Here is a 144,179-nt window from a genome sequence, read left to right on the forward strand (position 1 = left end):
TCCAGCCTGGGCGACAGAGCGAGACTCTGTCTCAAAAAAAAAAAAAAAAAAAAAGAAGAAATAAGGAAAGACTTCTGGGTAAGTAACTAGAAGATTCTGTAACAATCCACTTTTTTTGCCAGCAAATATCATTATTTTAAAAATACGTATTTAGAGGGTACAAATGCAGTTTTATTTCATGCATATATTGCATGGTGGCGAAGTAGTGTACCCATCACCCAAATAGTAAATATTGTACCCAGTAGGTAATTTTTTAGCCCTCACCCCCCTCCTACCCTCTTTTGGAGTCTCCAAAGTCTATTTTCTCTACTTTGTATGTCCATGTGTACCCATTGTTTAACTCTCACTTATAAGTGAGAACATGTGGCATTAGACTTTCTGTTTCTGAGTTATTTTAGTGAGGATAATGACCTCCAATTTTATCCATATTGCTGCAAAAGACATAATTTCATTTTTTTATGGATGCATAGTATTCTATGGCATATATATGCATATGTGTGTGTGTGTATATATATATATATATATATATACACACCCACACATATATCACATTTTCTTTATCCAATCCTCCATTGATGGACACTTTGGTTCACTTCATATTTTTGTATTGTGATTAGTGCTGCAAAAAACATACAAGTGCGGGTATCTTTTTGATATAATTATTTATTTCCCTTTGGGTATATACCCAGTATACCCAGTAGTGGGATTGCTGATCGAACAGTAGAATAGTAGTCCTATTTTTAGCTCTTTAAGAAATCTTTTTTTCTTTTCTTTTTTTGTTTTTTAGACAGAGTCTTGCTCTGTCATCCAGGCTGGGGTGCAGTGTCGCAATCTCAGCTCACTGCAGCCTCTCTGCCTCGTGGATGCAAGTGATTCTCCTGTCTCAGCCTCCCAAGTAGCCGGCACTACAAGCACACACCACCACACCTGGCTAATTTTTGTATTTTTAGTAGAGATGGGGCTTCTTCATGTTGGCCAGGCTGGTCTCAAACTCCTGATCTCAAGTAATCTACATGCCTCAGCCTCCCAAAGTGCTGGGATTACAGGCATGAGCCACTGTGCCCAGCCAAGATATTTTTATACTGTTTTCCATAAAAGCTGTACTAATTTACATTCCCACCAACAGTATGTAAGCCTTTCCTTTCCTCTGCATCCTCACCAACATCTGTTATTTTTTGACTTTTTAATAATAGCCATTCTAACTGGAAAAAGATGATACCCCATTGTGGTTTTAATTTGCTTTTCTCTGATAATTAGTCAGCAAATGTCATTCTATACATAGAATACATTTACCTTTACCCAAAAGACATCACCCCCAAAGTCTCATCCACGTAAAAGGTAAGATTTCTGGGCAGCTTGCAGCCCTCTTCAGCAGGTTTCGGTGTGTCCTCTCTTGGTCTAAACTAAAAGACAATTTACTTGCTTCCAGCACATCCATCATTCAATAGTGCAGAAGGAGCCACACGATAAAAAAAAAAAAACTCCTTTTAAAATCAGAGACTGAAGTACACACAGCAGTCACACAGTATAGAAGTATATAGTATAGTCACACAGTATATAGAAGTATATAGTATAGTCACACAGTATAGAAGTATAGTCACAGTATAGAAGTGATCAACTGAGCAAGAATAACAATATTTCTCTTTCCTAAGAATGGAAGACTTCCCTGGCTAGCAAATCTGTTCCCTTTTCAGAGAGAAACTTCCTTATTCATTACTTTTCATCACCCTACTCTCTGCTCCCTGGAAGGTTCTTCTGTGTCATCTCTCTCCCTAGACTCATCTGAGGTGGAATTGGAAATGACAAGCTTCCTGTTGGGCTCAAGGATCTTTTAGGAGTTTAGCTGTTTAGGGATTTAATAGTCTCAGGTTGCTATGTATCAAGCTTGAGAATTGTTTGGGAATGTAGTTCCTTACTATTCCTCCTTGTTGTCTTAGGTAGCATTCCCTAGACGCAGAGCCTAAGGCAGAGATTTGGATGCCAAAGACTTATTGAGAAAGTAATCTTTAGGAAAAACCCCAAGGGAGTATGGGAACAAGCATAAGAAAAGACAAGGATTCTCCAGTTGTGGTTTCCTAAAGAGCAGCATTAACACCTCTTGAGAACTTGCTGAAAATGAACATCTTCAAGCACCACCCACCTTGGAAACTTTGAGGGTGGAGCCCAATAATGTCTCATTCAACAAGCCTTCTAAGCGATTCTAATGCACACTATGGTTTGGGATGGAGATGAAGCCCAAGAAGGATGCGGTAGTCTTGGCCTGATCATCGGAAGACTCTGGAGCATAAATTATATCTCAGAGTTGTCCCTGCCTCTGGCAAGAGGCCAGCCTTTTGCACCCTTGTATCTGACTGCAGGGAGAAGGGCTCTAATTCCTTGAGAGAGGCAGCTCCCATCAGCTGAGACCAATTATCCCAGGAAGGGGCAGGTGTGGGTTAGAAAGGTCAGGGTTAGAGGGGTATAAATGCACCAATTTAGTAAAGAGAATCTGAAGAGTGGTATAACAACAACAACTTCTTCTTCTTCTTCTTCTTCTTCTTCTTCTTCTTCTTCTTCTTCTTCTTCTTCTTCTTCTTCTTCTTCTTCTTCTTCTTCTTCTTCTTCTTCCTCCTCCTCCTCCTCCTTCTCCTCCTCCTCCTCCTCCTCCTCTTCCTCCTCTTCTTCTTTGAGACAGAGTCTCACTCTATCGCCCAGGCTGGAGTGCAGTGGCACCATCACGGCTCACTGTGGTCTTGAACTCCTAGGCTCAAAGGACTCTTCTGCCTCAGTCTCTTGAGTAGCTTGGATTACAGGTGTTCACTACCATGCCTGGCTAATTTTAATTTTTTTAAATTTTATTTATTTATTTATTTTTTGGAGAGACAAGGTCTCACTATGTTGCCCAGGCTGGTCTCAAACTCCTGGCCTTAAGTGATCTTCCCACCTCAGCCTAACAAAGTGCTGGGATTACAAGAACAAGCCACTGCATCTGGCCTGCAATTGCTCTTATTGGTCCAATTGTCTCTGTCCTCTTCATGAGACTAAGAGTTTCAAGTGATCAAGAGCAATGTCTTTCCTGCTTGTTATTTGCTCATCAGTGCCTGTCACAGGTGTAAATCTTAATAATTACTTATGCAATTAGTTGATTAAACAAATACTATTTAAATGCCTACTATATCCTGAGCACTATTCTAGGGTCTGATAATTTAGATTTGAACAAGACAAAGCACCTGTTCTCATGGAGTTCTTTGGCTTTAGTTGGGAAGATGACAATAAGCACAAAAACATATATGTACATATACACAGTATAATGTCAGATATTGATAAATGCTATGAAGAAAAATACAGCAGAGTGAGAGTGTAGAGAGAAGTATGGGGTGTTATTTTTAGATAGAGCAGTTAAAGAATTCTCTAAGAAGGTGACATTTGCACTGAGGTATGAATGAAGTGAGGGATTGAACCATGACAATATCTAGTGGCAGCAATTTGTATGTAAATTCAAAATTATTTTAAAATAAATGTTTCTTACATATAAAGCATATTCAGGGAAGAGCATTCTCAGCACAGGAAATCAATGGGTGAGTCACAGGAAACACCTGGCGTTTCTGTATCGATAAAACAGGAGGTAGTTGGAGGAGATGGACAGCTGACACACTGCTTATTGTTTTTATTTATTTTTGAATTAACTTTAAACTTTTATCAAAACATACATGTATAAGATTTTTAAAATCATATAGGACAGAAGTGGCTGTAGGGAAAAACAACTGTTCTGGTCCCACCCTGTTCATTCTCATTACTCATTTCATTTTATTTTAGTTCATTACCCCAACCTCTCTTCTTCTCTTCTCCAAATATAGATTAGAATATTTTTATTTTTATATTGGTTATCTTTAATTTTCAGTGACATACTAGATACTCTAGATCTCCTTTTATCAACTCTAGAAGTATATCTTGGCTATTCTCTTTGTATAATAATATCAGGATGTTACATCCTACCATTCCTCCCCTCCTTCTACCTCCAATTTCTATCACTGTCTAGAGAGTAGAAACATAACTTCATGTAACTGGGTTCAAAGAGAGCATAGAGGGTTTCAGATACTGAAAGAAGGTTAACAAGACTGAAGTTGAAATAATGATGTGTGAATGTTTTGTAAGCATATTTGGCTTTTAATGCTTTTTTCTATAGGTTGAATCTAAAAGTAGAAAACTCATAACAAGGCTATGTGTGAACATCAAGAGAGAATTCAAGATGGCGGGGATGACACTCTTTTTTCCATGTGTGCCTGGTTTTCATCATCTCCTTGACTTACACATATGTGGGTGCCTTTGCCTCTGAAGACTTTTTCTCTTCTTTAACTGATGATGCTCCATTCTCTTCTGACAAAAGGTAAAGCTGGTTTGGTACCACTGACACCCAGCTTAGCTGGGGTCCAATATCTTCACAGCCCCATATCCTGCCATGTTGTCTTCTCCTTCGTGGTCACATTTACTGCTGATCCCATGGACATCACTGGAGTGGTGCCACAGGTAGATCACATAGACTTTTCACAGCAAAGTCTTCTGAGGTATCACAGAATTTCCCCCTTTTCTAAGAACTATCCTCCCACAACTCACAGGGGCTGGTCCTGATGGCTACGTTTATACTACATGACCCTGAATCCTTGGCCACAGCTGCATGGACCAGGAAGTGGCAAGGAACATAAGCTAGGCTGATCAGGTTGTCTCTACTGGAAATTTTGAATTAGGACTAAAACTTCCCAGTTTAGTCTGGGTGGGTTTCTTAAATAGAGATGACATAAGAACTCAAAATCTAGCTTCTATTTCAAGGATCAAAGAATAGATGAAGCAAAACAATTTTTCAACTAAAAATATGAAAAGAGGCAGAGATGCAAAATGAAGTGACTGTCAAGACTCCTGATGGCATTTTTTTTTTTTTTTTTTTTTTTTTTTTTTTTGCTGGTTCCAGCTCCCTGCTGAGCCCTGATTGAACCTCTGCCCTATGGTTCCTTGAAACATCTTCATATTATTGTACTAAATCTCCCGTTTTCTTAAGCTAGCTCTGGTAAGTTTTTGCCATTTACAGGCAAAGTGAACTCACTAATAAAATATTCCCAACTGCATAATCTTCTCCCTGGGGGATGGGAATCATATCTGTATTCTCCAAGGTGCTGAGCACATAGGGGAATGCCTTGCACATAGTAGGCACTCGAAAAGCATCTGTTGAATTGAAGCAACTGTCAGTACTCCTTCCTAAATGACACAACCATTTACAGGGGTCACTGACCCCTCCAGATGTATGAGAAGATGGACAGGAAAAAGCATAAATAGATACACCGTGCCAACTACTTCAGTAGCTGACAACCCAATGGAAGAAAACAAAAGTCTTAATAAGAGAATCAGATATCAGTTGCAAGATGTCTAAATGTCTTCTAGTCTTCTGCCAGATAAGTGGGATCACAGAGGGCTATTGGCGAATAGGATTCTAGCTCCAACCCGCACTGGAGAGAGCTCTGAATCTCTTGGGTCCCTCATTGATCTGTTGAAAGAGCCCTCTAGTGGTGAAAATGAGGAACGATCTCTAGCCTTACAAGCAGATTCTACGCACCCAGGTCCACACACCTACACATTGAATTGAATGAAAGGATGAGGTCACCCCCTAGTAAGTTGGGCGGCATGATAGAGAACTAACTGCGGCCTCCCTGCTCCCACACTCCCACTCCGTTCAGTTGTTCTGACTTGCTCCACATGCAGGTTCAGGACTTCCCACAGTGATCAGGTTGGCCCTGGACAGCAATTCCAAAGAATGAGCCTGCCTCACCAAGTCAGAGGCTCAGGACAAAGCTCCAGTTTTATCACATGTATCCCTTTCTCTTATTCAGCAAAACTGGGAGCATCCTGACTCGTAATTGTTATCTTCATCTACCTGAGCTCCTGATCCTTTTCCCCCAACTATCCTTCTGCTAGGCCCCTGGGCACCATACTCTGCTTGTCTGGGCTTCTGTTGTAGAGCTAAATGGGTGGAGATGAAGATGCTGCTGTTCCACTGTGGGTCTGGTAAATGGAGAGATTGGGGCATACTGTCCCTCAGCCCGAAGCTCACTCGCCTTTCATCAACATGGTCCTTCTTTGAAAGAAGACCTTTCTCACTTCTATCAGAGCAAGAGAAGAATCAAACAGATCCTGAAATGACTGCTTTGATCATATTAATTATTTCATCTTATTTAACTTTCTGAGAGTGGGGAGGGAAATTTTTGCTAACTGAATTAATCCCTCCCAAGAAATACCAACCTCACCTCCATGTTACATATGGCTTTCCCTTAAAAAAGAAAGGTAATAATAATCAAGGCAGGATATTTTTATTAAGACGCAAATTTTCATTTCGGGAAAGAAAATGACACTAAGAAACTTGTAGGGGCCCTTGTGTATCCTCTCCCTACTATCTTCTGTCATTCTTCTGGAGTATGGCTATGGTCCTGGCCCCAAGTTTATCCATTCCATTGTGGATTATGTGGCAAGATTTCAGTATTTCTACCTCCTGTCCATAAATCAGTGTTTGTGAACCACGACACATGCATATGCAACTAAATGCACATAGGCATACACACCTACATATTCAAATATATACTATACCTACACATGTGCATGCATACACATACATGTGCAAATATGTATGCATATGCGTAGCAAAAATGCCAGGCATTTGCAGCAAATATGTTCACATGGTCCATAATACTGTCTGCAGGTACAAACATACATTTACATACTTGCTTTACTTTTATGACAAATTCACAGGCATTCAGAATTTATAACTAAACTGAACATAGCACAGGTGAGCATTCAAACACAATCACTCCACAGCTATATATTCAAATTTCCTCCTGCACACGAGTATTTATCTAACACCAAGAATAAAGTCTTCAATCTTAACACCAAAATGAAAGTAGCAAAGTCACCAAGAAGTTGTGAGCTGCATTTGCGAACCCTTCAATATATTGCTGCTACCCAGTCACCTGAATAGAAGCTCCCAGGCAGCCAGAGATGGCGCCAGGGGAGTATGTGTGTCTGCGATTACCTCCCGTTATATTTCCGTCCAGCTAAATAACATTCAAACATGATAGTTGGTTGCGGACACATCTCAGGAACTGCAGAAACAACCCAAGCAGCCTCATTTCCAACTTCCTGACCTCTGGATATCAGTCCCAGGAGGCCTAAGAAAAAAATAATAAGGGCATTTCTGTGGGCTGTTTCTAGTCAACTCGGTGTGTGCCCATGCATATGCCAGAATATATAGTAATAAAAAGCTGGTTAAATGCTGGTCCTTTGCAATACTGGCTATTTCCAAGGAAGAGAGCTTTCAGGTGTGAAATGCCATTTGCACTTTGGACTAACAAGCAAAGCAGACCTAACTTCACCTGCTTCATGGTCTGACTTAGATAACAATGTTAACAAATGAATATCTCAGAGAACTTTGAACAAAATCTGACATTTTCAGTGACTCTCCCACCATGAATCCATCACCCTCTTCAATGTAGATGTGTTAAAATGTATAAAAGGCATATTCAAAGACCAAAATCTTATAGTCTTTTGCCCAAGGTCCCTAATATGTGTATGACAGAGTCTATATATATCTAGCTTCTTCCATCTTTTAGGAATACATGATCATATATATATGAACAGGTCCGGGTCTGATCTGAGCAGGTTGTCTCCGGTGTAAACCAGAGCTCCAGAGAAAGGAGGGTAGACATATTGGTTTGTTTGCTGGGGAACCAAATTGAGACAGACTCTACACAGATGTGATTGTGACAACACTTTTTGCCCGCCTAAGCGAGCCATAGAGCCGTCTCCAGAGCTGCCGGTGCCTTTAAGAAGACTCGGTCTTTCGGGTCTTCTTTTTCCCCAGTGGGCCCCAGTGGTGCCCGCAGCAAAAGGCAAACTTGCCTGGCTCATGGGGTGAAAGGGAGGATTGAAGAATGCCGCGTTGGGTGGGTGCTGAGGGAGCGCCAGAGTGCGCTACGGGCTTCGCTCCCCTTCCCCTAACCCTTCCCAGAGCGGAGGAACCGGGTCGTGCTGCAGCGCTCAGGAGCCGGGGCGCTGACTGTCCTCGGCTCCCGAAACTTTGGGCGGAGAGTGGGCTTGACTGGGCAGAGCCGAGCCGGCTGGCTGACCCGGGAAGGAACGGGGGAAGGGCGGGGTGAGGGAAGAAAGACCCTTTATCAGCCCGGGTTTCTAGCCCGGGCGGCGGTGTTCAGCTGCATGAGGGAGCTGTCCCTTCAGCACCACGGACCTTAAAGCCTAGGCGTTAGGACGGCGGAGGCGGGGCAACAGGCGGGGAGCTGTCCCTTCAGCACCACGGACCTTGGCGCCCCCAGGGAAATCAGCCGGCCCCCGCCCCAGGACTCTGTCTTTTCTCCAGTTTGAGCGGGGGTGTCGGGAGCAGGCGGAGAGCTTTCCTGCGAGGCTGTGGAAGCAGTGAACACTCTTCTCAGCGGCTCGCCTCCCAGCAGTGCTATTTTTTGCCATCCGCCCTCACCCCCAGCACACGCGCTCGCACACACACGCACGCACGCACACACACACACACACACACACTCACACAGAGACCTCTCTGGGTTTCTTTGCCTTGAGTCTCCCGGGGCTGTGAGAAGCCAGGCGCATCTCAAACCGAGCTGGCAGCTCCAGGCTCCGGAGCCATGCCCTGCACGGACCCTCGTCTTTACCACGCTCCTGAGGAATGAAAGGAACCCAGGGACCCTCAGAAGGCAGCAGTGATGCGGACCAACCCCCCGGAGCCTGCACCCTTCCGAGGGCCATAGGCGACCCAGGGAACTGGAGAGAGCTCCAGACAGGAAATCCCAGCTTTCCCAAAGTCCCTGTGGATGCTGACAAAAGGAGACCTGAATTTTTGGAAGAGCCTGTACTAGGTTACCCGGTTGCAGAGTGATTTTCCCCTCTGGCACTGACTCTCCCCCTCCAACCCCCAGCCGTCCAGAGTACCATGAAGAATTATGAGGATGTGTGACAGAGGTATCCAGATGTTGATCACCACTGTGGGAGCCTTTGCAGCTTTTAGTTTAATGACCATTGCAGTGGGCACGGACTACTGGTTATATTCCAGAGGTGTGTGCAGGACTAAATCTACAAGTGATAATGAAACCAGCAGGAAGAATGAAGAAGTAATGACCCATTCGGGGCTGTGGAGGACCTGCTGCCTAGAAGGTATTTACAATTTCCTCTTAATGGCTCTGAATAATCCAGTTCTGATATTCTGGTTGGTGTTTGGGGGAGGTGGAAATGGTGATAAGGAAAGAAGAGTAGTTCAAATTATTGCTGAGAATGTGCAGGTGCCCAGACTCTGTTAACAGCAAGACTGACGCCATGTGGGTTAAAGGGGTTGGGTCTTGTTGATTGTTTTTAGTATAAGCTTCATGAGATGAGATTTTGTCACACTCTAGGCAGCTTCTGCAGTTTAGAAAAGTCTTCAAATCCAAAATCCCTAGGCATATTGTCAACTGCTTGGATCTCTGGCTTGAGATGGGGTCTTTAACTCTGCTTAAATTGGATTTTGAAGGGAGGGGGAAGGAAGGGAGGAGAAGGGACAAGAGGAAGGAAGTGAGGGGAGAGAGAGAGAGAGAGATCCTGACCTGGTCTGGCACATTCTGAGCTATTTCCTTGTTTCTCAACATTGACTTATCAGTTTCTCCTGAGTTTGTTCTAACTAGATATTGTCATGAACTTCCACTGCCAATCAGTAACAAGGTAACATATGTAAACCCCTACTCCCACCCACACCCTATGCACACATTTTAAGAAAAAATCCTTATTGATACATGTTTTATTAGTTTGGATCACAACAAAACTGAAGTCTTGGTATTTTGTATCCACCTGTCTTCATTCCTAAATCATTTCCAAACCCACAAAAAGGTATTTCCATGGCATTTACAAAAGACTGATTCTCCAAGAATTGCAGTTCATCATTTCTAGTTCCAAAAATTAGGGGAGTAGTTATAAATTGTAATGAAGAAGACAGAGCAATTTAAAAATACAAAGCCCTTTTGTAGCCTATCATACTATTAAACTTGTTTTGCCACACCAGAAGTCACTCTCAGCACCAGCAGGCAATGCTTGGATATCACTGGGAGTAAATAGAAAGATAAGGAAGAAAATCAAAGCTCTTGGGAGCCTACATGACTGAGGGAAGTCACTGGATTAGAGGGGCAATAGGGGTTTTCTTAGGCTTCCGAGAAGTCTGTGAAGCTTGTCACAGTGGTGGGCAAGGAAATCTGGGTTTCCTGTATGGTCCCCTCCCCTGCTTGCCATTGGTTCTTCACACTGCATTTCCACTGGTTGGCATTTGTCAGGGCTTCTTGAGAACTTGCATTTATGTAAATCGCTTGGGAAATCATGCTATGACATCACTTGCCAGTGTAATATTGCATCATTCTCTGGCCTTTTTCCCATGTCCTGACACTTTGAACAACTGCTCTCCTGACCGTAGCGCTACTACAATTGATTCTGTTTCTAACACAAATTTGCAACTGGTGGGAAGCCCAGGTAGGAAAGGGCTACCTTTAATGCAGCAAGGATCATGTGAAGTCAGAAGACCTGGGTAATGCTGCAAAGTATCGCTGTGACCTTGGCTAAGACATTTACCCTCTCCAACTCTCAGTTTATTCATCTGGGAAATGATACGTTTGGATTAGCTGGTCTTGAATTAACACTATCTAAAGCTCATACTGTATTCAATGTACTGACAGAAATTCTAGAATAATTATTTCCTAAACAATGACAAAAGTCGTATATTTGTGAGCATTTGTGATTGGGTATGGTGAAGTCATTTACCTCAGGGAAATTCCATATTTCCCTTTCTTATATTGACTATAAAGAATTAAATTATCTTTTGTAAAACTGATTTGGTGGATGTTGCCATATCTACATGGTTCTAGAGATGGCATAAATGTTCTAAGATTCCTCCAAGCCAAAAATGGCACATATGTGTACAATGCTTTAGCCATTTCCAATTCTTCTGCCTCTGGGAATCAAACCTGAGAATGCACAACTAAAAATGAAGTTTCACATCCCTCATTATGATCTATGAAAAAAATATGTATCTATAAGAGCAGAGGTAGGACCTAAAATTTCTGAACCCTTGCTAAGAATTTCTCAACTGATGGTTTCTCTTTTTTCCAACATCATGTCCTACACCCACAGTTTGTACAAGGAATTGAAATCCCACCCAGGCATTCTGTAGGCTTAGTGGGAGAAGTGAGAAATTGAATCAAGAAGGAATTGGATGAATTGAAGATATATCCCTGGGCAGGTGAATTCTATTGAGAAAATGTGTTGCCGTCCCCATACAACTTGGCCTGGCTTTTTTTGTTGTTGTTCACTTTTTTGAAGTATTAAATACAGTAAGATGCACAAATCACAATGAATCACAATAAAATATTAGCTGTGGCTGCACCTATGTAATTAACACCTAGGTGGGTCCTGGCTGAAATTTGAAGCCAAGATGTGTACTAAACACATCAAGTGTTTGGGGAATTTGCAGAAGCCTCTGATTTCTGCATGGGAAGTCATATGCAGTTGGTAGCATCCATCCCAGGCATTTCCATCCCTTGCTAGAATGACGATGGACAGTTCTTTCCCATTCTGTATTTCTTACGTACCCCTGAGCCTCAAAATCCTCATTTTCTGGTCCTTTAAGTGTCAAATGAAAACTGGGAGGTTTTTGTAGCTCCATTTTCTTGGAGGTCAAATTAGAAAACTTCGTTCTTCTGTACTGTTTTAAAGAGCCAGGAGACAATGTGATTATTTTATCCAAAAGAAAAGAATGCCAAGGAGAACATGACAGCTGTCTGCAAATATCTGAAGGGCTGTCATATGAAAGAGAGATTTGAAATGTTCTGTATGGCCTCAAGGAGGTAGAAGTAGGAGCTAGAGGAAAATAGGTTTTACCTCAATATAAATAACTATCCAATGTGGAATGGGAAGCTTTGGGAGGTGATGGGTCTTCCAACACCAAAAATATTCAAGAATAAGCAAACTACATCAATTGTTTCCCAACTTTGCTGGTCATCAGATTCTCATGAGGAACTTTAAAAAAATTAGATTATCAAGGGCTCCACAACTAGATTCCCTGCTTCCATAGGTCTGAGGTAGACCACAAAAATCTGAGTTTTCTAAAGGTGCTCCGAGCAATTATGATGTTAAAGCCAACATGTATTGGTATTTGCACTGGGCCTGAGGATGACTATGTGTTTTAAGGATGATCGCATCACTAAAGGAGGAGAAGGATGTTTCCAGTTTTCATTTCCATAGGTAAGTTATATCCTTCTCCTCCTTGAGTGACATGATCAGCCAAACCAAGTTTACCCTGTAGCTGAATTTGGCTCGTGGGCTGCCAGTTTTGAGCCTTGTAAATTACCTAAATGGCATTTTTAATCCAAATTTCTGATATTTTTATATTTGACTCCTGAATTACTCTCTAATAGTCAATAATCACTTTTTCAACCCTTAAAAAATGCCTAAGAAAAAATAAACTAAGCTACCAGAATATCCCTTACATTTAGCACTTACTATGTGCCCAGGCTGTTCTAAGAATTTTGAAAAATTAACTCTTTCATCTTCAAAGAAGCTCAGTGGTGTAGGTACTATTATTACCCTCATTTTACAGGTGAGGAAACTGAGCCCTGGGGAATTTACATAACTTGCCCAAGGTCACACACCTAAACTCGGCAAGCAATACTTAACCTTAATTGTGCTGCCTCTCTGAGTATTTGCTAGAAAACATTAATTCATGCTTTGGTGGGCAGCCTGCTACTGGTACAAACATTAGCTTGTGAAAATGCCCAGGCACATGGGTTTTTCCATTCAGAAGTTTCAGATCTCAGAGCACTCACTGTGCCTGTGCAGCATCAGCAGGGATGCAGGAGCCACAAGACACACACAAACTCAGAGGCAGCAAAGCACATGCTTTGCATGGAGAGACAATTGACCTGTGTAGAGACACCCACACTGGGAAACCAACACGAACGCCCGACTCATTATCTGGAAAGCACGGGAGGCATTCACAAAGTAGAGCCCTAACCTGCTGGGTGTTTTCAATAGTGGCCTGTGAATTTGAATGAGAACATGTTCAATATGTGACTCTCTCATTAAGAAAACCTCGTGAAGTCCTGGAGACAATCAAAGGGATGTATTTAGATAGCAGAAAGACCACCAGGCTAGTAGTGAGGAACCCTAAGTGTTCATCCCATTTCCATCACTAACAGTTATGTGAATTGTGATGTTATTTTCCCTCTTTGGACCTTAGTTTACCCAATTCTAAAATGGGAACTTCAGATAAGATTAGAGAGTAACAAATCCAGATGTTTGTGTAGATGAGGCAGCTAATGTAAATCATGAAACAAGCATTTCCCAATCCTCTTAGCTCAATTCTCAGCAGGTTTGGAGGTGGGTAACAGTAGATTTGAGAAGATGTATGGTAACTGAAACTTGGTCTCAGTGTGTGGCAACAGGGAGTGGTGAGGACTGTGGCAAACTGGAAAACACAAGCCTCATCTGACGGATGACTACTACTTGGCTTGAGTTGATTTTTACCTTGGAGAAATAGACACCAAGTGTGGCCCAACATTCCAAGTAAAAAAAAGCCAGATGTAAAATATCTTGATTTTTAAAATGCAGGCAACTCTTTGAACTTTTTAAGAATATGATATTAGCCAAACCAAATTTACCTTGTAGCTGAATTTGGTGCATGGGCTGCCAGTTTTCAGCCTTGTAAATTACCTAAATGGCAATTTTAATATAAATTTCTGATGTTTTTATATTTGATTCCTGAATTACTCTTTATTAGTCAATAATCACTTTTTCAATTCATTAAAAAATACTAAGAAAAGAAAGCCCGCTTATTTAGGATTTTAAAACAAGGAACTTAAAGTTATGGAGAAGAGGTTCAATAACTGATATTTCTGCTACAGATGGGCCAGGATGACATCAAACATCTGGCTGAAAAACTGGAGAAAAAAATTAGCCAGTCATTAGAAGTTCTCCCATATTTCCAAAACTCCAGATGGTTGACTTTTTCAGCCAGATGGGGTTTCAGCTTTATTTATGTGTCTGGAAACCTTCAGGGAACCTGCAAAGATGTGGTTGAGGATGGAGGTGAGGAAAAGACATAACATTTATTAACTATTCTGTATGTGCCAAGCTCTGTGCTAGGTGCTTTTGTACGTGTTAACTCATACTTTTCATATCTCCTGTCTCCCCCCAAGTAGAATGTAGAATCTGCAAGGACAGGGATTACTGTCTTTGGGGCACTGCTCTACCCCTAAAACTTAGAAACAGTACCCAGTCATCACTTCTGCACCTGCAGTCCTAGATTTAATGCTGCACCCTCCTTTAGACATGGGTTCAGAATGTGCTGGAGTTCTCTTACTCTCTTCCCTACTCCTGACCTTCTCCCAGTTCCTTTTTCTGTATTCTTCCTCCTTGCCACTAAAGCCTGAGAGGCAGATGGAAGAGAGAAATGGGCTGGAGTCTTAAGGCAGGATGGGAGTGAGTGACCCTGACTGTGTTTGAGGGTTGAGTCAGGATTGGGCAGGTGGTAGAGGTTGGAGTGTGAACATGACTAATAGTCAGACAGAACGTGTCCATAGCGCCATACTGGTTGTTAAAATGTTAAAACACTTTCCTATGTCTTGATAAACAACTGGCCCAAGTCTTTCACCAACTCCCCACCACCACTGCACCCACCCTAGCCCTTACTGGGGCCGCTCAGATCCATTAGGTAAAGGGTAAGACCCGGACCCACAGATGTCATCGTGACCTTGCTCTGGCCCTACAAAACCATTCATTCTGATTGTCTGGTCTTGTGTCTCATTGGTTGTTAAATATTCTAAATCTCATTCCCAGTCATATCATCATTGGTGGAAAGAAACTTACTCCTCTTCTTTCTTCCTCAAACCCAATCTTCTACCTGACTGTGGGATTCCACCTACCTTAGGAAGTAGATGCCTTGAAAAGACTTTCAGTTGTTTCAATCTCTGAAATTTTATCTTCTGGATTAGAATAAAGGCAAGTGACCTTCATTCCAAGGTTGGGTGACCAGTGTGTGTTATTTGTATGGATAACTAGTGTGTGTCAAGAAAAAAATAAAACAAGAAATTAGGCAAAAAAGATGACTGTGTTCTTTTAATGTTCACACAGAGCACAGTGAAACAAGCTTACCCAAGGGGTCTTCTGACCCTCGGGGGAAATGTAACTTTGATTGACTCAGCTTTTAGTACAGATTCAGGCCTGGTTGCTACAAAGTTAGATATTTACTTGTAGAACACTGAGAAAATGCACATAATTTTTTTGTTCAGTAGATGTGCATGTGATTTTCATTCATTAGAGGAGATAATCCCAAATGTTGTGGATTTATTCTCTCCTCTCCTGAATATTATTCAGTTTTATATTAATTTAGTAATCTTATTTCAAAATTGTTTTTCACTGAAAAAAAATAGAACCACCTCCTTTGAACTAGTTTTGTCATTCTGGTTTCCTCGTTGCTGAATTGAACAAAACTTGACATGAGCTATGTATTTTAGGAGAATTATGTTTTTAATAATTTAAAATTTCTTTGACATATGGAAGCATCGCCCAATGAAAACAATGTTTCTGAGGTTAAACAGAAGTGTAGAAAATCCCAAGGTTGTTTTAATTTTCTCCCCTCTCATAACCCTGCCATAGCACACTTTTTCAATGTAGGAACAAATAGGCCTTTAATAAGTTAATGAAAGACCACAGAGAATATGGGATACAGCAGGGGCTTTGAGAGCAGGTGGACCTGGGGGCTTATGTGGATCCTGTTATTTACTGACTGTGAGACCTTGAAAGTTGCCTACCCTCTGAGCGTTAATTTACTTACCTGTGAAATGGGGAAATAAAAGTAGCAAGTGCCATCAACTGTTTCTGTTTTAATTCTTGTGTTTCTTTCATTTCTTCTTACCTCTAAATAACATGTTGACCATTAGTTCTTGATTTATGCATTTCTACACAAGATCCATTTGCTAAGACAAACAATAAGTTAGCTTTCTTATACAAGTTCTCTTCTTCCTCCCAATACTTTTAGTTCCTCCATGAGGTACCTGTGGCTCCAAGAAGAATCATTCATAATGACTGAGTGCTGGATTGGACACTTGCTTAAGCAGCATGGCTGCTCATGTGCCCACCTCAGCAAGGGACTTGGAGGGAACAACAGAGCTAAGAGGAGGCATGGGAGTGAAGTAGCCTGTTTGGAATGGTGAAGTTCTGTGTGTGGACTGGATCTGGCAGTGGGTAGCTGAGCCGCCGCCATTGTGTTCATATCTCACCTGAGAGAGCAGTCCATTAACCAAGAAAACTCTAACCTGGCTGCACAATGTTTGTGAAGATGTTGCCCTATATGAGGCTGCCTGGCTGAGGGGTTGAGTAGGGGCTGAGAGTTAACCCACGCTCCGCTCACCAAACCATGCACCTTGGTTCAGAACTGAGTCTATCCAAAGGGAGGAGGGTCTATAATAAATGTTCGCAGGGTACTGTATGGGTGGGTCAACTGCAGTCTCAACAACATGGGCTGTACATTTTCAGTGGAAGGAGTCAGGCAGGATGGAAAAGACTAAACCAGAGTCAGAGATTCCACACCAGGAAAGGAAGTTGCAGTGGGAAGGTACCATAGGACCCTCCAATAACCAATGCATGTAACTCCACAAGACAGTCAGCACGCAGATCCCTGCTACACAGAGTGCCTGGCCATTGATGTTAGCCAGAGAAGCAGTGACAGCAAACAAGAAAGGTTTACAGCCTCGCCCAGCTAAGTGAAGTGGCATGTTGGCCTTTTCTTTCTTCCTGCTCCCTGCAGGAACATACATACAGAAGGTGCTAGAATCTAAAGGAGGAAGGAGCAGGGATAGTGATTTGAATTCAACATGCAATTTGAAATGTTAGACAAAACTGGAAGCTTTAACAATCAAAAGTGACTGGGAAGTTATGAAATCTGCCTAAATTGTCATTAAGAAAATGAAGGATTTGATATAATGCAGTTGAAAGCCAAACTAAAACTGATGCATGTTTATATCCCACTAAATTGAGACACATCAATAAACATAAATAATGTCATCATGCTTTGTCTCAGAAATTTTAACAGTTGAAAACTCTGCAGGGCATGGTGGATCACATCTGTCATCCCAGCACTTTGGGAGGCCAAGGAGGGTGGATCACTTGAGCCCCAAAGTTTGAGACCAGCATAGGCAACATAATGAGACCTCCATCTCTACAAAAAATACAAAAAAGTTAGCCAGGTGTGCTGGCATGCTCTTATAGTCCCAGCTACTCAGGAGGCTGAAGTGGGAGGATGACTAGAGCCCAAGAGATTGTGGTTGCAATGAGTTGAGATCATGCCACTGCAGTCCAGCCTGGGTGACAGAGTAAGACTCTGTGAAAGAAAGAAAAAGAAGAGAAGAGAAAGAAGGAAGGAAGGAAGAGAGGAAGGAAGGAAGGAAGAGAGGAAGGAAGGAAGGAAAAAGAGAAGGAAGGAAGGAATAAAAAGAAAGAAGGAAAGAAAGAAAGAGAAAGAAAGAAAGAAAAAGAAAGAAAGAAAGAAGGAAGAAGGAAGGAAGGAGAGAAAGAAAGAAAAAGAAAGAAAGAAACAAAGAAACAAAGAAAGAAACAAAGAAAGAAGGAAGAAAGCAAGCTAGCTCACTCAGTGGTGTATATATATATATTATGATGTGTAGCTATATGTCAGGGTTTGACAAACTACAACTAGGCCAAATTCAGCCCACTGCCTGCTTCTGGACAGCCCATAGCTAAAAATATTTTGTACATTTTTAAATGGTTGAAAAATTAAGTAATATCCAATAATATTTCATGACAAATAAAGAAGATATAAAATTCAAATTCCAGGATCCATAATCCTAAATGTTGTCAATAAAAAATTTACAGAAACTTGTTTTCTTTCTTGTCATTTATATTTCTGTATAATATCCTCAATTTTGCTGCTTGGCCTGCAAAGCCTGAAATATTTACTATATTGCCTTTTCCAGAAAAAGTAAAGTTTGCCAAACCCTGCTATATCTCATTGCAGAGACATGTAGGAATCTATAATAACATTCTATTTCTAGAAGGATTATTTGTTTTCCCAAGAGTTTTGAATTACTTTTCTTTTTTCTTGCACCATCTGCCTTTATCACAGACCATTCATGTGATCAGATAGTCTTTCTTTCCCAGAGAATTCTCACATAGGTCTGATTTTCCCTTCTCTCATGGTGTCCAGGAAAATGTAGCCCTTGTCCAGGTACACAGGGAACAGTATCTGCTCGGACTGACAAAAGAAGAAAGCCTTGGGAGCCAGTGTTTCTACTGACAATAAAAAGAAAGGAATGCTATAGATAAGTTTGACAGTAGACTCTGTAAGACACGGTTACTCGGTGGGTGACCCACAACAGGCAGCTGGTGTTGGGAGTCTAGGTACGAATGCTGTGTCATTTAGCTCCATGGATGAGGTTCAGTATGCTCATGAAATTTCATGAAAGATACATGAATGGGCACTTCTATGAAAGAGTCTCATACTACAAAATGTTAAAAATCACAAAGAGAGAGCTTAGAACAGAAGTGAAACTGAGGGTGACACCTAGGGTCATCCAAACACAGATGGTAATCAAAGGTATGACTGTACACAAGAAATGCCAGAAAAACACAAGGAAGAAAAAGAGGGAAAATGATACCCTAAGTAGCACTAACATTTATGGACAAAGAACAGAGGAGCCAGTGAGACTCTGGAAAAGCAGAGATAAAGGAGGAGAAGGAGAATTCAGGATTTGACTAGTGTTTTGTGGGTCTGCTGAAGCTTTTTCCAAAATGGTGCAGATGAATAACAATGTCTACTACTAGAAGCCCTCCAGCCTAAGAGAGCTCTCTGCAAGGCAGGAACCCCACCTGTGGCCTGCCTCCTGGATTTGCATGAGGTGGCTCACTTCCAGGGCAAGTCTGCCCTTCTTCCTGGGATCAGTCAGCAGGTGAAATTGTGTTATGGATCCTGGGAGCTGTTTCTAAGGAAGCTGGAGAGAGAGAGGATGGGCCATGACAACCCCAGAAACAGGTGCCAAGTAACTAGGGAAATAATTATTTTTAATTTCTTTTTTTTTTTTTTTTGAGATGGAGCCTTGCTCTGTTGCCCAGGCTGGAGTGCAGTGGCACAATCTTGGCTCATTGCAACCTCCACCTCCTGGGTTCACACCATTCTCCTGCCTCAGCCTCCAGAGTAGCTGGGACTACAGGCGCCTGCCACCACACCCAGCTAATTTTTTATATTTTTAGTAAAGATGGGGTTTCGCCGTGTTAGCCAGGATGGTCTCGATCTCCTGACCTTGTGATCTGCCCGCCTCGGCCTCCCAAAGTGCTGGGATTACAGGCTTGAGTCACCGCACCTGGCCTATTTTTAATTTCTTAATTTTTACTTTCTAAAATCGTTTTGAGACAGGGTCTTGCTCTATTGCCCAGGCTGAAGTTCAGTGGTGGAATCAGAGCTCACTGCAGCCTCGACCTCCTGGGCTCAAGGGGATCCTCCCACCATAGTCCCATGAGTAGCTGGGACTACAGGCACATGCCACCATGCCCGGCTATTTTTAAAATTTTTTGTAGAGATGGGGTCTCGCTATGCAGGCCAAGATGGTCTTCAACTCCTGGGCTCAAGCAGTTCTCCCACCTTGGCCTCCCAAAGTTCTGTGATTACAGGTTTGAACCACCGTGCCCCTCCCAGAAAAAATAATTAATAGCTAATACTTAACAAACACCTTCTATGTGCCTAGCAATGATTACTCTGGTAGATTGTGCATTCATTTGTTTGTTTGTTTTTGAGACAGAGTCTTGCTCTGTTGCCCAGGCTGGAGTGCAATGATGTGATCTTGGCTCACTGCAACCTCTGCCTCCCGAGATCAAGTGATTTACCTGCCTCAGCCACCCAAGTAGCTGGGACTACAGACCAGCGCCACCATGTCCAGCTAATTTTTTCCATTTTTAGTAGAGACAGGGTTTCTCCGTGTTGACCAGGCTGGTCTCGAACTCCTGGCCTCAAGTAATCTGCCCACCTTCACCTCCCAGAGTGCTGGGATTACAGGCGTGAGCCACCGTGCCCGGCCTCATATCTGGGCCAGCCCCTGAGCATTTATTCATTTAACAGACACATGCTAGATGCCAGGAACTGTTCTAAGGATGCACCACTTTACAATTATTATTTAGCCCTCCTGATTTATTTGAGAGATAGATACTACTATTACCTCCATTTTATAAACTGCACATAGTTAGTAAATGCTGGGCTGGGATTTAAACTGTACCTTCTTCTGTTTCTCATTAACTGTATTCTGGGCCCTTGGATAAAACCTTAGCATAAACAGGCTAAATTGAGCCTCATCATAGCCCTGTCTACTACTAGTTGTCTGTTCTACCAGTAAGGAGACAGGCTCAGAAAGTAAAGTAGCTTGCACAAGATCACTCTGCTAGGTGGTGACAGGGCTGGGATATAAACCACAGTCTCACCCTAATCATCACACCACACTGCCTTAATTTAAGGACCAGGGCTGGTGGGTTGGGTCTCCTCCAACCTGCTCAATCCTGTGTCAAGGAGAGCTCAGCATCAGTCAGAGGCTCTGAACCATTCAACCACTGGAGATATTGTGAAAAATAATTCACCCAATGTCTGCCAATTCTGATACCAAATCCAGAAAGCAAGGTCACGGAAAATAAATGATAAAGCCAACAAAATTGAGACATCCTAGCACTAGGCTGTGAAGAAATAGCACCTCTGGAGATCAAATGTAAATTTTTCTTTAAAAAGGTAACACTAATGATTTGGAAGTGAGAAGAACAGTGAGTCTGATGGGATGCAGGTGAGCAAACGATTTGAGGTTCTCACATCTTCTACGCTGGAGTTGGAGTGTTCGCCAATGTGGGGATGGCATCAGGTCCATGGCTGTTCCACTTCCTGAGGAGTAAACTTGAGCATATTATTTATTTGACTTCTTTGGGCTTTAAACTCTGTGTCAGGCATGAGTCAACCCTACCCTCACTCTCACCTCCAGGTTTTGGGCTTGGATGACTCTGTAACATAGACGATGAGAATCTGCAGCCAGGTTCTCATGCAGCACTCAGATGGCCAGAAACATCTTTGAAAGGCACCAGACTTGCAATAGACAAATGTACCACCAGGCCTGGTTCTTACTGGCCTTGGGCTTGAATGGGCCAGGAATGGGCAGCTAGGCTGAGATTTGGGCAGGCAAGACCCAACACCATCTATCCACCTTTTAGCCTGCAGGTTGTAGGAAATGTTATCAAATATCTTATTGCCACCCAAAAAACTATCTGCCACAATTCCCTGAACCACCAGCCTAGAACCACAGCCTGGTGTATAGTAGATCCTCAATAAATATACCTTGAATTTTTTTTCCAGAAGAAAGATAATTCAATTACCTTAAGCTTCTCCTAGTGAACCTATACTAATCTCTAACAATTACTATTTTACTCTTATGTGCTTACAAATTACCCTATTAATAATATCTCCTATAATTCCAGCCACAATTGTTTACAATTCAGCAGCCTGTAGTTTGAGAGAGTCTAGCCCTCCAGTCTTGAAAACCTCAGCCGAGTGCAGTGGCTTACACCTGTGATCCCAGCAGTTTGGGAGGTCAAGGTGGGTGGAACACTTCAGGAGTTCAAGACCAGCCTGGCCAACATGGTGAAATCCTGTCTCTACTAAAAATACAAAAATTAGTTCAGTATGGTGGTGGGCGCCAGTAATCCCAGGTACTCGGGAGGCTGAGGTGGGAGAATAGCTTAAACCTGGGAGGCGGAGGTTTGAGGGAGCTGAGATAGCACCATTGCACTCCAGCCTGGGCAACAGAGAGAGAAAAAAAAAAAAAAAAAAAGAAAAAAAGAAAAAGAAGAAAAAGAAAGAAAGAAAGAAAGGAAAGAAAGAGAGAGAAATGAAAATCTCAATGTTATTTGTTCATTTGGTTTTTTTTCCATTTTATCCACGAAGATTATCCAGAGTAGTTTAACAGTCTCATTTTAAAATTCCCTCAATATCCTGGGTGCAAACTCAGGAAAAGAAAAAAAGAAAATATATGTTGTATGGACATATTGTGCACAAATCCCACAGACACTGTTTCTATTCCTTGTGGCTAAGAGTCTATATATACATTTGGTCACCTGCACATTTAGGAAGTGGAATTTCCACCACTCTGTATTGCGTACCATATGCTGTTTGACATCATGCATAGCTGCCCTGGAATACAATAATACTTACCTGTTAAATTAAACTGGTCCAAAAAAACATGTTGAGGTAACTGTTGAGGTGCCTTCCATCACCTCATTCTACTGTCACCTGTAGAAATTGGTTTTGGCAGACAGCAGTTAATATAGATGTATATTTACAAATCATTTTGACCCTTTGCAAATTACAGGACAGCAGAACCAATTAGCTGTTTATTAGCTTAACGTGCCCTAAAATATGTATTACCAAGTAAGTCCTGATTTTTCAAAATGTTACTTTTCACCAAAGACGAATCTGGCAGGCAGGCAATCAAAATGCTCTGGGTGTTTGGAGAAAAATAGAAAGATCAAATCAAGAGGCAATGATGTTAATCTGAGCCAAAGGTCTGCTGCGCAGCATAATAATTGCTCTTTTCTGCTTTTTCACTCTTTGGTGAGTGATGGCTTAGCTCCTGAGCAGCTGGGAGACGGCAGGGGTTGGGTTTCAAGAGATAATAGGGTCTGGACCAAGGAAATCAGGTCTGGACCACCCCAGGATGATTTTCCAGTTAGAGTCCCTGGGGCTCAGCTGCAGTGACAGCTCATTGGCTTAAGAAAGAGATAATCTTAGCATAGCACAGTGGACTTCTTCCAAATTACTGTAAAGCAGAGAAGGTGCGTTGGGGTGGGTGGGGATGAAATTGTAAACGGTGTGGTTAAGGTAGGCTTCCCTGAGAAGGTGACATTTAACTCAAAATATGAAGGAGGTGAGAGGCAAAGCCAAGTAGCTCACTGGGGGAAGGGCATTCCAGGCAGATGGATCAGCAAGCGCAAAGGCTTGAAGGGGGGAATGTGCCTGGAGTGTTCAAGAAATCCAGTGTGACTGAAATGGGGGAGTGAGGAGGAGAGAAGCAGATCAGTTTAGGATAGTGCAGTCTGGGTCATGTAGACCCATGAAGGGAATTGTAAGGACTTTGACTCTTATTAAACTGGAAGCCTCTGAAGGATTTTGAGCCCAAGAATGGCTCTTGAGTTCGCCCTGTCTGAGTCTTCTTCTCAACTGCACTATTTGCTGCTTGACAGGAAGAGTACTTTGTCCCGTGACCTCCCTTGCTTCCCTCAGGCAAGTACTTTAGCTCTAGACTTTTAACACTTTTGCCTCATCCTTCTCTATGACTGGGTGCAGTGAAGTAGCACTTCATCAGCACTGTCTTCCTTCTTTCACTGAAGACAAGTCCGTGGTCCTTTATTATTTTTCAGTATTTCATTTCTCATTGTGGAAAAATAGGTTTTTTTAAATGACATTGATGCAGACGTTTCTAGTCCTTACCAAATCTTGCAAAGCTTCTAGAATCATCGTTCCTGCTAGGCAGCCCCATCCCAACTCACAGATTCTCACCTTTCATTGGCTCAGGCTGGTGTTTCCTCCTGTGCAGCTTCCCCTTCTCAGCCTGGAGATCCAACAAGAGATGCAAAGTGAGTGATTTGAATTTAGGGGGACCTACAGCCTGGGTTCCCTGCGCCAGATGTACTTATTGAGCAGCTACTATGTGCTAGACCCTGTGTTGGGTCCTGAGGATTTAGTAGAAAATAAGGCAGACATGGTTCCTGTCTTTCATAAGCTCACAACTGTGTAGGAAAGAAGCTGATAGAGTGCACCCAGGTGAGCAAGGCATGGGGCTCCTGTAGCAGAGAGTATCCATCCTAGAATAGTCATGGCAGGGGTGTCACAGAAGTGTTCTCTTAGGGTTTGTGAGTCCCCAAGGTGCCCCTGGTTCACAGTAGGTGCTCAAAACACATTTGCCAAACACACAAAAAGGCTTGTGCAGCATACATAGGGGAGAACTGACCTCTTCAAGTACTCGGGGCTGGAATAGAAATGAGCTCAGAGATACTTGTTTCTTATCCTTAAGCAGAGAGGAAAGAGAACATGAAAATAGCCTACCCCTAGAAATCCATGAAGACACACTGAGTGATTATACATTTTCTCTCTCTTTTTTTATCTTTAACTTTAAAAAAAAAAGAAAGAAATCCTGGATATTTTATTGTTATTATATTCTTTCGAGTGGTATATTTTTCCTATTGTATTTTGTTAATTAAAACACTTTTTATAATATGAAAGTAATGCAAAAGCATGTTCTCAATATAAATGTTTAAAACAAAGTACACAAGACAAGGTTTCCTTTGTACCCTCACTATAAACTCATCTCCTTTCCTCAAAATGACAGCTACTTCTACTTTGGTAAATAGCCAATAAATCTCTCTCTTTTTTTTTCTCTACCAAATCAAAGAGATTAGGGAGCATACATTTTTTCTTTCAGTTCAAATTCTTCATAAGTCACTCCACAACTTTTTAACAATTATCTTACAATTTATTAGACATTTAATCATGCACATTATTTTATGTTATTTTATTTTTATTTTTGTCATGTAAGTTGAATTTATTCAATTTTTTTCAACTTGCCATTTATTTTTCAGTTAATAAAGTGTCCTAGAGATTTTCCTACAATTATCTCACAATTTATTAAGACATTTAATCATGCACATTATTTTACATTATTTTGTTTTTATTTTTTGTCATGTAAATTGAATTTATTAGATTTTTTTTAAGTTGCCATTTATTTTTCATTTAATAAGGCATCCTGGAGATCTTTCTACATCAGTAGAGAAGTCTACTTTATTCTTTTTGGTGCCTATTTAGTACTTTGAAACATTCCATTATATAATTGCTTTTTTTAAATTTTATTTTTAGTTCAGGGTACCTGCGCAGGTTTGTTATAAAGGTAAATTTGTGTCATGGGGATGTGTTATACAGATTATTTCATCATCAGGTATTAAGCCTAGTACCCTTTAGCTATTTTTCCTGATCTTCTCCCTTCTCCCACCCTCTACCCTCCAGTAGGCCCCAGTGTGTGTTGTTCCCCTCTATGTGTCCATGTGTTCTCATCATTCAGCTCTCACTTATCAGTGACAACATGCAGTATATGGTTTTCTGTTCCTCGTGCACACTATTTTAAACATCAAATCATATGGAAGGGCTTTTCATGAGAAGCATCCACGTCAGAGATACTGCTTCTCCCCACCCTAAGTCCTATTGCCCAGAGCAAGCTTTTTTAAACCATTTTTTATTCAGTCCTTCTGGTGGTTACATCCTTATCCCTACATAATATGTTCATCCCTCTATTTCTTGATTTATAATCTATTAACTTCCTGCCATGATAGGTGAGAATTTAGCTAACTCACTCCTCCATCTGTATTGATTAGCTTTCTAATTTTTTAAAATAACGTACATCTTCATTTCTTCACCTTGCATAGACTGTCTTAGCTTCACATTTTATAGAATGAGAAAGTTCACATTCCTCACTTCCACCTACCCATGCCTGTAGCTGTATTTTTACTTTTTCATCATCAAGATTCACTCTGGTTGCATCCTATTCTGTAACTAGACCAATGTCTTCCATGCTTGGGCTACGGATCGATTCTGAAGTTTGAAAACCAATGAACCTTATTCTGATTATGTAGATAATGTTCAACGTGAAGCTGAGTCATTTTCTGAGATTACATTTTTCTCTTTGTGGTTTCAATGTCACAATCTCTGAGTCACTCCAAGAAAAATGTCCAAATGGAGTTGCCTAATACTTAACCAGTCCATCAAAATCATGCCATATATTTATTTGCATCACACTTGGGCTTTCTGGTACAGTTTTCATTTTTTCCTGGCATTTCTGATGGACTCAAGGAGTTTTTTTTAACAGATCATTTAAGAGCAAAATTCGGCTTTTTTAAACACAAGCCCTGTATAGGACGAAACACTTTTCTGGAAAAATAACTCCTCTCCCTTTTTTCCTGCTTCCTCAGTATAGTATAGCAGTTAAGAGCTCAACCTCACCAGCTTGCCAATATGGTACAACCTCTTCTGTACTAAAAATACAAAAATTAGCCAGGCTTAGTGGTGCATGCCTGTAGTCCCAGCTACTCTGAAGGCTGAGGCAAGAGAATCACTTGAACCCTGGAGGCGGAGGTTGCAGTGAGCTGAGATCACACCATTGCACTCCAGCCTGGGCGACAGTGTGAGACTCCATCTCAAAAAAAAAAACAAAAAACAAAAAACAAAACAAAAAAAAACTCAACCTCTACCACCAGATTGCTTGGGCTCAAATCTCAGATCAGCCACATATGGCTGTGCAACTCTGACACATTATTTAATCTCTCTGTGTCTGTTTCCTCACCTATAAAAAGGGGGGATTGTCATTATACCTACTCATAGGGTTGTTATAGGTAGTTAATATTTGTTCAACACTTAAAGCAGTGCCTGGCACATGTAAGTACTAATTTGGTGTTGGTTATTACCATTTTCCTGGGATAAATAGATTGGACAGAATCTACTCATCTGCATTGCTCTACCAACAGCAGGGAATCACTCAGGTCATGGTTACCACTGCTCTGTTAGTCCCCCAGAATCTTTAGGAGCCTTGGGGAAGACTGAGGCAAAGCCAGTGATGCAGTTGATGGAGCTTCTACCATAGAACAAGATTTATGGCCTATGATGACAAATCTTGGGCCTGACTTCATACTGGTTGATGAAGGTAGTCAAAACCTTAAGGAATAGATGTTCTAGAATATCCCCGAGATGAGCCACATTGGGGAGCCACTAGCACTTAACAGCAAGCGCCTACTGAATGCTCACATACATCATCTCACTTTGTCCTCCCAAGAGCCTCATGAAATGTTAGACTCGTTTTATCAATGAGTAAATGGAACTCAGAGAAGTAATTGTCCCAAATTCTCGAGACAGTAAGTGGTAGAGGTAGAATTCAAACTTAGGTATTTTAAATCGGAAAACCACTGTCCTCAATCCTGATGTTATAGCTCAACATCCTCAAAGGGTGGTCTATTAATTCCTAGGATTAGAGGGGGACTTCCTAAGATCCTTTTAAGGGATTGGCAAGGTTGAAACTATTTCAGAATAATAATAAGATATGGCTGGGCATCATGGTGCACATCTATAATCCCAGCTACTCAGGAAGCTGAAGTGAGCGGATTGCTTGAGCCCAGGAGTTTGAGACCAGCCTGGGCAATACAGCAAGACTCCATCTCAAAAAAAAAAGATATGATTTGCTTTTTTCCATGTGTTGAAATTTGCACTTATGAGGCAAAAACAATGGTAGGTAAAACTCTTGGAGCCTGACCACAAAGGAAGGCTGTGGCTCAGTACTCATTGTATTCATCACCACTCACTCACAGGGGAAGAAAATGCTAGCCTCATTTAAAAATGTCCCTGATGAAGCCATAAAGAGGCATCCATTTTATTAAATCTCAAACCTTGAGTGCTAAATTTATACAGTCTGTGTAACCAAATGAGAACTATGCATTGAGTACCTCAGCCAGAGTATGCTAGTGGTCTCAAGCAAAGGCACTTGTGTGACTGAGTTGCGAGCTGAACTAGCTGCTTTTTTCCATGAAACACCATATTTACTTGAAAGAATGACAGGCAAATTATGGTTATTCAGGCTTGGGTATTTGGCAGACATTTTCTCAAAAATGAGTTAAGTGAGCCTGTCACTTCAAAGAAAGCAACTGACAGTATTTGTTGCCAAGGATAAAAATTCAAGGTTTCAAGTGATAATTATGATTTTGGAAAACTTGTGTCCCTGTGAGCCAATGTGATTTGTTTTTATACTGTGTAATGAAATGTGCCAAATTTAGAAGACCTGCATAACTCAGTGAAACAATACTTTCCAAATGACCAATGAATGATGTTACAAAGTTATGCCTGGCTAAAAGACCCATTCAACGTGCAGGATTAGGAAAATGGATTTTCATGTAGTAGAGCATGAAAAATTAATATGGTTTCAGATTCCACATTGCAACTAGCCTTTAAGAAACTACCACTTGTCGAGTTTTGGTGTAGTATCAAAGAATATTCACAGTTATTTCAAAGGCTATTCAAATACTACTCTATTTGTCAAACTTGTGTGAGGCTAGGTTTTCTTCATAAACTTCAAGTCTAACAGCAGGGGGCAACAGATCAAATGCAGAAGCAGATATAAGAATCTATCTCTCTTCTCTTGAGCCAGATATTAAAGAGATTTTCAAAAGTGTAAAAACAATTCTTCTCACTATTTTTTGTTCTGGAAAATATAGTTATTTTTATATAAATATTTGTGTTAACATGCAATTGAGTTTATCATTATTTTCAAATGAATTTTAAAATATTTCATGATTTTAGGGGGACTTTAATTTCTGATATAGGAAATATTAAATAGATATAACCCACATAAACAAAAGTTCAATAATTCGCAAAAGTGTAAAGGAGTCCTAAGACCAAAAAATTTGAGAGCCTCTGCTACAGCTGTATTTTAATTTTGTTGACTAACTTCAGATAGTTGAGGAGAGAAACTAAAAGAGCTATTTCCATACTTTCATCAGAAGATTTCCTTCTAGTTCTATCTTTTCTTCTCCAGTGGGAAATGAAACAGTCCCTTGCTGGGTTCTGGTATCTTTTTGACTTCTCTTTAGTTGCAGCTAAGCTAAGTCATTTTTCCGCCATCACTGGGATGTAAAAGGCAACATGAGATTTCAGCAGGCACTGAAAGAGGCGTCTTTGATTAAAATGCAACCCTGCTGGTATAAAGTTGGACAGAGCCTGGAGGATTCATAGCATCTTGTGTCTTTGTTCATGAAAACTGACAAAGCTTAGCCACCACTCCACAAAAAGTTGAGATCTGTGGTGATATTCTTCATATGTGAGATGAAGCAAAGTGCAAAAAACCTGAGATTTTTGACCAAGTTTTTGGTGGATTGGAATTTAAATGTATAAATTTTCCACCTTCTAACCTATAATTAAAGACACTGTGGGTGAGGATGAAGAATTTGGGGAATGGAAGTGTCTAGTGGGCAATCACTGAACAAACATTTATCTTGGCCAGCGCCAGGGCTTGGTTCTTGGAAATGGAGAAATGGGCACTTGAAGGGAGGCTGGGTTATGTGGCCATGAATGTTTTTGTTTGTTTGTTGTTTGGCCAACCTCACATCCATTCCTCCTTTTTCTGGTAACAGTGTTCTTAATTTTTTTGGGGGGTTGTCTTTTCATCCTGTCCTCAGTCCATGTGGTTTGGGTGGAACTGACTCCAGCCTAGCAGGACCAGCATGTGACCTAGGAATGACCTTGAAGATTATCATTCGGCACCTGGAGTTTATACTAAGGCAGTAGTTCTTGACAGGAACATTTGGTAATGTCTGAGACATTTTTGGTTGGGGGATCAGGGAAGCACAACCTGATCTAGCAGGTGATATCGGGGATGCTGCTAAACATCTTGCAATGCACCGGACAGCCCCTACAACACAGAATTACCCAGTCCTGAATGTCAAGGGTACCGAGGTTGAGAATCCTGATCAAAAGGTAAAGGGAGCTGAGTGCGGTGGCTCATGCCTGTGATCTCAGCACTTTGGGAGGCCGAGGTGGGCGGATCACTTGAGGTCAGGAGTTTGAGACCAGGCTGGCCAAAATGGTGAAACCCCGTCTCTACCAAAAATACAAAAATTGGCCAGGTGTGGTGGCACATGCCTGTAGTCCCAGCTACTCTACTCAGGAGGCTGAGGCAGGAGAATCGCTTGAACCCAGGAGGCGGAGGTTACAGTGAGCAGAGATTGCACCATTGCACTCCAGTCTGGGTGACGGAGCAAGACTCCATCTCAAAACAAAAAAAGTAAAGGGAAGCCATGGAAGAGTTTTAAGCAGAGGAGCAATAGGATCTAAATTGATGTATGTACGGTATTTGTTTGTCATTATTTACTTTTTATAAAATAGAGATGGAGATCTTACTATGTTGCCCAGGCTGGTCTCCAAGTCCTTGGCTCAAGTGATCCTCCTGCCTTGGACTCCCAAAGTGCTGGGATTACAGATGTGAGCCACAGCACCTAGCTAATTGATGACTTTAAAGTGTGGTCAGGTCCCAGGTAGAAACAGATTTTTGAGACGTAAGAAGGGAGCAGGAGATAAGCCAGTGGGCTATTGCAATAACTTTAGAGAGAGAAGGCCCTAGGAGTATGGAAGGTGGTATGATGTGGAAGGAGGTATGATCTGGGAAATGCACATTTGGAAACCATCAGTGGTAAAAGGCAGAATCTTGAATGTGAATAAGAGCTTCCAATAAGGCCGTAAAAAATAAGAAAATAGGACCAAAGACAGAGCCTTGGGGGAACATCCATGCATAACAAGTAAAATAATAATAATATCTAACACTGGGCCAGGCGCAGTGACTCACGCCTGTAATCCCAGCATTTTGGGAGACTAAGACATGTGAATTACAAGGTCAAGAGATTGAGACCATCCTGGCCAACATGGTGAAATCCCATCTCTACTGAAAATACAAAAATTAGCTGGGTGTGGTGGCACATGCCTGTAGTCCCAGCTACTTGGGAGGCTGAGGCAGGAGAATCGCTTGAACCTGGGAGGTGGAGGTTGCAGTGAGCCAAGACTGCACCACTCGAGCCTGGCGACAGAGGGAGACTCTGTCTAAAAATAAAAAAAATAAATAAATAAATAAATAAATAAATAATATCTAACACTGTTTGAGAGTTTATGTGCCAGCTTCTATGCTAAATAACTTACACGATTACATCTGACCCTTTTTAACAACACTTCATATCTCCATTTTACAGATTAAAAACCTTAGGCACAGAGAGGTTAAGTAACTGGCCCAGGGTCACACATGGAGCTATTATCTGAGACAGAATTTGAACTCAAATGATATAACTCCATGACTTTCCTTCTTATCTATCAAGCTGACTCCTTGAATGGAGAAAAATCTTCCAAAAGGAAAATTGCAACTCTTAAGAGCTGAAAGATGAACAAAAGTTAGAGAGATGAAGGGATGGGTTGGTGTTCCAGGAAAAGGGAACAGCAAGTACCAAGGTCTGGAGGCTAGATGGAGCATAAAGAGAGCATAGGAGAGAAGCCAAAACATACAGTAACGGCTGGAGCAGGGGTGGGGTGAGTGGGGAGAATGGCAAGACTGGAGAAGTAGACAGGGGCCATGTCATGCAGGTCTTTGAGAGGCATGTTAAGTAAGACTTTATTCTAGGGGAAACAGAAATTCTTTGGAAAGATTAAAATAGAAAATTAAAGATCTGACATAATCAGGTTTTCATTTTTGAGGTTCGTTCTGGCGGGAGTTTGGGACATAGACTGGGGAATGGAAAAGGAATAGTTTTATTTTTATTTTTCTTGAGACAGGGTCTCACTCTGTTGGCCGGGCTGGAGTGCAGTGATGCAATCTTGGCTTACTGCAGCCTTGACTTCCTGGGTTTAGGTGATCCTCCCACCTCAGCCTCCTGAGTAGCTGGGACTACAGAGGTGCACCACCACACCTGGCTAATTTTATTTATTATTATTATTATTATTACTATTATTTTGTAGAGACAGTATCTCACTATACTGCCTAGGCTAGTCTTGAACTCCTGGGCTCAAGCAATCCTCCTGCCTCAGCCTCCCAGAGTGCTGGAATTACAAGGGTGACCCAGTTCGCCCAACTGAGGAATACTTGCAGACTGGTTAAGAGACGTTAATGCAATAATCCCATAGCAATAATAGAATCCTATATAATGGAGATGGACTCATTGGCCATCACTTTGGTAGATGCTTGAAAGCTGGAATCAACTAAATTTCCTGATTGTTGCATGTAAAGGTAAGACAGAATGAGCTCAAGGCACATCTGGGTTTCTGCCTTTAACCTTTGGATGGACAGTGATCCCCTTTAGGATGAAAAGTTTAGTGATGAGGAGAGGGTGAGTCTGGTTTTAAAAGTGTTGAGTTTGCAGCTTCCTTTGTAATACTCATGTGGGGGTGTTAAAAGTGCTGCTGAATGCACTGCCCAAGAGCTCATGAGGGATATCTAGTCTAATTACTTCCATATATATGGAGCTATACTTTTTTGATCAGGAAACAGTCAAACATGTACATTCCAACCACTGCTAATTCTAACAGAGGCAACCGGTGAAAGGTCATTAGCTAAGGTTCTGTGTGACAGATGAACTGATGTTAAAAGTCTGAATGCAACACCAGGAGGTCACTGCCAGTCTAATTAGGCACAGATAGAGTTTATTGGGTCGTGGAAAGCCAGTTGTGTGTAACCATCATTTCAGCACCCTCTTCTTCCATTTCTGACTTGTCATCTGGTTTTGAGTGAACATTAAAGTATCCTTTCATAAATGGTGACCTTTAGAATTTGAAATGATGGTTTCTGGCTAATTTCCATTCCAGCCCTGGGGCTGCTGCTTGAAGCTCTTGACTAGTTTCTAGCCCTGTGCTCTCAACCATAATTTGGAAAAGGGCAATGTTGTTTTCGTCCTTAAAACGCCCATCATTCGGATGAAGGATCATCATTCGTAATTGTGTGACCACACACTGTTTGGGGATGAAAAATGTACTAGGTGCTGAGCTTATGCTAATAACAAGACCAGACCCAGCCAGGCGCAGTGGCCTGTAATCCCAGCACTTTGGGAGGCTGAGGTGGGTGGATCGCTTGAGGTCAGGAGTTCGAAACCAGCCTGGCCAATATAGTGAAACCCTGTCTCTACTAAAAATACAAAAGTTAGCTGGGCATGGTGGTGCATGCCTGTAATCCCAGCTACTCGGGAGGCTGAAGCATGAGAATCGCTTGAACCTGGGAGGCAGAGGTTGTAGTGAGCCGAGATCAAGATTGCACCACTGCACTCCAGCCCGGGTGACAGAGCAAGAGTTTGTCTCAAAAAAAAAAAAAAAAAAAAAAAAGACCAGACCCAGTTTGTTCTGGAGATTTTGGGAACATTTTGTCTGAGGTCACAATAGGACAATAATATGGTTGTATAACCTAGAATTCATTCAGTTGGAAGTGACAGAAAACTAAATTCTAATTGGCTTAAGAATGGGGAGACAGAGAGAAAAAGCCCTATTGGCTCATATACTGAAATAATAGAGGTATGGCTATATGCGGGGACCAAATTCACAAGGACACTCTATCTCTCACCATTGTTTCCTCTGCTTCTTCTCTGTTGACTCCATTTCAGAGTAATGGATGGGGTACTCAGGGATTCAAGATGGGGAACAGCAGCTCCCAGGGCTATATTCTGTTTTGTTGTTGTTGTTTGTTTGTTTGAGACAGGGTCTCACTCTGTCACCCAGGCTGGAATGCCGTAGTAGAATCTCAGCTCGCTGTAATCTCAACCTCCTGAGCTCAAGTGATCCTCCTGCCTCAGCCTCTGGAGTAGCCAGGGAACTACAGGCATGCACCACCATACTCAGCTAAATTTTTTGACTTCTTTTTTTTGGTAGAGACAGGGGTCTTGCTGTGTTGCCCAGGCTGCACTCCAACTCCTGAGCTCAAGTGATCCTCCCCCTACCTCAGCCTTCCAAAGTGCTAGGATTACAGGCATGAGCCACGATGACCAGGAGGGCTGTACTCTTGAACCCAGCATAACAGCATGAGTTTCTTTCCTAGCAGGCAAAGGCCTCATTGCATTTTATTGGCTTCAACTAGGTCATATGTCCATTATTGAACCAATCACTGCAGACAAAGGGTCCCTGAAAGGCTGATTGGCTTAAGCCTGAGTCATGTGATTCAATCTTGGAGTAGGAGGGGGATAGATCCCCAAAGATAATTATAATGATAAATAACAGCCATTATTGATCAGTTGCTACATGTTCTGACCAGCATGAATGCTTTTTTCGTGTGCTTCTCATGACAACACTTTGAGATAGGTGCTATTGTCATCATTCTTTTAATGATGAGGAAAACAAAACTATAGCAAGATTAACTAACTTGCCCAGGACTCACAGCCAGTAAATAACAAAACCAAGGTGTAGAGAGAGATGACTGTAACCTTTCCAAAGACCCACAGATGGTAAACAATGGAGCCACTATGCAAATTCAGGCAGCCTTGCACCAGAGTGTAGGCTCTAAACCACTACTCTATGACACCATCCTGAATTAGGGTAGGGTTACCAGATGTCCACTGTAACTCAGCAGTTTTCAGTGACAGCAGGCTTTCAAGCATGACTTTATTTTTCCTCACAACAACTTTAAAGGAGACCGGACCAGGAAGCATGATCTCCATTTTCCCATGAGAAAATAGAGGTTCAGGTGGAGTGATTTGCTCTAGGTCAAACATGAATTAAACAGTGGAACAAAGTCTAGAATTCTATGCCTGCTTTTTCTGGTCCTGCAGTAATGTAGCCTGAGCGCTTAGTAAATGTTTAGGAGGCCACACAGCCTGAGGAGTCACTCTGGGCTAATCCTCCACCCACTCTTATCTGCTTGTGTGGCTTTTTCATTACTTCCTTTTTTTTTTTTTTTTTTGAAATGGAATCTTACACTCAGACAATTTGTGTATATTTAGCAGAGATGGGAGATGGGGTTTCACTATGTTGGCCAGGATAATTAATCTCAATCTCTTGACCTCGTGATCCGCCCACCTCAGCCTCCCAAAGTGCTGGGATTACAGGTGTGAGCCACCATGCCCAGCTTCATTAACTTTCCTTCTGTGATTGTTATAGGTGGACATGAGGGTCTCAAGAACGTGGACACAAAGTTGCTCTCAAAGATGTAAACTGTAAATTAAGCTGTTTATGAAACAATTTATCCACATTGAATTTACCTTTTATTAAACTCAGACACACATATGTATATATGTGTGTATACATATTTATTTATGTACATATGAACAGATCTACTTCTGAACCTTCTATTCTTTTAATCTATATTTCTATTTCTGAGATTCTGCCACACTCTCTTTTGAATTCATGTGCTTCACAAGAATCTTTTTTTTTTTTGGACGGAGTCTCACTCGGTCTCCCAGGCTGGAGTGCAGTGGCCTGGCCTGATCTCAGCTCACTGCAACCTCCACCTCCTGAGTTCAAGCAATTCTCCTGCCTCAGCCTCCCAAGTGCTGGGACTACAGGTGCACACCACCACTCCCGGGTGATTTTTTGTATTTTTAGTAGAGATGAGTTTTCACCGTGTTAGCCAAGATGGTCTCGATCTCCTAACCTTGTGATCTGCTTGCCTGGGCCTCCCAAAGGACTCTTAATACTAGAAGAGCGCCTTCTTCTCTGCTATTCTTCTTTACCAAACATCTGAGTTCTTATCATTTGGTTTTGCTAGCAAATATTCTGACTATTCTGTCTCATTGTAGGATATTGAGATATTAATTTAAACATGTAATTAACAGGCTTATTTGGGGATGATCGACATCTTTAGGATATTGAGACTTCACATTTAACAACATAATGTATCTCCCATTTATTAGAATCTTCTTTTAGGTTGTTTAGAGAAATCTTAACATTTTCATCATTCAAGCCTATGCATCTATTATGTACATTATTTCTAGTTAGTTTTTATGTTTTTTGTTTACTTACATTAATGGGTGGTGTTTTCCAGGATATTTTCTAAGAGGCTAGTATGACTGGTAGGTGAGAAAGCTATTACAGATCTATAATTATTTATAAGCTGCTTGAACATTCTTACTTAGTTAATTTCAATTGCTTTTCCAGGTAAAACAATCATAACATCTGCAAATAATAGGTGGAATATTTTTGCCTCCACTTTTTTTTCTTTGACTGAAGTTTACAGAATAGTGTTAAATAATGGTAGTGGTCAAAGACCACCTTGCTTTTAGCTGTAATGGATATCTCACGAACAGTGTTTCTCCAAGTGTGATCACAGATCTGGGTTTACATCCCAGAATTTATACAAACCTGGTCATCTGCATTTTAGCAAACTCCCTAAAGTGATTCCTGTCTACACTCAAGTGAATAACTCCTCCAGGTTTTCACCAAGAAGCATGGTATTTGTTATTGGTTTAGATAGGTTTTCTTTATCATACTATCAAGATTTCATCAATGTCTGCTTAACTAAGAATTCCCATCAGGTATGGAGATTTACATTTTTGATAGTTACTGAGATTATAAGTTTTATCCTCTTCGGATTATTAATAGGATAAATTATGTTAATGGCTTTCATATTGGCCTTTCTACCTTTCATTCTTGTAATAATTCTTTTTGGGGCAATTTTGTTTTTGATTGTATAATGCTGAAGTGGATTTGCTAACACACAATTTAGGATTTTTCTATATACTTGTCAATGAAATTTTCCTGTGGTTTGTCTTTTGTGTGTTATTTTTGTTAAGATTTGAAATCTGAGTTGCGGTAACTTGCTGAAATGATTTTCTATGCTCTGAAATAGACTAAATAGCATGGAAATTTTCATATAAAACCCTCTGGGCCTGGGGCCTTTTTGAAAGTAGTTCTTTGACAATTTCTCTCACATCTTATTTGCCTATTTTGAGCCTTTTTCTAGAGTCATTTTTACTCACAGAAATGTAAAAATGTTTTAGTCTAGGGTTAAATAGTGTGATTGCTTATAATTCATTTTATTCCAAATCTGTCTTTTTTCTTCTCTATTTTCTCAACTTGTCTCCGACTGCATTTACAATTGGTGTCATTTCTTCCAAGATGGTGCCATTAAGTTGTCTTTCAGTCTTTAACTTTTAGGTTTTGCATTTTCATCTCTTTCTTGGGTGTCTTAATGTATTTTTTAAGAATCTTGGAAGAGCAGTTTGAAGGCAGCCAACCAAATGCCTTTATGAGCAATACGTTTTTGCTCTTGGGATTTTTTTAACCTAGATTTAAAAATCTCATCTTGTTGAGGCTGGCATGCTTTAATGTGAAGAGGTCTTTTTGGGATCTTAACTACTATCCAGCAAACTCACTAGACCTCGCAGATAAGTGTCATCTGCCAATGTGATTAACTAGCTTGCCATTTTGGTTCTCAGCGAGTCATTGATAAAATCATTGAAGGGGAAAGGTTGAAGAACATAGCAGTGTGGTAAAGAATTAGCCAAACATCTAGTAGTCTTGCCTTACAAACACAGGAATTATGACTTGGTTTTGTGGAATTCCCATCAAAAAAAAAAAAAAAAGGAAAAAAAATTAGCTGAACATCATCACTGTCAGAAGAGATACCAGAGTGTGATCTCACCTCAGGTTCACAGAGCTCAATGAAAAACCACCTTCCCTAACACAAGCTGCATAAATGCTGTTCACTCCTGTGATTCACAGTCATCAGGACTTACTCTGGGAAAGGCACTGTGCTGGTCTTGGACATGCAAAGCCAAAAAGATGTGGCCCCTGCTCTCAGGGACTTTGTGTATGAGGAAAATCCTTTCTTAGTTATGTGGTCTCCAATATCACAAGGTTACCGAAACCATTTTCTAAATAGTTACAAACACAGATTGTTTAAGGTCCCTCTTCAAAGATTATAAGAGTAACCTGTTTACTGCACCTAGTGAAACTATTCAAAAATAGAAAAAGGAGTAATAATACTCCCTACTCTATTCTCACCTTGCCCCAACTCATCCCCTTCCAAAGTAACTACCGTTAACTGCTAAATGTGCTTCCTTTTCTACCCTCAAAACATACACACATACATGCACAGGAGAAGGAGCATCGTTTGCTTTTGTTTAAATTAAATCAGAGCCAGACACAATGGCACACACCTCTGGTCCCAGCTATTTAAGAGGCTGAGGCAGGAGGAGTTCAAGTCTAGCCTGGGTAACATGGTGAGACCCTGTCTCTAAAAATAATAGTAATAGTAAAAGTTTTTAAAGTGTAAAATAAGTAATTATATATCTAATTGAAGATACTATGTATATATAATTAAAATATATATATAATTAAATCACACTGTCGATATTAGCCTGCCATTTGCTTTTCAATACATCATGGCTATCCTTCTGGTTCTATAGGTACTGATTTTTTTTCTTTTTCTTTTTTTTTTTTTTTTTTTTTGAGACAGGATCTCGCTCTGTCACCCAGGCTGGACAGCAGTGGCGCGATCTCAGCTCACTGCCACCTCCACCCACTAGGCTTAAGCAATCCTCCCACCTCAGCTTCCCAGGTAGTTGGGACCACAGGCGCATGCCACCACGCCAGCTATTTTTTTGTAGTTTTGGTAGCGATGGGGTTTCCCCATGTTGCCCAGGCTGTTCTTGAACTCCCGAGCTCAAGCAATCCCTAACTTGATTTTTTCAATAGCTACATAATGTTCCATAGAATAGAATCACTTCAGTTTATTCAACATGCCTTTGTTCATGGGCATTCATCTTGTTTCCAATTTTTATTGCTGTCATTGTCATTCTTGTCACATGTTGCATGGCAACATATGTTCTTATATACTAGTGCTTTTATTTTTCTGGCTAGATTACCAAAAGCAATATTGCTGGATCAATAAGGGTACGGGGTTATAATCTTAATAGATATTGACAGGTTATTATCCTAAAAGATTGTAGCAAGGGGAGTGATTATCAGGCAAATGTCTTGATTATTAAATGAAGGACACACACACACACACACACACGCACACACACACATATATATATTCAAAGATTTTGCTTTGAAAGGAGATCCCCTAGAATGGATTGGAAGCACAAATAGCAGCCCTGAATTTCAGTCATTCTTAGTAGTGTCCTCTGTTGCCATCGCCATGCTGGCCCCCAGAGGACACTGCTCTGAGAACGCTAAAAACAGCAGCAAAGCCATTTATCAAGTCCCACCCAGGTAATAAACTAGTACCTTAGGTACATGTCTTCCATCTTACTCTCATAGTTATGTAAGAGATAGATGCTATTACCATCCTTATTTTACAAAAGTGGAAACTGAGGCCTAGAAAGTTTCTCACTTGCTCAACGTGACGCAACTAGTAGGTGGTATAGCTGGGATTTGATTCCAGTTCTTCCTGCCTCCAAGACCTACGCTCTTAATGACTGTGTGGGATTTCCTCCAAGGATACTGTCACTGAGACTTTCATTAGAGCCCCTGGCAGAGCCACACCTTGCCTCCTGCTGTGAAGGAGGAAGGCTCCTGTGCAAGGTCCTTGCAGCCAGGCTGACCTCCAGGCAGTACCTTCCCTATTCAGAGATAACTGAGTGAGCGTATGGGCACCCCAGAACACTATGGATGGGATGGCACGCTTGCTTGCTCCTGCAAACAACTCAGAAGCTAGCTAGCTTTCTTCTCTCTTTTCTCTCTCCCACTCTCTTTCTCTTGCTTTCTCAAAACAAACTGAAGCAATTAAGAGACACTGGTCACCCTTGGTTTGGCCTTTCCCCATTCTCTTGTGATAGGCAACAGGTACACATGATTAAAAGTGTAGACTCTGGGCCATGCATGGTGACTCACACTTGTGATCCAAGCACTTTGGGAGGCTGAGGTGGGTGGATCACTTGAGGCCAGGAATTCGAGACCAGGCTGGGTAACACAGAGAAATCCTATCTCTACTAAAAATACAAGTATTAGCCGGTCGTGGTGGCACTGGCCTGTAGTCACAGCTACTCAGGAGGCTGAGGCATGACAAACACTTGAACCCAAGAGGCGGAGGTTGCAGTGAGCCAATTTCAAGCCACTGCACTCCAGTTGGGGCAACAAAGCAAGACTCTCCAAAAAAAAAAGGAAGAAAGAAAAAGAAAAAAAAAAAAGCGTAGACTCTGGAGTCAGAATGACCTGAGTAGGAAACCAACTTGTTAAACCTCCAGCAATTTTCCTGAGACTCTCCAAGACTCATGGTCTCCCTGGCAACAGAACCATCCTACCCAGTGTCTTGTCTTACCTGAGAATGCATCATCGTCTCCTTGGGGACAGGTCAATGTCTATGCCTCTTGGCTTACAGGTCCTGAGGGAACCCCTATAACACTAAGTAAAGGTTGATTCTCAATAATTAAATTCAATGGTGTTTTAAGGTAAGATTGAGGCCAGGTACAGTGGGCTTATGCCTGTAATCCCAGCACTTTGAGAGGCCGAGGCGAGAGGATTGCTTCAGACTAGGAGTTTGAGACCAGCCTGAGCAACATAGTGAACCCGAGTCTTTCCAAAACATAAGTAAATTAAATAAATAAAGTAAGTAAGTAAGGTTGAGACCTGAAAAAGCAAGAAAGAAAATGAATTCACATGTATTGAGGACCTACTTATGTGTTAGGCAGTATTCTGGAGTTTAATAAACATTAACTCAACTCTTTGAAATAGGCATAATTATTCTCATTGTATAGAAGACAAAAATGAAACTTAGCAGCATCAGGATAACTTTGCTAGGATTGCAGAGCTAGAAATGATGGTGATGGTGATGGTGATGGTGATGGTGATGATGATAATGATAATGATGATGATGATAATAGCTTACTGTCTATTGAACATCTTCTATGAGTGGCACTATGCTAACAACTTCATATGCACTCTCTCATTTAATCCCAACCACAACCCAATAAGTTCGTCCCTTTTATAGATGATAAACCTGAGGTCCCAAAAGGTTACAAGGGCACTCAGTTAGTAAGTATTAGACCTGGGAATTGAACCCAGGTTTTTCTCCTTCCTTGGGAGTATCTCTCATCCTTGCTTTGGAAGTGAAGGCCTTGGTGGCAGTTATTCAAATTTAAACATTCAGCTGTCTGGATCACTTCTAAATGTGGTGTCATGCAACTGTACAGAAGGCCAGGCCTTTGGAAAAAGAAAACAGATTTTATATCTACTGTCTTTTCCCCTTCATCTTCTGGGCTCTGTGGGCAATAGTTTCATGGCAAGATTCTGCATCCTGTCTCATGGCCACACATACTGTCTGTGCTTGGCACAGCCTGCTGTCTCCATGGAACATCTGCGGCTCACTACTAGTGTGAGTGATTCTATTTTCCACACATCCCCAGCTCGTTAGAAAGCAAGGCTCCCATTTGTTGGTGGATGTTTGCAATCTGAAGCTGAAACACTGCAAAATGATGATTGAGCTGATTCACACTAGGAGAGAGTCTGTGACACATAAACACACACACACACACACACACACACACACACACACACACACACCAGACACTTAATTAGTGAAAATTGATCTCTTGCCTGACCCGAAGGGTATGGTGACTTTTTCCATCATGGGGCCGTCTGGCTTCTGAGGACAGTTACCCAACTGGAAGCTTTGCATGCAGCGATGGTGGTCTTTCCTGGCCAGGGATGCAGCTCAAATGTCCTCTGGGCCATCCAATTGAAGTGTCAGCATCTTAAGGAAACTGCATGTCTACAAAGGTAGTAAGAAAGCGGAAGTAAACAGCATCCCTCCCAACCAACCCAGGGCTCTGCAGAAAGGAAAGAGCTTCCCCTCTCCTCCTTGATGAATTCGCCTTAGAACTTCCTCAACGTTCCTCTCAGATTTTCCACTTCTGGTCTTTGGCCAAATGCAATCTTTAAAAATACACATTTGGCAAGAATCTGCAAAAAAAAAAAAAGAAAAAAATCCCTTCAGATTGTTATGTGATGGTGGGGAAAAGACACATTTTTTTAAACTCTATAAAAAGCACCTTAGCATTTTGTAGGCTTTTATAATTCTGAAACAGCTGAAATGCTAAAACTTTCAAGTTGGCAGGATTGAAACTGAAATCTGCAAAGCAGGTTCAATTTGACAGGAGTAGGAGCCTTGCATTTCAGAGGGTTTTGATGAGCTTGTGAGTCTGAGCCATCAACACAATGGGTGGCCACCCACTTGCAGAGAGCCCTTCATACCTGGTTCTCCATCCCCATTCTAGCTCCCTACAGGGTTCACTCTGAGAGATGCTCTGGGGTAGTCCATGAAGGTATCCCATTTGCCTTCCTAGCTGTGGGTAGCACAGCATGCTCTGTGGCACCAGACTGCCTGGATTTGCAGATCCACTACCTGTAGGACTTTATTCACTTAATTCCTGCGTGCCTCAGTTTCCTTATTTGTAAAATGGGGATAATCACTACCTGATAGGATTGCTGTGAACATCAAGTGAGTTCGTTCTTATAAAAGGCCCTAGAACAGTACTAAGAATATGAAAAACATTCAGTAATGTTGGCTATTACTTATTAGCAGAGAAAACTCAACTTGGAAGAAAGATTTGGGGAAGTGGCCAAGAACAGCGGGAAGCCCAGTTCTGGAGTATTATAGAGGCTTGGGCCCTAGCAGGGCAAGCATAAGGTTAAGACAAAGACCATCATAGACAGAGAAGACCTACTATATGTCAGAAACTCTACTGTAACACTCAAAGTCAACATTACTAGTTAACATTTTGAATCAACAAACATTTCATATATTTGTGGATTTATACCCATCTTTTATTTATTTGTTTGTTTATTTGTTTATATCCATCTTGTTCCAGAAAGAATTGGAGAGGGAGTCTAGTTATACAAAGTAAGACAAAATAGGATAATTTCTAAATTAGACTAAGGAAGAAAACATGGGAACAGAGCAGAGCCAAGCATGATGCTGAACATGCATATCATAAAGAACTACGTTCCCAATAAGGGTAGTTCATAAGGTTGACTGTAAACTGAGCTTCCTAGCAGCCCCTTCATGAAGGGAAGCCTGTTCAATTCCATATTTGCAGTGCTTAGAACACTGGAAAAGTTGGTGGCTAAGCAGACTTGCAGTCAGGCTGACCTGAGCTGGCAAACAGGCTCCAAGATGTGTCCCTGGACAAATGACTTAATGTCTCAGAGTTTGAGTGTCTTCACCTCTAATAGGGATAAAATTGTAGTCATGGGTTATCTATTTATTTATTTAGATAGAGATGGGGTCTCGCTATCTGGTCTTGAAGTCCTAGGCTCAAGTGGTGCACCTACCTTGGTCTCCCAAAGTGCTGGGATTTCAGGTGTGAGCCACTACACCCAGCCTATGGGTTGGTTTTTAGAGTAAAGTGAAAGAATATATGTAAAGTGTTTATCACAGCCTACGTACTTAGCAAGTGTTTGATAAATACTAGATAAAATAAAATTTAGAACATGTAGATACACACAACTTTCCTTGATAACAAGATCAGATAGGGATGGCTTCCTTCCTAAGAGGATGATGTGTCACATAATATAATATGGTGTCTCCAATGAAGGCAGATGGCAAACTCCCCAAAGCAATACTGCACTGTTCTTGGGAGCATGAAAGAAGGATGGGTTGCATCCTAGCTCTGCCACTTACTATCCGGGTGACCTTGGGCATGTCACTTCACTCTCCTGGGATGCACATTCTTCTGCTGTAAATGGGCAGTATAATAGTACGTCCCTCATAGGGTTCTTATGGAAATCAAATGAGGTTATGGCCGATAAAGCATTTAGCTTAGTTTTGGCACATAGTTAGCCCTCAATGGCCACATTGTTGTTGCTTATTGTTGTTGATTACAGCACTGTGAATCATCACTGCTGGTCTGGCTTGATCCAAAGGGGCACTCAGAATGCCTGGAAGAGTAGGGACCTGCACATCCCACAACCCTTACTGGATATTGCTCCTCTCAACAATACTTCTGGCAACTACCATATGACAATGCACTTAAACACTGTGCGGTCCAACAAACTTTCAAGTGCAGTGATTTTCTCCTGCCAGTTGAGTATGAACCACATAGGCTTAAAAAAATCAAGTGAGGGGTGGAAACAATATTATTGAGAGCAAGAAGGTGGGGGTGGGGGCATATAAGGACCTGGGGCTGAATGAAAGGCCACTTCAGGATTCTTCTTAGAAAAATTGTGTTGGTGGAAGGCAGTTACTACGGGTTGAGTTATTATAGCCAAATGGTTAGGAGCATGGTATAGGGAGTCAGACAGTCCTTGGTTCAAGACCTCCTTCGCCCACTTACTGGCTGTGTGATGTAGGACAAGTTACTTAACCTCTCCTGCCTCAGTTTCTTCATCTGTTAAAGAAAGGCAAGAGAGAAAATAATGGCACCATCCGTGTATGGCTGGGATAAGGATTAAGTGAATTAGCACACATAAGATGCATTCTACAGGGACATACAGGAAAGCCAGTCTAAGTGTTAGCTATTAATGTCAAAGAGTGAATGGAAGATGAGAAACTGAAGGCAGTATGGGGGTGAAGGAAAGGGTTAAGGAGGATGGAAGTTTGAAGGGAGACAGAATGGAGCAACTTTGTTTTAGGATGAGCCAGTGGGGAGAGAGAGAGAGAGACTGAGGTAAGTGAGGGGTGGTTATTGACGAGGTAAGGACGTTAGGGTAACAGATGAGACTGACTTCTGGGCACAGGTGGAGCGGATAACCGGGCAGGCGGAGGAGGAAGGCATTTAGGATGAGCAAGGTGGCAGCTAAGTTTAGCGCTGGAAGGGAGGGATTTGAATATGCATGTACTGTCCCACTGTGCCAAACAGCTCGATTTTTCAATCGTTCCTCAAGGGGAGTCATGAAGGCGAAACAGAGTCAGCAGGAATCCCTGTGTTGAGTGCAGTCTGTCTGTTCCTTCTGGGTTCAGGCACTGGCTTCCCCAAGGGCCTCTTTAGGGACCTGGAGAGGAATCTTCTTTCCCTTTGTTAAGTGAAATTACATATTGTGGAACATTAGATCAGCAGAGTGCTGGACACTGATTCCTTTTTGACATAAAGACAGCCTAGTCTTCGATCATTGCTTGTAGATGGCCCAAATTGGAAAAGGGTCCATGCGAGTTTCCTTGCATCATCATCCCTGGAGCTCAAATTCCTTCCAGTCCTGCCTTCCTCTTCACTTCTTTTTCTCCTCCTCTCTCTCCCATCCCCTCTGCCCAGACTCTCTCCCTCTCCCCTTCTTCCTCTCTACTCCTCTTCTCCGGTTCCCTCTTTATCTCTCTCCCACAAATCTATATTCAGTTTCTGTCTTCCAAAAAGAAAAAGTGAGTAGGAGGACAAATTGTTTAAAAGCAACGCAGCTATTTTAACAAAATGCTTTTTCCTTTGAGTCAGTCCTAAGAAATTTGGGTAAAATCAAAGCCAGAATGAACCAAAGAATTATTCCGAAAAATGACATGGATTAGGGAAAAGAGCCTAAACTCCCCCAGATAGAATGGGGAACAGGAAAGAACCAGAGAGGATGTGAACACCAGTGTGTTGGAAAGAAAACCAAAGGAAGGAATTTGATGAGATTGGAAAGGCAGCAGAGAGAAAATGAGAAGACATTTATCCAATCACTTGAGTCCATTCCATCACAGACACCTGACTCTTGGGAGCATCTGGATGAAGATTTGTGTAGACGTGGTCATTCAGATCTGAGCCACTGAGGATATGGGCTCCCATCTAAGCCAAGAAGTTATTGTCCCTTGAATTTCAAAGTCCTAGAACTGTTAAGAAATTATTTGAAATCTTATCTGTTGGAAGAGCCAGAAGCTTAGCTCTAGTCTCAGCTCTGCCCCTAACTTACTCTGCACCCTGAAATAAATCATGCCCTTTGCTGGGGATTGGTACTGTTTTCTTCTTTCCAGAAGGAGAGTATGGGACTAGATGACCTCAAAGGTCTTCCAACTCTGATGTTCATCCTCTGGTTCTCTTCAGCCTTGTCCCTCCACTTGACAGCCAGTGAAGAGCACGGACTTGGGAGCCACACTGCCTACATTTGAATCTTGCCTCTCCACACCCGGTGGCTGTAAATCTTTGAAGAAGCTACTTTGAGCTCTCAGGACCTCAGTTCTCTCATCTGAGAAATGGATAACAATAAGTTTCTTCACTTTTCCCCTTCTTAGCTAAGAAACTGTGTCAGAATACAATTGAGTTACAATAGAACCCGTCCTCGTTTATAAAACTCAAAAGCACATCACTTGCACACTTCAAAACCTACACTAGAAGATTCTTGGGATGCCTTCTACAATTAACAGTTAAATAGCCTGAAACTGAGATTTGGTTGTTCTTCTGATCTGGTTCCATTTCAGTTTCAGCTTTCTCAAGCTGAGGACCAGAGAGGCAAATCTATCTGCCCAGCATCAGTCAGCAGATGTTCTCGAAAGAGCCAAGGGGCACCTAGCAAGGGGAAATCCTCTCTTCCTCCAAGACCCTGCATCTTGTTTCGGGATTCATATTGAAAATATTATGGGTGAAAAAAAAAAACCATGAATCTTCTAGACCCACGTATGAACTGTTTCTCATTCCAGTCCCCTTGCTTTTCGTCCCCATCCATCCTCTTCCTCCAGCCACTTCCTTGGCTGCAATAATGTGTTTTCATAGGAAATTGCCCTCACCTTATCTCCCTTCTGAGAAAATCTGCTGCTTCTGAAATGATGTATTCTTCCCACAAACCTGGCGTTGTGCACCTGATCGTAGGTGCAGGAGCAGGAAGGAAAATCTACATAGCAGCAAAATTGCTTCCTTTTGCTTATCTGCAAACTCTTAGCTTAGAGAGGATGCTGGAAGAAGGCACCAGAACGTCTCCCCTCCAGGCAGTGAGGACAGTTTCCCCTTGGCTTGGGAATGAGAAATCCCCATATCAGCCAACACAAAGGGACACAACACCATTCCTGCTGGCAGCAGAGTCACCTGTGCCAAGGCCCCGGGGTCCCCAGCCGCTGTTCATTAATGCTGCCCATGGGCTGAAGGAGAAATCTGTCTGTTCTGATGGGCAGAAGGTCCAGGTTCCAGGGCAGTGGAGGAGATAATTGTCTTTATAGCCAGGGGATGCTTGGCAAGGAGGTCAAGTGACTTACACACTCCACAAAGTCTAGGTGGATGATAATGATGAAACCATATTGCCTTTAACTCCTGACAGGAACAAACAAAAGGTAATTCAGGGTCTCACTATGTTGCCCAGGCTGGTCTCAAACTCCCGGCCTCAAGCGATCCTCCTACCTATGCCTTCCAAAGTGCTGAGATTACAGGCATGAGCCACTGTACTCAGCATAAATTAGATATTTTAGAAGAAACATGTTGTAGAAAGAACAGTGAGGGGTCATAGGGGAATGAAATCTGGAATCTTGCCTGCTGTAAGAGTCTTGTGACAGTTTGTCTAGCAAAATTAGAAAAAGGATTTTTGGCCTGCGTATTTCATAGAGGTACTATGACAATTAAATGAGATAGTAAGTGTAAAAGGACTTTGAGAATGATATTGCACTTCATCCATTCATTCCTCCTAATGATAGATGGTGAGTATTCATTAGATGTCAAGCACTGCGGATAGAGTGGTGTAAGGTAGGCATGGTAACTATGCATGCATGTTGGGGAGGACAGCCTACCACTGCAGTCTGTGCTTTTAAAGGATGAATTTTCAGGAGTGTCCCTCAGAGACCAAGTCCTAGACCTCCACCTGCCAGTTTAGCAAGAAGTCCAATTTCTCCCACCTTGGGTCTCTTCCTAAGTCTCCAGGTCACTCTGGGCTCTAAGTGGTCAGTCCAGCTTTCTCCAGACTTGCAGCCTGAACTGGAGCCCAGATGTACTTCCTGGAGCTATGGTATGTCAAAACTACTACTGAGATGCTAGCTTCAGAATCGGGTTTCATTCTACCAAGGACGTCCCCTGTGTACCTACTGGGACAGGGAAACCCCAAATACATTCTCAACTTGCTACTCCTGGTGCTGATAGCGGCTAGATCTCAGTCTCCAGAGACAGTGAAATTTCTGCCTAGGTTGCTGTTACTCTTCAAGGTGTTAATAATAAAAATAACTGACATTCAATCGTTATTGAGTGATTTTGCAATTTATGGACTAAGTATTATTCTGAGTATGTTTTATACATGAACTCATGTAATCCTTAAAGCAACTTTAATGCCAGGTGTGATGGCTCATGTCTGTAATCCAAGCACTTTGGGAGGCTGAGGAAGGAAGATCACTTGAGCCCAGGAGTTTGAGACCAGCCTGGGCAGCATAGTGAGACCTCATCGCCACTAAAAATTTAAAAAAATTAGCTGAGTGTGGTGGCGCACACTTGTAGTCTCAGCTACTCTGGAAGCTGAGGTGGCAGGATTGCTCGGGCCTGGGAGATAGAGACTGCAGTGAGCTATGTTGTGCCACTGCACTCCAGCCTGGGCTGCAGAGTAAGATGCTGTCTCAAAACAAACAAACAAACAAACCTCAAACAAGTATTAGGATTATCTCCATTTTACAGATGAAAAAACTGAGACTTAGAGAGGTTAAGAAACCTCCTGGGTCACAGCTAATAGGAAACAGACCAGGATTTGAACCAGAGCCATCATCTTTAGCTACCATGCTCTACTGCCTCTAAGGAGGAAGACAATTTTGCACAAGGTGCATCACACCAAAATAAGACATACAGATCTTTAGATTCAGGTCCAAGTCTGCCCCCAGGATGACAAAGTCAGAAGCCCCCCAGTGTCCACAAGCTCACAATTATCATTCTCTTTCTGTGTCCCGACTCCTGGTCCTTCCTCCTGCCTCCTTCCACCCTCAGAGTGACTCCCACCTAGGGATTTACATTGCCTGACTGCACCATGAACTAAGTCAGTTTGCCCTGAGAGTCTGCAACTTTCCGTCTTGTTCTCCTTCTGTAAATTTGTCCTCTGAACTTGCAGCTCTTCCAGACCTGCATAGCAACTGTCTTTCTTGCAGAAAACAAAATTAAACCTCTTCCTTACCAGACACCCAGCTGTGCACAAAAACTTAATCAATTACAGTTGAGATTAGAGCTGCAAAGAAGCTGCTCACGGGGCTGTGGCGATACTACCGTTATCTCTGAAGACACTCCTGAACCATTCTCTGGAGAGGAAGGTCTGGGCTTGCTGGAATGTGTGCTCATCCTGCAGATATTTCAGGACTACAGATTCCCCCGTAATACTTTCTTCCCCCTCTTCTCTTAAGTAAAAGTATTAAAGAATTAACCCTCCTCATTCTTTGGTATACATGACAACTACTACTTGTGTCTGAATAAGTGAATTAACTTTATATTATAAAACTAGGGTTCTCAAAATACCAGCAAAGGGAGGAGACAGGGGCTGCTTGATGCCTATGTGAGTTACTAAAGTCCCAAGAAGGTGATGCCCTGGGTCAGAAAGGGCTTCATTATCTATTTTGAGCCTGCCAGTCATTTTTGGTGTGCAAATGGAACTGACCTGTAATTGCCCCTCAAACAGGAACAGGAGCTGAGAGTGCAGCCACAAGCAATGATCCTCAGTCCTGGCTGCACAGGAGGCTCCCTGGGGGGTGCTTAAAAATACTGACGTTAGTTGGGTACAGTGGCCTGCACCTGTAATCCCCAAACTTTCGGAGGCCAAGGCAGGAGGATTGCTTGAGCCCAGGAGTTTGAGACCAGCCTGGGCAACAAAGTGAGATCCTGCTTCCACAAAAAATAGAAACAAAAATTGGCTGGGCATGGTGTCGCAAGACTGTGCTGCTTGGGAGGCTGAAGCAGGAGGATGGCTTGTGGCCAGGAGTCTGAAGCTGCAGTGAGCTATGATTGCACCACTGCACTCTAGCCTGAGCAGCAGAGCAGAATTCTATCTCTAAAAATAAATAAATAAATAAATAAATATACTGATGTCTGTCCCCCTTCTCCAGACCAATTTAAACAAGAATTTTGGGCAACAGCTTGTTTTGAAGCTGCTCTGGGGATCCTACTGGGCAACTGGTGTGCGAACTGGTGTGCTGCAAGGAGCAGAGCTTCCAAAAACTATAACCAAAACCCTCTCACCTTAGAACTGCAAACAAGAGAGGACTTAGAACAAGCTGAACAGAGGATGCATCTACCCGCTCACTCGCTCACTCACTCACTCACTCACTCACTCACTCACTCACTCACTCACTCACTCACTCACTCACCAAGTGGTTGTGGAGAACCTACTACCTGCCAGACAGGTTGAAGTGTCCTCCAGACTCGACAGCCTGAGCAAACAGAGAGTTCTTCTGAGCTAGAATTTAGGCAGCTTAGCTCTGACATTTTGCAGCCTCTGAAACTCAGACCTCTGAGAGTCTTCTAAGAACAGAGGCATAAGTGGTGGATGGGGAGGGGGTGCTGTGGGTAGAAGATCTCTGCGATGCTCCAGAATCTCTCCACCCCATGTGAGCCCTTTGTTCTGTTTCCTAGATGTGGTCAGCAAGAAAGCCCTCACACTATAAAGGATTTTTCTGCATTTCTTTAGTGGCCTTGAGAAAGGGAGAAAGACTGGATCATACACCAAAGTTGGTGTCACAGTGGCCTAAATGAGGTCCTCAGCCTGGGCCTGGAGCCCTGTGTCTTATTTTCTTTTTCAAAAGATCTCTCTCTCTTTGTGTGTGTGTGTGTTTGTGTGTGTGTGCGTGTAATTGCTTTTCTTTATTACAGAAGCAATGCATTATTCACTATAGAAAATTTAGAAAATTAAAATTAGTTTGAAAGGTACAAGTAATAATTATCTTTATATTCTCTTATCCCAAAGATAAACCCCATCAAGTAAGTATATTTACATTTTCTATTCTATGTAATTAGCCCTTGTTTTTCACCAAAATGGGGTGATATTCTACAATTTTCGTAATGGACTTTTTCCTTTACTGAAATACCATAGTCATCCTTTCTATATCAGATATTTTACTCTATCACTTAATGACTGGATAATATTTCATGGTATAATGTACCACAAATTATTTAGTTAATCCCCAGTTATTGGGTATTTAGTTTGCTCCTAGTTAAAAACCACACACACACACACATATCACTGTAATTAAATCCTTGCACACACTCATCATAGTTTTCTAAAATTGAAATTATTGAATCAGAAGATTATAGCATATTTTTAAATAAACTTTTTATTCTAGAATAGTTTTAGATTTACAGAAAATCTGCAAAGATAATACAGAGTTCCTGCCCAAATCCTGTTTCCCCTGTCGTTAAGATCTTACATGAATATGAGACATTTGTTCCAACTGATGGACCAGTATTGACACATTATTATTAACTACATGTCATAGTCTATTCTGATTTCCTGAGTTTCTTCCTTTTTCTGATCCAGGATTCCATATTATGTTTAGTCAACATATCTCCTTGGGTACCTCTAGACTGTGAAGGGTTTTCAAACTTTCCTTGTTTTTGATGGCTTTGACAGTTTTGAGAAGTGCTAGCTAGATATTCTGTGGACTATCCCTCAATTTGCCTTGGGCTGTTTTGCTCATGATTACATGAAGGATGATGGGTTTGGGGGAGGAAGTCCACCGAGGTAAAATGTCCTTCTCAACACGTGAAATCAAGGACATGCTATCAACATGACTCACCACTGATGACGTTAGCCTTGATCGCCTGTCTGAAGTCGTGTTTGCCAGGTCTCGCCACTGTAGAGTTGCTTTCCCCCCACCCCCTTTCCCTATTGTATTCTTTGGAAGGTAGTCATTATGCACAGCCCACACTTAAGGAGTAGGAAATTAGGCTTCACTTCCTTGAGGGGGCTGTGTCTACATAAATTATTTGGGATTCTTCTGTACCGGAAATGTGCCTATTCTCCCCCATATGCTTATTTATTTATTCATTTATTTACATCAGTGTGGACTCAGACATTTATTTTATACTTTGGGTTATAATCTAATACTGCATTGTTTATTTTATTGCTCAAATTGTTCCACCTTCGGCACTGGGAATGCTTTCAGCTGCCTTCTGTGTCCCTTTGAAACACCCCCCATCAATGAGTATTTTGAACACATCCTTGCTTTCCAGCACCTCAAGATGCTCCAGGCACATCTTGTACATTCCCTGCCCCAGCCCTAGAAGAAGTCATTTCTGCAAGGGTCCTTGGTTCCTTTGACTGGAGAATGGTATTAGAAACCAAGATCTGAGTGCTGGGTGTGCTCATTGCTACTGGGATAATGCTATTCCTGTCAATGTAAAGAGCTTGGAAATCTGTGTATATATATAGCAACCCATGTATATAGACACATTCATAACTATTTCCATATTTATCTACCTGTATCTATCTTAAGCTGAACATGACTTCATAGTGATGTATCCAGTGTAAAGACATGTATGAGACTGCTTATTCAGTCGAATCCAGTATGACATGGTTCATTCTAGCTTTCTCCCTCCTTGAAGATAGCCATATTTGAAGTTATCTGCGCATGCATGGATGCGCACATGCATGCACACACACACACTCTCACACACACACACACACGATAGATGTATTCCAAGATAACATTTCTCATGTTATATGAGGGTCTTATCATCCCTTTTGCTTGAAGGGATCAAAACCTGAAAGTACTGTCTGTACAACTCACCCACTTTGATAACCAGAGACCACAAATGTCAAAGAATTCCAGATGGAAAGCTGTGGTTATTTCTATGTTTGTTTTTTACTTTGTAGCATCTTCTTTTGATTGATGACTAAGGCCTTTTGATCTAAACTGCTTCCAAACTGCTTTCACATCCCAGATAAAGAGTTAGTCTTTTGTTCCCAATTTATGGGCCATGGACCTCATGGGGGAGACAGTAGGCTCTTGAATCTGTACACAGGGGCCCTGATAAGGTGTCTACAGAGGCCAGGCAGGTTACACGTGCGAAAGGGTGAGGACTCTGGCAAACTGGAAATCGCATGGTCTGTTACAGAAATGCAGGCCCATTGTTGCCAGGTCTTCTGATTTTGGGTGGGAAACCAGAAATCTACATTTTTGTGTAAACACCTACAGTTTTGAAATGTTGGCTATGATTGTCAATCTTTCCAAAACACTGCAAGAGCCAACCAAAATACGTCCTCTGGCAGGATCGCCCATTTGGGATCTTGGTATCTGAACTCTCTTGTTAATTAAAAAAAAAAAAAAAAACCATAGGCTGAGCATGGTAGCTCATGCCCGTAATCCCCGCACTTTGGGAGGCCAAAGTAGGAGGATCACTTGAGGTCAGGAGTTCAAGACCAGCCTGGCCAACATGGCAAAACCCCGTCTCTACTAAAAATACAAAAATTAGCTGAGTAGGCCAGTGGACCACGCCTGTAATCCCAGCACTTTGGGAGGCCAAGGGGGCCAGATCACAAGGTCAGGAGTTTGACACCAGCCTGGCCAATATGAAATCCCATCTCTATGAGAAATACAAAAATTAGCCGGATGTGGTGGCACACACTTGTAGTCCCGGCTACTTGGGAAGCAGGAGAGTAGCCTGAACCCGGGAGGCGGAGGTTGCAGTGAGCCGAGATCGTGCCATTGCACTCCAGCCTGGGTGACAAGAGCAAAGCTCCGTCTCAAAAAAAAAAAAAAAAAAAATTAGTGGGGCGTGGTGGCACACACCTGTAATCCCAGCTACTCGAGAGGCTGAGGCATGAGAATCACTTGAACCCAGGAGGCAGAGGTTGCTGTGAACTGAGATCATGCCACTGCACTCCAGCCTGGGCAACAGAGTGAGACTCTGAAAAAAAAAAAAAAAGCATAAGAGCTCAATTATATGGGGATCCATGAATATCTTTTTATATTAAAAAGGGGTCCCACATATTAGAAAATATGGGTAACATTAGGTCATTTTGTCTTGCAACAACATTCACTTTTATTTCTTTCCTGAGCTGATGAGCTTCCAGACAACTTGGAATCTAGATTCTCTGGAGGTTGAAAAATTAACACTGGAACTGAACCAACCACTAAAGGCAAAAATGACCCAACTCAGTCAACTTGTCTATGAGGCGTATGCGGTATTGGGAGAAGTGTGGTATCCTGCAGCTCACGGCGGTCACAGAGAGTGTGCAGGCAGGAAAGGACTTCAGCCTGCCCAGTGATTATACATTTCTCATTCCCTAAGGTTGTCATTGTTTCTTTTGCTTTTCTGACTCATGACTCTCCCTCTTGGGGCTGTGGGGATTGGTTTGAAGACATCGCACAAGTCACAAGGGAATGGAGCTGGGGGAATTATTCTCCATTTAGCAGAGTCAGGCCTCCAAATAAAAACCATACTTACTTCCTTCATCTTCGCATGCAGCATTCATCTCTCACCCAAGAGAGCACTGTTCTATTCATCGGCAACAAAAGAGTGGAGATATTAATGATCATTTTCTTACAGTTTAAAGCAACTGCCTATTCTCCTCCTCTGGACCTGTCCATAGCTGTATTTCCTTTCTGCTTTCTGAGATCTCTGTGGTTAGGGATAAATCTGGCATTGAAAATTATGACTTGGCTAAGTGATTCATCCTGGGATAGTTCTGAGTATTTAATGAGATGACATAGGTGAAGGTTCTAGATCCAGGCCTTAGACACTGTGAGTGTCTAATTTCTCTCCTGCTATCCCCATGCTCAGAACCCCTAGGGCCTTAGGCAGCCTGGAAAGCAGCAAAAGTCACCCATCCTCCTTCTAATTCCTCATCACTTGTCATCCAGCTTCCTCTCTTGTCTGCCTCCAATCCATTTTCCACAATGTAGCCTGAGTAACCTTTTGAAAACATCTGTAAGGTTGTGCTATCCTTCTGCTTAATATTCTCCAACAGCTTCCCATGGGTCTGTAAAAATAAGCCTCCTTATCACAGTCAAAGCCTTGCTACTCAAAGAGTGACCCTTGGACCAGCAGTATACAGCGTCCCCTGGGAGTTTGTAAGAAATGCAGCTACAAAATACAAAATACAACCAACGGAGTCAGCATCTGCCATCAGGATGGGTTCCAGGTATTGATTTATTTTTTATTTTTTATTTTTTGAGATGGAGTCTTGCTCTGCTGCCCATGCTGGAGTGCAGTGGCGTCATCATAGCTCACTGCAGCCTTGAACTCCTGGGCTCAAGCCATCTTCCCACCTCAGCCCCTAGAATAATGGAGACTACAGGCATGCACCACTATGCCCAGCTAATTTTTTTTGTTTGTTTTTGTTTTGTTTTGTTTTGTTTTTTTGAGACAGAGTCATGCTCTGTTGCCCAGGCTGGAGGACAGTGGTGTAATCTCGGCTCACTGCAACTTCTGCCTCCCAGATTCAAATGATTCTCATGCCTCAGCCGCCCAAGTAGCTGGGATTACAGACACACACCACCATGCCAGGTTAATTTTCGTATTTTTAGTAGATACGGAGTTTCACCATGTTGGCCAGGCTGGTTTTAAACTCCTGGCCTCAAGTGATTCACCCGCCTCAGCCTCCCAAAGTGCTGGGATTACAGGCATGAGCCTCTGAACCTGACCTAATTTTTTTTTAAATGAGATAAGGTCTTGAAGTGTTGCCCAGGCTGGTTTTGAGCTCCTGGGCTCAAGCATTCCTCCCACTTCAGCTTCCCAAAAAGTTGGGATTACAGGCATGAACCACCGTACTTGGCCTAATATTTTTTAATGGTCCCCTGGTGATTGTTAAGGTGCAACCATCTTCCCCTTCCCTCTCCAGCCTCATTTCGGCCACATTCCTTGCTGTCTCCTCTACTCCAGCCTCACCTACCTTTCTGTCACACTCTAGGAAACTCCTGGGTCCACAGTTACTGCATTCCCACTACCTAGAAAGGTCTTCTCATGGTTGGCTTCATCTCATCATTTAGAACTCTATGTATGTATGTATTTATTTATTTAGTAGAGGTGGGGTCTCGGTGCGTTGCCTAGGCTGGTCTTGAACTCCTGGCCTCACGTGATCCTCCTGCCTCAGACTCCTAAAGTGCTGGCACTGCAGATGTGAGCTACCATGCCTGGCCTAGGACTCTATTTAAATGTCAGCTTCTCAGGGAATCTTCCTTTGCTACTCCCATCCCCCACCACCTCTCTATCTCTTTGCCTTGTTTTATTCCCTTCAGCATTCATTGCTCAATGCAGTTAATTTGTTTCTGTATTTGCTTGCGAAGTGGCTGGTTTCCTTCACCAGAACTTCCTTCTTTAGAATTAGATTGGGAGGCCGAGACAGGTGGATCACCTGAGCTCAGGAGTTCGAGACCAGCCTGGGCAATGTGGCAAAACCTCGTCTCTATCAAAAATGCAAAAAATTAGCTGGGCTTGGTGGTGTGTGCCTGTGGTCCCAGCTACTCAGGAGGCTGAGGTGGGAGGGTAGCTTGAGCCTGGGAGGCAGAGGTTGCAGTGAGCTGACTGCACTCCAGCCTGGGTGACAGAGCAAGACCCCATCTCAAACATAAATGAACAAAAGAATTAGATAGTGCACACCTGTGGTCCCAGCCTACACCATAGGCTGTGGTGGGATGAGCCCAGGAGTTCAAGTCCAGCCTTGGCAACAAAGAGAGACCCCCATTTTTAAAAAGTAAATAAAGTAAAATAAAAACAATTTCAGTTCCAGGAAGATAGTGACCTTGTGGTTTTATCTATCAGCAGGACTGGATTAATAGCAAACTAAAGCAGGTGTTTTGGACAAGAATATGTGGTGGGCGAATGGGGGAGTGGAAAAAGAAAAAGTCTTTTAAAATGACATTTGCTATCTCGAAAGCTTATTAAAGCAGTCACCATGGAAAAAAATAGATTTTTTTTGGACTTTCTTATATACATTTTAAGGATAGAGTTTTCTTTTAATTACGCATAGGAAAGAGTATCACCTTCTTAGTGCTTAGAACATTTAAGTTTTTTTAGCTTTTTAAAAATTAAAGTGCACATACAGAGACATGCACAGTGTAGGTATACAACTCAATGAAATTTCATAAACTGAACACCTCTGCTTAAAAAGCACCCAGATCAAGAAATAGCACCTGATAAGCCCCTAGAAGCTTCTCTTATGTTCCTTCTGGTCACTACCAGCCCTGGGAGTGCACTAACCTGAACTCCAACGGCACAGAGTGAGGTATTTGGTTTTGTTTTGTTTTTATAGACAGTCTCACTCTGTTGCCCAAGCTGGAGTGCAGTAGTGCAATCTCAGCTCACTGCAGCCTTAACCTCCTAGGCTCAAGTTAGCCTCTCGAGGACCTGGGCCTACAGGTTCACGCCACCATGCCCAGATAATTTTTGTATTCATTTGTAGAGACAGGGTCTCACCGTGTTGCCCAGGCTGGTCTCGAACTCCTGAGCTCAAGTGATCCACCCGCCTCATCCTCCCAAAGTGCTGGGATTACAGGCATGAGCCACCATGCCCAGCATGATTTCTTAAGTTTTAATCCAACGTTATTACCCCTGTGACCCAGTAACTGGAACAGTGCCTGGCAAAAACAAGATGTCAATCAGTGTTTGTTGAATAAACTAATTGGTAATCAATTAATTACTTTCCTCCATTGGTCTCCATGCACATCCTTTGTGGAGAATCCAGAGAGTGTGGCTGTCAGGGGCTGAACTGTCAAATTTGAGTAACAAAAAAGTGATGGAATCCTAATATAAGTGATGGATCCTGGGTGGTAATGAAGTGTCAATATAGGTTCATCCACTGTGTGTAACAAATGTGCCATTCTGGTGGCGGATGTTGATAATAGGGGATGCTATGCATGAATGGGGACGAGGAATATGGGAAATCTCTGTACCTTCTGCTCAGTTTTTCTGTGAACCTAAAATTGCTCTAAAAACTAAAAAGTATATATATACACACACACACTTATATACATAAATGTGTGTGTGTGTGTGTGTGTGTGTAGACAGGTTTACAGACAGGTTTGCTCTGTCACCCAGGCTGGAGTGGAATAGGGTGATCATAGCTTACTGTAGCCTCCAACTCCTGGGCTCAAGGGATCCTCCCACCTCAGCCTACTGAGTAGCTGTTGCATCCAGTTAATATTTTTTTAAATTATTTTACCATCATTATCGGAAAACTAACACAGGAACAGAAAACCAAACATTCACTCATAAGTGGGAATGAACAATGAGAACACATGGACACAAGGAGGAGAATATCACACACCGGGGCCTGTCCTGGGTGGGGGCAAGGGGAGGGAGAGCATTAGGACAAACACCTAATGCATGAGGGGCCTAAAACCTAGAAAACAGGTTGATAGATGCGGCAAACCACCATGACACATGTATACCCATGTAACAAACCTGCACATTCTGCACGTGTATCCCAGAACTTAAAGTAAAATTTAAAAAAGAATTTTGAAAAGAAGGAAAAAAATTATTTTATAGAGATGAGGTCTTGCTTTGTTACCCAAGCTGGCGTCTGGAACACCTGGCTTTAAGCAATTCTCTGCCCTCTGCCTCTCAAAGTGCTGGGATTGCAGGTGTGACCCACTGTGTCTGGCCTGTGTATATAATACATACACATTTAAGTGATGGTCTCAGAGCTGACCTCAGCCTCCTTCAGATCCAAGGCAATTGACAGGCACATTTACCGGATGTAGTTGGTCTGAGTGCTTTGATGGAAGCCACCAGGTGAACTTTCTTCCTCTGGTGCCATTCACCTAGCTAAACCACAACTCTCCATACATTGGTGGGACTTGTCACACCAGTGGGCTTTTCTTGGAGCCACCGTGTGGTCACTGCCCATTGGATTTCTTTGCATTTGACTGCAGCTTATATTTAGCCCGTTGGAAGCTCAGGGTTTCTATTCTTCCGGGCTTTTCGTCTTTTCCCTCCTGGCTGCTGAAGTGACCATACTGAACAAGGTGAAAAGGCTGAACGGCAGCTTCAGGAGCAGAAAGCTGCTAAGCTACAGTTTCCTGTGCAAGAGTATGGGGTAACAAAGCAGGGAGTTCTGGCACTGACCCCAAAAGACGGTGAACGCCTGGCAGTTAGGGGCTCTTTCCCACCTCTGGACTAATAAAGATTCCTTCCACCCATTTGGTATCTCCCTCGTCCACTTCTTCGCCTCTAACACCAGGTACCACAGTTTCTTTAGTGTACCCATCTAAGAGAAGCCTTCTTGGACACTCTCTGCCCCACGCCAAATTCCTGCCTACCCCTACCCCAACACATACACACACCCCACAGTTTGCATCAGGCGGGATACTCTGCACTATCCCAGGCACGATAATAATAACCTCTGCTTGCACTGCCATGCTAGATATTCACTTACAGCCTTCATTCAGCCCACCCACTCCAGCCCATGAAGCCCCTCCTGGCCTCACCCCCATTTTACAGATGGGGAAAGTGAGGTTCCAGGAAGTTGACTGGCCCCCAGTCTCTCAACTAGTAAGAGATCAAGACTGGCCCCTTAGCCTGTTTGACACGGAGGGCAGGTGTGGTGGCAACACCATTCTTATCCGACACAACTGGTTCACAGTTGAGCGCCGCTCCAGGAACTGCTGTCAGCACAAAGGAGCTGCCTCAGCCAAGGTCACACCTGCTTCTCAGAGGCCTCCCACATCCAATAGCTGGGCAATATGGGGGTATAGAGGTTCATCTAGCTTGCCTTCATTCTGGACATCTCCAAATGCCATCTTTTTTGTTGGTGTTGTTGTTGTGTTGTGTTGTGTTGTGTTGTTTTGAGACAGGCTGTAGTGCAGTGGCGCAATCTCAGCTCACTGCAACCTCCGCCTCCTGGTTCAAGCAATTCTCCTGCCTCAGCCTCCCAAGTAGCTGGGATTAAAGGCACACACCTCCATACCCAGCTAATTTTTGTATTTTTAGTAGAGACGGGGTTTTGCCATGTTGGCCAGGTAGGTCTTGAACTCCTGACCTCAAGTGATCCGCCCACCTCAGCCTCCCAAAGTGCTAGGATTACAGATGTGAGCCACTTCAGCCAGCTTCCAAATGCCATCTTGACTCGAGTCTCCATAGGACCGGCTGAGTCCACTGTGACAACTGACAGCTGCATCACAGTCCTTCCTCTCCGTCTGTCTGGTCCTGCTTCCTCCTTCCTACGACATGGGGGTTCTTCCCAAGAGTCCATCCCAAAAAACCTCTGGTATGCAAATCTCTGTCCTAGAGTATGTATTCTGGGGACACAATCTAAGACAACAGTCACCCACACACTAAAGTATGCTCCACTGTAAACTCTACCACAGCTCTCTCCATCATGCACCCAACAAATGGATGATGAACAGAGCAACTCAAGCCCCTCCATTTCTCTGTGCACCCCATGGAAGAACTGGAGGTCCCCATGCATAACAGAATGGTGGCCTGGAACATGGGGCCAGGGAAGAAATCCTGCCTGGTGGGTAATTTCATTGCATCGTTGCATCCTTTGCATTTCTGATTCATAACTCTACTTCTTGGAGTTGGTGGTATCTCCCAAGATGAGGTGGGCTGGGGTGGCCATCGTCCCTCCAGCAGCCCAGGGCTTGCAATAGAAGAATCTCTCTTTTTTGGTCCAATGGTGCAAGATCTGTGCTCTCTCATCTGCATCTGAGAGAACAATGGGTTTGCTGATACGGCTGACTCCCCCACGGCACTCTGAACTGTTGATGTGTGGAGCAACACTTACTTGCATCCAAAACTTCTGGGCGTAAAACAGGATCTTTGACTGTGGATACTCAGAAAACATTGCTTGAATGAAGAGATGAGCAGGGACCTGGGAAAAAGTCTATAAATGGTGGAATGACCACACTTGGTTGGTCACTCCTAGGTCACTCACCGTATCATCGAGGAGAGCTGTCTGTGCCCCTGGCAGAAGCACTCTGTCTAGTCCTCATTGCTTCCTTGACTAGATGTGACTGTTGCAGAAGCTGCCTACTCTTCTAGTGCCTGCAGCAATCCAAGGTGTGGAGGGCACTCCCATTTCCCTTCCCTGTGCTTGAGAATCTGTAGAAATTGTGCAACTCTGTGCTGCTGGGTTCCATCCATCGCCTCTGCAAGGTGTCCTTGCAGCTGGACGGTATTTACCTGCTTCTATATTCCTAAATCTTCTTGTGCAGGCCTGAACCCATTGTAAGCATTTAATTAATTAATATTATCAGGCCAGGCGCCGTGGCTCACACCTGTAATCCCAGCACTTTGGGAGGCCAAGGTGAGAGGATCACTTGTGCTCAAGAATTCAAAACTGGCCTGGGCAACCCCATCTCTACAAAAGATTTAAAAATTAGTCAGCCATGTTGGCATGTGCCTCCCAGCTGCTTAGGAGACTGAGGTGGGAGGATTGCTTGAGCCCAGGAGTTCAAAGCTGCAGTGACTGCTGATCTCACCACTGCCTTCCAGCCTGGGTGATGGAGTGAGACCCTGTCTCAAAAAAAAAAAAGATAATTAATTAATATTATAATTAGTAAAAGTGAACAATTTAAAAGTATTTACTATGTGCCACTGGCCTGGCTACATTTCTTGAATTGGCTCACTTAACCCCTTCATAGCAGCCCTATAGATAGTTATTCTCATTTTGCAGTTGTGGAAACTAAGACACAGATGTGTCAAGCAACCTGCCTGGGGTTACACAGCTAATGAAGCAGTGGCGGCTGGCTCTGAGTGCAGGCACTTAACCACTGCTCGATTATCTCTCCAATGTGCACAAAGTTAAGGCATTTGAACAAAGAGATAAGGACTAATGAGTATGCACAGTAGAAAAAGAAGGCAGCAAATAAATAATATCTACTGCCTAATATGCACAAGGTGCATCCCATACTTTATGTCTTTTACTTCCAACAGCTGTGCTATGAGATAAGGGAGGCTCAGAGAGGTTAAGTAACTTGCCCAAGGTCATCACAGCAAGCACCAGAGCCAGGATTCTAATGCAGGCTTGCTGGCACCTGTCAGAGTCACTTCACTCTTTACAAAAAGCTATGAGCCACAAAATGTTTCCAGCATAAGAGAGCCACCACATAAGCTTCTAGCTCAGGTTGTGACCTCCTGGCGGGCTGCCACATGACTCATTTGTCTTGGTTTTGCACACAGTTCCAAGCACAATGCCTATTGAGTGAGCAGATGAATTACAGTTCACGTACTTTCATGCAGGGGTGCCCGGTGCCTGGTGGGATTCGGTAGAAACAGTGCAAGGACATGCTGTGTAAGTGATGATTTCTCCACAAAGCAGTAAGAATAATCTTTTTACAGAGTAAATCAGATCATGTCCTGCCATGGGACGACAGAGAGGGCCTCTCTGAAGAGGTGACATTTTGAACTGAGACCTGAGTGGGAATACAGAGGAGGAGATGTATTCCAGGCAGAGGGCGTGGCACATGCTAAGGCCCTGGGGCAGTAAGGAGCCTGGGTGTGACCAAGGGGGTCGAGATGAGGGCTGGACAGTGGACAGGAGCTGGATCACAGAAGGTGTCATGCTACATCGTGGGGACTTCAGACGTAATTTTAAATAGGACAAAAAGCCACTAGAGGGCTTTAAAGCCATGGAGTCATGTGAAGTGGCTTTGTGTGTGAGTGTGTGAAATGTCACTATGAGAAAGAAATGAGCAAGACCAGAAGCAGAGTGATCACAAAAGAGATTGCTGGGGCCATCCAGATAAGGAATGGTGATGGCTTGGACCAGCATGAGGGAGGGAAGGATTCCGAAGACAGACTATGCTTTGCAGATTGAGTTGACAGACTCTGTGGGCAAATTCAATGTTTGAAAGTCAGAGAAAAGATATCGAGAAGTCAGCTCTTCAGAGTGAGTCAGCAATGAAAATAGCTCTTATTTAAACAGTGTTAAGCTGGGCACAGTGGCTCACGCCTGTAATCCCAGCACTTTGGGAGGCCGAGGCGGGTGTATCACTTGAGGTCAGGAGTTCAAGACCAGCCTGGCCAGCATGACAAAACCCTGTCTCTGCTAAAAATACAAAAATTAGCCAGGTGTGGTGGCACATGCCTGTAATCCCAGCTACTTGGGAGGCTGAGGCAGGAGAATCTCTTAAGCCCAAGAGATGGAGGTTGCAGTGAGTCGAGATTGCACCACTGCACTCCAGCCTGGGTGGCAGAGAGAGACTCCATCTCAAAAACAAACAAACAAACAAACAAACAAATCAAAATAGTGTTTATGACATGCCTGGCACTGTTCTAATCACTTAACATATATTACCTCATTTAATCCTCACAAAGCCACTGTGAGATAGGTATTGTTTGTTAACCCCATTTTACAGATTAGGGAAATTGAGGCACAGAGTGGTTAAGTGACTCACCCAAGGTCACATATCTGGTAGGGGGAGCTGCTGGGATTTGAACCTGGATAGTCTGCCTCTAGAGTCTATACACCGGAATTTCACCCTGTATTCTCCCCAAAGAGGAATGTTCATGAAACAGGAAGTTTTCCGGGCTCCCCGCATCCTTCCCTGAGCCTCTCAGTCAGTATGCACAAATTGGCTCCAGGAAGCTACTCTGCTGAAGATGTTTGAGGTCCAATGGAGGCAAACATTCCTCCAGGACACAGTCTAGACAATGTCCCTGCACCCATTTCCATGTTGGGAAGCAGGAAGCCAGCCCAGGGGCACTTGGGTTGTCCCCATTAACCACAGCGTGAGGCAAAAGTTAAGAGCAAAAGCTCTACAGATAGATCCAAGGCAATTTACAAGATCTCTGTGTGTCCCAATTTTGTCATCTGTAAAGTGGGGACAGTGTTAATATCCCATGGGGTTATTATGAGTTAGTGTGTGTAAGGTGCCATTAAAAAGTACCAAGTGCGGTGGCTCACGCCTGTAATCCCAGCACTTTGGGAGACCGAGGAGGGTGAATCACCTGAGATCAGGAGTTCAAGACCACCCTGGCCAACATGGTGAAACCCCATCTCTACTAAAAATACAAAAATTAGCCAGCATGGTGGCACCACCTGTAGTCCCAGCTACTCAGGAGGCTGAGGCAGGAGAATCACTTGAACCTGGGAGGCAGAAGTTGTAGTGAGCTGAGATTGTGCCACTGCACTACAGCCTGGGTGACAGAACAAGACTCCATTTAAAAAAAAAAAGTGCCAAGTACATTCTAAAAGCTTTTACCGTATGTGATAAAGAAATTAAATGGGCCTGGCGTGGTGGCTCACACCTGTAATCCCAACACTTTGGGAGGCTGAGGCAGGCAGATCATCTGAGGTCAGGAGTTGACCAGCCTGGCCAACCTGGTGAAACCCTGTCTCTACTAGAAATACAAAAATTAGCTGGGCATGGTGGCGGATGCCTAGAATCCCAGCTACTTGGGAGTCTGAGGCAGGAGAATCACTTGAGCCCTGGAGTTCAAGACTGCAGTAAGCTATGATCGCACCACTGTACTCCAGCCCTGGACCACAGAGTGAGACCTTGTCTGAAAAAAGGCAGGGCAGGGCAAGACAGGGTGAAAGAAAGAAAGAAGGAAGGAAAGAAAAAAAAGAAAGAGAAAGAAAGAAAGAAAGAAAGAAAGAAAGAAAGAAAGAAAGAAAGAGAAAGGAGGGAGGGAGGGAGGGAGGAAGGAAGGAAGGAAGGAAGGAAGGAAGGAAGGAAGGAAGGAAGGGGAAGGAAGGAAGGAAGGAAGGAAGGAAGGAAGGAAGGAAGGAAGGAGGAAAGAAAGAGAGAGGAAGGAAGGAGAGAAAGAGGGAGAGAGAGGGAGGGAGGAAGGAAGGAAGAAAGGAAGGAAGGAAGCAAGCTTCTGTCATCCAGTAAGCACTGAATAAATAGCAATTAATGTGTATAGCCATTAGTCTTTTTAAAAAATAACAGTAGCTAGAACATATTCATTAAAACATTCACTATTCCAAGAACTTTTTATAGTGAACTCCTTTATTTCTCAAAACAACCCTCTGAGATAAATCCTATTATTAGCTCCAATTTACAGAAGAGGCAAATGAAACTCAGAAAGGCCAAACAACCTGCCCCAGGTCACACAGCTTGAAGTAATACAGTTGGGATTTAAACTTGGACACTCTGGCTCCAGAGTCTAAGCTCATAAACCCTACACTAAGTTGTCTCAAGAGTTCCTTTTGGCACTTTTATGTTTTTTATTTTTTGATTTTTTACTTATTTATTGTTTGTTTTTAGAGACAGTAACTCACTCTGTGTCCCAGGCTGAAGTGCAGTGGCACGATCATAGCTCATTACAGCATCAACCTCCTCAAGTGATTCTCCTGGCTCAGCCTCCTGAGTAACAAGAACTACAGGCACATGTCACCACACCCAGCTAACTTATACACAGACAGGGTCTTATTATTTTGTCCAGGCTGGTCTCAAACTCCTGGCTTCAAATGGTGCTCCTGCCTCAGCCTCCCAAAGTGACTTTTATGTTTTTATTTATTTATTTATTTATTTTTTGAGATGCAATCTGATTCTGTCACCCAGGCTGGAGTGCAGTGGTGCGATCTTGGCTCACTGCAACCTCCATCTCCTAGGTTCAAGTGATTCTCCTGCCTCAGCCTCCCAAGTAGCTGGGATTACAGGTGTGCACCACCACACCTGGCTAATTTTTGTATTTTTAGTGGAGACAGGATTTCACCATGTTGGCCAGGCTGGTCTTGAACTCCTGGCCTCAAGTCATCCACCCGCCTCGGCTTCCCAAAGTGCTGGGATTCCCAAAGTGCTCACCACACCTGGCCTTATGTTTTTAAAAACGTTTACTTTTCTACACACTTCAGGATAAATGAAAAAATGAAACTGGCCAAAAAGATCTAGCAAGTTTTTCATTTGCTGAAACAGTTTTCCTCAAGGTATGCTTGTCATGGGTTACTGGTGTGCTGAGCAGGACCAGTACATAATTTATGGGGTCCAGCACAAAATGAAAATGGGGAGACTTTGGTTCAAAAAAATGTTAAGAATTTCAAGACAGTGACAGAGCACTAAATGAAGCAGAGACCCTTCTCAGTGTGGGACCTCGCGTGACTAGTCAGGCAGAAGTCGCAGCTTCTTATGCAGAAGTAAGACTCCCCTTGGCCCTCAGCGCAGTCCAGCAGCCACAGGTGATCGAGCTCCAAGCCAGCTGCCTAAGGGCTGTGAGCAGCCCTGACCTTTCTCCCAATGCACCTTGATGTGAAAAAGTTAGGAAGGAAGCCTTGTCCTCGTGGATGAATCTGGACAGCAGGCTCTTCCCTAGTCTCCAGCACATCTGAATCAAAGCCCAGTTCTGAAAAGAAAAAGATTTATTAACCATCAAAATGTTCTGCATGTGTGGGTTGCCTCAACCCTCACGGTATAGATATATATGTCCCTGTGTTTCCACCGACTCCCAGCAGACATGTGGCAGCTTCATTTTGAAGCCTGGCAAATTCTCCTAGGACTCTCGCCTCCTCCTCCTCCTCCTTCTCCTTCTCCTCCTCCTCCTCCTCCTCCTCCTTCTCCTCCTCCAACCTCCACCTACTCTCCTTCATTTTCATGCCTTCCAGGAGTCCCACACAATCAGGAAACCCAAGTAGGTGACGGGAGGATGGAAAATAGGGGCTGCAGGTTCCGAGCGTTATGATGATTGAAAAACCAGAGTCCCTGAGCTTGCAAGGCTGTGAGTCCCTTGGGCCACCGCATAAAGAAGCTGTGAGCTTGTGCAAGATAGTTTTATTCTCCACCTGGGTTCCGCAGGAGGCTCCTGGAACATGAAGGTGTCTTGCCCACCTGACAGCCAAAAGGACTTGGTTCTAGCAGGGAACAATGACCAGCCAGCGGCTGGTGCTGCCACTTCCCTGACATTAGCATCCCTGGTGCCTTTGCAATGCCTCTCAGAATTATTTTTGGAAATCTATTAAATCAACAAGTATTCACTGCGTGATGTACCTGGGGGCCAGGCCACATTGTCCTACTGTCGACTGGCTTTGCACCTCTCACCAAAGTTTACCCATCTCTGCATCTCACCCAGACATTCGGCAGGGGGAGAGGTCTCCTCCAGATCCTAGGAAGGGATGTTTGGACTCCTGGGGTTTACTTCCCAAGCTGCCAGAACACACCTATCACATCACTTCTTCCTACTCTGATTACCACCCTCACCCTCACCATCATCGTCTCTCCCTCCCTCCCTTCCTCCCTTCCTTCCTTTTTCCTTCCTTCCTTCCTTCCTTCCTTCCTTCCTCTTTCTTTTCTTTCTTTCTTTTCTTTTTCTTTCTTTCTTTTCTTTCTTTCTTTTCTTTTCTTTCTTTCTTTCTCTCTTCTCTTTCTTTCTTTCTCTTTCTTTGTCTCTCTTTCTTTTTCTCTCCCTTTCTCTCTTTATCTCTCTCTCTCTCTCCTCTCTCTCTCTCTCATTCTCTCTTTCTTTCTTCTTTTAACAGTCTTACCCTGTTGCTGAGGCTGGAATGCAGTGGCATGATCTCGGCTCACTGCAACCTTCACCTATTCCCAGGTTCAAGCAATTCCCCTGCCTCAGTCTCCCAAGTAGCTGGGATTACAGGCATCCACTACCATGCCCAGCTAATTTTTGTGTTTTTAGTAGAGACGGGGTTTCACCAGGTTGGCCTGACTGGTCTTGAACTCCTGACCTCAGGTGATCCGCCTGCCTTGGCCTCCCAAAGTGCTGGGATTACAAGTATGAGCCACTGTGCCCAGCCCATCATCTTAATTAATAACATTTATTGAGCATGTACTATGTGCCAGGCAGCATGCCAGGCACTTCACAGACATTGTCTCATTTAATGCTACAGCAAAATAGAGAGCTTGTACTATTATTATCCCTATTTCACAGAGGAGGAAGCTGAGGTTTAGAGAGTGTAAGCAAGTTGTCCAAGGTCACACAGCCTGGGAGCCAGGCTATCGCCATCACTTTAACATCCCTGCTTTGGGGACCGTCTGGACTTTATCCATCACGCAGGGCACCAAGAGGGAGCACAGCTCTCCTTTCTCACCTCATCTTCCAATCCCTGGCAGGAGCCCTCCCCACTGTCGGAACTATGCCATCCCCTGAAACATGCTCCCACGCCTTCCCAGGGCAGCACCCTCACTGAGGACCAGGCTTGACCTGTCCTTCAAGCCCCACCCCAAATGCCCGGCACACTGAGAGCATTCTCTGCCTGCTCAAAAGTGGACTCTGTCTTTGTGAGTCTGTTCTCTCTCCCCAGTGAGACAAAGCTCCTGCGGGAAGGACATGGCCTGCTTTTCTGTGTCCCCCACAGAGCCAGCATGGCGTGGGCACCATGTTGCTTACTGGGGCATCAACTGATTGATTCATCTGTGGCTTCCCGGTGCTCTGGGCACCTTCCCAGTCTTCCTCACAGCAGCCCCAGCTGAGACACCCCCAGACTCCACTGCACTCCCCAAAGATTGCGGGGCCTCTGAACGGACCCAGGCTGACCCAGGCTGTCCCTTCCCAGCCCTTGGCTCCTGGGAGTGAGTGACACAGTTTGGCCCAGTTAATCTGGCTTCCCCCAAGATCCTGACACAGTGGCCCCATGTGGAGTGGAAACAAACAGACCTGGTGGAAATTCCAAACTAACAGCATATTTCAAAAAGACTTTGTTCAAATTCCAGCCTCGCTGCTTGGCTGGGTCACCCTTAAATAACTTAACTTCCACGAGTGTTAGTGTCCTCGCCAGTGAAATATGGATTAGAATGCACAGCGAATCACATAACAGGGAGAAAATCTAGTATAATACCTAGGACAGAGGCATCATGACACCAGTTTCCTACACAGGGAACTCCTGTGAATAAAAGGGTCCAATGAGTGACCCACCAGGCTACATAGTAACTATCATCATTATTGCCCACACATCCCATGTCGCAGGGACATGCCAGGTGCTTTATATTATCTCATATAATTGGTCATTCCAATTTTCCAATTGAGGAAACTGAAGCTTAGAGATGTTGAGAAATTCAAACAAGGTTACATGGGTAAGAAGGTGTAGAAGCAGGCCGGACTTGGTGGCTCCCATCTGTAATCCCAGCACTTTGGGAGGCCAAGACGGGCGGATCACTTAAGGTCAGGAGTTCGAGAACAGCCTGGCCAACATGGTGAAACCCCATCTCTACTAAAAAATACAAAATTAGCCAGGCGTGGTGGTGCATACCTGTAATCCTAGCTACTCAGGAGGCTGCTGCACGAGAATTGCTTGAGCCCAGAAGGCAGAGGTTGCAGTGAGCTGAATCAACCCACTGCCTCCAGCTTGGGTGACAGAGGGAGATTCTGTCTCAAAAAAAAAGAAAGAAAAGAAAAGAAAAGAAAAAAGAAATGCTTAACCTCAGGTCCCACCCCAGACCTGCTGAATCAGACCCTCTCGAGTTATGGCCCAGGAATCCTAAGCCAATCTCCCTCTGACTCCCAGGGATTCTGCACCCCCTGAAGCTTGAGAAGTGCTTCCTTGAAGATGGGGTGATGAGAGGTGAGAATTCCAGCCTCTGGGCCTGTGCACTTGCTGGTCACCCAGCCCAGATGCTCTACCCGCTTATCTTAGTGTGGCTGTTCATGCTTGGCATTTGGTTTCAGCCCAGATGCCCCTTCTCTGAGAAGCTTCCCTGACCTCCCGCTATGACAGGCTATCCTGCCTACTTGTTTATGTCCTTCATATGATCCTTCTCCATCTCTCCCATACCCACAAAGGCAGGAGCTTTGTCCCTCAGCATCCCTAGAGCCGGGTATGGTGCTTAGCACATAGGAGGCACTCAGTATATCCTTTTGTAATTTTTTTTTTTCATTTTTCTTGAGATGAACTCTCACTCTGTCACCCAGGCTGGAGTGCAGTGGCACTATCTCAGCTCACTGCAACCTCCACCTCCCAGGTTCAAGTCATTCTCCTGCCTCAGCCTCCCAGGTAGCTGGGACTACAGGCATGTGCCACCACACCTGGCTAATTTTTGTATTTTTAGTAGAGATGGGGTTCCACCATGCTGGCCAGGCTGGTCTCAAACTCCTGACCTCAGGTGATCCTCCCACCTCAGCCTCCCAAAGTGCTGAGATTACAGACATGAACTACTGCACCCGGCCAGTTTATCCTTTTTCGAATGAATGAATGAAAAAACAGCAGCTTCTTGCCTAGTGCCCAGACCCTGGGGTCTCACTTCCAGCCAAAACAAGCTACTAGGCTCACCACGCTTAGGTCATACTACGGCACCTCCCAGCGATATTGGCTCAAGGATAATAAATGTCCTTATGATTACAGTTCAACAGGACACCTCCTGTTGCAGGTGGGGGCACATGTTACCGAGTAGCTTTGGGCATATTCTAGGTGCTCTAACCAGAGGAAGGGCAGCTGTTAATGCTGTTCCTCGAAGCATGGAATATCTGTGCTACCTACCTCAGGCTGAAGGGGTGGGGGCTAACTAGGCCCTTCCTTCTACCAGGCAGTCAACCCCACCAGTAGGAGGCTCCCTGGCTGCAGGTAGCATCTACCAAGGCTGCTATGTGGTATCCGGACAAGGCATTAAATAAGATCTCACCACATGGCGAGAAAGCTATTTCCTTTTCAATTCACGGTATCTGGCTGGAATTTAATAACATCATTTTGTTTTCATTGTGTTTATTTTTACAGTGGCCTTCTATTTACAGCCAGAGATACTCACTTTCCATTTACAGTTGGGTTATGAAGTTTCCTTTGAAAATAAATTTAATTTAAAAAAGAAACCGGGTTGATTTAAAGGGTGTCAACCTAAATGACAAACAGAGAGGAAAATGCTTCAAAAGAAAATGATGTTTATTAGGGAATAGGCATTGCAATGGGAATACAGGTGCCTTAGTGAACTATGTGCATATTTAGGCAGGGAGGTAAAGGAAGACAAAGGTTTTTAAAGGAAAAATCAGGGGGATTGTGTAATTGTTTTGAGATAATTATCTTTGGCTACAAGGATGAACAACAAGGGTGGTGCCAGTTCGAGATTGGACAGGCAGTTGCTGGGAAGATGTCCTCGTAGAAGTAATTTTTGTGTAAGGTTGCAAAGGTCTTTGTGCAAAGTTATGGTTTTTGCAAGAGAAGAGGTCTTGCTTTGTCTCCCAGGCTGGAGTGCAGTGGTGTGATCATGGCTTACTGCAGACTTGACCTCCTGGCCTCAATCAACAGCAGGGACAACAGGCATGCGCCATGCCTGGCTTTTATTTATTTATTTATTTATTGGTAGAGATAGAGTCTTGCTGTGTTGCCCAGGCTGATCTTGAACTCTCTACCTCAAGCAATCCTTCTGCCTCAGCCTCCCAAAATTCTGGGATTACAGGCATGAACCACCATGCCCAGACTTGTCAGGGTTTTTTTGTTTGTTTGTTTTGTTTTTAAACAGAGTCTCACTCTGTTGCCCAGGCTGGAGTGCAGTGGCACAATCTCTACTCACTGCAACCTCTGCCTCCTGGGTTCAAGTGATTCTCCTGCCTCAGCCTCCCAAGGAGCTGGGACTGCAGGTGCACACCACCATGCCCCGCTAATTTTTGTATTTTTAGTAGAGATGGGGTTTCACCATGTTGGCCAGGCTGGTCTCGAGCTCCTAACCTCAAGTGATCTGCCTGCCTTGACCTCCCAAAGTGCTGGGATTGTCAGGGATTTTAGCACAAGTGACTCCATCTTTATTCTGACAACTTTCACAAGAGAAATGTAACATAAATATTAAAGCATGTGAAATAAATATATGGAGAAAAGCATAAAAACTGGGGAATGTGTGGTCTGCTGTACTCATTACGGTATAGGTCCACAGTCTCATACTCAGATGCGTTTCAGAAATTCAAATGTGTAGGATTTTACAAAGGCATGAGGGTTCATTTACCACAGATAACTTAACACCCCCGGGCAGCACCCTGCAGTCAAATGCATTCATTGCTCTGCAGCAAAACTTAGAAATAATCATGACAAGTAAAATAAATAAAGACCACGAATACTTTCCCAAGTCAGCTCAGGTCAGATTTTGCTCCCAAATAAGTCCATGTGACGACCTCACAGTTTGCTGCTGTATAAAATCCAAGGAACTTTTTTATTTTTCAGAGCTTTTTGGATTTCAGGAGCTTGGATAAGGGATTGTGGGCCTTAGAAATAATGCTAATACTAATATACTAATACTATATTATTAATATAGTATTAGGACTAATACTAATCCTAGCTGAAAGTTAATGAGTATTTCACTGTGTTCTGTGCTTCACTTTCCTTGTTTTCAGTTACCTATGGTCAACTGAGGTTTGAAAATAATAAATGGAAAATTCCAGAAAGAAACAATTTATACGTTTTTCTTATTTTATTTTATTTTTTTTAGGGATACAGTCTTGCTCCGTAGTCCAGGCTGGAATGCAGTGGCATGATCACACCTCACTGCAGGCTCAACCCTTTAGACACAAGCAATCCTCCTGCCTCAGCCTCCCGAGTAGCTGGGACCACAGGCATGCAACACTATGCCTAATAATTTTTTTTTTCATTTCATGTAGAGAAAGGGTCTCACTATGTTGCCCAGGTTGGTCTCAAACTCCTGGCCTTGAATGATCCTCTCACCTGAGCCTCCCAAAGCACTGAGATTACAGGTGTGAGTCAATGTACCTGGCCCAATTCATAAGTTTTAAACTGCACACTGTTCTGAGTAGTGTGATGAAATCTTGCACTGTCCCACCCAGGATGTGAATCCTCCCTTGTCCCAAGTATCCACACTGTAGATGCTAACCGCCTGTTAGTCACTTAACCGTTGGCTTGGTTATCAGGCCAGGCACAGTGGCTTATGCTTTTGTGTAATTCCAGCACTTTGGGAGGCTGAGGTGGGAGGATCACTTGAGGCCAAAATGGTGAAACCCTGTCTCTACTAAAAATACAAAAATTAGCAGGGTATGGTGGCATGTGCCTGTAATCCCAGCTCCTCAGGAGGCTGAGGCAGGAGAATTGCTTGAACCTGGGAGGCGGAGGTTGCGGTGAGCCGAGATCTCACCACTGCGCTCCAGCCTGGGCAACGGAGTGAGACTCTGTCTCAAAAATAAATAAATAAATAAATAAATAAATAAATAAATAAATAAATAAGAAAAATAAAGAGTTGCCTCGTTTATCAGATGGATTGTCTTAGTATTACAGTGCTTGTGTTTAAGTAACCCTAGTTTTACTTAATAGTACCCCCAAAGCACAAGAGTAGTGATGCTTGCCATTCAAATATGCCAAAGAGAAGCTGTCAAGTGCTTCCTTTAAGTGAAAAGGTGAAAGTTCTTGACTTACAAAAGAAAAGAAAATCATCTATTGAGGTTGCTAAGATCTAGGGAAGGAATCTCCTATCCATGAAATTGTGAAAAGTAAATTCAGGCAAGTTTTGCTATCACATCTCAAACTGCAAGAGTTACGGCCACAGTGAGTGATAACTTTTATGATGATATACTGTTATAATTGTGTTATTAGTTACTGTTGATAATCTCTTACTGTGTAGAACTGATAAACTAAATATTGTCATAGGTAGGTACGTAGAGGAAAAATCAGTATAAATAGGATTTGGTACTATTTGCAGTTTCAGACATCCACTGGGGGTCTTGGAATATATCCTGTGTGGATGAGAAAGGACTGCTGTATGCCCATGTACCAGATGAGGCAACTGAGGCCTCAAGCAGTTAAGTCACTTGCCAAAGTTATACAGCTAATTCAATGGGGGAACCTGAATTGGGAACCAGACAGGCGGGAGGAGGAGAGCAGGGAAGAGCCTGGAACTCAGACATAGCCGCCCTCACCCCCACCCTGTGCCCCGCTGATGACTCTCACTCTCCTATTTGGATTGAAATGCTCACGTCAGCATCATTCCTTCGTTAGGTGAGGAAGGAGCACTGTCTCCAGATGCCCCGGGAGAACACCGCCCAGCCAGTGCCTGTGAATGAGTCTATCAGGTCATTAGCACCTCAAAGGAACCCCGGCCACCTTGGGGACCTGCCACAAGCTGCCAAGAGAAGCTGGATGCTTCACAGCCATGGTTTCTCTTAGTCTTCTCCTCTGCCCCCTCCCCACTAAACACACTCTTTTTTCTCTCTAGTTGCCATTTTTATTGAACATACAAATCTCGTGCCAGGCAGTGCTTAGCTAAACATTTTCTTATGCATTAGCTCTGTTTTTAGAAGACTTTTACATTTGAAAAATACAAGAAAATGGAGCCAAAAAGAAAAAAAAAAGTAAAACTCCCTCCTAAAGCACTTTTAAGAGGAGAGTGTAAGAAGCAAAAGTTTTTCCCCTTCTGCTTCTCAAATTCTACCCCTCCCCAACCCACAGAGATTCCTTAAAGTAACTTTCTCAGTCATTCCGTGTGCATATTGAGACATATCTATATTCATGTCTTTATCTGTGATTATGTCTATAATCTAAATTAATATCTACCTATTTTGCCAGCAAGCCACAAAACACCTCTATACAGTTGCTCAGGTGGTGCCCTGCTCAACTCCCAGGGCCACCATTCACATAACCAGCCTTGCAATCCACTCATATATATTTTTTGCTGTACAAAAATGAGATGAAGGCCAGGTGTGGTGGCTCACACCTGTAATCCTAGCACTTTGGGAGGTTGAGGTGGGAGGATTACTTGTGCTCAGGAATATGAGACCAGCCTGGGTAACATGGCAAGAGCCTGTCTCTACAAAAAACTTTTTAAACTAGCTGTGCATGCTGGCAAATGCCTGTAGTCCCAGGTAATCAGGAAGCTGAGCTGGGAGGATCACTTGTGCCTGGGAGGTTGAGGCTGCAGTGAGCCATAATTGAGCCACTACATTCAGCCTGGGCCACAGAGCAGGACTCAAAAAAAAAGAGAGAGAGAGAGAAAGAGAGAGAAGAGGCGTTCCATATGGACATCTTTCTGGGCCATCAGATGGTCAGAGCTTCCTCATTCTTTATGATTGCTGCCTATACTAGACCCTAGTGTGGATGTATCTTAGTGAATCTAATCCATCCCCTAATAAAGATTATCTAAGATGTTCCCAAGCTTTTTGATTTTTACAATGGTCTTTTAATACTCATAGCAGTCTTTTGAGGATAGCAGCATTACACCTATTTTAAACAAAGAAAACTGAAGCTCAGAGCGGTAGAATAACTAGCTCAAGGATGCAGTTACTACGGGGTAGTACCAGGATACAATCCCAGGTCGGTTTGCTTCATATTTATATAAAGCAGTTGATATTGAGGTTGGATCACAGCAACTCTCAGTAAGTCAAGATCATCATTCCCACAGGTTGATATTAATAATAGACAAATGGAGTCATTACCTTTGCCTGGAAGGGCAGAGGGAAGAAGAATAAAACTAACTTTTACTTAGCACTCAGAATGTGTCCAGCACCTTACCAGATGTCCTTTTTTTTGAGGCAGAGTCTCACTGTGGCCCAGGATGGAGGGCAGTGGCGTGATCTCGGCTCACTGCAACCTCCACCTCCCAGGTTCAAGCGATTCTCCTGCCTCAGTCTCCCGAGGAGCTTGGATTACAGGTGCACACCACCACACCTGGCTAATTTGTTTATTTTTAGTAGAGATGGGGTTTCACCATGTTGGCCAGGCTGGTCTCGAACTCCTGACCTCAGGAACTCCTGATCTGCCTGCCTCGGCCTCCTAAAGTGTTGGGATTACAGGCATGAGACAACGTACCCAGCCACTAGATTTCTTATATACATTTTTTATTGAATTCTCAACGAGCCAGACAACAATAAAGCCTGCTAGAAAGACACTGCCATTCCTGTGTATAAAAAGCTGAAGTTCAATAAAGGTAAAGATCCCAATGTCACACAGCAAGTGGTGGATCTGGGATTTGAACCCACATCTGCCTTGCTTGTATTTCTAGTGGATACAGAATTCAGCCCACAAACCCAGGTGTGTGTGAATATAACTTTATTTTTCTGCAAGTGAGCTTAGTTTCTTAATTTCCTTGCTAAACCTGCCTCTTGCCTAGTTTTCCACCTCATTTCCTAGTACCACTACTTACCCCAGCCACACACAGGTGAAAAGCATAGACATCATTGGTGCCTGTTTCCCCCACTCCCCATACCCAAAACACCAAGTCTCATTGGCTCCGCCTTCAAAAATATCATCGTAGCCAAAGGCAACAGCTTCTCCCACTTCCCCAGCTGCCAGTTTAGCTCAAATCACCATTGTCCCCACCCCAGATCATTCTCCATGTGGCAGCCTGAGAGACCATTTACAAAATGCATATCCTATCGTATCACTCTCCTGCTTAATCCCTGAAACCCCCATTGCCCTTGGAATAAATGCTCCTCAGTGGCCCATGTGCTGTCCCTCCTGTGGTCTCAGCCTTCTCTCAGCTTTTCCCTCCTTCTCCCTCTACTCTGCTGTTCCCTACTGGGTCTCTTCTGTTCCTCCATGCAGCAGCTTATGCTACTACAGGACCAGCCCTTCCTCTTCCCTCTGCCTGCACTGCTTGTCCTGATTTGCAAGGAGGCTCTTTCTTTCCCCTTTCAGCTCTCAGGCCACACAGCCCCCTCAAAGACCTCCTCCCTGCCTCATCACCCTTGGTCACTCTGAGCCCCTTATCTTGAGGGTCTTTTTAGCTCTGATTGCTGTTGGAAGTCATTTGTTCCATTGTCCTCCCCATCCACTTGGAAGAACCAAGAGTGCTCTATGTCATGCCCCCGGAGCCATAGTGCCTGCAGAGATGCCGGGCACAGGGCAGCTATTTATTGAGTGAAATGAATGAATGAATTTATGTTATGAGTTGTGTCTACTGGGGGAAGAGGGCAGGAATTTAATATCAGCCAATTCTTTAATCTCAGCCAATTCCTTCCCTTGAGGGGTATCTAAATTCTGGGGGACAGCAGAGGTGGGTACATGTGGTCTGGATCATTGATCCATGACAGCATCTGCTGAGATGTTCTCATTCCCTGGGACAAAAGAAACATCATCAGGTACATGGGAATAAGGGTTAGGGGGACATCAGTTAACATTCCGCAGGGTCACCCACCACCAATCTTTAGCCCACTCTATTCTCCCACACTCCTGAGATCAGGAACACTCAGGACCCTGGGAGCTCCCTTTCCCAAGTCCTAGGAGCCAGACCCCAGGGATAGCGTACATCAGCTGGAATGCATTGCTGAGCGCAAGCCCTGCCAACCCCAGCGAGCTCTGCTGCTGGGAGAAGGTGCTCAGTACTGTTACGCAGCACGGGCTGGTGAGTCACAGTTTATGAACCGCCTCATACCCATCACTTTGATGCTCACAACAAGCCCGACAGGTAGGAAAAGTAGAGTTTATGAGCTTCTTTTCACAACTGTGGAAACCAAGATCAGAAATGGTAATGTGAGTTGCTCAGGTTTGCAGAGCAGGCATGGAGGCAAAGCTGGGACTGGGAGACTATTACATGGTTAGAGCTTAATAAATGGTAGGTGCTGCTGTTCCAAACAGGTGAGGACTCTCAGTTTGTGAGGACTCTCAGTTGCAAAGTACAGAAATCCATTTGAAATAAGCGTAAGCAGCCACATAAGCTATTGGCTGATGGAACTGAAATACCCAAGGTTTACCTGTTTCAAGCACGGCTGGAGCCAGGGGCTCAAATGATATTAGCAAGATTCAGATCATCAACAACTCTCGGCTCTATTCTGAAATCTCTGCCTTGATTTCACCCTCAAGCTTGCTGTCTCCAACGTAGGGGGTTGGAGGCTTGGCAACTGTAGCCCCAGCCCACTAGCTTAGCCACTCAATGGAAAATAACATTTTTCTTTTTCTTTTTTTTTTTTTTTGAGATGGAGTTTCGCTCTTGTTGCCCAGGCTAGAGTGCAATGGTGCAACCTCTGCTCACTGCAACCTCCGCCTCCTAGGTTCAAGCAATTCTCCTGCCTCAGCCTCCCGAGTAGCTGGGATTACAGGCATGCGCCACTAGGCCCGGCTCATTTTGTATTTTTAGTAGAGACAGGGTTTCTCCCTGTTGGTCAGGCTGGTCTCGAATTCCCGACCTCAGGTGATCCACCTGCCTTGGCCTCCCAAAGTGCTGGGATTACAGGCGTGAGCCACCGCACCCGGCCAACATTTTTCTTTCTCAACATTTCTAACCAAGGTTCCAAGACTATCTTCACTGGACAAACTTGGTCACTTGCCCTCCCCTGAACCAATCACTCCAATCAAGGTGGTGAGACATGTTGATTGGCCAGATCTAGGTCATGTGCTCACCCTCTTAGCCAACCACTGTAGCCAGGAGAATTTAGAATTCTGATTGGCCAGGACTGAATCACATGCCCACTTCTGAAACTGACAATGGAGTCACCCTATGCTCACCTCATTCTCTGCACAGGCTGAAGTGGGAGAGAAGGCATTCCCTACAGTGGAATGAAGGTAGCCTTACCAGTGGAAGGGAGAATGGAAGCTCCTCTGGCAGCTAGAACAGATGTTCCCTCCAGATGCCTGGTACAGACCAGTAACCTCAGCCCCTTGACCAGAGAAACACGCCATGATCTCTCTCCCCTGCCACCTGATCCTGAACCAGTCTAGCTAATGACGCCTAGCTGGAGGCTCCAGGCTCGAGGCTCAGGCCAAAAACAGAGGCTGGCCTCTCCCTGCTAATGGCAGCAGGTGACAGGGATGAAGGAGGTGGCGCTAAATGTGATAGTAGCCTGGCTTCCTCCTCATGCAGAGAGGTGAAGTCCTAAGTCTCTAAGGAGTGGGCAAGGCAGGGGCTCCAAACCAAAAAAAAAGCCATAGCAATGAGAGAAGGAAGGGGAAAAGAAGACTCGGGCTCAGAGAGGCTCTGGAATAAAAGGGAGTCTCAGGCAGTGAAGAGATGCCAATAAACAAAGCTTAAAGGACAGTTCATCCAGGCTGGGTGCTGTGACTGATGCCTGTAATCCCAGCACTTTGGGAGGCCAAAGTGAGAGGATCACTTGAGCCCTCACTTCGAACTCCTCACAAGTGAGCTATGATTGTACCGCTGCACTCCAGCCTCAGTGACAGAGTGAGAACCTGTCTCAAAAAAAAAAAAAAAAAAAAAAAAGAACGGGCCGGGTGCAGTGGCTCATGCCTGTAATCCCAATGCTTTGGGGGGCTGAGACAGGAGGATCGCTTGAGGCCAAGAGTTCAAGGCCAGCCTGGGCAACATAGTGAGACCACATCTCTACAAAAAATGAAAACAGTAGTGGAGCATACTGGTGAGCACCTGTAGTCCCAGCTACGTGGGAGGCTGAGGCAGGAAAATCACTTGAGCCCAGGAGTTTGAGGCTGCAGTGAGCTATGATCATGCCACTGCACTCCTGAGTGACACAGCAAGACCTTGTCTCAGAAAACAAACAAAATAAAAACAATTCAGACGTGAAGGAAATATGCAGTACTCATCCCATACATTCATTTGCCCACTTGTTTATTTAACAACCTACTATGTGCCAGGTCCTGGGAAGACGGCGGTGAGCAAGACAGAGATGCTCTCTTGGGATTTACAATAGAGAGGAATAAACAGACACATCATTAAACTCATAATTAATCCTTTGCAATATGTGCCTGAAAGAGAAGCACAGGGTGCGGTGCTGTGAGAGCAGATTATTGGATGGCATCAGCCTGGGGACATATTTTTGGTAAGATCTGAAGCCCAGATAGAAATTACTCAAATGCAGGATGGAGAGGGAGAAATAATTGAGGCTGAGGGTGCTCGTGCAAAGGCCCTGAGGCAGGAAAGATAAAACAAAGCCTGTGCGGCAGGAATTTGGTGAGAAAGATCTGGAGAGGGGCTGGGGACACATCACACAGGATCTCGTAGGCCAGGTTAAGGACTTTTGTCACCGTCCAACAAGAAGTTGCCCAAGATCCCTGCAGACATATACAAAGGATAGTCTGATGTTCAGGGCACAGTTATAAAGCACCTACTGTGTATCAGGTTGGGTGCAGGCTATTTGGGATTCAATGGTGCTTATATTCTAGGAAATAAGAAGTCAGAAAATAAAGTAGGCAATAAATATAAACAAGATATTTAGCACACTCACAGATCATCGTAAGCTTAGCAAAGAAAGTGACTGGAGATGTTCAAGTGAGGTGAAGACCTGACAGCCCCATGAAGGGCTGGGAGAAAGTGGTCCAGGCAGAAAGAGCATCAGCTGCAAAGGCCTGGCAGCCATAAGACATATACTCACCAGTGCATCCACACAGAGTCACATCCACACGCGGGCATCGTGTGCCCATTCACATTCCTTGCTCTTCCAAAATGCGTCTGCGTCCACCTCTGATAACCTGGGATGCCCCCCACTCTCACCCCGACTTCATCACACAAACACATACACCCTTCTGTAGGCTCACCCCACTCACAGACAGCCCCCGCCACACCCCCATCATATGGCAACTAGCAAAGATCCTAAGGGCTGAGTGGGCAGGGAGAATGGGGATCTGGGGGAGGAGACACCGCCCTCTTTCCCTTCTTCAGCCAAGAGGCCTGGGGGCAGCTCAGATTCGGGCAGGGGTGGAGGAACCACCAGGATGTCCACGCAAGTAGGAGGGAGGCGTCCAGGTCTTTACCTTGCAGAACTAAATCCCAGTGTGGTGTTTGCTCAAAACGCCAGAACTATTCCTGGATGTCAGGTGCAGTTAATGGTTGCCATGGCAACCGCCCATGCTTAATGAATAGAAGAGAGTAAAAGAGCCCCGGATAAATGTCAGGGCCCGGGATGGATTTGCTTGGGAGTAAATCTGTTAGCGCTGGGCAGAGCTGACCAGTGAAGGTTGAAATGAGCAGTCCAGGGTAGCTGGAGACAGATTCAGGAGGCTCTCTTGTCTTTCTCAGCTTAGCATAGTCAGAATGCTAACATTTCACAAAATGTCAAAAAGTGTGGCTCTTTATACAGACAGTTAAACATAGGCTCCAGTTTTGCAGGTTTGATTCTGCACATGTTTATGTAGTTTGCAGGGAACAGAAATCTAAGCCCAGGTCTCTCAGGAGTTGAGACGTCACTCTCTTTTTTTTTTTTTTTTTTTTAACTCTTCCTGCATTACCTTTGTTAATGAAGAAAGTGTCAAATTAGGGTCAAAAATAATATTTTAAACTCTGAACCTCTACACATTATATTGTCATTGTGCTATTTACGTGCTGCTTACAGGATTAGAAAACAACTGGTAGTGGCTGGGCCACGGTGGCTCACGCCTGTAATCCCAACACTTTGGGAGGCCAACGCAGGTGGATTACTTGAGGTCAGGAGTTTGAGACCAGTCTGGCCAACATGGTGAAACCTCTCTCTACTTAAAAAATACAAAAATTAGCTGGACATGATGGCATGCACCTGTAATTCCAGCTACTTGGGAGGCTGAGGCACGAGAATCTCGAACCGCAGGAGATGGAGGTTGCAGTGAGCTGAGATTGAGCTACTGCACTCCAGCCTGGGCAACAGAGTGAGACTCTGTCTCAGAAAAAAAAAGAAATGAAAAGAAAACAACTGGTAGCGTCTGGTAATGAGGCATAAGTTAAATGCCGCACAATAAGCATCCCTCACGTCCGCTGGAGCATCCCAGTGACCGTGTGCATAGGTGCATTAGGGAACCATGTCAAACTCTGTTGGCTCATGAAAGTGAAGCCCAAGTCCAAGGTACAGACCAGCTCTGCACTCGCAGCTGCAGTCAAGGACTCAGGACTCACCATGGCTGTGGTGCTTGCTTGTAGGGAGACCTCAGATCAGTCTCAGAAGGCCTCAATCCCAAATCTTCTAAGAGGAAATAACCCTCCCCACAAACCTTCCACATCCCCAAACCTATCTTGCCTATCCTCCAGGCAGGGTCTCAAATACTCCCCGAGGGCAAGTTTTTTGTGATGTGATGACAATATGGTGTGTCCATCTGAGGACAGAGGCTGGAGCATCTCCTGAGGTCACCGCACTGCTCTCAGACTCTGCTATGCATCAGAATCTTGGAGAAACCTGCTCAAAAACACAGGTTCTCAAAGCCTCTAATTCAGGGCATTGTGTAGGTGCCCAGGAATGCACTTGTTTGTTTGTTTGTTTTAAGTAGAGCCCAGGTGATTCTCATGAAGGTGGACCCAATTTTTCCAGGCACCTCTGAAAGAGAGATGTCACCAGTTAAAAAGCAGCTAAGACCCAGGAGCCACAGCTATGACCCTTGTTCTCTTCAACCCTTCTCCCCAGAACCCCTGCTACAGCCCCAGAAGCCTCTAGTGGTCTGGAAACAGGATGAGTTCTGCATGCTTTTTAATGCCTGCCAAGGCAGGATTAAGAAGACTTTCAGACACTCTAAGCAATGAAATGATCAGGGTGACCACCCTACCCTCACAGGCCTCCAGTGTTAGTAATCCTAAGCTGTTAAGTAAGGAAGATCAACACACATCTGGTTTTTTTCCATTGCATTTCAATGCTTTTTGTAAATGTCAAATATCAAATAATTTATAGTTGTCATTCTCTCTGTCTCTCTCTCTCTCTCTGTACCCCTGCTTTGCTGGTACCCCAAACACATGGCTATTCTACCTAATTGGTGACTTCTACAGCAGCGCCTACAAAGTTTCAAGGTACTGTGTTGGTGAACATGCCCTGTGGTCTAGGCTAGGAAGGGCTGGGCTCTTGGCTCTGAGCTCCAGGACTAACCAGAATCAAAACCCTCAATAACCAAATAATGAAGGACCAAGGAAAACAGTGCACTCTAAACCTCCCAAACCCATTCAATGGGCCAATCAAGCAAAGAGCTCAAAACCAGGCTCTTTAGAAATGAAGCAAGCCTATTCACCATGTGCAGAAATGGACAGGTAGCACGGACAGTCATTCCTCATTAAATTCCCCACACTCGGTTTTAAGGCAGGACCCTCTCTCAATGAGGCATACCTCTGTGGACTCTGGTTTGATTACTACTGTTCCACCCCCATCACCAGTGGCTTCTCCAAAAGGCCCAAAGTCACTTTCAATGATTCCTCTAAGATGCACTTTCATTCCTGCTCCTCCACAAGTTCCTAGCATGCAAAGAGATTTCTTATACTATAAATCAGATTGTGTTTCTCATGTGCTGAAAACGCTTCAAAGCCTGGACCATACATGCTCCTTTTCAGTTCTGCACCCTGGCCTGTAAGAAGCTCGGTGATGTGTGCCTGCTCCTTCATGGGCCTGATCTCATCCCACTTTCCCCCTCACTCACTCTGCTCCAGTTGCCCTGAGCTTGTCTTGGTTCTAGAAACACTCTAAAGTGCCATCCTCCCCCAAGGCCTTGGCACTTGCAGTTTCCTCTGCCTGGAAGGCTCTTCCCTCAAATCTTCCCATGGGTGGCTTCCTCTTGTTACTCAGGTTGACTGCTCAGATAGGCTCTTTCTGTCCACCAAATCTCATGACTCTCCTCCCCCACCCCAATCACATTCTCTCCAGGGTTTATTATTTTCATGGAACTTACCACTGAAATTATCTTTTCCTTTTTAGTGATGCATTTGTTTCATTTATTTCTTTGTTTACGCTAGATCTCTCTCCACTAGAATATAACAGCCTGGTCTATTTTGTTCACTGATAAATTTCAAGTGCTGGAAACAGTGCTTAACGCAAGCAACCTAGGTGCCTCTCCAGATATCTACTGAACAAAAGAATGAATCAGGGACCGGGTGCGATGGCTCATGCCTGTAATTGCAGCATTTTGGGAGGCTAAGGTGGCAGATCAATTGAGGCCAGAAGTTTGAGACAACTGGACAACATAGTGAGACCCCATCTCTACAAAAATAAAATAAAAAGATTAGCCAAGGGTGATGACACGCACCTGCAGTTCCAGCTACTTTGTAGGCTGCAGTGGGAGAATCACCTGAGCCTGGGAGATTGGAGCTGCACTGAGCCATGATTGTGCCACTGCCCTTCAGCCTGGGCAACAGAGCAAGACCCTGTCTCAAAAAAAAAATGAGAAAAGAATAAATCAGGATGTGCATCAACCACAGTTCTGTACACTGGAAGAAAATGTTTATTTCTCAGAAACTGACTCGTTGTTCTATTAGAAGCGGTAATTTGTAATTGTTATACCCTAAGTGCTTCATCTTGATCAGGGGCCAAGCTCAGCTCGGGGTCCTTGTTACTATGAATTCATTATCCAAATCCCTGTGTGCGCAAGTTTGCACGGACAGGCAAGTAAACTCTGTCTTGATGTGAATATGTGCATTCATGACCGGACCAGTTATAAAATCATTCCCTACACAGGCACCCCCTCCCTACTCCACTCCACACCCCTGCCCCATTTAACACTCTGCGATTCTCAGTTTTTGTCTGACAGCCTGTTTCTGATTGCCAGCTCTTGTCAACACGTGACAATACAACGAAAATAGGAGGCAAAACGTGATGTGTTAACCACGGGTAGAGAAGAGCCTGCTGGAGGGACACAAGCTAACAATGGAAGAAGAGAAAATTGACAAGAATGATGATGTGATAGACATATCCAATGATTTGAATATCAAAGGATTAACAGGAGCCCTTAGGAAAACTGATGACATGCTCAAATATGTCTTGCAAAAATGACCCATTTTATGATCCTGCTGTGAAAGTCAAACTTTATGATCTTGTCAGGGAAGGGAAAGATTTCATACTGGACTACCATGTGATTTTATCAGAAAAATTATGCATGCCCCACCCCTGCCACTCCAAAATCAACAAAGCTTACTTTTTTTGTCCACTCTAGTACATAAAGAAGATCAGAAAAAAATCAGCATGTTTTCCTGAATTATAATTTCATTTTCAGATAAAGTCGGAAGCATGTTTTTGGACTTGATTGTTTACTGTGAATAGGAGACCCTGGGTTTCTTTTTCTTTTATTTTATTCTCTTAAAAAATTTTTCAAAATGTTACAGGTCTCATTGTCGCCACTGCAATACATATACTGTTATGGAAGCACAACCTGTGTTTCAATTTAGCCACTTAGAATTTTCAGACCCCATGATCGACAGTGCCCATTCTCATCTAGAAAGAGGCTTTAGTCCCTATTTTTGAGTAGACTCACCTGAAGGCTGTGGTCCTTGACCTTAGCTGCACAGTTAGAATCACCCAAGGAGCTTTGAAAAATCTACAGCCTGGGCAACATAGCAAGACCCTATCTCTAAAAAAAAAAAAATTTTAAATTAGCTGGGTATGGTGGCATGCACCTGTAATCCTAGCTGCTCAGGAGGCTAAGGCAGGAGGATTGCTTGAGCCCAGTAGTTTGAGGCTGCAGTGAGCTATGATTGTGCCACTGCACTCCAGTCTGGTGACAGAGCAAGACCCTATCTTTCAAAAAGAAAGGAAGGGGAGAAGAGAGGAGAAGAGAGGAGAGGAGAGGAATTCAGATGCCCAGATAAAGTAAGAATCCCTGGGAGTAGAACCCTAGCCTCAGCATTTTTCAAGCCTCCCTTCCCAAAGTAATTCCAATGTGAACCGATGTGGAGAATCACTGTTGTAAGGTATCCTTATTCTCAGATAATAAAGATCTGCTGTAACAACAGGGGCCCAAACATTCTTAATCAAGGGCTTAACCCAAGTACTCAGGAAGCATAAACACACATTATATTTGCTCTTCCTTCCTGATATCATAAAGCAAAAATCTTCACAAAAGAATTCTAGCAAAAGACCTACAACGCTGGATCCTAGGTTCCTGTTGGCCTCTGTTTTGAGCTCTAAGCTGGGCTTTTGGGGGCCTGGAATGTGGTTGCACTGGCTGGACTCATGCTGAGATGGATGTCAAGCTCTGGCTACAGAATTGGCCCTGTTTATGGGTTGAAGCAGGTTCCGGGCACTGTCGCTGGGCTAGGTGGGCTGGTGAGGAGTGCCAGCCCTCACTCTGAGCACATCATGACTGTCCAGAGCCTGCTCTGAAGTGATGTCTCTCTGTTAGATTCATGGATTCACAGCCACCAAAATCTGCCCCAGGATCCTCCGTGTGGGCTGTGCAGAGGAGATGGATGTGAGAAGACCATCAAGAGGCTCTACTGATATCCTCTCCTTCCACTGGAGGGGGGACATCCTGGAGAAACCTGTCTCCGCTCTCCATTTAGGATCTCCCTTCAGGACTGCAAACTTGGAAAGATTGGGCCTTGGATGATAGTCTCACTTCCCCAGGCCTCTCTGCTCTGGATCCAGTATTTCTTGACTTGAAGTCAGATCCACTAAATTCAGAGCTGTCTTTGAATGACCTAGAAAGCTCTGCCTGGCCTTTGGCCAAAATTGGCATAGCAGGTTGGTCTAGGTCTATTCCCTCCCGAGAGTGATGGTTCCTGGGGCTCCTTGCCTGGGTTAGCGCTCTGTGGGAATACACACACATGCATGCACCCACATGCACAGGTCTGCACATGTGTACCCATGTCTGGGTGAGGGCAGGATGAAGAAGGCCATACCCTCCAATTTTCCGTTGGTTTCCTCTCACCCCCATGCCCAAAATAGGGATAATGATATTAATAACTGCCCCTTGTTAACCCTCTTCCCAGTGCTTGGCACTATGTTAGTGCTATTTAGAGGATTTTGAAAGAGCTCAGGGTCTAGGGTTAGACAGACCTTGGTTTTATGACTCAGCTTCCCCTTCTATAAAGGTATTCACTGGGCCAGGCACAGTGGCTCACACCTGTAATCCCAGCGCACTGGGAGGCTGAGGCAGGCAGATCACCTGAGGTCAGGAGTTCAAGACCAGCCTGGCCAACATGGTGAAACGCTGTCTGTACTAAAAATACAAAAATTAGCCGGGCGTGGTGGCGGGCACCTGTAATCTCAGCTACTGAGGAGGCTGAGGCATGAGAATTGCTTGAACCTGGGAGGCACAAGTTGCAGTGAGCCAAGATCACGCCACTGCACTCCATCCTGGATAACAGAGCAAGACTCTGTCTCAAATAAATACATACATACATACATAAAATAAAATAAACATATTTATTGAATTGACATCCACATACATAATGCTTCCCATGTGCTAAGCATTGCTCTAATGCACTCGACGAACACTGACTCTTCTATTCCTATTGTTATTCTCAGCTTTCAAAGGAGGAAACTGAGGCACTTGTAAGTTAAGCAACTTGCAGAGCTGGGATTCAAACCCACTCATTCTGGCTCCAAAATCCATGCTCCTCAGCCCATCCTATGACCAACAATAGTGCCTCCTTCATGGGATTGTGAGGAATACCCAACAGCCTTTACCCAAGGCCTGGCAGAGCACATCTCAACAAACATGGATACTATGATGATTTCTTTTGAAACCCCCAACAGGCTGAGTGGTGGCTCATGCCTGTAATCTCAGACTTTGAGAGGCCAAGGCAGGCAGATCACTTGAGGCCAGGAGTTGGAGACCAGCCTAGCCAACATGGTGAAACCTTGTCTCTACTAAATATACAAAAAAACATAAAAATAAAAAAAAATCCGCCTGCCTCAGCCTCCCAAAGTGCTGGGATGACAGGCGTGAGCCACTGTGCCCGGCCCAATAAATACTTTTATAGAAGAGGAAATTGAGTCATAAAACCAAGGTCTGCCTAACCCTAGGCCCTGAGCTCTTGCAATTTTGGTGGCACGCACCTGTAGTCCTAGCTACTCGGGAGGCAGAGGCAGCAGAATCGCTTGACCCTGGGAGGTAGAGGTTGCAGTGAGCCGAGATTGCACCACTGCACACTCCAGCCTGGGCAGCAGAGTGACACTCTGTCTCAAAAAAAAAAAAAAACACACACACACACAAAGAAAGAAACCCCAGCAATCTGGAGATCACTGGCTTTTTTTTTTTTTGAGACGGAGTCTGGCTCTGTCTCCCAGGCTGGAGTGTAGTGGCGTGATCTCGGCTCACTGCAAGCTCTGCCTCCCAGGTTCACGCCATTCTCCAGCCTCAGCCTCCCGAGTAGCAGGGACTATAGGCGCCCGCCACTACACCCGGCTAATTTTGTTTTTGTATTTTTAGTAAAGGCAGGGTTTCACCATGTCAGCCAGGATGGTCTTGATCTCCTGACCTTGTGATCTGCCCGCCTTGGCCTCCCAAAATGCTGGGATTACAGGCGTGAGCCACTGTGCCCAGCCAGTCATTAACATTTTCTAACTGAGGAGATCAAGTGCAGGCACTGTGACTCATACCTATAATCCTAGTACTTTGGGTTGCCAAGGTGGCAGGACGGCATAAGGCCGGGAATTTGAGACCAGCCTGGGCAATATAGCAAGACCCCATCTCTACCTTGAAAAAAAAATTAAAATTAAAAAAAGAAAAACTAAAATGAAGAGATCAAGGCTGAGGGGAAGAAGGTGTCTTAGTCCATTTGGGCTGCTATAACAAAGTACCTACCGTAGGATGGGTGGCTTGCAAATAACAGAAATTTGTTTCTCATGGTTCTGGAGGCTGGAAGTCTGAGATCAGGGTGCCTGCCGGGTGGGGTGCTGGTGAGGGCCCTCTTCCGGGTTGGTGGGGTACAGGTGAGGGCCCTCTTCCAGGTTGCAGAGGGCTGTCTTTTCACTGTATCTCCACATGGCAGAAAGAGAACAAGAGAGCTCTCTGGAGTTTCTTTTATAAGGACACTAATCCCATTCATGAGGCCCCATCCTCATGACCTAATCATGTCGCAGCAGGCCCCACTCCTAATACCATCATCCTAGGCATTAGGATTTCCTTTTTTGTTGTTGTTGTTGTTGTTGTTTTGGTTTTTTTTTTATATACAGTCTTCCTCTGTCACCTAAGCTGGAGTGTAGTGGTGTGATCATAGCTCACTGCAGCCTCAATCTCCCAGATGCAAGTGATCCTCCCACCTTGGCCTTCTGAGCATCTGCGACTCTAGGTGTGTGCCACCATGTCCAGTTAATTTCTAAACTTTTTGTAGAGAGGGGCCTTGCCATGTTGCTTAGGCTAGTCTTGAACTCCTGGGCTCAATAGATCCTCCTGCCTTGGCCTCCAAAAGTGCTGGGATTACAGGTATGAGCCACCATACCCTGCAGGCATTAGGATTTCAAGATAGGAATTTTGAGAGGACGTGAGCATTCAGTCCATTGCACAAGGCCATACAACTGGTAACTTAGTGGCTGGGCAAGGATTCAAACCGAAAGCTTGGGTTCCTACCAGTATATCACACTACCTGTCTAGAGGTCAGATAGGCACCTGCTGAAGAAGAGGCAGCCAATTTTTCCCCCAGATTGCAACCATCTGACTTATTTGTAAAAATCCACAGACAAGCAGCCTTATACCCCTTTGTGATTGCTGGTGACCACTTCCCAGGATCAGGCTGGGGCCCACGCTGCTGAGATCTGAAAGGAAATACTCAAAATAGGGACTCTGAGCCCCTTTTCTGCTCAAGTACCTGGGAAGCACCACTTTCTCCAGAGATAGATGACAAGGGCTTTAAGAGTTAAACATACAGGCCGGGTGGGGTGGCTCATGTCTGTAATCCCAGCTCTTAGGGAGGCAGAGGCGGGAGGACAGCTTGAGCCCAAGAGTTTGAGACCTGCCTAGGCAATGTAGTGAGATCCCATTTTTAATAATAATAATAATAATTTTAAAATTAAAAAATAGTTTAAAATACAAACATCCCATTTCTAGATTCCCTCCCCATTCCTGCATGTTTGGAAGCCACCCAGAACCAGGTCAGTTCTTTCAGTTACCCCAAATCTGGTGGTCTCAAGGTTACTCCCTACCCTAAGAAAGAGCTGGGGCTGACCTTGGTCCATGTCCATGTGCAACTCAACCTCCTAGATTTTCCAGAGGTTGAGTTGCACATGGACATGTGCAACTGAAGGGACATGGAGAGCTAAAGGGACAGCTAGAAGGGCAGCTGATGAACCCTGTGATCCCTGTGCTGAAAAGACAGCTGGAAGGGCAGCTGATGGACCCAGCGATCCCTGTGCTGAAAAGACAGCTGGAAGGGCAGCTGATGGACCCAGTGAAACCACTGCAACAGGCCTTCTTTTTTCCTACTAGCCTCTCTTCCGTTCCTCAAACTCACCAGGTTCACTCCCACCCCAGGGTCTTTGCATTTGCATTTCCATTTCCTTTTACCTGGAAAGCTCTTTCCTGGACTCTTCATATAACTGGCTCTTTCTCTTTTTTCAGGTCTGAGCTCAAGTGTCCCTTCTGCAACAATCCTATCCAATGTTGCCCTCCACTTGCCCCCACCCAATGAAGAGTTGCTATCACATCACCCTGTTTTGTATCTTTCTTGGTTTTTTGTTTTTGTTTGTTTTTTGAGACAGAGTCTCGCTGTGTCACCCAAGCTGGAGTGCAGTGGCAAGATCTCGGCTCACTGCAACCTCTGCCTTCTGGGTTCAGGTCATTCTCCTGCCTCAGTCTCCCTAGTAGCTGGGGTTACAGGCACACACCATCAGGCCCAACTTATTTTTGTATTTTTTTTTTAGCAGAGACAGGGTTTTACCATGTTGGTCAGGCTGGTCTCGAACTCTTGACCTCAAGTGATCTGCCTGCCTCGGCCTCCCAAAGTGCTGGGATTACAGGCATGAGCCACCATGCCCAGCCCCAGTGTTTTGTATCTTTCAAAGTTCGGTTATATTGTCTATAGTCTCTCTCCTCAATGAGAATGCAAGTTCCAAGGATCAGGACCGTCTCTGTCTTGGGCATTAGGGAATCCCTAGGACCTAAAACCAATCTTCACAACTCAGTTCTCACACTTACCTTCCCCGGTTCCCATCACCCCTCTCCTCTCACCTGTACCCACTGGATCTGTCCTCCAGACCATTAATCCTCTGAACACCTTGAGCTACTCTGAGTTCCCAAATGAGTTTTTCTCTTGTTCATTCTCTCATCATCACACATGCTAGTCCCTCTGCTTCGAGAAACATATCTCCCTTCCTCTGACTAACTTCTAATTAACCTTCAGGTCTCAGCTTAGACATAATTTCACTCCACGTGCATTTAACAAAAATTATTCTGCTGAGTTATCAGGTGAGAGAATTTTTGGTGGTGGGGAAAGCACTTTTAATCCCTTCCATACTGTTTTAATTCTCCATGTACATCTATTCTTTTTAATTTAAAAGGGATTAACTGAATAAAGGGTAATGGACTATTTCTTGTTTTCTTTGTGTTATTTCTCTGTATTGAAAAAATATCATAGTAAATGTGATTTTAAAATGCCAGTACCACAATGACTTAATTATTACAGCTTTATCGTATGGCTTAACATCGTGTAAGAAACGACCTCACTGAGCTCTTTCATTCATTCTACTGTGTTTTTTCAGCTAATTGCCTTCAGCTGCTTCTTCCTTTTTTTTTTTTTCCTGAGATGGAGTCTTGCTGTCTCCCTCAGGCTGGAGTGCAGTGGTGCCATCTCAGCTCACTGCAATCTACACCTCTCAGGTTAGAGAGATTCTCCTGCTTTGGCACCCCGAGTAGTGGGGACTATAGGCGCCTGCCACCACGCCCAGCTAATTTTTGTATTTTTAGTAGAGACAGGGTTTCACCATGCTGGCCAGGCTGGCCTTGAACTGCAGACCTCAGGTGATCCACCCGCCTCAGCCTCCCAAAGTGCTAGAATTGCACGCGTGAGCCACTGCACCCAGCCTACTTTCAGCTTCTTAAGTAGACTAATTCTATCACCTGGAAAAATTGTAATTTTATTCCATTTTTTTTTCTGTTGCTTGTAACTCTTAATTCTGTTTTATTCCTTCTTGTGCTAGAATTTGTAGAACCATAACAAATAATCGAGGCAATGATGGGCATTCTTATCTGAGTCCTGATTTCAGCAGGAAAATTTCTAGGGTTTGACCTTTAAGAAAAAGTGTCAGAAGTTACAGTTAGAAGGGAGGAATACATTCTAATATCCTATAGCACTGTAGGGTGAATACGGTTAACAATAACTTAGTGTGGCCAGGCATGGTGGTTCACACCTGTAATCCCAGCACTTTTGGAGGCCTAGGTGGGAGGATTGCTTGAGTCCAGCAGTTCAAGATCTGCCTGAGCAACATGGCAAGACCCCCATCTCTACAAAAAATATAAAAATTAGCTGGTTGTGGTGGTGCACACCTGTAGCCCCAACTACATGGGAGGCTGAGGTGGGAGGATCACTTGAACCCAGGAGTTCAAGATCATCTTGGGCAACATGACGAGACGCCATCTCTACAAAAACATAAAAACTAGCCTAGGTGTGGCAGTGCATACCTGTAGTCCCAGCTATAGGAGGCTGAGGTAGGAGGGTCACTTGAGCCCAAAACATTGAGGCTTCAGTGAGCCATAAGCATGACACTGCTCTCCAGACTGGGCAACAGAGCGAGACCCTGTCTCAAAATAAATAAATAAATAAAATAATTTAGTGTATCTTTTCCAAAAGCTAAAAGAGATAGATTTGCCAATTACCTTGATTTGATCATTATTCATTATTTACATGTATCAAAGTATCACTCTGTATCCCATAAATATGTACGATTGTTACATGTCAACTAAAAAGGAACAGAAAAAGAAAAAAAGAGTATCCGCTTAAGGACACCACCCCTCCTCATGTGAAGGAAGTTCTTTTCCATTGTCTGAACCAGAGACAAACTATTGGTACAATCTTCTCTCCCCAGGATGAAGCTGTGGCCACCAAAAAGCCAGTCTCTGCAACTGTACTTCAACACCTCCAGAAATCTCTTTTGGCTCTGTCTTTCACTCCAAACCTCTTCCCGCGGTCCTGGGGTCTATGAATTCTCAGGGCCCAGCTCTCACACATGCCCTTTGCTGGGCTCCTGTCCTCCCTCACCCGTAATCACCGGATCCGTCCCCCAGACCAAATGCCATTGATCCTTTTCCTGCTTTAGCTTCTACCTCTCTCTGCTCCAATGCCTGAGCTTGAAGCTGTGCCAGGACAGTGCTCTTCTCTGCATCCTGACTTCATCCTTGCAGTCTGCATGTTTTCACCATCTCTCTTGGTTCCATCTTCTACAGTGGGTGGGCAAGTCCAATCTCATTCTACTTTTCTCAGATTTACTGATATGGGAAGATACTCCTAAGAAAATACAAGTGAGAAGAACAGCATGATCCCAGTTTTGTAAAGCCATTTGTGTGCGAAAGCACAGGGGGAAAAAAGCCTGGAAGGAAATATACAAAAATGCTAAATAGTGGTTATTTCTGGGAGCCAGCAATATGCTACTTACATGAATGTCCAAGCTCACTTTGTGATGCATGTATGACATGGGGTGCCAGCAGATTCATTTTCAGTGTGGAGTCTTCCTTGGGGAAAATTCTTGATTCCTTTTCCTTCTATATTGCTTCTTAAAATCTCGCCATGGCGCCAATGTGTCTCTTGTGATCCTAAAATACCTACCAAAACCAACGGTAATAATAGCTGTAATATACTGAGTTCCCACCATACTCCAGGAACTGTACTAAGTGCTTTATGTCATTGCCTAATTAAAAGATTTATGTGTAAAGTGCTGAGAACAGCAACTGGCGTAATAACTGCTATTACTGCCTCAACTAATTCTCGTGGCAACTCTATGAAGTTACTATTATTATCTTCATTCTGTAGAAGAAGGAACCGAGGTTTGGAGAGGTAATTTGCCATAGGTACCACAACTAGTAAGTGTCTGAGTCAGGATTCATGCCTACGTGGGACACCAAAGACTGGGCTCTTACTAAATACATTTTGGTTCAGGGGTTGCAAACTCAAATATCTACAGGGCCAGGCAAGAATATAGAGCCAGGTGGGGACTTTGGCCAACTGGAGAGTTTACACCCAGTCTAAAGAGGGCTGCTGATGTCAGCTACGTCATCATTCATTACTCCCGCATGGAAATGTGAGACAGAGGTCCCCATTTTTGAAGAGAAACTGTGAATCAGTTTTTAATGTGAAATATTCAGAATTTTAAATTGCAGCAGCATAGGCCAGGCGCGGTGGCTCACGCCTGTCATCCCAGCGCTTTGGGAGGCTGAGGCAGGCGGATCACCTGAGGTCAGGAGTTCAAGACCAGCCTGGCCAACATGGCGAAACCCCTTCTCTACTAAAAATACAAAAATTAGCCGGGCGTGGTGGCATGCGCCTGTAGTCCCAGCTACTCAGGAGGCTGAGGCAGGAGAATCACTTGAACCCAGTAGGTGGAGGTTGCGGTAAGCTGAGATTGTACCACTGCACTCCAGCCTGGGTGACAGAGCAAGACTCCATCTCAAAATAAAATTAAAATTAAAATTAAATAAAATGCAGAAGCTTACTTAATTTTTAAAATAAAATATGCAAAAGAATATTGCAGGTAAAACAAACACACACAGATAAAACCACAAAATGAAACAGTCTGCAACCCAGATTTGCCCCAGAAGCCAATATTATCTACTTTAGAAACATCAGCCTAGATTACATCTTCTATCCCAGGAAGGCCCAAACTCCCCTTTGCTTTCCATTTTTGCCTTCTTGGGACAGAAATCTTTAAACCAGGGACCAGCAAAATTGTTGTTAAAGAGCCAGAGAGTAAATATTTTCAGCTTTGCTGTCTCTGTGGCAAATACTGAGCTCTGTTATAGTGGCATCAACATGTTTTATTTTCTTTAGTTCTCAAAATGGCTTCATGAGGAGCCTAATGTTATAATGAAGAAATTGAAGCAATATAAACAAATGGGCATGATTGTGTTTCAATAAAATTTTATTTTCTGATGCTGAAATCTGAATTTCACGTTTTTTTACAGGTCATAAATGATATTCTTTCGATTTTTTTTTCGACCATCTAAATATGCAAACACCATTCTTGGCTCATGGGCTGTACAAACGTGGGTATAGTAAGCTGCTTTAGACCATTAAAAACTGGTGACTGCAGGCCAGGCGCGGTGGCTCATGCCTGTAATCCCAGCACTTCAGGAGGCTGAGGCAGGTGGATGAGCTGAGGCCAGGAGTTCAAGACCAGCCTGGACAATATGGCAAAACCCTTTCTCTACTAAAAATAAAAAATTAGCTGGGTATAGTGGTGCATGCCTGTAGTCCCAGCTACTTCGGAGGCTGAGGCAGGAGAATTGCTTGAACTGGGGAGGTGGAGGTTGTAGTGAGCTGTGATTACACCATTGCACTCCAGCCTGGGTGACAAGAGTGAAACTCTGCCTAAAAAACAAACAAACAACAACAACAACAAAACTAGTGACTGTGTCTCTAGGATCTACTGGTGTTTGCTGGTTCTAAGTCTTAGTTTCAAGCTGCCTGAAGCCACCATGAATAGGCCCATTTCGCAAGCAGATGCCCACATGTATGTCGTTCCTAATTCACTCAATAATTCTGACTGTTCTGTATTTAGTAGGGTTCCCATTCCACCTTCACCTGAACACTTTCTTCCTTTGAAATCTTTAGTGGAAAACAGCAAATAATGAGGAGTACGGAAATCAACTAACAATGGATGGTGTCACTACCAACACCCTTCCCCTGCCCAGGCGCCCCTGGGACATGCCATGGGGAAACATAGGTAATGGAGAAGCCACTGGTCCAGTTCATTGCCAACATCAGTAGTAGGGGGTAGGCTATAAATTGATCGTGAAGCCACCAGGCAAAGAAGTTAGCTCACAACACTGAGACTTGTTGAAGAGAGTGCAATTCATAATAGTAGTTAGGAACTTTGTCTTTGGGGCCAGCTGGTAAATGTCAAGCTGTGTCCTTGAGTAAATCAGTGACTTGGCTAAGCTTCAGTTTCCTCCTTATATTAATAACATTGCCTCATTATAACATGAGGCACCTCAGGCCGGGCGTGGTGGCTCACGCCTGTAATCCTAGCACTTTGGGAGGCTGAGACAGGTAGATCACGAGGTCAGGAGATCGAGACCATCCTGGCTAACACAGTGAAACCTTGTCTCTACTGGAAATACAAAAAATCAGCCAGGCATGGTGGCGGGCGCCTGTAATCCCAGCTACTCAAGAGGCTGAGGCAGGAGAATGGCGTGAACCCGGGAGGCAGAGCAAGCAGCGAGCCGAGATTGCACCACTGCACTCCAGTCTGGGCGACAGAGAGAGACTCCGTCTCAAAAAAATAATAAATAAATAAAAATAAATAAATAACATTAGACACCTCATAAAGTGATTTAGATAGCTAAAGAGGATAAAACACGTAAATGTGGCCAGGCGTGGTGGCTCACACCTGTAATCCCAGCATTTTGGGAGGCTGAGGCGGGTGGTTCACCTGAGGTCAGGGGTTCAAGACCAGCCTGGCCAGCATGGCAAAACCCCGTCTCTACTAAAAATACAAAAATTAGCCAGGCGTGGTGGTTGGGAGGCTGAGGCACAAGAATCGCTTGAACCTGGGAGGTGGAGGTTGCAGCAAGTTGAGATCGTGCCACTGCACTCCAGCCTGGGCAATAGAGCAAGACTCAGTCTCAGAAAAACAACAACAACAACAACAAAAAAAACGCGTAAATGCTTAAAATGGTACCTGGTATATAGTAGGTGCACACGTGTGTTACTTATTATAATTTCTTATCCAGTCAGTTGGAAGGGGATGGGTCTTAAAACCAAACAGGAATATATAAATGGAACTCTAAAATATGAACAAGCATAAATAAGGTCTTTTTTTTCCAATATCAGGGAAGAAATTATGGGTCTGTCTTTTTTCTAAGAATTTCCTTGAGTCTTCTCTCCTGGACCTCCTTCCTGGTTCTGAGCCTGTTATTTGCCTGGTAAGCAGAGAATCAGAACCAAGGAGATGTTCTACATATTCCAAGGCATTTATTATGAAATGGCTCTGGCCTGGAGCCTACTTATAGTAGAAATTAAATATATGACACTCTTATTTTTATGAGATCATAATAGACATCATGATAGTAGCCATAGTAGCCATAATAATAATGGCTACTATTCATAGTGTAATGGTGAAACCACAGCTTTTGAAACCTGGATCCAAAAATCAATTCCATCACTCACCAGCTGTGACACCATCTCCTCTGTGATTTTCCATTGTCTCATTATCAAATGTTAATATTAATGGCCTCTACCTCCTGGGGTGGTAAACGGGTAAATGAGATAAGGGATGTAAGGTTTCAGCTACGTGCCTGGCCAATTGGAAGCACTTAATAAATGTCAGCCATTATTATGACATGCCTAGAGCTTTGCAAAAATTATCTCATGTCCATGTATAGCCTTATTTCATTCTTACGATAACAGCTCTGAAATACCAGTGCAGCTCTGTCTGATTCTGAACCTTGTCCGTTTTCCACGACATCACAATGCCCGCCCCCCTGATTGCACTCCAGCTACACAGACAGGGAAAGGGACAAGAATGCATAATTTCTGGAAAATTTTTTGTCCTTTAAAAGAACTGGCAGAGCTGTCAACTGCCCCCAGAGACTGGTTAACTGTCTAGTTAACTAACACCCAAAATGATGATTAAACATCCACACCTCAGCTGGGCAAGGTGGCTCACGCCTGTAATCCCAGCACTTTGGGAGGCCGAGGCAGGTGTATCACCTGAGGTCAGGAGTTCAAGATCAGCCTGGTCAACATGGTGAAACCCCATTTCTCATAAAAATACAAAAATTAGCCGGGCATGGTGGCAGGTGCCTGTAATCCCAGCTACTCGGGAGGCTGAGGCAGGATAATCTGTTGAACCCAGGAGGCAGAGGTTGCAGTGAGCCGAGATCGTGCCATTGCAATCCAACCTGGGTGACAAGAGCGAAACTCCGTCTCAAACAAAACAAAAAAGACAGCAAATGTGGACGGATGTTCAAGATGTATGTTCAGCAAATCTGAGGCTCCCAAAGAGGTGAACCTCATAGCGAGGGAGATGAACTGTGATCCTTTGGGAGGGCAGAGAGGGAAAGGGAGTGTCCTATGGTCAGATAGGAACATCGTTGGGGAGAGTGGACTATTCTGGAATGCCTGGATTCAGCTCGTGATTGGAATGCCGGTTCTATTTAGGTTGGTGCAAAAGTAATTGCACAACTGCACAATTACTTTTACATCAACCTGAATAACTACTTACCTGAGTGATTTCAAGAAAAATTCTTAAGCCCTGTTTCCTCATTGGTAAAATGAGCAGAAGAAAATGATGTACTTGAATTCTACCTGCTTTTTGCTTCACTGACTGGAGGAGAGGGGAAAGATAAGTCTTCGTAATTAGTGTTTATGTTTCACGGTGTTTTTGCCCTTCTAAAGTGGATCCCAACATCATGCAAAATCTAAAAAGCAGCAAATTTCCATCTCCCACTTTGTATTGCTTATCTTTTGCCTCTACTGGTCTCTTTTTTGTGCCCTAAAGAAACATACTGTTGACGACTGATCCCGTTGGCTCATGCCTGTAAATCCTAGCACTTTGGGAGGCTGAGGAAGGGAGGATCGCTTGTGGCCAGGAGTTTGAGGCCAGCCTGGGCAAGATAGTGAGAACTTTTGTTCTCACTATCAAAAAATGTTTGATTAGCCAGGCATAGTGGCACACACCTATAGTCCCAGCTACTTGGGAGGCTGGGGTGAGAGGATAACTTGAGCCCAAGAGTTCAAGACTGCAGTGAGCCATGATTGCACCACTGCACTCCAGCCTGGGCCACAGAATGAGACCCTGTCTCTAATAAAAAATAAAGGTGCTCTTGGGCCTACCAGCCCAACAACCCTACAGCCCCCAACAACCAGAGAAAGGATCTGCACATAGCGGTGAGGACCCAGGCTGGGACCCTGGAGCTCCGTCTCCTTCCCCAGGCTCAGAACCCTTATCTGTTTCCACAGGGGCTTTCCGAGGCGTGTGCAAGAAAATCGATCACTTTCCTGAAGATGCTGACTACGAACAGGACACAGCCGAGTATCTCCTGCGTAAGTTCCCCGGCTTCTCAGGTCTCTTTGGGAGGAAGGGATAGGCTCCTGCCGTCACCCAGCTGCCTCTGAGTTGGAGGTCCCTCAGCATCTGTCCCTAGAAATGGATAAGTGCAAAGAAGCCCCATGTGCCAGTACACAGAGACATTCAAGTGGTTCTGAGAGCTAAGCCTCTTTAGTTTCAATGAATTAGAAACAGAAAGAAGAAGCAGGGGGTAGGGTGGGGGATGGTTCATGCCTGTAATCCCAGCACTCTGGGAGGCAGAGGCCAGAAAGGATTGCTTGAGCTCAGGAGGTCAAGATCAGCCTGGGCAATATAGCAAGACCCCATCTCTACAAAAAATTAAAAAATTAGCTGCGTGTGGTGGCACACACCTGTAATCCTAGCTACTCAGGAGGCTAAGGTGGGAGGATCGTTTGAGCCCAGGGGACTGAGGCTGCAGTGAGCTATGGTCATACCACTGCAGTCCAGCCTGGGAGACAGAGTGAGACCCTGTCTCTGAAAAGAAAGAGAAGGAGAAAGAAAAGGAGAATGAGAATGAGAAAAAGAAAGAAAGAGAAAGAGAAAGAAAAAGAGAAAGAGAAAGAAAGAGAAAGAGAAGGGAGGAAGGAAGACAGAAAAGTCGGTGAGTCAAAACTGAAAGATTCTTTTTAGTCAGCTTAGGAGAAAAATCTAAGGAACTTTCTCTGACTTGAATGCAGGTTTTCACCTTCCCGGGAGGGTTGATTGGAGGTGCTAATGGCAGAGTGCTAATGGGTGAGGTGAGGCGCTAATGGGTGAGGTCCCAAGGGGCAAGGCCTAGGAGAATAAATACAAACCCAAGTTCACCTCTTCTTTGACTTCCCTCCAGTTTCAGTCCTACTGGGACAGAGCCAATGTCTCCGTAGGATTTTTCCGAAGTCAGTAACCTGGATACGACATGAACTGTCACAACTACAGTATGTAGGAGCCAAGAAAATGTGACGGCTTTGAGCCAAGGCCTCTGGAATCTGGGCTTTGACCCTTGTTTGACTGTACTAGCTGGGTTGGACCTGGAGCAAGTGGCTTTACCTCTCTAGTTCCTTTCTTCATTTTTTTCTGAAATGGAGATTATAATGTCATCCATCTGACAGGGTCATGAAAATTAGCCGGGGCCCAACACATAGTCAGGAGGCAATATGCATTAGCTCCCGTTTCTTGCATCGGATTAGCAATAGCAAAATTCGCTGCAGAGATGAGCCTTCCATTGGTCCAGGCACAGAGAGAACTTGATTTGGGATTTTAATGTAATTTCTTCAGCAAGAATGTGTGTTGAATTCACTCAAAATAATGAGGCCAAGTGCAGTGGCTCACACCTGTAATCCCAGCACTTTAGGAGGCCAAGGTAGTAGGATCACTTGAAGCCAGGAGTTCAAGACCAGTCTGGGCAAAATAGTAAGTCGCCAACTCTACAGAAATATATATATTTTTAAATTATCCAGGCATGGTAGTGCACACCTTTAGTCCCAGCTACTTGGGAGGCTGAGATGGGAGGACTGCTTGAGCCCAGGAAGCTGAGGCTGCAGTGCCATTGCAGTGATCATGCCATTGCATTGATTGTGCCATTGCACTAATCAATACTATTGATTAGTGACTGGCTACAGGGTGTGGAGGATAGTGTCAGATGCAGCATTATTAGGATAATTTATGCTACTTGTGGCAAAAGCCAGTAATTTCAAGACATGAGTACCCAGCTCAAAGAGGAGAGACGGACGTGATCACTGTCTCATTTTAATGTCTCTCTGGGCCTGATAATTAAAAGGACTTGCATTACTCAGATAAAAGTTGTTTTCTTTTCTCACCCCTCACATCAGCAGCTCAAAAAGATTCAGTGTGGAAAGCAAAATTAGCTACACTTAGAGATGTAGCTTAACCAAAATTTGGGAGATGACACCGATCACTTGCATCTTCTCAATAGAGAATGGCATTAGTCATCACCAGTGGGGTTTTACCAGAGTGCCCATAGATTTTCTTTGTTTTTCTTTTTTATGTTGATAAAACATTTTGACGTTTGCTGTATTGGAGACTAAACAGAACTGTGACTTCTCTTCACAACTTGTATAGCTGATTTTAAGTTCTTCAGAGAGGCCCATAGCTTTTCTGACAAAGTATTTTTCTCTCATTTGGGAAGATGTCCCTTCCTCTCTCCTCACCCCTAGCCCACGGTCCACCTAAGCTTCACCAATAGCAGCAGAATTGGGCTAAGGTTAAGGAGAGGTCTTAATGAGCACACAGATTTCCTGCTGAGAGTTTTGGAATTCCTAATCCAGCCATGTAGGGCTGGGAGCACATTCCCGCAGGGTTCTCCCTGCCTGGCTGGTGTTCACTCTGCCAGTCCCTGTCCTGACCCACAGCCCTGGTGAGATTGGGATTCTGCATATCGACTTTTCTGCTGTTTCCTCTTTCTCCTATGCTCTTTGGGGTAGGCTACAGCATAAACCCATAGCATTGTTACCGGAAAGGGGTCCAGATCCAGACCCCAGGACAGGGTTCTTGGATCTCAGACAAGAAAGATTCAGGGTGAGTCCACAAAGTAGAGTGAAAGCAAGTTTATTAGAGAAGCAAAGAAACAAAAGAATGGCTACTCCATCGACAGAGCAGTGGCATGGACTGCTTGACCTAGTATATTATAGTTATTTCTTGATTAATGGCAAACAGGAGGCGAATTACTCATGAGTTTTCCAGGAAAGGGGCAGGCGATTCCCGGAACTGAGGGTTCCTCCCACTTTAAGAACATAGGATAACTTCTGACATTGCCATGGTATCTGTAAAGTGTCACAGTGCTGGTGAGAGTGTCTCTTCACATGCTAATGTATTATAATTAGCATATAATGAGCAATGAGGACGACCAGAGGTCACTTTCATCACCATCTTGGTTTTGGAGGGTTTGGGCTGGCTTCTTCACTGCATCCTGTTTTACAGCAGAGTCTTTGTGACCTGTATGTTGTGTTGACCCCCTATCCCATCCTGTGCTTGGGAATGCAGCCTAGCAGGTCTCAGCTTCATTTTACCCATCCCCTATTCAAGATGGAGTCACTCTGTTTCCAATGCCTCTGACAGCAGAAGGTTCAGAGCCCACAGGTTCTGTTGACTAGAGACTCCCACAGCACAGCATTGGACTCGGAAAGTCCTATTCAGACTCCAATGGTGGGGCTGTACTTGAACAAGCTTCTGTCCCCACCCTTAAGACCTTAACTTAGCTCCATATAGTTTGGGGAGGAGAAACAGGGAAGGAAGACAGTAAAAACCTCTTTGATCTGAAGTCACCATGTGTCCACTGGGCTAAAACAAACGCAAGGTGGACTTCCACTGACTTAGGAGAAAATGGCAGTAGAAAATTTCCTGTCTGAGGCAGACACTTATAGCCAAAGTTGATGGAATCTGCTTGTATCTCATTTGTGGGGCAAAGAGTGGGGTCTCCCGACCAATGGGTTCCCAAATGATGATTGCACCATTTGGGAAACAGTCACATTTACATATCTCCTATCCACATGTTTCAAACATAAACTTTTTTTTTTTGAGATGGGGTCTTGCTCTGTCATTCAGGCTGGAGTACAGTGGCACAATCATAGCTCACTGCACCCTCAAATTCCTAGGTCCAAGCCTCTTGAGCTGAGACTACAGGCACCCACCACCACCATGTCTGGCTAATTTCTTTTTATATTTTTTGTAGAGTTGGGGTCCCCATATGTTGCCCGGGCTGGTCTCAAACTCCTGTCCTCAAACAATCCACCTGCCTTTGCCTCCCAAAGTGCTGAGATTACAGGCATGAGCCACTGTGCCAGGCCCAAGTATCCATTGTTGTGTAACCAACACAGTTCTATAGCTTCAAACATTCAGATCATTTTCTTAGGGCACACATCAAAGGTTAATCATCCTTTCTTTTTTTAAAATGTATTCACTTTTTATTAATTACACTCATTACATTGAATATTCAAGCAATTCCTGTCAATATAAAATGCAAATGATCCCTTTAAAGGTTAGTCCCCAAGTCCCTAACAGGTGCTTGAAACCACTGGAGGAGACCGGCCCCTAATATTTGCAAGAGCCCAAGGCAAGAATCCAACTGGAAACCCATAGGTCATATATGTACATTTTTACAAATTATAAATAAGTTGTACCCACAGCTGGGCCCATTAAAAATAAGCTACACTCACATACAGAACCCCAGAGCTCACTCCCTGGGATGGCCCCCTCGACCTGGGAGCTAAAGGAACCAGGAGCCAGCTCTGCCTCCTGCAAGCCTGCATAATAGAACTGCAGGACTTTGCAGCAGGTCAGAACTCAGCAAGGACACTAATCATGCCTAACTAAAGTTAAGGGTTGATATAGCCAGGAAGGAAAACAGGAGGGGCAAGGAAGAGGATTTGGCCAACAGGCAGCAGGTGCATTTCATTTCATTGAAACTTACACATGTAAGTTTCTCAAGCTTCAGTTCATGGGCATCCAGCCTGTTAGAAAATTGGGCCAGTGTCAGCCAGGCATAGTGGCTCATGCCTGTAACCCCAGCACTTTTGGGAGGCCAAAGCCAGTGGATCACCTGAGGTCAGGAGTTCGAAACCAATCTGACCAATATGGTGAAACCCAGTCTCAACTAAAAATACAAAAATTAGGGTGGTATGGTGGCATGCGCCTGTAGTCCCAGCTACTCGGGAATCCGAGACAGGAGAATTGCTTGAACCCAGGTGGTGGAGGTTGCAGTGAGCCGAGATTGCACTATTGCACTCCAACCTGGGTGACAGAGCGAGACTCCATCAAAAAAGGGAAGGGAAGGGGAAGGGGAAGGGGAAGGGGAGGGAAGGGGAGGGGGAAAGACGAACGAATGAAAGAAAGGAAGGAAGGAAGAAAGAAAGAGAGAGAGAGAAAGAAGAAAGAAAGAGAAAGAAAGAAAGAGAAAGAAAGAAAGAAAGAGAAAGAAAAGGAAGGAAGGAAGGAGGGAGGGAGGGAGAGAGAGAGAGAAAGAAAGAAAGAAAGAAGGAGAAAAGAAAGGAAGGAAGAGAGAGAAAGAAAGAAAGAAAGAAAGAAAGAAAAAGAAAAGAAAGAAAGAAAGAAAAAGAAAAGAAAGAAAGAAAGACTGGGCAGTTTCAAAATCAAAGCAAAATCCCTTCCATCTTCTCTCTCTCTCTTTTTTTTTTTTTTTGAGTCAGTCTCGCAGTGGCACGATCTTGGCTCACTGCAAGCTCTGCCTCCCGGGTTCACACCATTCTCCTGCCTCAGCCTCCTGAGTAGCTGGGACTACAGGCGCCCACCACCACGCCCGGCTAATTTTTTGTACTTTTAGTAGAGACGGGTCTCAATCTCCTGACCTTCTCATGCCTGTGTGCCGTCAGCCTCCCACTTCAGGTCTCCCTCTTCATCCCTCCTAGGCCCACAGGTTAAATAAGTTACCAAATTTTCAGAAAACTGAAAACACAAACAAGCAAACGAATGAAAGTGCAGTAGCAAATGAAAACGGCCGGAGCTAAACAGGCAGAAAAACACCTAGTAAATATGGAGATTAAAGGCTTGAACACTGAGCAATGTGAACTAAGCTTTGAACCCCTGAGCCAAAATAAACTCGCGTCCCTCCCTGGCCCCACCCCATTCCCTTGCACGTGTCCTTGGTCAGGAGAGTCTCCTCCATTCACTCAGCACCTAAGACCAAACTCAACTCACAGCCCACGGCCAATCCATCAGCGAATTCTGTTGGCTTTACTTTCAAAATATAAAGTACACCCTGAATCTGGCCACGTCTTACCACGTCTACCCCCCCAGTCCAAGCTATGAAGGGCTCTTGCCTGGGTTATGGGGTTTTTTGTTGTTGTTGTTTGTTTGTTTGTTTGAGACAAGGTCTGACTCTATTGCCCAGGCTGGAGTGCAGTGGTACGATCTCAGCTCACTGTAGCTTCCGCCTCCTGGGCTTAAGTGATCCTCCTACCTCAGCCCCCCAAGTAGCTGAGAATACATGCGCACACCACCACGCCTGGCTAATTTTTTATTTTTTAGCAGAGATGGGGTTTTGCCATGTTGCCCAGGCTGATCTCAAATTCCTGACCTCAGGTGATCCTCCCTCCTCAGCCTCCCAAAGTGCTGGGATCACAGGTGTGAGCCACTGCTCCCAGGCTTGCCTGGATTCTTGTGGTCCTACCTGCTACACAGGGCTCGGCCCTCAGAAGGGCCCCACCCTTGGTTCCATGCTCTGCTGTAACTATCTTGAAATTCTTAACAATTCTGGAACAAGAGGCCTCACTATTTTTTGTTTGTTTGTTTGTTTTGAGACAGACTCACTCTGTCACCCAGGCTGGAATGTAATGGCGCAATTTCAGCTCACCACAACCTCCACTTCCTGGGTTCAAGCAATTCTCCTCCCTCAGCCTCCCGAGTAGCTGGGATTACAGGTGCCCTCCACCACGCCCAGCTGATTTTTGTATTTTCAGTAGAGACAGGTTTCACCATGTTACCCAGGTTGGTCTTGAACTCCTGACCTCAGGTGATCCACCCACCTCTGCTTCCCAAAGTGTTGGGATTACAGGCGTGGGCCACCATGCCTGGCTAGGCCTTACATTTTTGTGTTGCACAAGACCCTGTAAATTATGCAGCTGATCCTGCCTGTCATTGCCACTAGAGCATAAGCCCCTTGATGACAGGACCCCTGGCTCCTTGGTAAACCAATGAGCACAGAATTTATTCAGCTGATGTATTCTGGCCTGGACCCACCAGAAAATACTCTTATACTGGATGGGTAAATACTGGGACCCCAACCACATGGGGACCCTCTCCCAGGACGTTAGGGCCTTCCATGATCCAGAAAGTATTTAATGAGAAGCTGACACAGGGACCTCCAGGGCTCTGCTTTGACTCCTCAGCCAGTGTCCCTTTTGAAAGGCAGTGCCTGCACCCTTGCGGTGGTTAAACATGTCAACTACGACTGCAGCACCCGCCACAACACCTAGCATCTATTAGGTGCTCAAGAAATATTTGTCAAATGAATAAGCAAATTCATTTGTTCATTCGTGACTAAATGGGTATTCAATGGGTCTTGTCACACTCTCTACTATGCAAATGTAGATGCGTGCAGGGAAAGATTCTGCATTTTAATGAGCAGCATGTGGTCTGATGGGAGTCCCTGTATACAGGGCTGGCTGCGTCATTTGCAGGGTCCAGTGTGAAATGAAAATCCTGGGCTCTTAGGCCGGGCACGGTGGCTCGTGCCTATAATCCCGGCACTTTGAGAGGTTGAGGCAGGAAGATTGCTTGAGGCCAGGAGTTCTAGACCAGCCTGGGTAACTTGGCGAGATCCCATCTCTACAAAAAATACAAAAATCAGCCAGGCATGGTGGCACATCCCTGTAGTCCCAGCTACTTGAGAGGCTGAGGCAGGAGGATTGCCTGAGCCTGGAAGGTAAGGCTACAGTGAGCCGTGATTGCACCACTGCACTCCAGCCAGAGTGACAGAACAAGCATCATCTTAAAAAAACCTCAGACAAAAAAAAAAACAAAAACAAAAAAAAAAAAACCAGAACAAAAACTTTTAATTTTTTCTGTGATCTCTCTCTATCTATCACGGTGTTTTCTATTTGCTGTTTAATGTCACTCTTCTTGGGTGCAGGGACATTCTCCCGGTGAGTGCAAAGCCTCCCAGGGACCTGAGGCTTGCACCCAACTCTGACTCTCCTTGTGTCCGTGCCTGGGCTCCCACCACAGGCAAAGTGGGGGCAGTAGTCGCTGGGCTGAGGAGGGAGAATGGGCGTTTGAGAGCCTTTTCCAGGGAGGCAGGGAGGTGGGAAGGTGTTGGTGATAGGTGGGGAGGTAGAGAGTGGGGTTCCACATAAGTCAAGTCTCCAAGCCCCAGCGCATGTGTCATTGTCCCATCAGACTTCACTTATAAAACACACATTCGATTATAAAATTGTTAAGACTCTCAGAATGGTGACTGCAGAGCATCAACCCCAAGTGCCAAGACTCTTTCTAAACACAGGCCCTGAGCGCCTGGTCTCATGCCCATGTTAGACATGGGCTCTGTTCTCCTCCTGTGCTGCCTTCCTCTCAGGCACTCCTACGCTTGCAATGGGAGGACCCCAGGGGCTGGCTGGGCACAGGCAGAAGCCTCTCTCCTTCTCTCCGCAGGAGCTGTGAGGGCCTCCAGTGTCTTCCCCATCCTCAGTGTCACGCTGCTGTTCTTCGGCGGGCTCTGCGTGGCAGCCAGTGAGTTCCACCGCAGCAGACACAACGTCATTCTCAGCGCGGGCATCTTTTTTGTCTCTGCAGGTGAGTGTCTGGCCCCAGCCCTGAGATATTCACAGATACCAAACCGAAGCCAGGGCCACATGGAGGAAGCAATGCTATTCAGGGCTCCCTCCAGGGAAGGAGCAAGAAAATGTTCCAGTTGTTGTGCTAAGGATGAGAACTCAAAGAATTTAATTAGAACCAAAGATGCCAAAACTCTAGCTAAAGCCGGCATGAAGGAAAAACAGGGAGGAAACAGCATGGCAGGATCAGCTGAGATTGAAACAGAGAGAGGGAAGAAGAAAGGGGCAGGAGAGAGAAAGAGAAAAGGAGGGAGAGATTTATAAGAGTGTACATACATGCATGCTGCTTGCATATGTGGTACTTGTGAAATGATTGACTGGGGAGGCTAAAGCAGGAGGATTGTTTGAGCCCAGGAGTTCGAGACCAGCCTGGGCAGCACAGTGAGACCCTCATCTCTACAAAAAACCATTTTAATTAAAAAATTAGCTGGGTGTGGTGGTGCACACCTGTGGTCCCAGCTACTCAGGAAGCTGAGGTGGGAGGATCGTTTGAGCCCAGGACGTCAAGGCTGCAGTGAGCCAAGATCTCGCCACCCCACTCCAGCCTGGGTGACAAAGTGAGGTCTCATCTCTAAAAAATAAATAAGTAAATGTAAAAATATAGAGTTGCATTTTTGTGTTCACTTGGGCATGTTAATATACGATCTCTGGCCCTTTGAGATTTGTGTTTGACAGGTAATTATTGTTCAAGCCTCTCTTACTCGCCATTTTATACTCTCCTCCACTGTTCCTATGCCAATCAATACTCTGCCATCACCCTGCAAAGTTTGAAAGTCTTCACGAGAGTCCAGCCCCATCCAGCTTTTGAAGTGCTCAAATCCTCTTATCATTCCAAGCATCTCTGGGAACAAGGTAAAGACCAGCAGCCCGAGATGCTCTGGGGGAAGACTTTATAGTCAATAGGAGCCCTGATCAGAAGAAGGCACAGGGTGGCAAGGATGCCGAGAGACAACTTTCAGAAAAGGGTCCTGTTAAAGGGTCTCGTTCTCTGCCTTCTTCTACCTCCCTCCACCTCCATTCCTTCACTGGTGTCCTGTCTTCCTTGCTTCCCCCTGGGTTTTCATCCTTCATCCTTGCTTTCATCCCTTTACCATCTCTTCCCACCCCACTCCTCTTGGGGTGGATCAGTGCCATCTGGATGAAATGCTTTAGAGAAGCAAAGAACAGGGCAGGGATGGAGGAAGACGGGGCTGGACTCTGGTGATGACTTTCAAACTCTGCAAGGTGATGGCAGAGTACTGATTGGGATGGGGACAGTGGTGGAGAGTATAAAATGGTGAGGAAGAGTGGCTGCAACCCTCCCGGATTTCAATCCTGGATCCACCAATCAGGCCTTGGGAAATGTGATCTCTCTGTAATTTGGTTTCCTTCACTATAACATGGCAAATAATAATATGATCTCTCTGTAATTTGGTTTCCTTCACTATAACATGGCAAATAATAATAGTACCAACTGCAGCTGGGCTTGGTGGCTCATGCCTGTAATCCCAGCACTTTGGAAGGCCGAGGCAGAAGAATCACTTGAGCACAGGTCTTCAAGACCAGCCTAGGCAACATTGCAAGACCCGATCTGCACAAAAGTTTAAAAATTAGCTAGGCCTAGTGGTGGGTGCCTATAGTTCCAGGTAATCAGGTGGCTGAGGTGGGAGGATTGCTAGAACCTGGGAGGTCAAGGCTGCAGTGAGCCATGATCACACCACTGCACTCCAGCCTGGGTGACAGAGCAAGATCCTGTCTCAAAATAGTTGTAATCATAATGATAATAGTACCAGCTGCATGGGGTTTGCTGGAAGGAGACTGTATTAGTTTGTTCTCACACTGCTAATAAAGATATACCCGAGACTCGGTAATTTATAAAGGAAAGAAGTTTAATTGACTCACAGTTCCACATGGTTGGGGAGGGCTCCCAACAATGGTGGAAGGCGAAGGAGGAGCAAAGTCATGTCTTAACATGGCAGCAGGCAAGACAGCTTGTGCAACAGAACTCCCCTTTATAAAATCATCCGATCATGCCTGTAATCCCAGCACTTTGGAAGGCTGAGGAGGGTGGATCATGAGGTCAGGAGTTCAAGACCATCCTGGCCAACATGGTGAAACCTGTCTCTACTAAAAATACAAAAATTAGCTGGGCGTGGTGGTTCATGCCTGTAGTCCCAGTTACTTGGGAGGCTGAGGCAGGAGAATCACTGGAACCCAGGAGACAGAGGTTGCAGTGAGCCAAGATCGCCCCACTGCACTTCAGCCTGGTGACAGAGTGAGATTCCATCTTAAAAAAAAAAAAAAGCCATCAGCTCTCATTAGACTTATTCATTACCACAAGAAGAGTATGGGGAAAACTCCTCCCTTGATTCAATTATCTCCACCTGGCTCCACCCTTTACACATGGGGATTATTAAAATTCAAGGTGAGATTTGGGTAGGGACAGAGAGCAAAACCATATCAGAGACTGAACAGAGAAAGCACAATATTATTTTCTAGTATTAGAAAAGCAGCAACAACACAGTTCCAAAATCTGGAGCCCCACAAGATCTTGCTCGAATTCCTTCCCCACTGCTTCCCCTTCTGTGAGATGAGAAAGGGAGATTGTCTAAAGCTGAGTCTCTGCGAACCGACTCAAGCAACAGACCAGAAAGAAAACTGCCATCTTGCCCCAGGGGAGTGAGATCAGCCCACAGGTGGCAGTGGCCTCTTAATTGCTCTGTGTGGACAGATGTTAGCATCTGGCAAACCCAGGGACTTGTTTTGTCTTGGGGCACGCTCCTGTCACTGGTGGCCCCGTCCAGATCTCCCGGGTGCTCGGCTGATCCAGAGGATCAGTACCAGTGTCATGCTGATGTGAGAGTTTCCTAAGAACAAGAGAAGATCGTTATTTTGTCCCCCAAGGGGATTGTTAGGGAAGAGTGTGTCACCAGCAACTTTCTTCTCACAAGAGGTATTGTGAGGGATGGCAGGTAGATTAGACACATAGGAACTAGAAAGCGTGTGTCTGTGGAGGAAGCCCTGATGGGAAGGCAGAGGCTGGGGGTCTAATCCTAGACCCTTCCACTGATCTCCCCAAAGAACCTGAAGATCTTGTTTTTCCACCTCTAAAATGAAAGGATTGGAGGATTCACTACTCTCTAAGGCTGCTTTTTGCTCATTTACACTAAGGTTGATCATCTGAGGCAAGCGATTAACAACCCTTTAAGTCGGTAAATAAGAGTGCTGGGGGGAAAAAAGAGAAAACAGTTCTTTATTGAGCACCTACTATGTGTCAGATACTATGCAGAATGCCCAAGAGCGTAAGCTCTGAAGTCAGGCTGCCTGGTGCAAATCTAGCTCTACTACTTTCCTGCTGTGTGACCTTGGGCAAGTCACTTAACCTTTCTGTGCTTCCATTTATTTCCCCATCTGAAAAATGAGAATCATAATGGCCCCACCTCTTGAAGCTGTTAAGAGGATTAAATGAGTTGGTATCGATAAAGTGCCCAGAATGGTGCCTATCATCCAGTATGTGTTCAACACATAGTAGCTGTTATCATATACAATGTACCGTTTAATTCTCATATCAACTCCACTCATTCACTCATTCAACAAATATGCATTGCCCTCCTGCTATGAATCAGACTCTGGGTTGGGAGTTACGGCCATAGCAATGAAGGAGATAAGCCTAGTCCCTGCCCTCAGGGAGTTTACAGTCTGAAAGGAGGACAAAGCAATTGCCTACTCAGATCTTGTTTTCCCTAAGCCTTGTTACTGAAATCTAAATTCACCATGGCTAAGAGCTCTGGATTCAAATCTCGCTTCAACCATTTTCTATTAGGTTGATGCAAAAATAATTGTGGCTTTTGCAATTACTTTTAATGTAATGGCTGTGCTCGACATGGGAAGTTACTTATCTTCTCTGTGTCTGTTTCCCCATCTGTAAAAGAGAAATCATTTTTTAAGTGGGCCTGCTGCAATGGTTAATAGGTATGATGCATATAAAGATTTTGCACAGTGCCTGGCACATGGTAAGCATCCTGTAAATAATTGGCAACTCACTTGGCTTCCTATCAGCTTGGTCTGACATCTGAGTCTCTCTTTGAACTTCTTTCTTTCCTTCCCCACTCCCCTCCACCCACCACAATGCCCCCAGAAAGACCTTCTTTGGGGACTTTCCAAACTTTGCCACCAAAATATTCCTTCTGGCAGAGGAGAGAAAAAACACGGCCCAGGGGAGTCAGGGGGCATCAATAGAAGCCACCTTCATTGAGCTGAGACGTCTTTGAAGTCTGACTCCCATTTAACTTAAAAATTCATGTGAATTCTGCCTTCTCCTCCTTATTATATCCATGTTCATTTTAATATAAAAGAATATGTCTTCCCTACTCATCTTCAAGCCAAATTGACACTCCAGGAAGAGGAGCCGTTTGTCACCCTGTGGTTTCTTGCAGCCTGACACAGAGCTGGATGTGTCAACCCCCATAATAAGAAATAGCTCAGTGATGAGAACTTGCTGCCTACCTGCTGAATGTCTGTGCTGGGTAGAGCCAAGAGGAGGCAGGAGAGAAGCAGCAGATTTTAGCCCTGTACTCTGGAGACAAATTTTAGATGAAATATAATGAGAAGTCCTATTCAAAATATTGAGGCTGGGCATGATGGCTCATGTCTGTAATCCCAACATTTTGAGAGGCCAGGGTGGGAGGATCACTTGAGGCCAGGAGTTCAAAACCAGACTGGGCAACATAGCAAGACCCCATTTCTAAAAAAAAAAATTAACTTAGCTGTGCTTGGTGGCACATACCTGTAGTCCCAGCTATTCAGGAGGCTGAGGAGGGAGGATGCCTTTAGCCCAGGAGGTTGAGGTTACAATGAGGTATAATTGTTCCACCGCACTCCAGCCTGGGTAAGAAAGCAAGATCCCATCTCAAAAAAAACAAAAAACAAAAAAACTAATAATCCTAATGCACGTGCACCAGCTAAGCAGAAGGGTGGCACTGGAGCACAGTCCTGTGTCTCCTGCTCTACCAAGCTTTAACCCTTTGGTTGCTGGACTGTAGGGAGATCTTGGGGATGCCCACAAAGAGTACGGAACATTCAAGGAATAGAGAGAGAATTCAGGAAGCTCCTGGAAATGGTTATTCACCAACTGTTGTCGGAAACTATAATGAGGGACAACCTCCATTTAGCACCACCCTACAGGTAGCCTAAATTTGGAGGCAAAGAGATGCCAGCTGGTGTACCAACAACCTCCATGAGTCATTGTTGGCACCAAGCCCTGGATGAGGCCCTCGAAATAAAGGGACAAAAGGAGACATATCCCCTTCAGAGTAAGAACATGAGAAAGGTAGGCAGAGATGTGCACAGCCCTCCAAACCTCCTGCTCCTACTGACCGCTACCTAGGAAATTGATTCCTCTCCAGTGGGCTAAGCAGCTATTTCCAACAATATTGGCACTTTGGGAAGCTAAGTCTGCAAGCCTCGCCTGTTGGAGGTAACAGCTTCCTGCTCCCCAAGTCCTGGTGCCCTGGTGCTCAAACAACAGCTTATCTGAAGCATTATCATATCCTGTGCAGACAAAAAGACTTGGTAAGCTCCCACCTCTTCCCCATGGGTTTATTTATTGTCCCAAATTGTAGCTCCAGACCCATACATTTCCACTGAGCAGCTCCATTTGGATTTTCCATAAGCACTTCCAACTTAATGTGTTCAAACCTCCTCTTTTATCTAAACTTGGATTCTCTGCTGCCTCTTATTTGAGCTCACAATGCCACCAGCCTCCCAAGCATCCAAGTTAGAGCCCTAGTAAGTCATTCTCAATGCCTTCTCTCACATGCCATCATCAACAGTCTTTCATCTCCTGGCTCACCCCTATTTAATTTTCAGGATCCGGCTCAAATGTCACCTCATCTTCAGTACCAGGTTCTTAGTCTTTTTCTCTCCTTCTCTTCCTGAACCATTTTTATGTGTCTCCGATAAAACCCTTACTGTATTTTCCTGTAATTGCATTTACATGTCAGTCTTTGCTACTAATGCTAAAGAATTCAAGGGCAGAGGCGTGTATCTTGTTCATTTTACAATCTTCATGACTTAGTGCCAAAGATTAAGTGTTGATGAGATGAATTGCTTCTAAGGGAAAAATAAGTGCATTCTGAGTTCTTCTGTACTTGCTGTAGGAGTAGGGTGTATTCTTCAGCTGAATACACATTGCCTGGAACTGAGCAGCAGAATTCTTCATTTCCTAAGTGACAGACCATGCAAGAAGAGCTAGGTGGTTGGATTTCCCAGCTGTAATCCATTCTCCTCTCTCCCCATTACCTCCACATTTTCTATAAATATTTTAAGATGGAAAGTGACAGTTCTCTCCGAGGTGTATAAAGGACGTGTTTTTCTTTTCCCCTTCTCTTAGGGTTAAGCAACATCATTGGCATCATAGTTTATATATCAGCCAACGCTGGAGACCCCGGGCAGCGTGACTCCAAAAAAAGTTACTCTTATGGTTGGTCCTTTTATTTCGGAGCCTTCTCTTTCATCATCGCAGAAATTGTAGGAGTGGTTGCCGTGCACATCTATATTGAAAAACATCAGCAGTTACGAGCCAAATCCCACTCGGAGTTCCTGAAGAAATCTACTTTTGCCCGCCTCCCACCCTACAGGTATCGATTCCGGAGGCGGTCAAGTTCTCGCTCCACCGAGCCCAGATCCCGAGACCTGTCCCCCATCAGCAAAGGCTTCCACACCATTCCTTCCACTGACATCTCGATGTTCACCCTCTCCCGGGACCCCTCAAAGATCACCATGGGGACCCTCCTCAACTCCGACCGGGACCACGCTTTTCTACAGTTCCACAATTCCACACCCAAAGAGTTCAAAGAGTCACTGCATAATAATCCGGCCAACAGGCGCACCACGCCCGTCTGAACTGACCTCTGACCTCTGCCCCACGCCCAGCACAGCCTTGGGGGAAGTGTACAGAGATGTCTCTGAGGTTGCATGGCATGGTCCTCGTGATGGTATTACTTTTTACAAAGAATGAAACCAAATGGACTCAGCCCTCTCCCACATTTTCCCCTCACCCTCCAAGTCCTAACCCCTCCATCCTCCCTAACTTTTCAAGCCAATCCCTTAATGTCATTCCTCTCTCTGTGTATCTGTGCCAGATGTTTTCCTTTCTTCCTTCTTTACTGGAAGGACCTCCACATTCTTCCCTCCTTGGAAGAGGACTTTACTAAAAGTCATGGGTGGTGGCCGGGGGGATTTCCGAATCTCCATTAGGCGCGTTCATAGTTGTCCCCATTGTCTACCCACACAAATCCTCAGGAAACCAACCACTGCCCAGGTGGCCCTGAGGGAGGCATTCACCTTTACGTGTTAGAAAAACATGACCAGAAATCAAAGATGTCAGAGCCCCGAAGCAGCTAATGTAATAAGCACTCATGTTATTAAAGGTTTTGCCTTGTCGTAACCAACCGAGCCGGGGGTGTTTTGTTTCTTTTGGGTGTTTCCTACACAAACTCACTCCCCTGCCTCCAAACTGGCTCGTGTCCATCTTGGAAGCTGAACTTTGCTCATCCACACTTGAGCCACTAGGAAGGATCTCCCTGCACCTTTGGAAGTTAGTAAGGTATTCCCACAAATGTCCGAATCAGTGCGTCCTTCTACTTGAATTCCTGGAGGCTACCTGGGGGTGGGTGAGTGAATGCTGGTTTTCAAGATCTAACTTTGGCATGCAATAGCTCTAGAACCTTGGGCAAGTCACCTAAGCCTCAAGCCTCAGTCTCCTCATCTGTAAAATGGAACATGATAACAGCATTCTCCTCCACAGAGTTGTGAGGTTTAAATAAAACTGTGTGTAAAATGATTAGCACATTGTAAACAGTCAATGTATTTTTTTCAATGTTTCAGGTGGATTTTAGGCAGAGTAAGCATCATGTTGATCTGCTTGTGCTGTGACAACAAAATATCAAAATGGGCCGGGAGAGGCGGCATAAGCTTGTAGTCCCAGCTCATGGAACTACAGCCTTGGGGGCTGAAGCGGGAGGATCACTTGAGCCCAGGAGTTAAAGAGCTCAAGTCTAGCTGAGACCCCAGCTCTTAAAAATAAAAAAATCAAAGACTGGTGGCTTAAACAACAGACATTTATTTCTCAAAGTTCTGGAGGCTAAGGAGTCTAAGATTAAAATGTCAGTAATTCAGTTTCTGCTCAGGGATCCTCTTCCTGACTTGTAAACAGCAGCCTTCTTGTTGTGTCCTCACATGATAGAAAGAAAGTAATCTCTTTCTCTCTCTCTCTGTCAATTTCTCTTTTCATAAAGCCACAGATCCCACAGTGAGGGTCCCACGGGTCCCACCCCCAGGATCTCATCTAACCCTAATTATCTCCCAAAGATCCTATCTCCAAATATCATCACACTGGGGGTTAGGGATTCAACATATGCATTTTGGGGGAATGGGAAGGTGGATGGAGACACAGTTCAGTCCACAGCAAGTGTTACTTTAGCAAGATAAAAGCCAAATGGAAGTTACTTTATATAAGGGAGAGAGAGAGAGTATACTTTGCACAGGCTCTGAGGGCTCTGGGAAGAGAGAATGGAAGGATTTGAATATTTTAAATATTTGATGTTAGAAAGCATGAGAAATATGTTGGCTGGGCATGGTGGCTCACTTCTGTAATCCCAACACTTTAGGAGGCCAATGTGGGCAGATCACTTGGCCAAGCTCAGGAGTTTGAGACCAGCCTGGGCAACACAATGAAATCCTGTCTCTACAAAAAAATACAAAAATTAGGTGGGCATGGTGGCACATGCCTGTAGTCCCAGCTACTTGAGAGGCTGAGATGGGAGGATCACCTGAACTCAAGGAGGTGGAGGCTGCAGTGAGCTGTAATCATGCCACTGCAATCCAGCCTGGGTGACAGAGTGAGACCCTGTCTGAAAAAAGAAAAGAAAAAAGTATGAGAAATATGTCACCTATCCCCACAGTGACTTCCTTGAGCATTTTTGGCACACACCCGAGTCTACGCACTTCTGAGGAGCCTTCCCACTTAGGGCTGCAACACGCTAGGAGGCAGGGTTGCAGGCTTGAGAGCTCACACTTAGCTGATACTGTGGGTACCAGGCTGTGTTCTGCTGCCATACACACGCAAAATCATTTCATCCTTCCAGTAATCCCATGAAGAAAATACCTTCTAAAATCTCCACTTTACCAATGAGGAAACTGAGGAAAGAGAAGTACTGTGACTTGCCCAAATTGTATTCCCACTGTGGGACAGAAGTACTGGGAAACTAGTACCTTGCCCACACTCACGCAGTGAATTTCATTGTAAAGTGCACCTAGGGACAATTCATTTTGTTCAACACTTGAGTCATTGCATGCAAATGGCATGCACATACATTAAATTAACTCATTTAGTCCTCCAAAGAACCACGTGTAGTAGGAATTATCATCTCCATTTTGGCAGGTAAGGAAATAGAGGCTCAAAGAAAGTAAGTGTCTTGGGTGCTAATGAGCAGAGCGACATTTGTAACTAAGCCTCGGCTTCCTACATTGCGTGGCTTCCCCAGTATTCCAGCATTTTCCAAGCTCAGTCATTTGAGTGCCACTCCTAGGAAGTTTTTTATATCCACATCCCACATCAACAACTATTTACCTGATGTCTTTCTTCAAGCCTACTCGCTTTTAATCCTTTAAGAAATATATTTCAAAAAGGAATTTTATAACACTACTATAAAGAGAAAACTGAAATTCCTTGCCATAATCAAATGGTAACTGGGAAAATAAATACAATACAAACAAAAACAATCATGCTATTCTTGAGCTGTTGCTAGCTTAGCTCACTGCAGCCTCCACCTCCCTGAGTTCAGCTGAAGGCCGGCTGCCGGCTGCCTGTTCTTTGTGAAAAGGATATAACCAAAGTGTTAGAGAGGTGTTAAAGGATATTCTGGCACCAAAAGAAGATGCTTCCCTGGATTTACTCAGAAGGAGCAAAGGAGAAGTCAAAGGGAGTACTCTTCTCACTGTGTGATTTGACGCTCTGTGTTACTGCAGCCGTGTACAATATCAAATCATCTCCTACTCTTTTTTTAATGGAAGGTTACAGAGCACTTTATTTTTTTAATTTTTTTTTAAAGATGAAGGATGAGGTAGATTTTATTTTGAAGCATGTGAAAAATATTTGGGAATAGTAACTCAGGTAATTTTTTTTATTATTATTTTACTCTAAGTTTGGGATACAAGTGCAGAACATGTAGGTTTGTTACTTAGGTATACATGTTCCATGGTGGTTTGCTGCACCTAGCAACCCATCCTCTAGGTTTTAAGCCCCAAATGCATTAGCTATTTAAAACTGTAGAATGCTTCACGAATTTGCATGTCATCTTTGCTCAGAGGCCATGCATCTTCTCCTACTCTTGCGGACAAGTGGTCCAGCCACCCTTGGAGAGGGAAGGATCTGAGAACTGGAGCAAATAGGTGAAGAACACTGTGAAGGGGAAGCAGCAGCATCCAGGCACCCTGGGAACTGGGAGTGTGCAAAAACAGGGCATCTAGGAAGTGGATCTGGGATGGAAAGAAAGGCCCCAGGGCCTTAACTAGTGGAGTATCAGCCCTGGTAGTCAAGAATAAAGTCCTTCTACAAAGGCCAGAGTGCTAGAGGAGAGAAATGGCCACGTGATGCCCGGAAGGACTCCCTCTCTACCCCACATCCCTCCCTACCGCACCATCTAGGTTTGCTCCCTGAAAAGCTTTGGCACAGGAGCCTCGGGATACCTTTGCTTGAAGGCTGCTCAGTTGAACCCCGCTGGCTGGCATCAGATAGATATTAATATTACCACTTCTGGGTTGCAGCCAGGATTCAGGCCAATCCTTGCCATCCAAATCCATTGGAAGAGTATTTCCATTTACTAAGCCGCCACCCTGTGTGTCAGACACTGTGCCATGAACTTCACTCATCTTGTCTCATTGAATTCTCATATCTGTGGCAGGTATGATTGTTAAATCCATTGTGTAGACAGTGAAACTTACAAGTAGACAGCAAAGCCGATACACAAACCCACGTCTGCCTGACTTGAAAGCCCATGCAGCAGCCCCTCACTAAGCATTCCTGGCCGTGCTGCTCGAATCTCTTGCTCCATTGCTGAGTTCTCCATCTCCCGCTCCCTCAAATGCAGCTCCTTTTCCCAGCTGACTCATTTCTGGACTAGCAGATCCCTCCACCAATCTCGAGACCAGAACCCTTGAGTTTCTCTTTGCTGATGCTTTACTGTGCAGTCCCTGGAACTGACTTTTTGCCAAGTTATGCCTCTACCTTTTGAGAACAGAGAGGCAGCTTGCACAACATTCAAGCATGCAAACTCTGCAACTGGATCTGGACAGTTGCAGAGTTTGATTCCTTTGACTTTGAATCCAAGGACTTTGAATCCCAGCTCTGTATTTATCAACCACAGACCTTTGACAAGATTGTTGCCCTCTGCCTCAGCTTCTCTGTCCATACTATGGGCGCAAATATAGTATTTACACTGTAAGTTCATCGTGAGGATTAAATGAGCTTACCTTCGCAATGCACTTAGAAAAGAACTTGAAACACCATAAACACCATATAGATGTCAGCTATTGTGATTTAATATAGTTCACAGATTTACGTTTTTCCCATTTAGGTGCTTTTCTGCCTAGACAATCTTCTTTTCCAGATCTTGTCAGCATAGGCCTCTGCACTAATCAGGCTGGTGTCCACACTATACCCTGGGCTAGCTCAGGCTTTCTCCCAATTCTCTGCCTTTGCTGATAAATGTTATCCCTACCTGAAATGTTTCCACTTGCCCTCTCCAAATCCTATCCATCCTTCAAAGCCAAGGTCAAGCCTCATGCTTTCCATGAAGTCTTTTTTTTTTTGGAGATAGAGTCTCACTCTGTTGCCCAGGCTGGAGTGTGGCAGCAAAATCTCAGCTCACTGCAACCCCCGCCTCCCAGGTTCAAGCAATTCCCATGCCTTCCTCTCCCCAGTAGCTGGGATTACAGGCGTACACTAACACCCCCGGCTAACTTTTGTATTTTATTAGGGATGGGGTTTTGCCATGTTGGCTGGTCTCAAACTCCTGACCTCAAGTGATCTGCCCACCTCGGCCTTCCAAAGTGTTGGGATTACAGGCATGACCCATTGCACCCAGCACCATGAAGTCTTTTGTGGCTCCTCAGGCCACACAATCTCTCACTTCTTGGCATTCATCCATTTATTCATTCATTTATTTATTCAGCACTTACTATTCAGCACTTATTGTGTGCTGGTGCTATCATTTGGATGTTTGACCCCCTTCAAACCTCATGTTGAAATTTGATCCCCAATGCTGAAGGTGGAGCCTGATGAGAGGCAGATGGGTCACAGAGGTGGATCCCTCATGAATAGATTAATGCCCTCCCTTGGGAATGAGTGGTTTCTTACTGTATTAGTTCACATGAGCTGGTTGTTTAAAACAGCCTGACACCTCCCCTCTGTCTCTCTCTTTCTTCCTCTCTTGCCATGTAATCTCTGCATACGCCAGCTCCCCTTGCCTTCTGCTGTGAGTAAAAGCTTCCTGAGCCCTCACCAGAACAGATGCTGGCACCATGTTTCTTGTACAGCCTGCAGAACCGTGAGCCAAATAAACCTCTGTTATACATAGATTACCCAGCCTCAGAGATTCCTTCATGGCAACACAAAACAGACTAAGACAGCCAGAAGGAGTAATAATCCCAAAAGATATGACCACTGTCCTCATGGAACTCTCAGTCTAGTAGAGGAGACAAGCACCGAACAAATGAACATACACATCAACATCGTTCAAAATTGTGATCTATGCCATGAAGGGAAAACATAAGCAAAAAATACAAATATAAATGGGGATCTCTGGCCAGGTGTGGTGGCTCACACCTGTAATCCCAACACTTTGGGAGGCCGAGGTGGGTGGGTCACTTGAGGTCAGGAGTATGAGACCAGCCTGGCCAACATGGTGAAAGCTCACCTCTACTGAAAATACAAAAATTAGCCAGATGTGGTGGCTCATGCCTGTAATCCCAGCTACTCAGGAGGCTGAGGCAGGAGAATCCCTTGAACCTGGCAGGTGGAGTTTGCAGTGAGCCGAGATCATGCCATTGCCCTCCAGCCTGAGCGACACAGCCAGACTGTATCTCAAAAAATAAAAATAAATAAAATAATAAATAAACACGGATCTCTAATTTAGCGGGTGGAGTGGAGATCAAAGAAGAGGAAATGACATTTAGGATCAGACCAAAGCAAGATTGGGAGTTATTCAAGGAAAGGGAATAGATAAAGTGTCTAGGGGAAAAAAACCAGCACGTGCAATGTCCTGAGACTGGAGAGACCAAAAACAAACAAACAAAAAACAACCAACCAAGCAAACAACAACAACAAAACAGTCCAGTAAGGTGTAGGAAGAGTAGCACTGAGGAGAACAGAAAAGAAAGCTAGGGGCTTGGTGCGGTGGCTCACGCCTGTAATCCCAGCACTTTGGGAGGCCAAGGCGGGTGGATCATGAGGTCAGGAGATCAAGACCATCCTGGCTAACACAGTGAAACCCCGTCTCTACTAAAAATACAAAAAAAAATAATTAGCCAGGCTTGGTGGCGGGCGCCTGTAGTCCCAGCTACTCGGGAGGCTGAGGCAAGAGAATGGCATGAACCTGGCAGGTGGAGCTTGCGGTGAGCCGTGATCGCACCACTGCATTCCAGCCTGGGCAACAGAGTGAGACTCCATCTCAAAAAAAAAAAAAGAAGCTAGGTCCAGAAGATGCAGCATTAAGGGCATGCTAAGGATGTTGAGTTTTGACCCTAAGTGCATTTAGAAGCCATTTGACGGTTTTAATCAGGAATACATCAGACACTACCTAACATGTATTTTCAGAAGTTTAATAAGTTAGGCACCCAGTGAAATGCTAGTTTCCTAGATCTTATCTCTGGAGTATCATTGCCTGCTTTATCTACAGTCCCTGGTAGGAAGGCATGACCTTGTCCTTGGTGACAGCTGATTGGATCAAAGATTGCACCTGATATAAGGCCAGCCAATCTAGTCTTAGGATGGCCAGTGGTCTAGGATTTGTAACTAGACTCCAAAAGGTCAGCGGGTCCAATCAAATGATCTCTATGAGACTTTTAACTAAGAGACACAGAAGGCAATTACCAGTTGGCTACAAGGAGCAGAACAGAGAGGATATGAGGGACCCATGAGGCTAGGGCTGCAACAGTCAGCTGAATGCAGGTTAAAGTTATACCAAAAAAACTGCTTGGTAAAGAGAAGACAACTCTATAAAGGCTTCTCATTGTACTTAAATAAAATTCAAATTTTTAGCCGGGCATGGTAGCTCATGCCTGTAATCCCAGCACTTTGGGAGGCCGAGGTGGGTGGATCATCTGAAGTCAGGAGTTCAAGACCAGCCTGACCAATATGGTGAAACCTCATCTCTACCTAAAATACAAAAAAATTAGCCAGTCATGGTGGCGGACACCTGTAGTCCCAGCTACCCAAGAGGCTGAAACAGGGGAATTGCTTGAACCTGGGAGGTGGAGGTTGCAGTGAGCTGAGGTCACACCACTGCACTCCCGCCTGGGTGCAGTGAGACTCCTTCAAAAAAAAAAAAATACAAAATTTTGCTAGGATCTACAAGTTCTTGCATTATCAGGAGCATGCTGACCTATTCAACTTTATTCTGTGCCATTAAGTTGGTGCAAAAGTAACTTTATTCTGTGCCATTACTTTCAATGGCCAAAACTGCAATTATTTTTGTGCCAATCTAACACTTCCATCTTGCTACCTGCACTCCAATCAGGCTGTCCTTCTTTTTTCAGTTCCTTGCTCAAGCCTCAGGGCCTTTGCACCTGCCATTCCTACTGATTGAAATGTCTTCAATCTCTTTACATGGCTAGCCCCTTCTCATCCTTCAGATCTGAGCTGGACAAGTCACTCCTGAGAGAGGACTTTCCTCAACAACTCTCTAAAGTAGATCACCTCTTATTCTTTACTCAAGTTCATCCTTATTCCCTTGAGAGGTCAAAATTTTGTAATATTTTATTTGTGTTTGTTTATTTATTTTTATAGATTTCCCTACAAGAACACACATTTTGTGAGAGCAAGGTCCTTGACCGTATACTCCATGCCTAATATGGAGCTGTTCACATGGTGGGTGCTCAGATACCTGAGTGAAGGAAGGAAGGAAGGAGAATGCACTAAGAACTGTCCAGAGGAAACAGAAACATCTCAAGGGACAGAAAGGGAGCAGCTTCCTTGTCACTCAGGCTAGAGTGCAGTGACGCGATCATGGCTCACTGTAGCCTCAACCTCCTGGGCTCAAGTGATCCTCTCACCTCAGCCTCCTGAGTAGCTGGGACCACAGGTGTGCCGCCACACCCAGCTATTTTTTTTATAATTTTTGTAGAGACGGGGTCTCACTATGTTACCCAGGCTGGTATCAAACTCCTGGGCTCAAGTGATCTTCCTGCATCAGGCTCCCGAAGTGTTGGGATTACAGGCATGAGCCACGATTCTTGGTCTCTTCTTTGTTTCTAATAGCTTCCCTGTCCTGTCTCCTCAAGGCCCATCTCAATTTGAGTTGCCATTTTCAGATCCCTGGGTCACTTTTTCTGCATTCTTTCAACAATCCTCCCTCTTCTTGAGCCAGCCTGAGTGGGCTACCAAATAAACACTAACCAGAAGCTGTGTCTCTAGAACAGAGGAACACTCGGTTATGGCAGTACAGCTGAGAGTCTCTTGTAGAGACAGAACAGCCATGCCATAATGGTATTTAGTCAGGATGTTTGTTGAAGACAGATCAGAACCCCAAGACCGAGAGAGAACCAGTAACCAGAAAACAAGTGGCCAGGTCTGAGGGTTTAGTAAAGCATCAGTCTAAAAAGACATCATAAAGGCCATGGCAAGGCCAAGTCACCAAGTTGAAAGCAAGAATTCCTGGATATTATATAAAATTCATGGTATGTTGATAGCTTTATTTTTGTAAATAATAAACAAGTCGAACAAGCAAAAAAACAGTTTTGAGATGGTAATCTGGACTTATGGGTCCTTCTCTAATGCTTTAGGTAAGATGATTTTGGCTGCAAGTAACACCTAACTCCAACTTAACCAGCTTGTATTAATCAGGTAGACTAGACCATCTGTCATAACAAAATAAATCCTAAAATCTCAAGTGCTTAACAGTAGAAACCTTTATTTCTTACTAAAGACTATTGCAGGCACTCCTGGCTGAGTAACACTCCTAGATGGCTCTACTCCACACAGTGACTCAGGGACCCAAGCTGCTTCTGTCTTGTAGTTCTACCATATTGTGGCTTCAGGGCTATCCTGGTGTCATCCACCCGGTAAACGGAGGGAAGAGACAAGAAGTGGTGGTGAGAATGTGAAGGATCATGCACCTAAACATAACAAGCTTGGCCCGCAAGTAACCCATTTTATGTCACGTTCCACTGGTGAGAATGAATCACATAGTTCCATCTAAATGTCTGCCCCATAAAAAGAAATCTCAAGGTAAGGGGGTCCCAGGGTTAGTTACTTCAGCACCTGAAAGATAAACTCAAGGACCCAAAGTCTTCGTATTTTCCACACTTCCATGCTTAGGCCAATATACTATCATATCTAAATACAATATCCCATTGTATCAAGGTACAACATCCAGCAGAAAGGTGTCTTTAAGAGTGGAAAAAGTAGGCCAGGCATGGTGGCTCACGCCTGTAATCCCAGCACTTTGGGAGGCTGAGGCGGGCAGATCACGAGCTCAGGAGATCGAGACCATCCTGGCTAACACTGTGAAACCCCGGCTCTACTAAAAATACAAAAAATTAGCCACGCCTGGTGGTGGGCGCCTGTAGTCCCAGCTACTTGGGAGGCTGAGGCAGGAAAATGGCATGAACCCGGGAGGCAGATCTTGCAGTGAGCCGAGATCATGCCACTGCACTCCAGCCCAGGCGACAGATTGAGACTCAGTCTCAAAAAAAAAAAAAAAGAATGGAACAAACTTTCACAGGACAGTATTGGCTCATGTGCTCATTCCTAAACCAGTCACCAATAAGGGGAATAAAATTACTATCGGGGGCCGGCACCAGTGGTTCTCAGCCCTAGCTGTACGTTAGCATCACCAAGAGGGAATTATTTAAAAATACAAATGTCCAGTCTCCACTCCAGAGATTCTTAGTTAATTAGTCTGATGTAAGACTGGGCTTCAGAAGTCACCAACTGATAGTGTGAGGACTAAATTTCATTCACAACCAATGCATGGCTATGTGCACCTGTAGTCCCAGCTACTTGGGAGGCAGGGGTGGGAGGACTGCTTGAACTCAAGAGTTTGAGACCAGCCTGAGTAACATAATGAGATCTCACCTCTTTAAAAAAAAAAAAAAAGAAATAGTTTGGCCAGGCACAATGGCCCAGTGGCCCATGCCTGTAATCTCAGCACTTTGGGAGCCTGGGGTGGACAGATCACTTGAGCCCAGGAGTTCAAGACCAGCCTAGGCAACATGGCAAAACTCCGTCTCTACAAAACATTAGCCTGGCTTTAAGGCACGCGCCTATAGGCCCAGTTACTGGGGAGGCTGAAGTGGGAGGATCGCTTGAGCCCAGGAAGTCAAGACTGCAGTGAGCTATGATTGCACCACTGCACTTCATCCTGGATGACAGAGTGAGACCCTGTCTCAAGGAAAAAAAAAAAATCCTTCTTTTTCATTTTTAGCTTGATCTGTAGTGTGATTTTAAAATTTAGGAACTTACAATGATGCAGAAAATGGGGCAAAATGTTAACAATTGGTGAATCTGGGTAAATGGTATATGGAAGCTGTTTATAACTTTCTTGCGATTTTTTCTATAGATTCAAATTATATCAAAATTAAAAGTGACCAAAAATGAGGGGAAAATGGGAACATACACATAAAAGCCAGGATTTGTGGCTTCTCTTCAAAAATCAGGAAATCTGTAAAAGCTGGCTCTGTATTCCCACAGGAAATTAAAAGCAGGCCTGAGAAGTAATGCACAGACTTCTGACCAAGTATCTCCAGGGCAAGAGCTTGTCCACCTGTACCGTTAGCTAGAGCTCAGGTGAGTCTTATAATCAGGTAGTCTTGGGGATCACTCTGGAGTTCTTTTAATTTTTATTCATTTTCTTCTATCCTGTTCCATCCTCTTCGAACCTCTATGTATAGCTTGGATTATTTTTGCCAAGCGCGGCACCTTACACTTGCCCACACTGAAGCTCATCCTTGGCAACTCCTCTGCCCACTCACACAGCCTGGTGAGATCTTCCTGCAGCTTATCACCAGCGGCTTGGCATTTCACTACCTGGCACAGCGAAGTGTCATCAGCAAATGTGGAGCTCTCACCACTTACACCTCCAGATCAGTTAGGCAAATGTCAGATAAGACCAGTCCCAGCACTGACACCCCACTGCTCTCAATTAATCAATTAACTAACTCATTATAACCCAACTGACTGTCTGGTGGCAAGCAAAAGAAATCAACTGCAGCTAACTTAAGCAACAGAGGAATCTAGCGTAAGTCAGGGCCTCTCAACAGCAGCACTATTGGCATTTGAAGCTAGATAATTCTTTGTTTTGGTGGAGGGTGGTCTGTCCCGTGCATGGTGGGATGTTTAGCAGCCTCTCTGGCTTCTATCCATGAGATAGCAGCAGGATGACTCCCCTCCCGCTCCAAGTTATGACAACCAAAAATGTCTCCTGGAAGTGGGAGAGGCTGAAGTCACTTCCAACTGAGAACCACTGGTACAGTGGTGGGGAAGTTGAAGCCCTAGGCCTTAGAAAAGTTGGAAACCTGAGTTGTTTTAAGGTTCTAGAGAGCATGGATTAATAAATGAATGAGTCTAAATCCTGGCTTCACCATCTACTAGTTGTGCAACTTGACAAGTGACTTAACCGCTCTGTGCCTCAGTTTCCTCATCCATAAAATGGGATTATCAGGATAGTTTGGGCTACACAGTGGGAACAAACGACCCTCCAAGATCAGTAGCTTGAAACACATGCAGCCAGGTGCGGTGGCTCACATCTGTAATCCCAGCATTTTGGGAGGCCCAGGTGGGTGGATCATGTGAGGTCGGAGTTCAAGACCAGCCTGGTCAGCACGGCGAAACCCCGTCTCTACTAAAAATACAAAATTTAGCCAGGTGTGGTGGCACGTGCCTGTAATCCCAGCTACTCGGGAGGCTGAGACAGGAGAATCACTTGAACCTCAGAGGTGGAGGTTGCAGAGAGGTGAGATCATGCCACTGCACTCCAGCCTGGGGGACAGAGCAAGACTCCAGCCTGGGGGACAAAGCAAGACTCCATCTTAAAAAAAAAAAAAAAGAGAGAAACACGTGCTATGTATCCAATGTGATCAGCTGGGGTTCTGCACATGTTGCCCACTCCAGAAGACAAAAGCTGAGAAGAGGCTCTACCATCTGAACATCGCTGGTCAAAATGAAAAGGAGAAAAGAAAAACAAACTGGCTCTTAAATGTTTCTACCTGCAAGTGATACACATCACTCACATAATTCATTGATCAAAACAAGTCCCACGGCTATACCAAATGTGAAGAAAACTGCAAAGTGAAAACCTACCACATGCTGCAAAAAGGGAGAAGAGGAAATAATGATTGATAAACAGCACTAATGTCTAACGAAAGTAATAATGCTGGCTTCATATATTTGTTGGGAAGGGCAAACAAATTAATATATACAAAGTTCTTAGAACAGTGTGTGGCGTATTATTAACTCCCGAATAAACATTAGCAGGGCCGGGCACTGTAGCTCATGCGCATAATCCCAGCACTTTGGGAGGCCGAGGCAGGTGGATCACTTGAGGCCAGGAGTTCGAGACTAGCCTGGGCAAAATGGAGAAACCCCGTTTCCAATAAAAATACAAAAATTAGCCAGGTGTGGTGGTGCATGCCTGTAATCCCAGCTACTCTGGAGGCTGAGGCAGGAGAATCGCTTAAACCCAGAAGGCAGAGTTTGCAGTTAGTTGAGAACGTACCACCGCACTCTAGCCTGGGCAACAGAGTGAGTGAGGCTCCGTCTCAAAACAAAACACTAGCTTATTATTATTATTATTATTATTATTGTTATTACTGAGACAGGGCTTCACTCTGTCTCCAAGGCTGGAGTGTAATGGTGTATTCATGGCTCACTGCAATCTCACCTTCCTGGACTCAAGCGATCCTCTTACTTGAGTCTCCTGAGTAGCTGGGCATCATGCCTGGGTATTTATTTTTATTTTTATTTTTTTTGTAAAGATGGAGTCTCACTATGTTGCCCAGGCTGGTCTTGAACTCCTGGGCTCAAGCAATCCTCCCACCTTGGTCTCCTAAAGTGCTGGGATTACAAGCATGAGCCACCACGCCTGGCCTAGTTTATTATTTATTAATTCAGCAACTGTTTATTGGGCACTGTGATGATCACTTTTATGTGTCAATTTGGCTAACTTATAGTATGGAATTATCCAATCAAACCTAAGCCTGATCCAAATGTTGCTATGAAGAAATTTTGTAGGCATGATTAACATGTACAGTCAGTTAACTTTAAGTAAAGGGGATTACTCTCAATCATCTGGGTGGGCCCGATGCAGTCAGTTAAAGGGCCTTAAGAGTAAAACCGAGGCTTCCCTACAGAAGAATCCCACCTGTGGACAGCAGCACCAGCTCTTACCCAAGAGTTTTCAGCCTGCCCTTCCTAACACCCTGCTCTATGGATTCTGGATTTACCCAGCCAGCCTCCACAATCACATAAGCCCATTCCTTGCAATAAATCCTTTCACAGCCTTAACTCTCAATATCCTCTTCCTTCCCTGCCTTCTTCCCTCTCCCCACCACGACTTTTTTTTTTTTTTTTTTTTTTTTTGAGATGGAGTCTTGCTCTTTCGTCCAGGCTGGAGTGCAGTGGCACTATCTAGGCTCACTGCAACCTCTACCTCCTGGGTTCAAGCTATTCTCCTGCCTCAGCCTCCTGAGTAGCTGGGATTATGGGTATGCACCACCACGCCCAGCTAATTTTTTTTTTTTTTTTTTGAGACGGAGTCTTGCTCTGTTGCCCAGGCTGGAGTGCAGTGGCACGATCTCGGCTCACTGCAACATCTGCCTCCCAGGTTCAAGCAATTCTCCTGCCTCAGCCCCCTGAGTAGCTAAGATTACAGACTCGTGCCACCACACCCAGCCAATTTTTGTATTTTTAGTAGAGACGAGGTTTCACCATGTTGGCCAGGCTGGTCTTGAACACTTGACCTCGTGATCTGCGTGCCTCAGCCTCCCAAAGTGCTGGGATTATAGGTGTGAGCCACCATGCCTAGCCCCTACCACCATTTTTAAAGGCATGAAACCTGAATCTTATTCCCCACTTCCAGTCTTGACTCCTCTCTGACCTCTGACCCTCTGGTCCTGACTCCCATAAGAGAAGTCTAGAATGGCTGACTCCATCTTGCTACTAGCTTCACAGACTGTCTGTCCTCACTCATTCTTGGGCATAGGCCAAGCTAACCAAAGGAAGAATTTCATTTATAGTTTAACTTTGAAGCAAGGATAATAATAGCTGCTCCCTAAAACTGATCCCTTCCTTGTTTGGGGACTGAAACCGATTTTGTAAGCATAACGAAAGGTCACAAGATTAGGATTATGGGAGGGGCCTAAATTCTGCCAGGATGTAGGCATAGAAAAAGGATAATCAGCCAATGTCCCCTAGCTTGCTTTTCTATAATTTGTTTGTTTGACAGTTATATGTCCAGAGGTCACAAGGTTTGTGACTTCTCTAATTGCTCCTGTTGATAGCATCACTATTGTAGAACCCAAAATTGGTCTTTTGAGATGTTTTTCAGACTTTTGCATTCTGGCAGCCAACTGACTCCACCTGGACCTCATGATTCCTGACTCAGCCCCCAGAGGCTGACTGAGTATACAAGGACTGTTTCCCATACCCCGATGATTTCATCCCCAACCAATCAGTAGCACCCATTCCTTAGCCTCCTGCCCACCAAATTACTTATAAAAACCCTAGCCTCAGCCAGACTTGGTGGCTCACACCTGTAAGCCCAGCACTTTGGCTGGGTGGATCACCTGAGGTCAGGAGTTTGAGACCAGCCTTGCCAACATGGTGAAACCCCATCTCTGCTAAAAATACAAAAATTAGCCAGGTGTGATGGTGGGTGCCTGTAATCCCAACTATTTGGGAGGCTGAGGCAGGAGAATTACCTGAATCCAGGAAGTGGAGGTTGCAGTGAGCCGAGATTGAGCCATTGCACTCCAGCCTGGGAGACAAGAGTGAAACTCCATCTCAAAAAAATAAAAAACAAAACTCTAGCCTCTGAGTTCTTGGGGAGGCTGATTTGAGTATTTACTCCCATCCTTCCATTCAGCTAGCCCTGTGATTATTAGACTCTTTCTCTCTCTCTTTTTTTTTTTCTTTTTTGAGTTGGAGTCTCACTCTGTCACCAGGCTGGACTGCAGCAGCATGATCTCAGCTCACTGCAACCTCTACATCCCGGGTTCAAGTGATTCTCCTGCCTCAGCCTCCTGAGTAGCTGGGACTATAGGCATGAGCTACCACGCCCAGCTAATTTTTGTGTTTTTAGTAGAGACAGAGTTTCACCATATTGGCCAGGATGGTCTCAACCTCTTGACCTTGTGATCCACCCTCCTCAGCCTCCCAAAGTGCTGGTTACAGGTGTGAGCCACTGTGCCTGGCTAAAGTCTTTCTCTACAGCAATATGGCTGTCTCTGTGAATTGGTTTTATCTGTGCAACAGGCAAGATGAACCTGTTACACTCACTCCTACTAGTGCTCACCTGCTTAGAGATCAAGCAGCTTCTTTTCCTGTGCCAGGTGTCCCAAGGGCTAAAGGACCTGAGAGAGCAGAAACTTTGAGCTATGTGACCATGACTGACTTGCCACACAAAGCTCTCCTACTACCCCAGGCTTATCCTCCCTATCTTTAAAATAGGCCCAGTTCTAGTCCCTGCTCTGTGGCTTTACGCAAGGTGCTTTCTGTGCTTCAGTTTACTCAGCTGCTGAAGGGCATCAGAGCATGCCACTCCAAAATCTGACACTTTGGCATAAGAATTATTTTGAGCTGAAGGCAATCGAGAAAAAAACAGCAGATGCAGGAAAAGTTCTCTACCCTCTACTTTCTATATAAAGGCAGAGCATAAAAAGGTGTCCGGGCTCCCTTCTGTCATACCAGGAAAAGGAGATGACTCTTATCATTGGAGATTGCACCAACTTGAATCTGCATAAACAAACCTTACTGAAATAACCATTATTTTCTCTTTGTTCCCCCCTTTTCTAAGTATTTATCTTCCCACAATTTACCACCCTCAGAAGCGCAAACCCTTTTCCTTTGTCTTGTCACTTTGTCTTGTCACTTATCCACACATTTATTGCTCTTTGTTAAAATGGTATATAACCTCTCAGGCCTAATCACTTCTTTGAGTTTTCATTTCCTTTACTGTGAGAGCCATGTGTACATGTACAAAATTAAAATATTAGCAACAAATACAACCTGTATGCCTTTATCCTTTTGTCCGTTCAATTTATAGGGTCCTAGTTACTAAATCTAAGAGGGTAGAGGAAAAAAAATTTCTCTCTACACTGCAAAATGGGGATAACCATAGAATCCTACTCACTGAGTGCAGTGAAAATTTAACAAGATGATGCCTGCATGGCACTTAACACATGACTGGTTTATACTCAATACTTAATAAATTATAACTTGTTCAGTCATTACAAATACAAGCCCTATCCACCCCCAGCCTCAGTATCTTTATCCTTTAAGTTTCCAGGACAATTTAGAGAAGGCAGAACAATTCAGTCACAGAAACTTATCTGGTTTTAATAACCTCAAAGAAGCAGGCAATCCCCACTCCAAGCCTACCTTAGGAAGGGGAACTTCTATGAAAATTTTAAGAACCCAGCTCCTACAATCTTTTCTCCAAACCCAGCCCCTTTCATTCCATAATGAAACACTTTGGTTAAGAAGGAAGCCAAGGGGAGCTGGCTTCTCTCTCCTCTACCCTGATCCACTCTCTGGCACCCAGGATCAATATTGCCATTCTGGATGTGGGGGAGTTACACAAAATCTTGTGCCTTTGAAGTGCTTGAATTTTCATTTCACATTTTACATATCAAGAGGGAAGAGGACCATAAATCGTTATTGGCAAGAAAGACAGGAGAAACAGCAGAGGTCAGTATTCTAAAGCAATTAGTTGGGACAACAGAGGGAATAAAAGGAAAGACATTATGCAAATGGAAGGCCATTCCACCTTGAGGAGATAATGTCTGCTTTGAACATAAAGGAAGCAGTTTAAATCAGCCCAGTTCATTCCAATTCTGTTTAAATATTAAGCTTCCTCATGAGTAATATTAGGCCAGGGTAGCATCAGGCCTCTGAAACATTAACACTTTCCTATTCCTCCATAATTATGTTGGTAATATTCACTGTATTAGATTTTAAATAATTCACAACACTGAACAGGAGTGAGTACAGCAATAAATCTTAGATTTCTCCAAAATAACTTAAACCTGATTGGAGCCTATACCTATATCTTTTCTTGCAGGTTTCTCCTGTATAGCTTTTTAAATGTCCCCTTAATGGGGAGATGGTCTTTGATAAGAAGTTAATCTCAGGAAGTGAGTAGAGTCTGACTTCAGTTACATTAGGAGACAGTAAGCCACAATTGAATGGGAAAGATCCCCCTGAAACTATTCACACAGTGTTAATAAAAATTACATGCCAGTTTCTGGACAGAAATATAGTTATAATTAAGCCCTAATCAGGCTGCACTCTACCCCACTTCCTTGTTGCTAAAGTCACATAGCACTGGACACTGACCATTGTATCCTCATGATTCCTATAGATAAGATTTTGGACAGTAGGGTCTTAAGACTGTTTAAGAATTGACTTTTGCCCAGGCGTGGTGGCTCATGCCTATAATCCCAGCACTTTGGGAGGCCAAGGTGGGCAGATCATGAGGTCAGGAGTTCAAGACCAGCCTGCCAACACAGTGAAACCCCATCTCTACTAAAAAATACAAAAATTAGCCAGGTGTGGTGGTGCACGCCTGTAGTCTCAGCCATGCCTGTAATCCCAGCTACCTGGGAAGCTGAGGCACAATAATCATTTGAACCCAGGAGGCAGAGGTTGCAGTGAGCTGAGATCCCTCCGCTGCACTCCAGCCTGGCAACAGAGTAAGACTCCATCTCAAAAAAAAAAAAAAAAAAAAAAATTGAGTGTCATCCCCATTGTTCCTGACATTAGAATCATAAGGTTTTTGTTTAAGAATTACTTAAGATGTTTTTCGATCTCAAATTCCAGTGAAACAGCTGATGCCAATCAGTTTGAAGAGCCCCAGAGGAACAGGATCAGCACGAGAACACAGCTTCTTCATCTCCCTGTCCCATAACTTTACCCTGCACTCTTCAACCAATCAACAATCTCCACACTCCAGCTTACTCCAAAACCCTTAAAAACCCTATCCCCAAATTCCTTGTTGGGAATAAGAGCTCGGAGTCACAAAGAAAACAAGCATTTAGACAGAGAACATCTCAGCAAGGCAAATTTAGTTCTGCAGAAGGGTGCGTCTTGCATATGGAGCAATGGCAAGAGAACACAGAACAGAGGAAAGCAGGGGTTTTTATTATCTCTGCTGCACCTTCTGCTTCTGTGTCTTTCTCCAGTTGGCTAGGGTTGGACTGCACAGTCTAAACTAGTCCCAATTGACTAAACATTTTAACTTTCTTAGATAAGGTAGGCATGTAAGGGAGGTGAGAAGACAGAGAAGGGGGGTTATTTACGGAGGGACTCGGAAGGTAACCTATTCCCTAATAAGGAAAGGAATGTGGACTGGGGTTGTGGCAAGTTCAGGCATGCCTAGGCATATCCAGACAATTTGGGGTGCAGCAAAGACAAGGGGGTATTTGGAATTATAGGATAGAGAATGGGGAAACTGGATAAGCTGTTTGAAGAGGGAACTTAACTGTATCTAACATTCCTCAAGAAGATGGATTTGAGGTTCCCTCCTGTCTCCTCATTTGGTGGCACTCTGCTGCAACCTGATGTCTTGGCATATCAACTTGCTGTGTGCATCAGGCAACAAATCTATTATGGTTGAAACCCCTTTCCTTGTACCCCCCATCCATGGGACCAGGACTCTTTCTTCCCTCCACCTACTCCTTCTCCACCAGGAGAAACAGAGATCAGAGCATATCCCTCTCCACCAGCAGAAGACAGTAGACACTTGAGATGGTAAATTTTTGGCAACAGACCAGGTGCGGTGGCTCATGCCTGTAATCCCAGCACTTTGGGAGGCTGAAGTGGGCAGATCACTTGGAGTCAGGAGCTCGAGACCAGCCTGGCAAATATGGTGAAACCCTGTCTCTATTGAAAATACAAAAATTAGCCAGGTGTGGTGGTGGGCACCTGTAGTCCCAGCTACTTGGGAGGCTGAGGCAAGAGAATCATGTGGACTCGGGAGGTGGAGGCTGCAGTGAGCTGAGATAGTCCCACTGCACTGCAGCCTGGATGACAGAGCAAGACTGTCTCAAAAAAAAAAAAAAAAAAAAAAAAGGCAGCTTTGATGGTTAGAGCTTTATTGTCTGTTGAAGAGGGATAGCAGATTTTGAGGAAGGGACATCTGGGGATATTTGCAGGCTTCAGAGTGGGGAGGAAAATATTATAGGCCAGCTTCCATGCCTTGAGGGTCCACTCACCCATTGTCAGCACCCTCCTTGATGTCACACATGGTTTCTGTTTCATGTGTCAGTGCTCACACTATCCTTCAACTGACCGCAGCTGTTGTAATGCACGGCAGTTCTAAGGGAGAATCTCACTCCACAGAGTTGAGCATTTGCTTAGCGTTTCCACTTAGAGCTGTCACCATTACCCCCAAGGAATTAGCCACCCAGGAAGTTCTGCCTTTTTATCCTTCCCAGAGACACATGCAAGAGCTATTCATCTCCTTTAAGCTCTTAAAAAGCTCTATTTCATTCTTCCAAGATAATGGAGCTACTTACCCTTTAAAAGTAGTTCATGGATTGTTCGCAGGAGGCCCACAGTTACCTGAGAGCTTCCCTTATTTGTTCCTTAAAGACTATCATTACTTCCCCTTTCCTAGAGAATAGAGCCTGATTTCCTCCAGAGGGGCCCAGAGCATCACAATAAAAAGGCCTTTTGTTGCTCTGGGGAAATTCATCTTCCTAAGAATGATAACATGACCTTCCATTACCTCTCCCGCTAGGACAGGGGAAATAACTCTAATTCTGACATGGCATCTGCTATGTAAACCAAAGCTGGGTTATCTTTAGAGACAGCCTTTGGTGTGTTAGGATTTCAGCTGCCTGGCGGGGACTTTGCTCCACAGAGTCCACCTCTGCCGTCCCCTAATCATAGGATAGAAACTAAATCTTTCACTCGCCAGTGGGAAATAAACAGCTAGTGTTGAAACTGGACTGGGGCAGGGAAACAGATGTATGTTTCCTTCAGTCCAAGAACAAACGCTTAAGTCTTTTAATTTTTTAGAGACAGGGTCTTGCTGGAGTGCAGTGGTGCAATCATAGCTCACTGCAGCCTTGAACTCCTGGGCTCAAGTGATCGTCTCATCTCTCAGCTTCCCAAGTTGCTGGAACTACGGGCACACACCACCACGCCCTGCTATTTTTCAAAATTTTTTTGTAGAGATGGGGTTTCACTGTGTCTCCCAGATTGGTCTCAAACTCCTGGCCTCAAGCGGTTCTCCTATCTCTGCCCCCAAAAGTGCTGGGATTACAGGACACTTAAGTCTTAAGAAAGTGTTTCTTTCCTTAGTCCATTTATTTTATTATGTGTTATTATATATTGATTACAGTTATATTCATTATATAGTTATATTACTTACTAATTGCAATATTGTATATTATTATTTTCCTCTCCCTCTAAATTCTGTTCAGTACTCCACATGCCCTGTCCTCAAGCTGAGCTCTACCTGCCACCCCCAGAAAAGTAAGACCCCAGTTCCCCAGGCTGGCCTCATGTGTTGCAAAATCTGCCATCTCAGATGTCTCCTGAATATGAAGTGACTTCTCCTCTGCTCTTTTTGCTGGTGGGGAGGGTAAGCTTTGATACATTCTTCTGGTTTCTCCAGATGGTGAGGAGGAATCCTTGTCCCATGAATGAGGGTGCAGGGTAAGATAGGGAAGTAGATATATCCACTCTAGGCTATGGCTTGTTTTCTCTCAAGGCAACTGAAATCAAACACAATGCTAATGTCCCTTTAAAAACCCCCACCACAAATCAATGTTTTTGTCTCTCATGACTTGACTTTGACCTATTCATTGACAAGTAATAAATCTGGCTTTATTATGCTAAAGACACAGCTACCCCTTTTTTTGACTTGGGTTTTGTTGTTTGTTTTTTTTGTTTGTTTTGGGGACAAGTTCTCTCTTGCCCAGGCTGGAGTACAGTGGTGCAGTCTTGGTTCACTGCAACCTCTGCCTCCCCTGTTCAAGCAATTCTCCTGCCTCAGCCTCCTGAGTAGCTGAGACTACAGGCGCATGCCACTATACTCAGCTAATTTTTGTATTTTTAAAGAGACAGGGTTTTGCCATGTTGGCCAGGCTGGTCTCGATCCTGGCCTCAAGTGATCTGCACACCTGGGCCTCCCAAAGTGCTGGGATTACATGCGTGAACTACTGCACCAGCCTTGACTTGGGTTTTATTACAATGCAGCCCCAAATTACTTCCTCTACTTACCTTCCAGGTCAGATTTTTTTTTTTTTTTTTTTTTGGAGACAGAGTCTTGCTCTGTTGCCCAGACTGGAGTGCAGTGGCGCAATCTCAGCTCACTGCAACCTCTGCCTCCTGGGTTCAAGCAATTCTCCCACTTCAGCCTCCTGAGTAGCTGAGATTACAGGCATGTGCTATCATGTCTGGCTAATTTTTTTGTGTTTTTAGTAGAGACAGGGTTTCACCATGTTGGCCAGCCTTGTCTTGAACTCTTGACCTCAGGTGATCTGCTGCCTCAGCCTCCCAAAGTGCCGGGAGGCCCACTACTGTGGGCCACCCACCCATGCCCAGCCACGGCGCCCGGCCATGTCAGATGTTTCCAACTATGGCTAAACATTAGAACCACCCTGGGAACTTAGAACAGACAAACAAAACCCTATTCCCTATCCACTGTGATCTGAGAGACCAAAATAGACTCCCCTTTATGAGCTAAGATGGGCCCTATGGTTAGGGAAACAAAAGTTATCCACAGGTTGAGGGTTCAGAGTGATTGGCATGCAAACTCCGTAAATTGCTACAAGAAAAGCCACACCCTTTCTAAACTGCCTAACACAATAGGAGGTACCAGGCAAAGTCCCAGGCCTCTCCTAACTCTGATTTACAACTCAGACCACTACAACCCTGTTGGACAGAGGACCGGTCTTTTTTTCTCTGATAAGCAACTGCAGACCTTAAGCCAGTTTCGGCAGTTTATAGAGGCTGTGCACAAACTGTTTCTGTGTCCTATAGTTCACTTTTTTATGTAAAGATCCATGTTCCACATCATTTTAATGCTAGAACACTACCCTGAAGTGAGCATGAGATGTATGTTACATATATGTTTACCCACTGCACATGCACTCAGCGCCCCTCATAAATATGTACAGCCGTTCCCCCAGACTTGCTGAATATGTATAATACAAGTCCAGTGAGGCAAAAAAACCAACCTGCTCTTTCCCTCTTTGAAAAGAGAGCACCTTTGGTCCAGGCTGGAGACTGTCTCTTCCCAGTTTACAAACTGATATCACCAATAAAGCTCTCCTTTCTACTCTTTGGCCATATTGGTGGCCTTTTGGACAACGCTATAAATGGTAAACATACTCCTGCCCTATGTCCCAACAATCCCATCTTCAAGTGTATGCCTAATAAAAACAAGTTCATCAAAAAATAAAAGTGAGGCTGCGTGCAGTGGCTCACGCCTGTAATCCCAGCACTTTGGGAGGCTGAGGCGGGCGGATCACTTGAAGTCAGGAGTTTGAGACCAGCCTGGCCAACATAGTGAAACCCCGTCTCTACTAAAAATACAAAAATTAGCCGGGCGTGGTGGCACACGCCCGTAAACCCAGCTACTCGGGAGGCTGAGGCAAAAGAGTCGCTTGAACCTGGGAGGCAGAGGTTGCACTGAGCCGAGATTGCGCCTACACTCCAGCCTGGGTGACAGAGTGAGACTCTGTCTCAAAAAAAAAAAAGATAAAAGTGTACAGACAGGGCACAGTGGCTCACACCTGTAATCCCAGCACTTTAGGAGGCCAAGGCAGGCAGATCACGTGAGGTGAGGAGTTCTAGACCAGCCTGGCCAAAATGGAGAAACCCTGTCTCTACTAAAAATACAAAAATTAGCTGGGTGTTTTGGTGCAAGCCTGTAATCCCGGCTACTCAGGAGGCTGAGGCAGGAGAATCACTTGAGGCGGAGGTTGCAGTAAGCTGTGATCTTGCCACTACACTCCAGCCTGAGCAACAGAGTGAGACTCCATGTCAAAAAAAAAAAGTGTACAACATGTTCATAGGAGCTTTTGTTACGATAGCCAAATAATTGAAAACAACCACATTTTCATGATCAATAGGATGGATCAATAATTTGTGATATATTCATCAGTGGAATGAGTGACTGCTGTCCCCACAAAGTGGATGAATCTCACATATTACACAGCTTCATTTATATGATGTCAAGAACAGGCAAAACCAAACTAGAGGTACAGAGGTCAGAGCAGTGGTGCCTTATTCTGGTGGGGTGGCAGGAGTTACTGCCTGTGAGTGAGACAGGATAACTCCCTTCACCCCCTTTGTGGGAGGGAACTGGAGTGGCTCATTTATCTCAGCCCGCTACTGGCCACTCCTCACAAGAGGGAGCATGCAAGCGAGTGTGGGAACTGGAGCGAATGAATACTGGAACTGGTCAGTTGCTCCTCTCTGGCAGGAGCAGGCTCTGTGCGGGCCCCGCAGCAGCATCCAAGTATATTACAACCAATGTTCTTTCAGCTCTGCCACCCAGGGACAGCAAAGTGCCAACCAGCCAACTGGAGGGTCAGGGTGGTAGCCCCTGCCCTCTTGGCACCCAGGATCTTGTCCAGAGTCCAGGAACAATCAGGAACGGATTAAAATGCAATGAATGTGGAGGATTTTACTGGGCAATGGAAGTGGCTCTCAGTGGGTTGGGGAGTTGGAAAGGGGATGGTGTGAGAAGAAGGCGATCATTCCCTGAAGCCGGGCCATCTCTGGCTGGGCCCCTCTCTAAAGCTGCACAGTCTGAAGTTAGCTGTGTCTATCCATAGTCTCTGACACTCAGTTGCTTCTCTGTGTACCCCTCAGCCACTTGTATCCCCGACACTCAGCCACTTGTGTTGCTCTTCCAGCTGTAGTCTTTTTATGGACACAGGATATGGGCATGGCAGGCCAAAAAGGCAACATTTGGGAGGAAAAATGGGGTCAGCTATTTTCACTTAGGGCTACGGTTCCAGGCTTGGGGCGGGGGTTTAGCCAGGAGCCCAGCCATTCTGAATCAGGAGGGCCTTAAGGAACTTCCTAGAGGGTGCTAGAAAAGTTCTAAACTTCATCTGGGTGGTGGTACATAGGCATATACTTATGTAAAAATTCATTGAGCTGGCTGTGCATGGTGACTCACAACTGTAATCCTAACACTTTGGGAGGCCAAGACAGCAGGATTGCTTGAGGCCAGGAATCCCAGCCTGAACAACATAGCAAGACCCCATCTCTAGAAAAAATTTAAAAATTAGCCGGGTGTGATGGCTTGCACCTGTAGTCTTAGCTACTCCAGAGGCTGAGGTGGGAGGATCACCTGAGCCTAGGAGGGTGAGGCTGCAATGAGCAGTGATCATGCCACTGCACTTCAGCCTGGGTGACCTTCTTTCAAAAAAAAGTTAACTAAAAAAAAATTTTGTTGAGCTGTACACTCAAGATTCAAGATTAATGTACCCTAGTGTAATATGTTACTCAATGAAAATTTTTGTAAAATAAGCAAAATTATATAAAATACAAAACACCTCTCCCTGAGAGTCTGATTTAATTGGTCCTCAGTGGGGCCCAGACGAGGGGATTTTTTAAGAATCCCAGGCTGGGAGCAGTGGCTCATGTCTGTAATCCCAGCACTTTGGGAGACTGAGGCAGGCAGATCACAGCCTGGCCAAAGTGGTGAAACCCCACCTCTACTAAAAATACAAAGATTAGCCGGGCGTGGTGGTGCACACCTGTAATCCCAGCTACTCATAGCTTGAGGACATGACCCCATTAGCCACATTTAGTGAGGCACTAGAATTGCTTGAATCCAGAAGGTTGCAGTGAGCTGCGCTCCAGCCTGGGTGACTGAGCAAGACTGTCAAAGAAAAAAATTTTAAAGAATCCCAGAGGATTTTGAGATAGCCTCTCTCTGACCCCATGGATCACCCTTCACAGCTGCAGGGAGAAGAGGAGCGAGTGTCAGTACATGCAGGAATCTCTGGTCAACTGGGCTGGAGCCGATGACTTGACCTTTGGACATAAGGGGAACCTCTTGTTCCCCATTGGTCCACATCTTATCATCAATGGGTCATTGAGACAAAAGCAAAGAGTGTTGAGGAAAGAAAAAGTGATCATGAGACAAAGAAGGGACTCCTCTTGGGGCCTTCTGGGCAAGCTTCGACCACGAAAGTAAGGAAATAAAGGAAAACCTTGAGTTCCTTCTGAAACCACCACTGCGATATTGTAACTGAGATCTGACCTGACCAGCTCCATCTTGCTTCTAACCTCCAAGCTGCCCTGGGCCTAGGCTGAACTAACTTTGGGAGGAACTTAGTTTATAGTGTAAAGCAAAGACAATAATAGCCTTTTCCCAAAACAAACCTCATTGCCTGGGGACTAGACTGCTTTTGTAGGACTAACAAATTAGCCACAAGATTAGAAATTATGGTTTAGGAGTCATGCAGCTAGAGGCTACAGGATTCTGACCCTCTCTAAACTGCTCCTAAGATCAGTGCTTGAGATATTTTGCAGATCTTGCACTTGATGGATCATCACCCAGATCCACTAACTGGCTCATCTGATCTTGTGACCTCCACCCAGGAACTGACCCCACGCAAGAGGCCAGCTTCAATTCCCTATGATTTCATCTCCTACTTAACCAATCAGCAGTCCTGGCTCACTGGCTTCCCCACCACCCACCAAGTAGTCCTTAAAAACTGTGATCCCCGAATGCTTGGGGAGACTGATTTGAGCAATAATAAAACTCCGATCTCCTGCACAGCCGGCTTTCCGTGAATTACTCTTTCTCTGTTGCAATTCCCCTGTCTTGAGAAATTGGCTCTGTCTAGGCAGCAGGCAAGGTGAATCCACTGGACAGTTACATTTCCAGGGAAATTCCAGGCACCTAGCCAGGACTGAGAAGTAAATGAGCAATTTGATAAGCAAGATGGTAATGGTGCTTAAAACAGAAGCCAAGGATGTTAGAGTCATGAGAATGTTTGGTTCCCCATAAAAACTAAAGACAAAAATCTTAACAAATGTGCCTGACTTATTTTTCAGAAATCTGGACCCCCACCAAATGGATCCACTGGGAGGTAGCCCTCAGAAAAGGAGGAACTGAGGATGGAACTCTGACTGCCATTTTTCTTTTTTTTTTTTTTGTATGGAGTCTCCCTCTGTTGCCCAGGATGGAGTGCAGTGACACAATCTCAGCTCACTGCAACCTCCGCCTCCTGGGGTCAAGTGATTCTCCTGCCTCAGCCTCCCAAGTAACTGGGATTACAGGCAGGTGCCACCACACCCAACTAATTTTTGTATTTTTGGTAGAGACAGGGTTTCATGCCCGGCCCCATTTTTCATCCTAAATTTCTTCCTGAGGGACCTGAAAGGGGTCATGTCCACAAGCCAGGGCTAACAGTCTTTTCCGCTGATCCCAAATCTTTAGACAATTCTTCATCTCCTTAACCAATCACAAATCAGAAAATCTTTGAACCCACTTGTGACCTGTGGGCCCCTACTTCAGGAAGTCCCACCTTTTTTGGTCAAAACAAAGTACAGCCTTCAAGTATTGATTTATGACTTTGTCTGTAACCTCCGGCCCCCTGACTTTAAAATCCCTTACTTGTGCTGGGCGTGGTGGCTCACACCTGTAATCCCAGCACTTTGGGAGGCCAAGGTGGGTGGATCACGAGGTCAGGAGATCGAGACCATCCTGGCCAATATGGTGAAACCCCATCTCTACTAAAAATACAAAAATTAGCTGGGTGTGGTGGTGCGTGTCTGTAGTCCCAGCTACTTGGGAGGCTGAGGCAGGAGAATTGCTTGAACCCGGAAGGCGGAGGTTGCAGTAAGCTGAGATCGCACAACTGCACTCCAGCCTGGTGACAGAGCAAGACCCCATCTAAAAAAAAAAAAAATCCCTTACTTGTAAGCCATCAGGGAGTTTAGGTCTGAAGCATTAGCTGCCCGATTCTCCTTGCTTGGCACCCTATAATAAAGGCCACACTTTCTCTTATTGCAATCCTAATGTCAGGGTTTGGCTTTGCTTCACCAGTGAGTAGACCCCCATTCTGTTCTGTAACACTCAGACCTACCCCAAGAAGGCCAGCTAGCTTCAGTTCCATTTAACCTTTTAGCTGCATGGGAAAGAAGAAAGCCTGGAAGAGGAGAAGGAGCCTACCAAGCTTCAGGTCTTGACCCTCCAGTTATCCCCAACTTTGGCTGCCCATTAGAATCACCTGGGGTAGGCTGAACATGGTGGCTACCCATTCTCCTCAGTCCTGGGTTGGGTAATCTCAGCACTTTGGGAGGCTGAGGTGGGAGGATTGCTTAAGCCTTAGAGTTTGAGAACAGCGTAGGCAACATAGTGAGACCCCCATCTCTACATATAAAAATAATAATAATACATGGCCAGGCATAGTGGCTCACGCCTGTAATCCCGGCATTTTGGGAGGCCAAGGCAGGCGGATCACGAGGTCAGGAGACCGAGACCATCCTGGCTAACATGGTGAAACCCCATCTCTACTAAAAATACAAAAAATTAGCCAGGAGTGGTGGCGGGTGCCTGTAGTCCCAGCTACTCGGGAGGCTGAGGCAGGAGAATGGTGCAAACCTGGGAGGCACAGCTGGCAGTGAGCCAAGATTGCACTACTGCACTCCAGCCTGGGTGACAGAGCTAGACTCTGTCTCAAAATAATAATAATAATAATAATAATAATACATAAATTAGCCAGGCATGGTAGTAGGCACCTGTAGTCCCAGCTTCTCAGGAGGCTAAGGTGGGAGGATGACTCGAGCCCAGGAGTTTGAGGAGGCAGTGAGCTGTATTGTGCTACTGCACTGCAGCCTGGGGGACAGAGCAAGACCCCGTGTCTTAAAAAAAAAAAAAGAAAGAAAGAAAAGAAAAGAAAAGGAAAGAAAAAAAAAAGAATCGTTTGGGGAGATTTTTAAAAATCTCAATGCCAGACTGTTACTCCAGATCAATTGTTTCAGAATCTCCTGGGGCAGAGGGGCAAGGCATGAGTATTTTGTAAACCTCCTCAGATAACTCCATTGTGGAGCCAAGGTTGAGAACCACTGCTCTTACCTCTGCAGCCAAAGATGGCCACAAATATCATGTCAATGCACTGTGACCTTGGCCACTGGTAAGTGTGGCCCCTTGTTCTGGAATCTGACCCAATTCTGTTAGTGCTATTTTCTCTTAAAGGGAGATGGGGACAGGAATGGGGAGTGGTGGCCACCTCCTCCCTTTGCCAGCTCTGGGAAAGGTGCTGTACTTGTGTCATGTGTTGAAATATAAAGCCTCTCTCTCGAGGGCCCTACAATCTCACAGCTTGAGGACATGACCCTATTAGCCACACTTGGTGAACACAAACATTGTTGCATAGGCACTGCATTATTCTACAATCAGTTTGGTTGCACTGGGAGTCATGCTTCTCAGAACCCCCTTCCCTATCAGGCTCCTGGTGAGAGCTGCCGAAAGTGAAGGTGTATGAGATGTGGGAGGCAGGAGGGAAGCAGCACAAGGGCACTCTGAGGTTCAAGGTGGTGAGGACAGTCCAGAGGTGCTGGTGGGTTCCGGCTTATCTTCGCTATCCCTACACTGTGTCCAGCTCTTCTTCCAGAACACAGGACCAGCTCACCAGCAGTGACCCCCATCCATCACCAGATGTGACTGAACCAAACTGGGGTTTGCTTGCCCAGTGTGGTAAAGCCAGATGCTGATGCCGAGATTTGCAGTGGGAGAAAAGGGCATTAATTGCATGGTACCAAGCAAGGACAATGGGTAGCTAACACTCAAGACCTGAACTCCCCAGTGGCTTACAAGCAAGAGTTTTTAAAGGCCAGGGTACATTTCAGGAAAGCAGCAGTTGCAGGCAAAATCATAAACCAATACATGAAAGTCTGGCCCGTGTGTGTGACTCTCTCCACAACCCCAGGAAAAAATTTAGAACAAAGAATGGCTGTCAGAGTTCAGTCCTCAGTTTCCCCCATCTGATGTCTATGTGATAGTGGTAGCATTTTCTAACTGGTGGGGGTTTCTGAAAAGCAACTCAAGAACTTGTGTTAAGATGCTATTTTTGCCGGGCGCAGTGGCTCACACCTGTAATCCCAGCACTTTGGAAGGCCGAGGCGGGCAGATCACGAGGTCAGGAGTTCAAGACCACCCTGGCCAACATGGTGAAACCCCCGTCTCTACTAAAAATACAAAAATTAGCCGGGCATGGTGGTAGGTGCCTATAATCCCAGCTTCTTGGGAGGCTGAGGCAGGAGAACTGCTTTAACCCGGGAGGCGGAGGTTGCAGTGAGTCGAGATCCCGCCACTGTACTCCAGGTTGGGCGACTGAGTGAGACTCCATCACAAGAAGAAAAAAAAATGTTATCTTTTAGGTTCTATAGAGAACCAAAACACCTGTGACTCCGGCTTGCTTGGGAGACTACTTTGTTACTATTTCCTTGTGTATCAGGCTGCTCATTTGCTTTTTTTTCTCTTTCTTTCTTTCTTTTTTTTTTTTTTTTTTGAGACAGTGTCTTTCTTGGTCACTCAGGCTGGAGTGCAGCGGCGTGATCTCAGCTCACTGCAACCTCCGCCTCCCAGGTTCAAGTGATTCTCCTGCCTCAGCCTCCTGAGTAGCTGGGACTACAGGTGAGTGCCACTACGCCTGGCTAATTTTTATATTTTTAGTAGAGACGGGGTTTCACCATGTTGGCCAGGCTGGCCTCGAACTCCTGACCTCAGGTGATCCACCCGCCTTGACCTCCCAAAGTGTTAGGATTACAGGCGTGAGCCACTGTGCCCGGCCTCATTTGCTATTTTTTTATTTAATTTTACTTTATTTTAGGTTCCAGGATACATGTGCAGGTTCATTACATAGGTAAACATGTGCTATGCTGTTTTGCTGCACCTATCAACCCATCATGCTCATTTACTTTTTAAGGCTAGCTAGATGCCTGGAATTTTCCTTGAAGGGACTCAAGATTTTTCCTTTATTTCCATGCTTGGGTGGCCTGGAAGTCCCTTAAGAGGGGTCCCTGCTTCGTCTTAACGTGACTTCATAGAGGCAGCAGCTATGAAGACCCAAGAGCCTTCCATGGGCTTCTCCCCCAGCCCCTTTGGGGTCTCACTCCTGCCACTGAATGTGACCAGCTTCTGGGCTGCCCTGCAAACTCTGACTCGTTCATCTGCATATCAGTGTTGCAGGACAGCTGGCAAGCTCCTTTTCTTGGATCCCCTCACTCCCTTTCTTTGGACCTATATTTCCACAGTTCCTCCCACAGTTGTGTAAGGTCAAATTCTTATCCCTGATTTCCTAACACTCATTGTCGTTCTGCTTTCTGATTCAACCTTGATGGATACACCACAGAAGGGAATGGGAGCCTTCCAGAATGCTGGAATTGTTCTACATCTCCATCTCTCTAATGGTTACATGAGGTCTGTACATATTTAAAAATTCATCACACTTTACACTTGAGATTAGTGCACTTTACCAGTCATGCGCTACATTTCC

The 144,179-nt window shown here is 44.5% G+C and overlaps 1 protein-coding gene and 1 non-coding gene across 4 annotated transcripts; one reads left to right on the forward strand and one right to left on the reverse strand.

Annotated features, from left to right (window-relative positions):
* The first annotated feature begins 8,204 nt into the window (after positions 1–8,204).
* CACNG3 (calcium voltage-gated channel auxiliary subunit gamma 3) lies at positions 8,205–113,650 on the forward strand. Of its 3 annotated transcripts, none has more exons than XM_032157138.2 (5): positions 8,205–9,195; positions 81,789–81,809; positions 97,830–97,913; positions 106,039–106,179; positions 112,838–113,645. In XM_032157138.2, exons 1-5 carry the CDS (start codon positions 8,985–8,987, stop codon positions 113,215–113,217), a joined length of 837 nt encoding a protein of 278 aa, XP_032013029.1. In that variant the 5' UTR covers positions 8,205–8,984; the 3' UTR covers positions 113,218–113,645. The 3 variants fall into 3 exon arrangements, with proteins under 3 accessions (XP_032013029.1, XP_032013027.1, XP_032013028.1); XM_032157136.2 differs by having other exon boundaries at positions 112,591–113,191; XM_032157137.2 differs by lacking the exon at positions 81,789–81,809 and having other exon boundaries at positions 8,207–9,195; positions 112,591–113,650.
* LOC116472085 (small nucleolar RNA SNORA1) lies at positions 84,091–84,223 on the reverse strand. The gene has a single exon (XR_004248994.1). It is a non-coding gene; the product is annotated as a small nucleolar RNA SNORA1 (small nucleolar RNA).
* Positions 113,651–144,179: the final 30,529 nt, after the last annotated feature.

This window comes from Hylobates moloch, unplaced genomic scaffold (genome assembly GCF_009828535.3).
Source record: "Hylobates moloch isolate HMO894 unplaced genomic scaffold, HMol_V3 SCAFFOLD_6, whole genome shotgun sequence".
NCBI lineage: Eukaryota > Metazoa > Chordata > Mammalia > Primates > Hylobatidae > Hylobates > Hylobates moloch.

Excerpts from the sequence above, each read along its gene's own strand:
- CACNG3 (XM_032157136.2), top strand. The coding sequence starts at position 8,985 with ATGAGGATGTGTGACAGAGGTATCCAGATGTTGATCACCACTGTGGGA. Across the intron at positions 9,196-81,788 it reads GAGGACCTGCTGCCTAGAAG|CAGCGCCTACAAAGTTTCAA; the intron begins GTATTTACAATT and ends TGACTTCTACAG. Across the intron at positions 81,810-97,829 it reads AGCGCCTACAAAGTTTCAAG|GGGCTTTCCGAGGCGTGTGC; the intron begins GTACTGTGTTGG and ends CTGTTTCCACAG.